General features: G+C 47.2%; 4 protein-coding genes and 1 long non-coding RNA gene across 8 annotated transcripts in view; 3 read left to right on the forward strand and 2 right to left on the reverse strand.

The window, feature by feature from the left end:
- The first annotated feature begins 1,426 nt into the window (after positions 1–1,426).
- GSG1 (germ cell associated 1) lies at positions 1,427–95,206 on the forward strand. Of its 3 annotated transcripts, XM_063322607.1 has the most exons (8): positions 78,788–78,826; positions 81,287–81,460; positions 81,549–81,697; positions 86,965–87,283; positions 89,817–89,864; positions 92,635–92,787; positions 92,911–93,022; positions 94,118–95,169. In XM_063322607.1, the coding sequence occupies exons 3-8, from the start codon at positions 81,635–81,637 to the stop codon at positions 94,431–94,433; spliced, it is 1,011 nt and encodes a 336-aa protein (XP_063178677.1). In that variant the 5' UTR covers positions 78,788–78,826; positions 81,287–81,460; positions 81,549–81,634; the 3' UTR covers positions 94,434–95,169. The 3 variants fall into 3 exon arrangements, with proteins under 3 accessions (XP_063178678.1, XP_063178677.1, XP_063178680.1); XM_063322608.1 differs by lacking the exons at positions 78,788–78,826; positions 81,287–81,460 and adding an exon at positions 1,427–1,480 and having other exon boundaries at positions 94,118–95,206; XM_063322610.1 differs by lacking the exons at positions 78,788–78,826; positions 81,287–81,460; positions 81,549–81,697 and adding an exon at positions 84,696–84,765 and having other exon boundaries at positions 94,118–95,206.
- EMP1 (epithelial membrane protein 1) lies at positions 41,228–56,628 on the reverse strand. The gene is made up of 5 exons (XM_063323851.1): positions 56,485–56,628; positions 44,907–45,024; positions 43,790–43,892; positions 43,542–43,682; positions 41,228–42,917 (listed from the first exon to the last, which is right to left on the reverse strand). The coding sequence occupies exons 2-5, from the start codon at positions 44,982–44,984 to the stop codon at positions 42,754–42,756; spliced, it is 486 nt and encodes a 161-aa protein (XP_063179921.1). The 5' UTR covers positions 44,985–45,024; positions 56,485–56,628; the 3' UTR covers positions 41,228–42,753.
- A 46-nt stretch (positions 95,207–95,252) lies between the features above and the next one.
- Positions 95,253–117,210, reverse strand: FAM234B (family with sequence similarity 234 member B). Of its 2 annotated transcripts, none has more exons than XM_063322606.1 (13): positions 117,139–117,210; positions 110,673–111,065; positions 109,617–109,715; positions 107,536–107,724; positions 105,900–106,030; positions 105,093–105,240; positions 104,599–104,740; positions 103,863–104,006; positions 100,326–100,407; positions 99,936–100,091; positions 99,199–99,316; positions 97,816–98,042; positions 95,253–97,266 (listed from the first exon to the last, which is right to left on the reverse strand). In XM_063322606.1, exons 1-13 carry the CDS (start codon positions 117,173–117,175, stop codon positions 97,135–97,137), a joined length of 1,998 nt encoding a protein of 665 aa, XP_063178676.1. In that variant the 5' UTR covers positions 117,176–117,210; the 3' UTR covers positions 95,253–97,134. The 2 variants fall into 2 exon arrangements, with proteins under 2 accessions (XP_063178676.1, XP_063178675.1); XM_063322605.1 differs by having other exon boundaries at positions 95,253–97,402.
- A 5,450-nt stretch (positions 117,211–122,660) lies between these two features.
- Positions 122,661–135,355, forward strand: LOC134509926 (uncharacterized). The gene is made up of 6 exons (XR_010069450.1): positions 122,661–122,803; positions 124,101–124,636; positions 127,233–127,404; positions 129,534–129,671; positions 130,067–130,196; positions 131,974–135,355. It is a non-coding gene; the product is annotated as an uncharacterized LOC134509926 (long non-coding RNA).
- A 438-nt stretch (positions 135,356–135,793) lies between these two features.
- Positions 135,794–141,159, forward strand: part of HEBP1 (heme binding protein 1) — a 5,717-nt gene continuing 351 nt past the window's right edge. The window contains exons 1-4 of the mRNA XM_063322611.1: positions 135,794–135,939; positions 136,128–136,266; positions 137,793–137,973; positions 139,300–141,159. The exon at positions 139,300–141,159 is cut by the window's right edge and continues 351 nt beyond it. Coding sequence (XP_063178681.1) covers positions 135,862–135,939; positions 136,128–136,266; positions 137,793–137,973; positions 139,300–139,471 — 570 coding nt within the window. The 5' untranslated portion in view covers positions 135,794–135,861 and the 3' untranslated portion in view covers positions 139,472–141,159. The remainder of the gene's footprint in view (positions 135,940–136,127; positions 136,267–137,792; positions 137,974–139,299) is intronic.

The following is a 141,159-nucleotide window of genomic DNA, read 5'->3' on the forward strand; positions in this document are numbered from 1 at the left end:
AGGGAGTTGGTTGTGGAGTGGTGAAGGCTCACTGCCTCCAAAATAGCTGCATTTTATTCAAGCCGTTTCAGCCATCTCCTGTTATTTTAGTGATCACAAGGAAGCAAGCTACTTCTCAACTCTCTTAAAATCTTCAAAACCATTTTGTCTTCCTGGGTCCTGCTGGTTTTCATTTCTTTTTGTTTGTAAATCCAAGCTCTTTTATGCATGTACGTTCCACTGCGTGTCTTCCAGGTTAATAAGTATTTTACATAAGATCTTTTAAAGTTTTCTTAGGGTTTACTACTGCAAAGAAAGAAAGAAATCACTTTCCCATGCACGTGATAAATTCAGAGTCCAGTATTATGAGGTTCTTCCAGAACTGAAAACAGTTACGGTGTTTTGGGGGCAAAACCATAGATTCTGATTGGAAGAAACTCAGGAGGTCACTTAGACCTTGCTCAAAGCAGGGTCAGTGATCTGGGGTGGGGATCTAGGATGGGGTCTAGGGCTAGAAAGAAGCTGTGGTGATCTCAATCCTGCTCTCACCTTCTTCTGTGTGCAGGGTAAGTCCTGCGATCCTTGGGAGATTTACAACAGTGCACGTGCATGACAGGGGTCACACTGGGATCTTCAGAAATTCACAGGCATGCAAGTACATCAGTAAATCTGCACCTCAGCCAGTCCCTCACGGCAGGATCCTGAATTGATCTGTAAGGAGGTAATCCATGGGTCGGAGAAGCCGGTCGATGCCTGGTTGGCCACGACTCTGGGGAACAGGGCTCAGCTTAATGCCAGGGGACATGAATGGCAAATGGCAGAACGATGCAACGCTAGGAAACTGAACTCACCAGAAACCTTTCCCAGCCTCACTAGTGAGCTGTCTCCCTCTGCCAGGACTCAGCCCAGCTTTCCAACCAGGTAACCATCTTCAAACAGACATCGTTAAAAAAAGAAAAATATCAACCTGTCTGATTTTTTTTTATTTGCCCAAATGTGGATTCCACCCCCCCACCCCTAATTACCCTGGCCTATAGTCCAGATTTGACAGTGGTCAGCCAAGGGACACATTTTCTACACACACACATGTCTCTTGATGACTGAAGTTCTGTTGATGAACTCTCTGTACCAGGCTACTGTTCAGTCAGAACGTGCTTCTTGCAGACACAGGAATCACCAATGAGTGAAATAGCTTTTCTTCAGCTAAATATGCCATGCATTTAAAATGTCTGTCCTCTATGATAGGATCTTCCAGGCATAGTGATGGAAGGTGTGTGGGCTAGAACTACGCCTTAGCCAGAGATATCATAGAGATCTAGCAGAAACATTGAGAGTGGAGTGGATGGGCATGAATGGCACCAGAGGATGTGGCAGAAGGACAGGAATGACAGCTGTTGATGACACCTAAGACAGAAGATTACCAAGATCACAGCACATCTTGCAGCTTCTTAAAAAAAACAGATTAGGAATAAAGCAAAAAACAGACTGAAGCCATTAAGAGGTAAGATAAAGGACAAGCTTGGAGCCAATAAAGACATCCAGGTAAGGAGACTGAAGAGAATGAGTAAATCAGCAATGTTTCCTAATACTTCTGAGAGGTGGAACAGGGTGGGGAGACAAAAGATCACAACCACTGTGAACACTTAAAGTGAACAAAAGGCAGACCCTAAACTGTGGTTGCCTGCTTAAGAGGAACTCCAGAGATGTGATGGCTCATCAGCTTCTGTCCCTTGTCCTTCTGTCTTTGCAAGGAGTCCTAGCTGGACCACATAGACACACACCTGTTGGTGCCTGAGAACATGTGGTCATAAAAGAATGAGTGTGAATGAAATCAGTTGTTTAGAATAAAATTGTCTCCCCTGACAAGGTATCTCATTGAAGTCTGCTGCATTAGTTGAGATTTGTACAACAGCAGAGCTTTTAGGAGCTCTGGTTCCTAGCAAAGGAGTCAAAATGGGATAAACCTTAAAAGATGATGTTCTGCATGAGGAATATGGAATATTCACACGCAGCCCTGTGAAGGTAGGTGTGTGCTCCAAAGCCTGTGGTTAAATTAATTCTTAAAGTTCCTCAATTTGACATTGCTTTCCTCTCCATACAGAATGTAACTGAAGGAGGGATAATTTTCTCTCCTCCTCTGCTTCCTTCTTTCTCTACCACCTGTTCACACATATGATGTCTTCTGTCACCAAAGACTATACATACTATGTTGAATGAACGAGCCCTGATGCATGGCTGTAGTCCTGAGGCAAAGGTGTGTTGGGAATATTAAAAAGGCAGGCTGTGAATGAGGGGAGAGAAACTCTACAGATTCTATATGTTCTTCCTTGTCTTCATTTCTCTGTAAACTCTGGCTCTAATTCATGTGTGAGCTGCAAGACAGCTGTCAGACTGAGCACTGCTTATTAAATACATCTAGTGAGGAAATGAGGGTTGGGCTAGTGCAATAAGGAGAAGCAAAGCCTTCATCCCACTTGACAGATGGCTCCTGGCTACTGGCTGGACCCAGCGCTCATCTTCCCAGAGAGACTGGAAGTGACTGCAATTTTATCCTCCCCTCTGTCTCTAAGCACCTCAGGGTGCTCAGATAACATGGGTGCCTGAAGTCCTTACGCATTTTCTCCCCCATCCCATTTTCTCTCAGAGAGCGGGGGCACATGCTTGCTGCCTGAATGCAAAATCGCTTCTTTATTCCTTCTGCTCAGCCACAGACCTGCTGACTTCAAGCACAAGTCCTGCTGTGCGAGGCTACAGCCATAGATAACACTGAGGCAGTTTTGTGGCTCTATAAAGGAGTCAGTGCTTAGAGGGTGCCTGGATCCTGCCTGTCCCGCTGCCTGCTCGCTGCGTACGCTGAGGTGTGACTGGGACAGAGGTGGGGGATGGCGGGTTCTTGCTGGGACTGGATGGCCACAGGTTTTCTTTTGTGTGATATGTCTCTGTACAGGCTGGGCTTACGTGAAAGCACACCCCCTGCGCATGATACAGGTGTGACATTGTCACGGTTTAAGCCCAGACGGCAACCAAACAGCCACTTGCTTGGCCCCCCAGGTTGCGATGGGGGAAAGAATCAGACGAGTAAAAGTGAGGAAAAAATTGTGGGTTGAGATAAAGACAGTTTAATACATAAAGCAAAAGCCACGCACGCAAGCAAAGCAAAACAAGGAATTCATTCACTGCTTCCCGTGGGCAGGCAGGTGTTCATCCATCTCCAGGAAAGCAGGGCTCCATCACATGTAACGGTTACTTGGGAAGACAAATGCCATAACTCCTAATGTCCCCCCTTCCCCAGCTTTATATACTGAGCATGACTGCAAATGGTATGGAATACCCCTTTGGTCAGCTGTCCCGGCTGTGTCCCCTCCCAACTTCTTGTGCCCTCCCAGCCTGCTGGCTGGTGGGGGCATATGAGGAGCGTAAAAGGCCTTGACTGCCTAGCAACAACTAAAAACACCAGTGCACTGTTAAAAGTATTTCTCATCCCAAATCCAAAGCATAGCACTATACCAGCTGCTAATAAAAAAAGTTAACTCTATCCCAACTGAAACCACAACAGATACAAAATGTAATGACCCACCGAGTCAGAGCAATGGTCCCCACAGCCCAGCCCTCGGTGTCCTATGGTGACAGTAGGAGATGGTATTTTGGAAGAACGCAGGAGCCTGGCTGCTCTCAGCATTGCCTTCCCTGTGTACGCCACCAGCACCATGGCATTTGATGAGCAGCAGTTCTGCTTTCACCTTATCCACTGCCTTGGTGAATCTGTAAAGCTTCCTGACATCCTCCTCTCCAAAGCAAAGACCCTAAACATTTCAGTCTCTCCTCCAAAGGTGGCTGCTCCATCTCCCTGGACATTTTAGTTGCTCTTCTCCATGCCTTCTCTGATTCCACTCTGCCCTCGTGGGGAGCAGGGACCAGAACTGCCCACTGTTCCTCAGAGCTAAGCGCACCCGGATTTTATACGATGGCAAAATGATACAAAGGAAGATGACTGCACAGTGGCATCCTCTTCCACTCAGGAATCATCAACTCTGGCTGCCCCTACCTTTGACCCCTCTTCTCATCCATTCCTGGTATTGGACAAAACTGTTTTCAACAATCATTTTAGCTGTGGTATTTCCTCAACCTTTTCTGTCCTTGCAAACACAACAGTAAACAGAGAAGCTTTCACAGGGTGTGTGCAAGAGAGAGACCCTGACTTCTTGTTCTGCAAATGTGGGGACAGCTCAGCTCAAAGCTCAGGCTCCCTTCCAAGCAATGCAGTGAAGGAAGCCCCCGTAGGTGCATCCTCAAGGGGAATGCAGCCACCCCTGGGTAGGAAGCTACTGCAGCAGAGCAGGTAGAAGACCCAGAAAGGAGTGAAGTTGAGGGCTACTGCTGATAGAAGCGGCTTGAGGGAATTTTGAGGCAGACTAATTGTCTAGCGGTGAACGTCTGCAATCTTACAGAGTGACCATCAGCCAGTATTTCTGATGACCTTGCTGAAAGGTCTGCTATGAGTCAGAGGAGCAAGAATGAAGGAAGAAGGAAGGACTTCCCTGCCTCTCTTCCTGAGTGTGAAATGCTGAACTTCTAGATAGCTTTGAATTTTAATGGAGAAAAACAACCAAGAGAGAAAGCAAAGAAAGCACAGGCAGTTTCTGGGGACAGAATAACGTAGCAGTGACTTACAATATCTAAAACTGAAATGTTCCTATACAAGGGCCATGGTCTGTGTGAAGAAAGAATTGTAGCATGTAGAAACTGCATATATTCTCCAGCAATTGCTAACTGGACCATGGCAGGACTTCAGAGCATCACTTTCCGCTCATAATATGGCTTCTAGCACAGTCAGTGGAGACTTTTGCCATTTAATTCAACAGTGTACAGGTGGGGAAATGGGAGAAAGGGGGCAGTCTGTGACCTACTATTGCATGACTGTGGCTTCAGGAGACCTCCTAGAGTCCTGGTGGCATTGTGTGTGCCAGTTGGATGCTCTGGGTGAGGCAGCAGTGGGTGAGAACACCACTACCCGGGGGAGGGGTTCTCAGCTGGTTGAGTGCAGCACAGGCACTTCGGGGGGGGAGGGCTGTGGCATGGCAGGACAGAGGCACCCTGTCCTTAGCTCCTGAGGTATGGCTGGGGCAAATGCATGCTGTGTGGGAGGCCAGAATATCCCTCAGGATGGTGAAACATCCCAGAAAACATATTTGCCCATTTTCATCCTGGTTCTTTTGCTGAACTCAGCTCCACAGCGGAGACGAGTAACTTGGGCCTTCTGAGTCTTAGTGTCATCAGCTAAAAAATGGGGCTAATATCAAGCTTACCTACTTTCCAGTGAGTCGCAGCTAATTAGAGTTAGCATTAGTTAATGTTTGCACAGCTCTGGGATGTGAAAATGGCAATATCATGCTAAGTATTACTCCTGGTGCTTAGACACCATGATTCTTCATAACCAGAGCAGTCAATTAAATTAGCTGAAAGTAGAGAGATGCAGCAATGAGGAAGGCAGAGGAGTTATACAAGCATAATACTGTATCCATGATGGCCTGCAGCTGCAGAGGGCAGGGAAAGCTCTAGTCCTGCTACTGAGGGAGCCAGAGAGAGAGGTCTCTGTGTAGGAGGGCAGGCATTCCGCAACTGCTTTGGGTTGCTGCTGCTGCAGTCCACCGGCTGAGGAAGCGAAGGGTCAGCTCCTGACAGATTTATGGGATAGAGGGGCTCTTCTCAAGTCTCACGTGCCCCTCGCTCATATTCTGTCAAGGATGCTGATTCTCTGGGAAGTCAACAGGACAAAGCTGAGCAGCACTTCCGGAGAGTGAAGGCCAACCCTGACTCATGTCTGTCAGCCAGAACCGTCCTCAGCGGGCAGCAAGGAAGACCTTTCACCAGGGGCAGCACAAGGCAGCGTGGCCACAGTGAAGAACAGCTCTGGGTGCAACACAGGCCGGTAGGTGTGCCGTCTCCAGCAGGAGATCCATTTCACCCAGGGTCTTCACACCAGCTGTGGGCAAGGAGCAGACACCCAGGGAGAGCGTGGGAGAAGCAGGCTGGGAACAGAGCTGTCTCTGTTCCCAGCTAGGCACTGTTCTGAAGGGGAGAGGAAAGTAGTGGGACTTGGTTGAAACCCAAAAGGGGGATTTAGAGGTGTGTGATGCCATTTCCCAAACCTGGATTTTGTCCAAGACACTTGGATCAATAGCCTGTTTTTTCGCAATTGATCTGGAACAACTACTCAAGTCAGGACCTTGGCTTGCAGCCTCTTTCAAGATCCGTCCCCAGCCACCCAGAGGTCTCACCCCCTGTAGGGCTGTGATCCACCAGGGACGCAGAGGGAGGATTGCCACGCTCTGAATCACCAGAGTCGCTTCTTACAGCTCCCCAGTGCTAACCTACATATTAGCTGAGGACTTGGCTACAGCTCCTGGCCAGCTTCCATACTCTGCAATTGCATTCTGCTGCCTTGAAATCCCCCTCCACACACACATACACATGTGTAACCCATGGTTTCAGAGGGATACAGAAGCTGTCACTGTTTTCTATCCAAAACTCCTGCACAGTGGTGGAGCTAGCTCATCCTTCTCAGGAACAGGCTCCATTTCAGTGCCATGAGACATGAATTATGTGTCTGGAAAGGCTGTAAAAACTCCTTGGGACCCTTTGGAAGGAAGATGCAATCTTGAGATGAAAAGTGGTATTAAAATGTCACCTGGTTTGACTGCTGGCACGATCAGGGCCTGTGGCTTTGACTGGGGAGAGGTATCCTCATGATGCTCTAAGGCAAAGATTGCTGACACTAAGCATATTCCATTTATGAAGTCATAAAGGTGTCTGTATTAGGTAACTGATTTAGGATTTTGTTTCTCCTTCCTCCTCCTCTCCTTGTCCTGTGGTTTTTCTTCAGCCTCCTCCTCCTCCCCACATTATCCCTTCTCCTCCCAGAAAAGCCGAGTATCTCCTGCTGTCAGAATGGTTATTCTCCCCTGTATTAGAATGAATGATTAGTTTATGTCTAGTTGCCTCCATAATTAAGTGCAGCATGAAAGAATATTCTTGTAAGTAACCAAGGCGGTTGTTCCCTGTGGGGCTGTTGGGAGCGTGGTACAGCTCTCCATCAGCTTACACACCGGGAGGTGGGTGTCCTGCCTGGAGACACATTCACACCCAGCCCCTGACACAGGCACCACGCGCGCAAGCTGCCACGCTTGTAGCTGGGGCACGTCCCTCCCCAGGATGGATGCGTGCACACGATGATCTGTTTGCATTCGTTTGTGGGCTGCTACAGATATCCCAGCTCATGTGTGTATGCACAGGGGCATGCACTCAGCCCCCCCCCGGCCCCCAAACCCGAGAGGTACCCAGCCCTACACACGCCTGTACACTCCTGACCAAGGACTGAGCCTCTGCATACCTCCAGCTTGCTTTTTTCATTCCCCCGACTGAAAACCATCAGTCTAGTCCTTTCATGTTTTGGTATACCCCTGGATAACCCCCAGGCTCTCTGTGGAAAGCTGGAGTGAGGGGAGAGATGGTAAAGGGAGAAGGGATATTAGACAGCAATAAAGTATAAAGAACACCCCACCCTTCCTATAAATATCCCAACATCTCCCCTGCTTCCTAGCAGCACTAATGAAGCTCAACAGGAGTGATGGAGGGCGACAAAGGAATCACTGATGAACAATCAGAGATGGAACTCGGCTGCTAATGGGACTAATGAGCTGCTTTGCATAAGATGAGAGGGAGGGAGGAAGAGGAGCAGATGGGCTCTTGGAGGGAAGGCCAGTGGCAGCCGGAGGACCACAAGGAGTGCCCTGCAGTGTGGCAGCGTTTGCTGCTGTCTCTCTGCTCCTTCCCTGGCAAGAGGCGCTGACCACAGGAGAGCGGGCACTGGGCAGCTCTGCTCGAGCGGGTCAGGCACAGCCCACATTGTGGTGTGAGCCACAACTTATCACAACATGCCTCAGCCCACATGGCAGGTCTTGTATCGTCCTTGTGCATCGGAGAGATGAATCCAATAATTTACTGAGGAAAGGGGGATACATCTTCTGTAATTCCAGTGGCCAAGACATAGTCATGTGGACCTCCAGAGGCCAATTCACCCTACTCTTAGAGATAGCCAAGTTAGAGCAGAGGTGTCAGACTCTGAAAGTGTATTTACCATGGCAGGCTGAATTGGTTCTCCACTTGACTATCTTCTGAGTGGGCACCAGGTGTGATGAGGCAGATACCCTGGGGGTTATTATCCCGCTTTGAAGGAGATTAGCATCTTGTTCCCTACATTTTGCTGGTAGGAACTGGGGTCCAGCTGTAGGTGAGAAACTCGGGTGTCACAGGGAGTTGGCAGCTGTGATATGGTTGAATAAGGAGTGTACGGGAGAAAGAGCAAGAGACAGAGGCGTATGCTGCAAAGGAGAGATGCCAGTCTGTGCCTCAGTCGGCCAGGTATAGGCAGGGGGAGAGTCTAACCCCAGCCCACACCACTAAGGTTTGACAAAGATTTTGTGACTTAAATAACAGGGTGGCCTGATGCAATCTGGCAATGCATGGCAGGTACAAAAAGAGGATTTCCCATCTTGAGAATATGACACGAGCAAACCACATTTGGGTCACTTTTCCTTGGTACTTTTGTACCACTTCTACTATGACTGCTAATGTGAGACCGGAGAGACCGTGGTGCCCCGTTTTAGTTCTTACACCTGACTGCTGATCCTTCCAGCGCTGCTGGGTGAGAGCAGGAATACCATCTCTCCGCATCTCTGTCACCCTATTTCAGTCCTTGACCCCTCTTATGAGGCTGCGGGCAACCAAACAAGCTATGATCTCTATTGCAATCCGGACAAGCGTCTGCTAATAGCCGGCCTGAGGTCCATTAATGCATTTCCCTTTCACAGAAGCTCCCTGGGCAGCCAGAAAATGGTGACGACTGTGCAGCAAGAGCAGCAGGTTAGAAAGGCTGCAGCATTGCTCTCGTTTGAATTCAGAAGCAGATGCTATAAATTATCTTGCAAATGGAGCTGTAGGAATGATTTTCTGCCTCGCCTCCATAATTTGTTGGCGCTTTATCTAGGTGCACAGCTGCGGGTGGGGTGTCCTCGCAGGAGGGAGAAGGCACTGAGCTCTCTGCCCACTTATTAGCTTGTACTGGGAGAGATGATTATGGGCTGGGTGCTGCTCCTCTAGCGGAGAGGAGCTGATGAAAACCTTTTTTCCTCTAGGGCAGACTGTGTGCAAGGCTGTACACTGGCTCCCGCTCCTGTTACAGTCGCCAGTGTAGGGGGCATCTCTAGCATGAGATGGACCTAGAGAACCAGTTCTGTATTCAGAGCAGCCTGTGGGCTACATAAAGCTACCAGATATTCAGATGGCGCCTATGCTTCTCTAACTTTTGCAGGGAAAAGGAGGAATGAAAGGGAATAACGTGGCACTAGGCAGATGAGAATTACAGTACCATGTTGACTTGCAGCCAGCCAGTTGGGATGCCCTCGGTGTTGGGCCAGAAGAGACTGCATGCCCTGGGGGTGTTCACAGGGAAACCATGCTCCCACTCCCCTCAGGCCTTTGCCAGCTGCTGCTTCTTCCCCTCCAGAATCCTTCATGTTGAACTCCAACATGTGAACTCCCCATGTTGGGCCCTGGAGGATGTGATAATTAAATGTGGAGATCTGAGGTGAGCTGTGAGGCATGTCATTTATGGGATCTTTGTGTTGCTTGTGGGATATTCAGTGCTGTCACATCTGCTAAATTTGTGTGCCTTCAGTCCAGCACGCTGTGTCTTTTTGTGAGTGTCCCTGTGTCACTGAAGCACTACTGAATATGCTCCTCCAGGATCACCTTCTGGCAGCTTTGCATAGTTGCAGAGGATCCTTGTAGAAAAACCCTGCAGGTTTTCTCTGACTCTGCATGGAGCATATTGGAAGTAAAAGAAATAAAAAAGACATAGTTGACTTAAAATCTGCAACCCATCTTTTCAAATGGCCACCATGCTGTTCTGATGCCTGATCAGAGGAAGAAATCTACCTCTTTGGCAAAGTGATGGGTAATGTGATGATCTCCTTAATGACTGCAGTGATAGGAGTCTAATGGAGGCCAGAGCCTTGTACACACACAGATGCAGATGTGTAGATTTTGCATGTCCTGAGAGTTTACAGGAGAAATCCATGAAAGGTGACTGGGGCAGAACATGCAAACAGATTGAACAAGGTGCCACGTGAGTTTTGCTGTTACAGTTTGTCACTGCCATGCTGGTGGTGGTAGTAGGGATGAGTGAATGGCAGTTGACTAGGTGGGACAAAAGAGGGTCTGGAGGCCAGCCAGTAGCACTGAGGGGAAAGCCTTGCCATGCAAAACCACAGAGAGCAATGGGAGGATGTTATCTATGGTCGTTGCTCTCTGCCCGGTCTGCTTTCTGTAACTGCTTTGCCAGCTTCAGGCTGTGATTGGCATGTACTGCCAGCTCCTTCCCCAGAGAAAGGAAAGAGTGCTGCTCTGTGGGCCTTAACACCTATGTGCAGTTTTTTCCCTTCGGGACTCAGAGGTGCTAAGATTGCTCATTTGGAGCAGTTTTGTAACCTGTTCGCCTGCTGCTGATCCTGGCAGTGGGACCTGAGAGCACATGTACTTGTTTTCTCTAGCTACTGGCACGCTTCAGTCTCCACCTGCCTCACTCCCATGGTTCCTTTCCCAAAAGTTAGTCAGGCAGATGCAAAAAGAAGAGGAAGGACACCAGATAGCCCTGCCTTAAAATACAGGAGAGAGTGGTTGTTGCTGCCCTAAGTGACTACATTGCGGCTGATCAGTGTAGAGGTATCTTCCTTCCAGCTGGTAAATGCTCTCCTGCTTCCTTTATGTAATTTGCTATTATGGCTGAAGGATGCTGGGTTATTTTTTGTTTACTTGTTACTGTTTCTAGTTTGGGAAGAAAATGTCTTTGCTGAAACCATGGTGGCCATGGCGCTCTTGTGCTGCCTATATTCATCCCATCTGTATGATCGTGCTGGGTCTCAGCAGCTGAGGTGCATCTGCTGAATTCTTCAGCTGAACACCTGGAGATACTGTTCTGGAGATACAGTTCTGGAGATACTCGTATCGTTAGACGTTTGTATGAAGGTCAAGGGCTCTAGGTTCAACCAATTCCATCACAAAATTCCAGTGCAACTTTACACAAGGTGTTTTAATCTCTTACACCTCATCCCTGCCTTCCATCTGCAAAATGCAGATATCTAAATCTTTCTCTTACCCACTTGGATTTTAAGTTCTTTGGAGCAAAGGGTTTATTTTTACAACATGCATAACAGTCTCTCTTTGGGCTTCTGAGCATCACCATGTTACAGACAGAAAGTTTCAGTTAGTATTAAAGCTGATCATTTTTAGTAAGTGATGATCTAATGATGCTCTTTGCAAAAGGATGAAAGCCTTGCTTGGAGTCCTGTTCCAGTTCTTCTTATGTCAGTGTCTTCTGTATCTCTTCAGTTCCCCCTTCTGTTTCATATTCCCTTTTTCTCTTGAGTTCTTTTATGCTGTGCTGCTGAGGCAAAATTGCTACCATGGACCACCTCAGACTTGATGTATATGGGCAATGGGAGTTGATAGTCCTCTTAGAAGAAACCTGTAACTTTGTAATCCAAAATCTGCAGTCAAGAAGGATTTTAACTCTTAAGTTTCTGTTGACATCTGGGGCCATATTCATACACTGAAGAAGCATGGTGGGAGGCCAAAAAACCACAACGCACCCAAACCTTCACAAACATTTGGCCTGTGGCAGTCACCTACATGTACCCAGGAGCTCACTCTCCATCATCTCTGGAGACACCCATTTCCAGGGGCTATGTAACATCTGGGCACCTTCATACATCAAGTGGAATATTTACAAATGCAACCAGCTGAGGGAAGGGGTCTCTGTAATTATATTTCACTTCACTGGCATCCCTAACAGGAAAAGTCCTCTTTCTCTGGTAGATTGCTCCAGCAGAAGCACCATAGGCCCTGTTGCCATGGAAACAAAACCTTTTCCTTCTCATATTTCAATAACGTATTGAAGATTTTCAGGGCTTTTTCCCCTTTTTCCTCTGCTTGGCCTTTCAGCATTTACTGTGCATCATATGCTGGAAGTGCAATGTTCTTATTCTTCAAAACCTAAACAAAAAACAACCCACAAAATTGTTCTTCCATCTTGGCTGACTTTCTCTCTGCCATCCTTCCCTCTTGTTCCTTCTCTGTTATTTGATGGCTTAGGCTTTCTGTGGCAATCTAACTCAGAAACAGCAATTTGCTTTGTATGATACAAAGTTCCTCTGCTCATGCCCAAAAGCCCTACCTGAAGGTGAGGGAGAAACGCTGCAGTCATGGACCTGTCTTGCAGATGAAGTTTTTTTTCCCTGGTTACACAATGCAGTTGAATGTCTTTTGGGGTATTGGGGTTGAGGAGGCAGGAGGTGTAAGGATTTCCACTCATGGGAAGAAAGTGATGAAATGTGCTTTCACAGCAATGATTTCCATCTCTGCCGTTTCAGTGCCTTCCAGCCTCTGCTGTGAAACCCACAACCCCAGCCTGCTTGCTTCATTGCATAGAGCTGGGTGCACCTGCTAATTAGAGTGTCGGTTGTTGAATAGCACAATAGATGAAATTAAGAAGAGATCTAGGAGCAGTTAAGCCCTGAGCTTTAGAGATGGTCCTCACTATGCTGTGCAGCTGCCTGTTTCCTTGCATAGTCCGTTCCTCCAACAAGCCCTGTGGTTCCCTCTAAACACCACATGTCCCACTCCAGTAGGAGCTCCTCCCTTATGGTCCATGGGCGACTGCTGGCTCGTGAAAACCTTTGTGAAAAGCCTGGAGAAGGGTCTTATGTTGGTGGTCATCATGGTACATCCCCTGAGCATTCATGGGCTGCACTTCATTATTATGAGCACATCCTCTCATTGCTGCTTTCCTCCACTCTTCATGTGTCCCTCCACAAAGCACAGCTTTGGGTACCTTTGCTCTTGCCTGCTAAGCTGACTACAAAGGATGTAGTTTGTTTGAGTTTTGTTGCTTCTGAGTGTGTGGGAATAACTGTCAGACCTAGAGGGCAAACAGTGTTTTCTAGAAGATTAAAAGAAGAAAAAAGGCAATTTATTTGAATACAGCAGGGGTTTGGACAGCACTGAAAGCATCCTCTGACCCATCAAAAGAATAAGCTAGGACATCAAAAAGCACTAGAGCATGCACAGGGTTACTGCGTTTACCTGCCAAGAATAAGAACAGGAGCTGGATTTCACAGCTGAGATACCGAGATGGGATGACAAGAGAGCGGATAAACAACGACCAGTCTTAATGGGTGTTGGTCCCGCTGCAGAAAGAGAGAAAAATAAGAGGAGGGGTTTCCCTATGATTCAAATTGCTCCTTTTTGGTAGTACGGGAACACACGCGCTAAACCAGTCATCAACCATCATCACGAACTCCCCATCATCTACAGCAATTGGCCCACTCCAGGAGAAGGGTCAGAAGGGAGCATTTACCAGAGCCCGATCTGTGCGCTGCTGGAAGGCTTGAGACTGCAATAGCACAGCACACACGTGTGACTGCCTCCCAGGGAGATTAGTCTCTGCTGTGTTCTTATCTGTGCTCTCAAACGGAGGCAGGCTGAGCTAAGTCATTATTTGGTTGGGAGACCCGTAACTTGGGCTAGGAAAAGGTTTTGACGGATTCAGCGTTGGCGAAATTCCCACAGAGCCCGTGGAAAACGCTGTTCGCAAGTCGAAGGTGTGCATTTGGCTGTGGGAGGTGCCCTCTTTTGGTGGGGTGGGGGGAGGGAGGGGCAGAACCACAACGCTGAGCACTTGAAGTCGTGGAAGGATTTGCTCCCCAGGTCCAAATGACACAGGGAGGCAAAAGTGCTAAACGCCACTCTGAGTTCACAGCCTAACGACAGAATTGCCTACTGCCCAGGAAAGTGCTTGAGACTAAACCATTATGTAATTGCACTGTAAACTCATAATTACTTATTGTGTTTCCTTCCAAAGATGCAGGGCTGAACACAGTGTCTCTTCTTTTGTAGCAATTACTGATAACAAATGGTTTAGTTAAAGCTTCGTAAAGATACTTTTTGGTCAAAGCCTCTATTTTTGCAGCGTGGACTAGAACTTAATATTTTTGGCCACAGCCCAAAGAGGTGACATTTCGAAGTATGAATAAAACTAGCATAACAACTTGCAATCGTGTGAGGACAACTAAGATCTACATTTCCTGTAATTCCTTCTGTTGCCTGCTGTTTTTTCTCATGATCCGGACCATCTCAGTTTGCTTAAACAGCCAAATAAAAAGGCAAGAGCCATCTTTCTGCTACAGTCTTGTCTAGTGCCTTGCACAAGAGCTGCTGGGGATGGCTGCTGGGGGCCGAGGTGTGGGACCCCACCAGCAGAGATGAGAATACTGCCGCAACGAGATTGAGCAGAGACGGGCTGCACAGAGCTGGGAGGGTGGTCCTGTGGGAAATGTAATTATCACGCTGGTGCCCGTCACAGTGGCACCAGGGCTTAAATCCCCATGATCAGGGTTATCAGCGAGTGATCAGCGCTGGCAGGAAAAGGGGAGCAGTTTAAGCAGATGGGATCTCTCTAATCTTCCTAGTAGCTGTGTTTGTGCGTTGGTGCGACGAGGGCAAATAATCTGGGCATCTAAATCCCTTGTCTACACTTGGAGTATATCCAAATGGATGTCAAGGTAAACAATCACAAATCCTGGCTTGGACTGTCTACCCTTCAGGCCTCCAGCGATGTCGCCCGGCTGGGTGGTTGCGGGCTGCGGTCCCTGCCAAACGTACACAAGGCTTACTCTGAATGTGTCCTTCGGAGCAGAGCAGCCTTCCCAGCATGGATTTTCGGAGCCAACCCCTGCTCTGGCACGGGAGGTGGGTGAGCTTCCACCCCCCGCGCCACTCTGCAGCCTCGTCTTGCTGTGGAAAGGGGCTCTGGGACTGATGAAGAGCAGGAATTTGGGACAGCTGGGAGCGCGTGGGTGACAGCCTCTCCCAGGAGATTTTGCGTGCAGACCGTTCTCCCCAGGCGGGGGTCTGTGCTCTTCAGACGGCGGCAACGCGAGGCTGCGGGGGCTTGGCTGGGCTCCCTATGGCCCTCTGCTGTAGTCATGTGCCATGAGGCTGTGCCCTGGAGCTGCCTGGCTTCGAGGGCCAAGTTTGTAAAAAAACCTTGGAATTTTGGAACAGTTCATTTTGGACACAGCTAAAGATTTGATTTGTGTGATTTTGGAATAGGACTCCAAACATCTGAAAAATACAAATAGTGTTTTAAAAAAGCTGACCTTGCTGAAAACAAGAAAAGTAGCAACATCTTTTCAGAGTGGTTAAATGTCTCCGAACTGTAAGAGAGGCTGGTTTGAAAAAAATGAAAGGGGTCAGGCTGGATCCAGCATAAACTACTTTGCTTAAAATCTGCTTAAAAATATTGTTTTGGGTTGAATCTTATTGGAGGCTATATAAAAATGAATAAATGTCTTCCCAGCTCTACTTTACACAACACTGAGAAATGCTAAAGGTGGACTTGCACACTTTTGGATGGAGACAACCCTGGTTTTGTATGGTATAGAAAGAAAGAGACAGTCACAGCACAGAAAGATGTACAACCTCTAAAGAAAAGAACAGAGGGAAAAAGAAATATGGAGGGAAAGGAGATATCCTGTCAGCAAAAAGGAAGCCTTGGTAATATGTATTTGTTTTATGGTGATATGTTTTATTAATGACTTTTTAAACACTGTTTGGGCTTGTTTAAACACCAGTTTCATACAGATTTAGCTAAATCGGTTTACAAAACAATTGAATTAAGTCAGGCAATCTCTTAGAGCACAGACACCTGTATCAGTTTAAGTGTTTATATTGGCTTAGCTTGTGTCAGTAAATCATCCTTCCTTCACTGCGCAGCTTCTTCCCACGGCAGCCGTTTGATTGCATTGCAGGTGGCTTTGCCTCCTTCTCTCTCCCTGGAATTTGACCCCATCCCCCTGCAGCAGCAGAGCAGTGAGAGGGGAGAAGGACTGGCTGAACGCGGGGCCTGTCTCCCTGGTGGGCTTTTCAGAAGGCGGATCCTGAGGAGGAAAAAGAGACAGAGGGGAGGGCTAGCGGCTTTGCAGACGCAGCGCCTGCATCAACTCCGAGATGCAGCTTGCAGTCGACTACGGTGGAGCACTGGCTCTCCCAACAGCCATTTTAGTTGAAGGAGCTCAGACCCACACAAAAATGAAGTTTTTTTTTCAGAAAGTGAGCAGCGCACATGAAGAAGCCACTTCTTCATGTTTTGTCCCCATGCTGGCTAACTTCCCCCTGCCCCAAAATGTTTGTGAAAATGTCTTTTTGTCGAGGTCACAGTGATGCTGCTGTTATGTGGTTGCCTTTGACTCGCACCGAAGCACGATTCCTCAGTGGCTTCTGCAGCGTGGGCCCCAGAGAGGTGCAGAGCAGTGAGTGCCCCTTTCAAACCAACCTCTGCTGGTTGACATCCCTGACGTTTTTTGCACCTTCCTGTGGTTTGCTTGGTGCCAGTCGTCGCGTGGTGGCCAGGGTCCATGATGGAGCCACACGGTTCTCCAAACCCGTCCTGGAGGACCAGCTGCCTTGCACTCAGCTTGTCTTCTGGTGCATCAGCTGTGGGTCCTGCATGTATCCAGGCACCTGCAGGCAACCTTGCTGCGTGGATAAAGAGGGACTGGAGCTTTCCTGCAGTATGACAAGCACACCCGTTAAAAAAACCCTATGTAGGTGTTTAATCAGGAAGGAGGAACATGTTGTGTAACATTATTTTTGCAGAGTTAATTTTGTAGCCACATGTTGTAGGTGTCCCCTGCGGTGCAGGAGTGGTGTCCCAAACTGGACCACGGTGAAACTCTGCCGTCAGACCCACTGGCTCCTTCCAGACTTGGCAGGACCCTGGAGTGGGTACAGGGGGGAGAAGGACCCTCCCAGGCCTCTTGTCCGGGAGAGCAACCAGAAGAGGGGCAGGGGGGCAGCCCACCCTTCCAGCAGCACCTAAGGGTCAGTCAGAGGAGTGGGGGCGGACGCCCACAGGGACCCCCGTGTGCCCCACGCTGGGACAAGAGCTGTGCGAGGGGTGAAGGGGGGGGTGGGCTGCCCCCCACAGCCACCCCGGGGCTGCAGTGGGGCCAGGGGGTGGCGGAGGATGGTGGCGGCGGAGGGCAGCAGGGCCAGGCGGAGAGGGGGCTCCAGGCTGCCGGTGTCCCCGCTTTGGGCCTGGGTTGCAGGGGTTGCGGGGGGACCCCCACACCTGCCTGGCCCCTCGCTGGCCTCCCTTGCCCGGCAGCACAGCTCCCCTCCCTTTGTTAATGTCTCCTTCACCCTTTCCCTCGCCCGGCCTCGCTTCGCTGCTGCGTCCATCCAAGATGCTCGTCGCTCGCTAGGGCATCTTTCCCAATCTGGTACATATCAAGCTAAATGAGGCATAATTAGCAATAATTATGACATGACATGGGCTGGAATGAGAAGCAGATGGGACTTCCCCCAGGATGCTCCAGGTTGGATTTCAGGGAGGAGGGGATGGGGACAGAGAGAGGATGTGGCAGTCTTTCATGGCTTCCTGCCTTTCGTCACCTCCGTTGGCAGAGGCCGAAGACAATGTCCTGGTCAGCAACACGCTGCAGTGAGACCAGCGCATGAGGTCTGTGCTGTGAGACGCCCGTCTTGGTCACTGTGGCTATTCTGCGGTGGCTTTAAAAGCCACTCAGTCTCCATTAGAAGAGCGAAGAAACACCTGTGTTTGGCCATGTGTGCTATCCCTCTGACTCTTCCTTCAATGCAACATTACTCCTAATTTTACAGTAATGTATGGAATTTTTCTCTAGGAAGGAGGTGGAAGAGGGAGGAGTATTGGCTCCTTGGTACAGGCAGAAGACTGGTGCTGAACTACAGAGGGCAGGAAGGTGTTTTCACCTGTCCTCTGTGCCCCTTCTGAAGGACACTCAGCTGCTCTGTGTTGTATAGTGGCCTGTGCATGTCAGAGATGCTGGAGAGGTGCTGGGCTCCGCTAGAAAGAGGAATATTTAAGGGAAACCTCAGCCTTTGGCTCTTCTGGGAAGATGCTCCTTGGAAAGGGGGTGAGAGAAAGGCCCTTGCTTGTGGTGTTTCTGGCAGGTTTGTTTGCCTTTGTGCCTGTACAGGGACAGGAGGGAACGTAGATTTTGACTGGAGATGTGTGGCGCAGTGGATCCACATGGCTGTGTGGTGGAAGATGCACAGAGAGGGTAAGAGTGTGAGTTATCATATGAACATCTGTTTCTCATTAAAAACTGATGTCTTCCACGAGAAAATCTAGGACTAAGGGAACCTATAACCTCTCTCTTTTCCCATTACTATAACGTGAGATGTTGGAAGGCTTTATTTCTGGCATTTTGTCACTCTTGCATATCTGGGTACATCCGTCGGGGGAGAGAGCCAAATCTTACCACACAGGAGGTGGTGATAGCAGGAGGTAGACTTCAACACCAACCAAAGCACTGCATTTATGTGCCTCTAGCTACTTTCCTGTCTGGAGGCACAGATAGGAGGCAAGAGGCTAAACTAGCCCAGATCCCAGATCAGGTTGTCTGGGACCCAATACAGGACCATTGTGCTGTTGTCACCTTCACCTTCCCACTGCCCTCTGACTCCTCAGCCATGTCCCCAAGGCAATACCTGACATGCAGAACAACTGGTTTTCTTTCACCCCTTGCTATACGACCTTGGCTTCAGGGAGAGCATCCAGAGGGACTAGTTGCTTCCCTTTTCTCTAAGATAATTCTTGCGTGTTGCTGAGAGGCATTTTGCACTTAGTTTTTCAAGCAGCCATTCTTGAAGCTGCTCCTGCCTCTAGTTACCAAAATCATACATTTACTGTTCTCAGCAAAAAGCCTTTTTTTTTCTACAAAATGAAGGCAAAGCGCGATTTTCTTAAGAATGTTATAGGATATGGATGGGTGCAGCCAGGAGTACCCAGGAGCACTCAGGAGCTGCAAGCTAGTTCTGCTTGGACATATGGTCATCCCATGTCTGCTCCTGTTCAGCTAGTGTTGCTTGTGACATCTCCAGTAGCCCACAGGGCTGAATTCAGCCTGCTGACCACTCCTCTCACCATGTTGGGGTAGATCAGCTGGCATCAAGTCTTCTTGCTTGTTGCAAGGTTTCTGCCATGTCTCATATGTAAATGAACTGCCTGGTTCAACAGTGGACTTGCAGAATAATTCCTCCTAAGAAGCTGCTGATGCACTGTGATAATGCTGGCTGTAGGTTTATAGTTTGCTTGGAAGCTCTGGCTTTGCCAAAGTCGATGGCTTCGTGACATTTTTCCTGGGGAGTGGAAATGAAAAGCGGTATTTCTGATTTTTCCTCTGCAGGGAATTTTCAAAATGAAACTGAAGAATCACTTCTGGAAAATCAGTTTTGTCATCTCAGAGTTCTTTAAAAGTGCCATGCTGTTAGCATCTTTTCATGCCAGAACAGTTGAAATATCTATTATTCTTATTTTATTTTCAAAACGACTAAAAGGAGGATTTTTCTCAGTATCTTCTGAAACCCCTTTCCCAGAATAGCTGCTTCTGCTTCCTTTATAACGAAATGTTTTAGCACACTGATAGAAAGGGAGAGTGGGTTCATCTCGTTCAACTTTACTGATAGAAAAGTTGAGCATTTAAGCACAGCTTGTTGTTTGGGGTCCTTTCACAGTGGGGGAGAGAAGCATGAATCAACAGCTTGCTCCAGTGAGGTCATGCTGTAACTTGAGCAGAAGAGATATACTTCCATCTCACAGGCCACTGGGTGAGTAGTACTGCCCACTTCTTGTTTGTTTTGTGATCAGAACCACTGAATCGCCCTCTGGATGTTTCTGTTTCTTGCCTTTTGCTATAGAGGGAACCCAAATGATTAGTTTTGCCCAGACGCCTAGTTGTTAGATAGCTAAAATTAGTGTGATGAATGCCACCCCACAGGTCTAGTTCAAATCTGATAATGCGAATTAGATATTTATGTCATTGGGACATTTTCAAAAATGTCCTTACTGGTAAATGCAATCATCAGTACCCTCCACACCCCTTGAGTATGCGCAACTGAAGCCTGGCTGCTTCAGGAGATATTGCTTGGCTTCTCGGAGGGATATTGCTCATGAGCATAATGCTGTTGTTTGCTTATACACTGTGACACATGCTGTGTTCACACACAGTGATTGTGCCCCCCTTGGGCATCCTAGATAGCACTTTTTCTGTGATGGCAGCTTTCATCATGTCCAGTTTTAAGAACTATCTTCATCAGCAAGACCAACTGGGGAACATTTTATGCTAGAATCATTCTAAGAATAGAAATCTGCTGGATATATATGCAAGATGCCTCCTGGGTTTATTGCCTTGTGGGTGCTTGGATCCTTTCTTGGAAGTATAGGTAGACATTCTCTTTGAAGCAGATCAAACTGGAAGACTCCTCTGTGCTGGCTGTTTCATGTAGCCCCACAGGTTATAGACTTGTAGCGATATATGTACCTTGAGCTTGCCTAGTGCTGCGTTCTGGCAAGCTTTCCAGCTGATTTTACTACAGTTTGTAGTAATTGAGACAGAGTGGGGACAGTCCACGTGAATGGCAGTTTGCAACAGAAGTAATCTCATCTTCCCCGGATTGCTGGACACCTAAGGGTCAGCATCTGTAATTTAAATACCAAAACAGATTTAGTCAAGGTACGTGTGCCTAAGGTTGGCTTCTTATGAGATCTGTAGATGCCCTCAAGTAAATTAGTTAAAGACAAGTGATGAAGAGACATTTTGCCTTCCTTAGAAAACTTTTTTTTTTTTTTTTAAATAAATGCCTCTATCTGGATTTTGGGGTTTCTGGATACTTTTGTAGATATGATCTGCTCTTACCTCTGTCATTCCAGCTCAGTTTGAAAAACTCAAGTGGGCATAAGCCAGCATCTATTCTAGTTTGTCTTGGTTCTGGCTGGGGGTTGCTTCTCATATTAAGAGATGATGGGGCAGCGCAGTCTGGATAAGAATTATTGTCTTCACTGTTGTCTCAGCTTATGCACTGCAGGATGACCCCGATGAACAATAGATAATGCAAACTACCTCCCGTTTCTCTGTGATTTCCACACATTTTGGCCTTTACTAGCTGATACAGGGACACGGCTCTGCCTGGAAAAGTTGGGAGGAAGCACAGGATTAACAATTCACTCATCAGATATTGCGGAGACTCCTGGTTACTGACCATCCCCACAGTGGTTTTGTTCTGTCTTCATCATCCTCAGTCGTAGTAGCTAGTAGGATGAGCACCAGTAAGGATACTTGCTGCTCAGCATATGGCTGAGTTTCACCTTGAGACCTCAGTTCTGTCAGCAGTTTAAAGATTAAATGCCACCTCTCTAAGTGAGTGTCAGAATTGCCACAAAAATCAACTGAGAGGTAAGAGGCATAATCCCTTAGGAGCATCTCCATTGATCCTCTCATGATTCCCAAGCAGTGTGTTGTCCTGAATGCATGACTGTCCATTTCTCCGGATTAGTTGATTCAGTTACACATCCCTTGGGCTTGTCAGGGGGGAAATTTGTATCCTTGGAAAGAAGCTAAAGTCAAATAAGAGCTACTCCAAAACATACCAAACAGCGTTACTCGCTGCAGTAAAGTGCAGGTGTCTCTTGGGACTGGCAAGCAGCTATTTCTGCTGAAATCAGCCCAAATCCCCCGTCTGTTGGTTATTGCTGCTGGCATCCAGCATGGGGTCTTAAAGCTGCTGTGCTGTAGAAAGATCTTTCTTTATGTCTTCACCTAGATTCAGAGGGTCTAGGATCACATTCTTCCCCTAGCCAGCTGGTGAATGGGTGCATCCATGTGCAGGGCCCTTGAGAATTGTTGGCGGATGCTTTGTGTATTGAGTGAATGATGTTTTCCTAAGGAAGCATTCTCTTTTCCATTTCTTTCATTTTCTTTTTTTCCTTTCCCCCTCTCTTCATGCTTTCCAAAGTGTCTGCGGTTTTCTGATATATTCAGTCTGTGAAGATGCAAGGTGGCTTGCATGTGAAGACATGGAGACAGCAGTGATATTACTGGGGCTGTGTTCATGGGCATTTCTTCCAGAAAACCTGCTGAGAAAACTTTTTTTTTTCTTTGTGTGTGCGTGTGTGTGTGGTTTTTGTTAGCTTTGTGTGTGGGTTTTTTTATTTTTTTTATTTTTTTTTTATTGCCTATTAGGAAATGCAATGAATAGGGAGACTTGCCTGGTATTTTGCATGCACAAATATTTTGGTATGAATTAAGGAGGCGACTTCAGCTGATCGTTTTTCACACATACCCAGAGCCCTCTGGTGGTCACTGAAAATTTTAAATTTCCATTTTTGGAGTTTTATCCAAACGTACATGGCCATTTGTAAGACTTATTTTGTGTGTGTGTCTTTTTTAAGGGGGAAGTTTGCAAATGTTGGTGTAACTTGTTTCATTATTTTCCCACACATTTTCACCAGTTCTGTCTATTAAAAATGGTATTGTTCTGTTGCCCAGTAATGTTTACTTGGAAAATCGGCTTGGCCTGAGAAGTGCCATATTTACTCTGCAGGCAATGGAAGCAGTTGCTGTGCAGTTAAAGAAAATTCAGGGAGTGTTTTGGATTTGGAATTAATTTCAAATGAGCATGTACTGAAACTTTGACTTTGCCATAACATTTCCTTTTAAACCTCCAGCTCAGAAGCAGATTTTTAACTACTCTCCAAGGGTGTCCAGCTCTGTGGAGAAGAACAGGGAAAGTCGTGGAAGAAAGGGAGAGGAAGGACACATGAAGAGTGCTGCTGCGTTTTCTAGACCTCACCCTTCCTTCAGCCTTATCTTCTTAAGCACTTTAGCTGAAACGGCACCACTGGCTGGCTGGTTACCCTAAACTCTTAAAAACATAAGACTGGCCATGCTTGGTTAGACCAGAGGGGCATCTCTTCTGGTGTCATGCCTCCTAGGGACATCATGATCAGAAGGTGGTTCTCCCCAGTTAAGAGCCATGTCGTGTGCTTCAGGTGTGCTGATCCCTGTAATATGAAGCTACAGAGCAGCTCTCTGTCTGGATCTGAAAACCAAACCTTCCACTTCATGCTGTGGCCAGACTTTGACCCTCCCACAGTCTACAGGACCTGATGGAGGTCATCTCTGCAGATCTATCTTGACAACAGGAGTTGCTCTCCTTTAAGAACTCCTAGGATATAGTCAATTATGATGTTAACACTCCCCTCGAGATGTCTGTCATGCAGAGTCACCCACCTGTGTGCCCCTGGGGCACCCCAGCACAGACCAACACAGGACATCTGGAAGAAACTGCCTTGTTCTGAATGAGTGTAGCTGTGATCTGTGTGCTGGGCTGGCCAGTGAAATGCTGCTAGCTGTGGAAATCCAGTCAGGAGCAATGAGATGTTTCTTTTTTTTGCTGGCTGAGGAAGAAGGCAGATCCCCCTTGGGAGGAAGAGGCAAAGGTCAGTTTGGAAGGAAGGAAAGAGACTGACTCGTAGCAGGAAAAGAGTAAGTACTGCTTGAGAGGGCACATGTGATCTTTTTGGTGTTCAACAGGCAGTAAGCTTTTGTGTGTGTGTTGATGTGCATGCACACCCGGAGGAACTTAAAAACCTATTCCCAGAAGGCTCGGATAAACCTATGCCTTTTAACCTTTGGGGGCAAGTCAGCCATGTAGCCCCTTTGGGGTGCTGGCAGTGAGCTCCTTGCTCAGTGGTTGCAGGACGGGTTATGAATGATGTGATGCGTCCAAGGCCAGACAAGGAGCAGCCGGAGGGGAGACCTGCTGCAGCGCTGGGGCCAGCCTGATGCTGCTGCTCCTGCCGTCGTGCTGAGAACTGTAGCAGATTTGGATCTCTTGCTTTCTGAGCAGGCATTACCCCAATCTGACTACTGAAACACTGCCTATTTGCACTTAAGTGGGTAAAAGAATTACTGTGGTCACTTATGAAATATCTCTCTGGCAGCACTAGGCATCTGAAGAAGAAGCCGGGAGGGGCAGGCAGTTTGTATAAATTTCATCATGACATGGGTTGAGTCTTCATCTTGTTGCTGAGCTGGGTGGAAGCTGTAGGGGTCAGGAGGAGGCCTGGGAGCCAGGCTGTTCTCAGATCGCTGCCCTGATTGTACTCTAGTTCAGACACATTTCCCTCTTGCATTGAATAATAATAATAGCCGTTACCTGCCGTTCTAGGCTGCTGAGAAAATTGAATAGTTAATCAATTTGAAGATGGTATGATATCACAAGCCAGGCAGATCTAGGCCTGATCTACCTTTGGCAGAGAAATCTGGGTGATATAGGATCCTGTCTGTGACATAGTGCAGATGGTCTTTCTGTGGTCCAATAATTTGAATTAAGCAAGAGAGTCTTACTTCCCTTCTTATCACAGGTTCTTTATCATTTTCACATTGATATAGCTTGGTTTGAACCCATGGCCTTGCCTTTCTTTAGTCTCCTGAGCCAGCCCCTGATACACACTAAAAAAAGATTCATTCTTTTCCGATCTCGGAGAGAATAAAAATCAAATCCCTACAGAACAAAGAACCTTGAAGCGCTACAGACCAGTAGGAAGCCAAGTCAAGCCATTGGACAGCATGAGAGCTTTGAAACCTAGATTAAATTGCCAACTTGCTGAACAACCCTCCTGAAGAGAAGAGATGTCACCTTTCCCTCAGAGGTGGAAACTTGTCCTCCTCAGTGCGTGCGTGCACGTGTGAGGGAGGCAGGCAAGGAGTGGGAGGAACAAGGCTGCTGTAGCACCGCAGACTCCTGTCAGGAGCAGAGTGCACTGGGTTAAGCAATTTGCAGCAGCTGGGATGGTCTGTGCTGGCTTATGAGGTGCAGAGGAGGCCTGTCCAAGCCCTCTAGCAGGTAACTAGCTAACCCCACTGTCCATTCTCTGTCATACTCTCTCAGACAGCAGCTGGCTCTTCTTCCCCATCCTGGTCATCTTTTTAGATTTCTGGGGTGGTAAGGGACCCAGGAGGAAAGAGAGGTTGTGTTGCTTCAGAGAAATAATAGGATTGTATTGTTGCTTTTGAACATTGTAAAAAAAAAAATAAATAGCTCAGAACTCCTTCTAAAATAGAAACAATCTTGCATTCCTCTGTTGTCTGGAATTAGAGGCTGTGTGTGCCACTGAGTTTTGCCACTGGAGTCTGCAGAAGTACTGTGATTTACAGGCAAATGGCCTTATATTCGGAGATTGTAGCTTCATCCTAGAATGTATGTTCCTTTTCCATGAACCAAAACTTCAGGATCCAACTCAATAAAAAAGCTCCATCCCGTCCCTCTCTTCCCCCATAGCCAGTCATGATCACATTTTCTCACACACCTGCTGATGAGAAGGGCTGGGGTACCTACCTCCGGAGTGGTCTCGGTCCCCCTTAGCTCTGCTCTCTTCTTGCAGCTGCTGTGGGGCTGAGGGCTGCTGGAACCACCGTAGGGCTGCCAGCCCCAGCTCCTACCAGGCAGGCAGAGCCTCCCTGTATTCAATAAACTATGCAATAGCCTTAAGCCATTACGCTGTGGCTGCTACTCGTATTTTGTGGCATTGAGGTCAACACTTACTATATTCCCATATGTAGCTCTGGATGTCAATGCAAATCAGCCCAGGAGGAGGTTTTCCACTAATATTACTGGGAACTAGGGGGAAGTGGTACTTTCATCTGGGGGATTGGAAAGGATTGCTGGTTGTAATCATCTGCTTCCCTCCTGCTGCGGCATGGATTTGGGGCAGGGACAGGACGGAGGCCCCTCTTCCATCTCAGGAACGACAGCATGAGAATTTGGTCTATGTATCTTTTAGGGTGTTTGCTTTCCTGATGTTTTTCTGACAAAGCTCTTAATTCCTTTTATTGATGTAATAATTGATCTCCTGACAGTGCGGTCTGAGATGCTGCTAAGCATTTCCAATGGGCTCAGATTAAATAGCATAGAATTCCTCCATTTGGCTGTGAAAACACCTCCCTGGAATTATCCTGTAGATGAGATCAGGATGAGGAAAGCTACCTCTGGCTTATCTGTGGCATTTCAGAGGAAAGGGGAGCATCCCACAGGACATTGTTTAGGGATAACCTTCCCGGGAGGATACTTGCTTCTTAATCCCTGCCATTTAGAAGCTGTTTTTTTCATGTCCTGCAATAGACACAAAGCTCCTAAAAATTCCCATCCATTGCAAGACCCATGAACCCTGCTGTACATTTTGACGAATTCTTAACCTGAGTAACATCTTCCAACAATAAGTTCCACAAGTTATTTAGATGCCACGTGGAAAACATTTCACTGTACATGCCTCTATTGTAATTGAATGCCCTTCCATTTCCTGCACAAGGCAGTAATTTTGCCTTCTCCTTCCTTTGATATTTTTATCTGTTGCAGCCCTCACTTGTTTATTGCCTCTGGAAAACAAGCAAAGCCAATCATTCTCAACTATCTTTATGCCTCCGTCTCTAGTCCTCTGGGTTTTTGCACCCCTGTTTCTTCTTCAGTTTCTGTGATGTCTTTCTTGATATCCTGGTCCCACTGAAGTGCCTGGGTTTCACTTGAGCAACTCAGAGAGAGAGTGCTATTTCAAGTGAAGGTGCATCACAGTTTTGCCTTCTGTATTTTTCATCCTATTATGGACATTAAAAATCAGTACACCCACCTTTGCGAGTTACTGATGCTACCAGATATTCGAGTTATTCCATACTCTTAGAGGAAGAAATGCCTATGTGCTGTGATAACTTTAATTGCTTGTCAAGACATTTGCAAAAATGTAATAGTAGCTGCTGTTTGCCATCCAGAAAGTGCACTCAAGTTCTCTAGGATGAATTATGCTGGAATAAGTGAATTTGTCATCCTTATCAAAATTATCAGCTTGCATTACTTTCCATAAAGATAATGATTTCAACTAAGCTAAGTGATTCCTATGTTTTAGCCCTGAAGTCCTTCATGGTCTCCAAAGACTTAAATCCATCACATGCTTGGCATTGGCCTCGGAGATTTTATAAGGATGCAGACTGGTATTTAGTGTTGTTAGCTTTTCCTTAAAGGATAGTAGTCTTTGCTTCGGGTACCTGGGTCTATATTTAATTGAAGGAGAAAATACTTGAAAAGGTATGGTTGGCTTCGGCTCTGTCTGAGACATGGAAGAATGAATCACCAGGGTGGAAGAATTGCTTGCTTTTTTTCCCCTCGATAGCCCCAGCATGGTGTCAGGCTGGAACCTGCAAATTTATAGCTTCAAACCAGCTCTGGATATGTAGCCGCCACGTGGATTCCCTGTTTGCTTGCAGGTCAGACCACAGTCCTGGCATGCCGTATGCGGGCTGCTGTAGGTACAGGGGCACAGACATTCATGAATTCTGAGCTGGTTTTCTGCCCTCTCCCTTGGTTCATCTACAAAACTTCAGGCCTCTTTCCTGGCCAGGAACTCCATCACTGTGAGACCTCAGACACTTGGTCCCTAACAGATTTGGGGTAAATAAATAGTAAAAATGCTGATGAGGACAAAGACAGTAATAAAATTCTCATGGAAATAGTGAAACCACAGTCTGAAGGACAAGGATTGATGTGCGTATGAATGGATATGGGTGGGCAGGAGGCTGCTGAGCTCATGATCTGTCAGACTGACCAGAACTGCTTCATTGTCTCTTCTTATTCCCCTCCTGGTTGGTATCCATCTGTTGTCTCTTGTCAGCATATTAATTTAGGCTTGTAATTGCATCTCATCATCAAAGGGGAAAAAAAGGCTTTTAAAATAAAGGAGTGTTGTAATTTCAACCCATCCATAAAACACTCCAGTCCTCTTGCTGTCCCTCAGCTCTGGTCCCCAGTCCCAATCCTGGCTTTGCTGCTCTGCCAGACAGATATACTTCCCTGCGTTTCACACTTCACTTGTCCATGCTCCTACCACCCTGCTCCTGTCCCCCTGGGCCACATATCTCGTGTCACTGTCTGTGCACTGCCTTGAGGACTCCTGAGCACAGCTGGGACCTCAGGGGCCTGTGATGTGGTTTTTGTTCAGGGAGGTCTCCTTGAGCTGTTGATGTGCTCCTGTTGAAGGGAAGATGGTAAACAAGAGTTTTCTTTTGAATAGTCAGTGGCTGGATGTCTGCTGTTTTCTTGCCTTTCTCTCTCTCCGTAGGCTTCCCTCCATTCAGCCTCATGACCTCCCACAACCCGTGCAATAGTCTCCCTCCTGGGAGCCTCCCAAGAGCTGCTGAGACAAGTGCCCCTTTTGAAGACACTCTCCTTGGTCACTTGCAGGTTTCCTGGGGAGAAGGAGATGGGAGTTGGTCACATTTATCCATCTAGGCTTGGTATACTTAACTTGTCCTGTCAGCAACTTTGTCGTCAATGTGACTCTCCAGGATGGCTTTCACAGTGCTGAGGAAGAGTGACAGAGAGGAGTGGGCAGTTGCCCCTCCACCAAGCTTTCTTGACTTTGGTGACTGCTTTCCTTCAAGGCACAATGCTCTCACAGAGGAGAGGACTGTGTGACTTGCTTGACTTGCTTGTACTGGAGGGCTTGAAGAGTCACATTATGCACAGAGCCTCTCAGGTGTTGCACAGAGGCATGAGAGGATGGAAATGCTGGCCCTGGGAGACTTGTTGGTGGGTTGAGAGGCTTCAGACAGTGCCCTGGTGCTTGAGTCATTTGGAGTACATGTGTCCTGGGGGTCCTAGAAAGATCTGAGATTCTTGATTCTTGATTCTTCTCATTGCTTCCAGTTGGAAGTCCTCAGAGTGGGCTTTCCAGTCCAGTCAAGGTTTGTGGTGTTGAGATTTGGCCTCAGAAGTGCTGCTGGGGGTTGTGCTGTGTCAGGGTAGACCCATTTTCAGGTACTGGTTCCCTGAAGGGCTTATGTTTGTATTTAGCTCTGTTATTGCACGGCAGGGTACTTTAGACCCTGATTTATGAAAGCCCTTAAAGCTATGTTTGAGCACTCCAAATTAGATTTTCCTACCTCACAGAATTATTGTGAGGGGAAAATAATAATTCAGGGTATATTTGTTCCTGTGTGGAAATGGAGTGGGCATGGACTTGGGCAAGAAAATTAACACAGAGTGCAGAAAGTATTTCTGAGGTGCTCAGATACTGGAAGTGCCTCTGTAAAGAAAATCTGGTGTAATGGTTTTGGTTGTGGATTACTTTGTGGCTTTCATTGCTAATTATCACAGGAGATTGTCTGCATTGGAAGAAGGCACCAAGTACAGAAGGTGGAGAATGTCCCCAACTGTAAAAGGTCCAGAAAGGTTCAGTGTGCAGCAGGTATGGCGTGAGTGGCAATTAAGGCTATGGGTTTGAGCAGTCGACGCCGAAGTGCTCATATTGTTGTTGCATCCGGTGTCCTCCCCGGGGTGGAGAAGGGCTGGCTTTGGCAGGAGTGAATGGCTTATGCATAGTGCTAAGGTAGGGACCAGTTAACTCTATTGCAGATAGAGTTAGGATTAAAACTGGGCTAGGCAGTGGCTGCACTGCTACCAGGGGTCTGACAGGGTGAGGGCAAATGTCTTATACATAGTCCCAGAGCTGTTAGGATCTCTGGGTCCTGACTTGTTTCTAAGCAGTTGAGCTGTCCCTAAACCTAGCCATAACCTCAGCCTGATCCTGTGGCATATCTTGTCCTAAACCCCCTCCTTCCCAAATAGCCTTCAGTCTCACGCTGGTGATACCAGGCCGCTGTCTTGCTCTTTGGGATCCACAGATCCATGCTGGGATGGTCAGCTCCTGGGCCCTGTGTGTGTAGCTGTTGGGAATAAAAGGAGAGAAGAGCCTGAAGGGGCTCTTAAAGCAAACATTTAGGCACTGATATCAATAGAGATGAAAGTGCACCAGCTTAAATTAAACATTAGTTAGAACCAGGCACACTTAGCGCATCTTGGGGAAAAGAAAAGTAGAGCTGGAAAGGCAAGATAACCCTAAAATAGCAGGTGAGCACATTATCAGAGTCTGTGGTTTTGTATGGTCATCATCAACCTCATTAGCACATCTTAATTTTGAATTAGCCTATCATTTGTAGAACCAATTATAACTTAATAAACAGGGGTGGGGGAAATAAATAATTAAATTAAGCTTAAGGATGCGCGCATTGTTTAAAAATTGCTGGGTCTGAAATTCCTATCATATACAAAGTATTTTATCTCATTTGTCTATTCCCCCTCCTACCCGCCCAGAGCAGCAGAACCTGGATCTGCCCCTGACTGGTACAAGAGCGGGGCAGCCTGGCTGGTGTGTCTGCCAGGAACAGGTTCGATGGTATTTGGTCCCTGTTTTTCCCTGGGTGGGGTTTGTCCCAGCATCGGCTGTTGCTGCCCTGCCCCAACACACTGGCAGATCCCGTGTGGTCAGCACTTGGGTTCGATAACTTTCACTGCTGTTTCCCATCTGATTTCCTGCCAGAGAGGAGAGGCTTTTTGTTTAAAATCTAATATTTCCAGGGTCTTGTCACAGCTAATATACAAGACCTTTTGTCCTGGGTGTCAACACTAAATTTTGCCTGTGCTGCTGGGCGTTTTTGAACTAGCTCTGAACCTGTCTTCACAGGCACACACATGCACGCTTGTACTTATGCAATACCCATTAACAGGAAAGAACACTCAGTATAAACACATACACACACAGAGCCATATGGACACATGCTCATTAATTGAAACCAAGCCCATGTACCGAATCTCTTTGTTAGCATCCAAATCCTGGCCAATCTGCCAGTACTTATGAGATGCAAGACTGGATCACTTCCATTGTCTGTCACTTAAAAGCTGAAAATTATTTCGCTGGCCCCTGGCCCTTGCTCCCATATTCTTTGAGAAATAGCGCTGACATTTTGTTTGAATGCACATGTGGATATATTTATGTTTTTTGCAGTATATTGCATGTAAGCTGTATCAGGTGAGCTGACGCTTACTCCTATGCAGATGGTTAGCTCAAGGCATACAAGTAACTTAAGTTGTCAGATCCAGCTTAAGTAGAAAGAAAGACGGTGAACTCCACAGGAGGGAATTTCTTTTTATAAGTAAGTATGCTGCAGACACCGGAAAACAGCCTTTTGATGATAAAAAGACTTAATTTGAGGAACAAAACTGAGTCCCCAGGAACTATCACAATTAAGTTTGGTGTGAACCTGAATTAATTGCTTTGCCATCCCAAACCATTCACCGATCTTTAAAGACAAGAGCACATGGTGTTTCAACACAGGCCCATGCCACACTGAGCGGCTGCAGTGGGAGCAGCTTTTGGAAGAGGTCAGAACTTGGTACCAACAAAGTCTGCAGAGTGCAAAGCATTTGCCTTAGTCGCTACAGATATTGGAAAGTTTTAAGAGAATGAGATGGAGATCCCCAGGGTGGACACAGAGGTATCTTCAAGTTAAGGCTGATAAGTGCCGTCAGAACCATTCAGAGGCAGTGCCTGCCTCTGCCACCATTTTCTGTGTGATGTTGGGGAGGAGGGGGCAGTCAGATCGCTGTGGCTATTCCCTGAGACTAAGTTTGTATGTGCCACTTTACCCTCTTGTCAAATTAGAAAACTATCTTATGTGGACACACATGAAGATATCTTAAGATCTCTCTCCAGTGTTTGAGGTCTGGTCCTGTGAGTGGATCCATGTATTCTGCTCAGTGCTCTGCGGGCAGAAGATGCAGCCGAGTCTCATGTCATGAACACATCCATCTCCTGCTCATGACTTGGATGTGTAAAATTCTGCCATGGAAGCCAGGGCTCCAGCAGCCTCTGTGGTGAGCAGCGCCCAACCTTTAAACAGACCAAACTCTATCTTTTCTTTTTGAGATTTTTCCGAAAGTTTCGGTCTGCCTGTTGCTGCTGAAAGAGCCTTTCTTTGGAGAGAGGAAGGGGTAGCAGTGACCAAGAGTGGAGTGAGCAAACCAAGTCTGGCAAAATCTTTGCCTGGTGAAGGAGAGAGTCCCAGGCCTGGGGACTTGGGAAGGGTGGGCTGGCAGAGAAAGCTTACTTGCAAGCATTTTAAGTCATTCAGTTGGATCCATGCTCTGCACCAATATTGCAGATCATAATTTTCCCAAGGACTTGATATTTTAAAACACACTGTACGTATTTGATCTGTCTTCCCTCTAAAAGACGATCGGGAAGATTTGCCAGTGATTTTCTATGCCCGTACTGGAGGGAGGGGAAGCAGATCATTAAGCCTTGAATACAGCCTGCCATCTGGATGGGCTGAATGAGCAAGAAGGCGTAAAGTTGGGATGCAAATGTGCAGCACTTGGTTCTGAGCCAAGATAGAGCTTGTGCTCAATTGTTTAAAAGCAGATCTACACAGACATGACTTATTGCAGGGGAGGAAAAGGGCTGATGGGGGCCCTTCGGGTCTGCTTTGCAGAAATCACTGCTACAGCTGAAACCCATGCGACCTGTGCTTTGAGTGCATGGAGATTTCTATCCATGGGCTACTGGTGTCTTGATAGTGGCACCTAAGATTAGCTGATCCTTTTGAAATGTCTTCTTGTGTTTCCCATCCAGGGGGTTCACATTGGTGAGAAGTTTCCTGGTGTTTCCCAGATCAGGAATCCTGACCTGACGTGATTGGTGGCTTAAGGAGATGCGTGCAACCTTCCTTCTACCTCTGTGTGCAAGGAAGAAAATGAATAGAGTTAGCCATCCTGAGAATGTTAAAGAAGGTTGTAGAAACCCACTCATCTCTCTCTGCCTTTACCATGGACTCTGAATATGATGCTGAGCAAATCACATACACCCAACTTTTCTGTAGTGGCCATGAGCTGTTTCCTTTTGAATGTAGAGGCAGACAGCCGCTGTGGTGGCCAAAATTAATGGTCAGCATTGCAGATTTTTAGCTGTGATCCGCCTACGAATCAATTCCCTTGTCTCTAAAATTCCTGTGATGGTGGTTTGGTATGGTAGGGGTGACTGGAAGACAAAAGTCCTTTTGAGTTTGGGAACTGCTCAGCGGTGATAATAATGAGGCAAATTGAAAAGCCCAGGAGGGCAGCAGAGGTCTGTATGCTGTGCAGTGCGCTGCTGGTGCGCAGATAAATATGGCCACAGGGGGAATAAGGAAGATAGCCTCAACCGTGGAGCACTTTGTGCCGAATGAGGCAGCGGGTCCAGTAGAAAGGGGAAGAATATAGGATCAGTTAATTAAAACTGTACCTCTATTATTATTTCTGTTTCTAGAGTTTGGACCTTCTCCACAATACATTTGGCATCAAATCAAGGGCAGGTGGGTATAAAATGCTTATTTTTAGAGACTCTTGTGGGGCTGAAACTTACATTTGATATCAAAAGCCATTTCCTGTCCATATTTGAAGTTGGTATCATGCTATTCTGCAGCAGTTGCTAGTGGAAACTGTTGATGTGTTGGTACACTTCCATTATCCATCACTCTGTTCTGCAGTTCGGGAACTGGAAGGCGTGCAGGTGGCTTCATTTTAATATCTATTTAAAGTGTAAATCGTTGTCTGCAGTGCCCTTTGAAAAGGCAAGGGCTGTTGGAAGCTTTCAACACTGGTGAGAACTAAGAGCGCACGTCATAGAGAAAAGTGGCAAATAGGATGCAAGATAATTGCTGATGGCTTTGAGGTTTAGAGCTGAGAAATTTGCCCTTTGAGTACCTGTGGGAGCTCTGGAAGGTGGCAGCTCTGGGAAGCAAGAGGAAGGCAGTCCCCAGGGAAGCAGTGTGGTGGGGGGTGACAAGGCATGTGTCAGCCAGCCCACCCCTGGAAGGACTGGGGGTCAGATCAGGAGAAGGGCGTTTTTGGTTAAATAATGACAAGTGGTGCCTACACCATGTCTGTTAATCTGGCTGTCTCGAAGGTGGGAATAGAGATTTCTAGTATGAAAGAGAGAAATTATACTGCTTCTGGCTTCTGGGTCTACCAACACCTTGTTTTGCATATCGGGAACAGTCAGGCATAAGGTTTTGGTAGACCCAGAAGGCAAAGGTGGTATAATTTCTCTCTCTCATACTAGAAATATGTCTTCCCAGACCTGTTGGAGGTGACTTTGCAGCCATGCTCTCAACCTTTGTAAAATAGGTTATGTGAAACTATGAAAGTTGAGATGAATCCATGCATAGGAAGGACGCCGTTATAAACAGAGCACTTCCAGATAGTGAAAGAGATAAGAAGCAGGAGTTCAGGGTCTGTGGCTTCCCATCCATTGCACCTTCTCATAGATAGCACTGTGATGAAAGAAGAGCTCCATTTTGCTTGGATCCCATTAAGATCAGTGATTCTGGGGAAAAAGGTAAGGTTACAACATAGGGATGTGGGCTTGTTCTCTTAGGTCCATCTGGCATGACACATGCATGGCTGTGCAGTGTTTTCCACCCGAATTGCATCTAGATCTGACTCCACTATGGCACAAAAGCGCTGCTGATATTTGGAGACATATGCAACACAGCTGGAATGGTCAGAAAGTTAGGAACAGGCTAACTTTCCGGATCGTGGCTTCTCTGAACAAGTAGTGCTTTTGTCTATAGCATATGTGCTGGCCTAAGTGGCATTGATTTTCCACCGGGCAATAAAGGGCTCCTGCATGACTACCAGCTTGCTGCTCTGCCAAATTTCGCTTCCATCTCCGCAGTAGGGAGAGGGTAGAAGTCATCTAGGGAAGGATGAAAGGAAACAATCATGGTAGAAAGCATCTGCTTTTCATTAAGCTTTACCTCAGAGGCAGATAGTGCAAAAATCTGGTTTTTTTTTTCCCTGTTCGTGGAAAAATAAAATGGGACAGAGAGACCCGACATGGGAGAAGTTCAGTGTAGGTGCTTAGCATGTGTCAAAGCCATAGTCATCTGGATGTGAATGTTCGTAAGGACCAGCGTGCAGTAATGGCTCCGTTGGCACTATGGGTCAGCCCGGTCTCTCTCCCTGTGCTGCACTGGTTCTGCTCCGAAGCACGCCGGATCGGGATGTGACTGTGCTTGATTCTTCATGACCGGTATCTGCTTGAGGGATGGTGAATCCTGACCCGAAGCACCCTTGTTTGCTAGTCACATTGTGAAAGTAATATGGAAAGGTTCTCCTTGGAGGCCCATCTCCTTTCACCGCTCATTGCTGCTCGCTAGCCGCAGGCACGGGTGAAGCGGGCAGCTGCCCAGTTCGGCAGCTGGGGAGGTGGGGAGGGGTGAGCTGACCCCCAGCTTTACCTGTGCTGGCATGCAGCAAGCATGGCTTAAAGAGCCAATCCTCCCTCCTGCCCTCGGTGGAGGGGGGGGCAGAATATCCCCTCCTTGCCCTCTGAGCTCTCTGCTGCTGGGGGAGGCATGGTTGAAGGCTATGGGATAGCTGAATTAGTCTTGCCCCCCACGTCTCTGCTGAACTACATCCTATGTCCACAGCCTTCCCCTTTCCCTTGTCTCAAGCACAGTGCATCACAGAAAGAGCCTGGCAGGTCCCCTCTGATTTCCAGCTCCTATAGAGGCAGCTTGGGAGGTGACAGCTGAGGGACCTGTGTGCTGAGGCTGCAAATGGCTGGGGGGAAAGGGAGGTCTCCTCTCCAGCACCTGAGAGCTTAGGCTGAGGGGGCAGAAGGAGGCACTTGTCCTGGACCTTTTCCTGGACATCTCTCACCTCTGCCAGAGCTTTGACAACTAGATCAAACAAATGCTTTATAATTTGCAGAATCCCCTGAATTGGAGGGGAAAAACTCACCCCCTATCCTCAGCTTCGTTTATCTCCTGTTGTTTGGGCTCTACCACACTTCCACACCATGATTGCCTTTTCCCCAGCAAGAGAGCAGTTGTGCCTCTCTATGAGCGTGCAATTGTACAGCGGGGACCACTAGATTTACTGCACCACAAATACAAGCTTTGCCTTTATTGCGGCAAGGTCATTGCAAATCTTCTGGTAGACACATGGCAATAAAAGCAATGACTTCTCTGATCTCTTTGTTTCCCTGCTGTGGGATTTCAAGGTCTCTACTGGGTGTCCGTGTTCAGTTTTTTCTGGCTGGGTGTTTGAAATGAGATACTTATATTGATGGCCCTTGCTGAGTCTCTGCAAGTTCCACAGATTTCACTGGCAACTCATCGGTATTAAAACCATCCCCTGAAAGCTGGTTACCTTAATACAGATTTAGCTACTGGCCTGCTGCAATCAGTCGTTAGGAACCTAGGGGTTGCTCTTTGAGAAAATGAGAAAAGCCTCTGTTTTGTTAAGATCCACTGGGAGTGAAGGGGAGTTAGCTGGAAAGGGTTCCCCTCTGAAGTGGGAACTGTGGAGGTCCTAAAGGACTGTAGCCTTTCCATGTTCAGGCCACCCTAGCATCTCCCTCCATTGTCTACTTCCATCGCGATTGCCCCAGCTGGAGGCAATTTCTCTGGCAGTGCAGAGCAGAGGGGGTGACATTAACTGCAGGACTGAGGGACAAACCTGTTTATCTCCTTGACTCCAAACCAGCTTTCAGTGTCCTAAGGGAATTGAGCCACGGTCATCTGTTCAGGCCTGATGGATAGAAAGTTTTTGCTCATTCTCCCCCTAGGTTTCTTCTGCCATTTCCATTTGCCCTGTAGGTTTCTTACTGGTGAGAAATGCTCCCACGATGTTACCTCTTATGTGGGACAAGAGGCACCTGAGGTGCCTCTTCCATCTTTGATGTGACATGCCACAGGCAAGCAGGGAGCCCATCTGAGGGCTGCCAAGCGAGGCTGGGGCACGCTCCTATTTCTGAATTATACTATGATAAAGTAGCACCGTCCCTGGCTGGGGATGCTCATGCCTCAAATCATAGGATCATAAGATATATTCAGGAGAGGCATTTGATGGGCTTGCACTGACCTCTAGTGACAATACAGGGGACCGGGGTCTTCAGCCACCAAGGAGTTGAAAGGGCACCTGTGGGTCATCGGTCCTGGACAGTTTACAATGGTTAACTCCAGTTTTCAGCAGGGTTGTGCACACAAGCCTCTGGTACTGCCTTGGGGAAGGCAGCCTACTGCCTGATCAGGGTCTGTCTGCTTGGTAGACGGTTGCAGTGGGTCTCAGGTGTCCCAAGCTCCATACATCTCCTCACTGAACTGCTTGTCCTCCCCCAGGCCACCAAGTTCACGATAGTCTTCAGGTCTTCTGCGGTGTTTGTTCTTCCTGTCCACCTCTTTCCTCCTCCTGTCCCGACATCTGATCCTCCATTTCTTTCTGCTGCCCCATTCCTGCATGGCATCTGATGACTCACTGCCAGTCCACCCTCTTGGCGATGTAGTGTCCATACTCCTTGCTTCTGGGACAGTCCTGAGGACTTCACTCCTGCCCCACACCTCTACCTCCCCCTCCCCACACCCTGACTCTCTTGCAGAGCCTGCAAGCCCTTTACAGAGCTGGGATGCAAAGTGCGAGGGTTCTGGTTTCTTTACCACAAAGCTGCTTGCTGTGCTGCATGGTTGGTTATTCTCTATGCGACGCACATGAAGCAACTCCTGCTTCAGAATGCCATTTAGAAAATGAACCCCCTAAAAATATATTTAAGGTGTGCTAAGGCTATCTTTTACCTCCCTGAATCTGTAAACAAAGATGGTGACAGCTTTGGACCCAGTCCTCGGAGCTGCTAACCATGCTGAGCAGCCTCAGCTTTTATGGACATCAGAAGGACTTGCGAGCTGTCAGCAGCCCCCAGGGAGCCCTGTATTGCCCAGGAGCATGGGGGAGACCTGCCATGGCTGCGGTGTGAGGAGGAAAAAAAAAGACACCTCCATCTGTGAACCCCAAAAGACAGGCTTCTGTCCACCCACAGATTTATCTGGAAGGGGGAGAGAGGCAGGAGAACACCCCAAATCCCATTCTTTTAGCACCTCTGACTGTGTTATGCTCTCTAGGTCATCTGTACAAGAGTGACCATACTCGTAGGGCAGCGGTCCACAGCATTGCCTTTTCCCCTAGACCTCATTGCAGAGAGATCCATCTCTGTTGCCCAGATCCTGACGCTGGGATTAGCCTAAGAGACCAGAGGAAGCATTTGGGTTCTCATAAATCTCTGCTGAGGAGCATGCCTCCTGTGCTTGCCTCTGAGAAGATGCTGGGGGGAGGCTCCTCACCCTGTGGCTTGACCCCTCTGGTCCCTGGCTAGCCTGGTCCACATCAGAGGGAGTGGAAAGGAGGAAGGCTGCCAGCTACAGCCTTCCATGCTAGGTTGAGCAGAAAGGCAATCAAGTTTCCTAAGCGGTGTAACAGATGACAAGGTGTATATTTATACCTTACATCCACGTACTTTGGGTGAATTGTGCAACATGAGATTTGTCATCATGCATCAGATCACTGGTGTATCTAAATCCAATACCGTGGCTCTGACAATGTCAGGAGAGCTGAGCTGCCTGCGGTGATGTACCTCACCAACTGTGCAATGCGGGAACAGAGGGTCTGGGATTAAAATTCCTTCACAGTTCCTCCAGCAATCAACTGGTACCCTGACTGCTCTTATTATCTGAGCAGGCAGAGCTGCAAATGTAAATAATCACAAGATTAGGCAGCCTTCTAAAGACAACTAGTACAACTGCAGCATACATTTCTGGGCTTCCCCCTGGGCTGGATATGTTTTGAGTGGGATATTTCATGCTGGTTTCATCTTACTTTCCTCTGTTAAATGATTCTTAGGCTAACTGCACCCTGGATGCCAGCAGTGGAGATTTACTCCAGTGCTGGAAGTGACCCATAATCTTTTACATCACTCCTAGCATCATCTTTTATGCCTCCCATCATCTCCCCAGTCCTTGCACACTTTTGTTGTTGTTGTTGTTGGTGGTGTTTTTTTCTCTGTCTTCTTTGCTGCAAGGGAATCAAGCCATTCTCCCGCTCTGACCGTGCTGGCAGGCAGCTGCATTCTGTAATGGCGCTGCCGCCTTTGTGTTTGCAGTGCTGTCATCACCCCTTGATCAGCCCGGGAGTCAGTTACTTTGCTTGGCCAGTTTCGGCTTCTGCTACTGACAGAGCAGGACTCTCCCCTGAGCTGTTTGCAGAGGCTTTTGCAACACTCCCCTGAACACGTACAGGTAATTTCAAACCCATTAATGTGAGCAGTTATTGGACTGCTCCTTCCCAGCCTGCGTAGCCTGACTCTCTGGTCAGAGCAAGAGTGTCTCTTGCTCTTGCCCCCCTGGCTGTCCCTCATTTTTAGCTCTTCCTGCAGCTCCTTACCTTGTAGTGAGTATGGAAATAGCTTTTACCTGTTCCTCCTGAGTATGGCTAACAAAATGGTCTATGCTGGCAACGCCTCCTTATGCCGAGCACCTCCTGTTTGAAGAGCTTTTGTTTATCCTCATTCCTTCGGAGCTCTCAGAAAAATTGGGTCTGGCAGGGCTGTCCTCTGTGTATGGCCTCTGCTAGCTCCTGGTGAGATTTTAGTCACCATTTATCTGGTCTGGCTGATTTACTGTAGCCAAATGCTCTGAATTAGGGAGTTGTTCGTCTATGGAAAATCCCTTCCTTCTTGCACTGTGACCTGCAGAAAAATGACCAGGGAGGGGGAATCCTTCCTTTGCTCTGCAGTGGAGTCTCAGGAATGAGAATTGTTTTGTTTCTCTGCTTCTCTTCTTCCAAAGGTTTCTCAGCCAGTGCAAGGACTCTGTTGTGATTTTTCCCTGAAGTAGTTGGGGTCAGTTTTGATCTTGGCCTTTGTAAGACCTAATCCCTGAAATCACTGTAACGGCTTTTCCAGGAGTGCTATGACTTTCTGTCTTACAGTCTGTGTGGCACTGGGCCAGTGTCCCTTCATGCTGTGTAGAAGATGATCTTTGAGCAAATACCTGCCATATGAACACAACCAATAGTGTCATTTGCTCCTATCCTGTTCTGCTTCTTTCTGTTTTATAATTGATTCATTTTTGTTGGCATCTCCTTTTCTGTTTGGTGTGTTCTGCCCTGCCAGTGCCCCATGTAATTCCCTGCCTGCCAGTCCCTAATGTAACAGGACTCAGAAGATGATGGTGGGAGCTACCAGGTGTGGAGCATTTGGGATGGGATATACTTCAGGAACTGCATTGACTGGGGTTGCCAGATGACCCTGGGATTTTTCACAGCAGATACAGGCACTGATCCTTTAAAAGCCCAAGTCATTTTTCAGGCAAACCGAGCTGCCCAGGGTGTCCAGTAGCCTTCATATCCTTGCTGAGCTGCCAATCATAATCATTTATGGTGAGGCAAAGGTTGCTGGAGACTTGTTCAAAAATTGAGAGCATTGAATGTGACCTGTCCTGGGCATCCCAAAAAAGTTGGGATTGTTTTGTTAGCCTGTAAGGTATCATGTTGTCACTTGTGATCTGTGCCGTGCTAGAAACAGGGCACAGATACCAACCAAGCAGTGGGTATGCTCCTGCAAAGCTCCCTGGCTAGCATCCCCCAGTATTCCCACCTCAGCCATTAGCTTGTGTCTCAGCTGCCAGCATTAACTTGTAGCCAGAGAAGTCTCATCCTAAAGTGCCTGGCAGGTCTTTGGTTACCTTGCGCTTCTAGGAGTGCCAGGAGGATGAGGACAGCAGGACTCCTGGGACCTCCTGAGCCCAAGACAAGTGTCCACGCATCACACACCATGGGCCTTCCCACACCCTGCTGTGTATGAGGTCCTTCGCTGGTGAAACTTCAGCTCCTAAAGATTCATGTCACGGTTCTAACCTCAATTAGCATGTGCCTTAGGTCTCCCTAAGGTGGATTAATTGATAAAGAAAAATTTCCTACCCAGCTGATTCCTGCTAGGCTTTACCTCACCTCACAGCTCACAGGATTGTGCCCCACGTTTGCTGAGATCTGCCTGTGTCCTGGGCTTTGGACTCTCTGCTGAAGTTCTAGAGCTGCTGAGGTGTTTGGCCAGACAAATCTAAGGAGGCAACAGCTATACCAAGTCAAGTGGCCCAGGCAAACACCTCAGTGATTTTGCTTTGGGACTCACTTGTGCTGAGGGTTGGTCTAAGACCTAAAAAATCCTGCATCATCTTAGGCACCAGCTTCCACAGAGATGAGATTCTGCTGGAGTGTGAAAGTATGTTTCCAGTTCCCCTGGGTGAGAAGCAAAGCCTGGCTCTAGGACTGAGTGTTACCATTGCTCGCACTATCTGCTTGAGCTTGCAGAGAGCCTGAAACAGGAGCTCTGAGAGTTGTTCTGCTTCCTTCTCCCCTCCAAAATGGGAAATCTCATATACTGACAAAGCAAGAGAACATGGTAGTTCCACATCATCTTAAAGGAGTGAGCTTTGATTCAGTGGCAACAGCAAATGCTTCTGTTAACAAGTACCTGAAATACTAATGAAAAAACACCAAAGAAAAACCCTCTATAATAAAGGGAAACAGATTTTATTTTTATACCCTCAAAGTTAAAAATAAGCATTTCAAAATATTTACAATGACTATATATGAAATAACCTTTGTTAATGAAACAGCAACATACAGTACTAGAATATATCCACCAAACTGATAAAATCTACATAAGAAGAAAATGTAACAGAAAGAGAGAGAGAAAAGTAAGTAGCATCCATGCACAATCTGCACCTGCATGGTTTTTTATACTCGCTGCCTTTTAGTTGTGGATGGAGTCCCAGGAAGTTTTGACCTCTTGGCCCTTCTAAATGCCACTTGTGACTAAGATTCTTCGAAGGGACAGAAATTTGTGGGTTACAGCAGCACCAATGCCTTACTTTCCCGTTCCAACCTTTCACATGGGAACCTTGTATTACAGAGTGGACTCAAAATCTCTCAGCAGCCCTGGGAGGTAGGTATAGTTTCATGGAATTTGGCAGATGGAAAAGCACCTGGGTTAAGTGACTGGCCTAAGGTTGTGCAGCAAGAAGCAGAACTCACAAGCCCTGCCTCATCTCTCCAAATCTCTCATTAGGGAATATATTTTGTGTGCTAACCAGTATCTTCTGCCTTTGAGATGAGCTGTGTCGCAAGGTGGGGTTCTCAATTAATACCATGTCCTGGGTGACAACGTGGGAAAAAAAAACCCTGCCTACAGATAAGGACTTGTCTCATCAAAGATCTGCAATGTTGTGGTGCTGTTACCATGTTCTGGAGCTGAACAGAAGATTTTGCTGTAGACACACACCCAAATGATTCTCTCCCTGCATGTGCCTCATTGAGCAATTGCATCCTCTGTAATTAGGAACCCCTGTGTATCTTCCCCTCCACATTTTCTCTCTCTCTCTCTCTTTCTTCATCATCCACACCTGTAAATTTGCCCTTCCTACCTCAATCTGATTCAACCATGGGAATGTCAAATAGTAAACAGAGCAGCAAAAAAAAATAAAAATTGCTGCCTTAGTTCTGTAGATATTTTTAATAGTAATTTAGTCTGATTTCTATTGGGTTGCTTCTCAATTTAATGTCTTTAACTTTCACATATGTGCATATATATTTATATATATATATATAAAAATGTAACAAAAGGCCCATCCCATTTGTTTCAATGGACAAAAAAAGGGGTCATAAGCCTCACTGCCCAACCCACAAGGCACACCGAAAGGTAAGTGAAGAAGGGCTCTAGGAAGGGAAAAAGATGTAGCCCTTGTTTTTGTGGTGCCCTTCAATCACCACTGCTGAGCTTGAAGCTTTGTGAAGGTATGACATAACGCTGCAGAAAAGGAGAAGAGCTGTCTGGGTCACCTGCAGGTTTCTGGTGCAGCAGCTTCAGGGATGCTAGATCAGTTGGAGCTGTTTCTCCCTCTCTTTGGTGAAGGAGTTTCTGAGGATTCTAGCTTTGTTAGTGATTTTTCTGTGGTGGCGGCAGTGGCGATGATGGTGGCTGTTTCCATCTTTTTCTATTGGCCCGACAGTTCTCTCAGCAGAGCAGTTCTTCCCTATTCCCAGTAGCCATCCCTCTCCCCTAGACTCCCATCGGCCTTATTTTTTCCTAAGAACAAGGTAGAGGATGCTGATGATGAAACTGAAGCAAAAGCAGATCCAGGCCAATATGAAGCAGTAGCCATGGTGAGAATTTGTAGACAGGGGCACCTTGCCTGTGAACCGAGCTGTGTAAATGGAGACTCCAATCAGAATGCACAACCCTGGGGGAAGGAAGGGGAGACAAGAAAGAGAGTTAGGAAACGCACAGAAAGCAGCATTGCTGCGGGACTTCTGAAGTGCCACTGCCCCCTGAGATCGTAATGCATGTTTTGTGCCATATGAGAGAGGGGCTGCTGCCCATTAGGCTTATTTATGGAGGATTTCTCTTGCAGACGTGATGACATAAGACACCTGGGGCTTGTTCAGTGGGTGCCATGGGGAATAAACCTTTGTTGGGAGGAAATCAGTAATAAGATGTGCAGACAGTTCGGTGCTATGTGTTGAATCCCATGAGCAGTATCTGTCTAATCGTTTATTCCCCTGCCCCCCAAAATACTTGGATCCTTTTTTTTGTCTTTCAAAGGTATTTTGCAAAACGCACTAGGGTTTTCTAATGAAAATCTGGAAATATTTTTGTTATATACAGAAAAAAAAAACAAACCAAAAACCAAACCGACTTTCCAATTCCTCTGTGGCTTTGTTTTATCAAAAAAAGTGGGCCACTTGAAACTTTTAGCTGGCTGACAGCCTCCCCTGATGGCTGTGTGTGGTAGACACGTGTGGCTATTTGTGCTTGCAGAGGCAATGGGACGCAGGCAGAGCCATCGCGAGGCGTGCATACTTACAGCAAACCAGCATGATGGCTCCAGTCATGTAGAAACGTTTGCCTTTCTCCAGGGTGAACAGCTGGGCAATGAACATGACGAGTGCGATGACGGAGAAGATGATGGAGAGGATCATAAAGGCTTGCACGGCTTTGAGGGAAGCTGTGAACGCAGAGGGAATAGGTTTGAGAAGGTCAGGGCTCAGCCTTGGTAATGCGCACCAACGTCCCGCAGTTCATCCCCACAACGAAAACGCAGATGTAACTTACCCTCATCACTAGTGCTGACCGGCAGCTGCTCGCAGGTGTTGTTGCACAGTAGCCAGAGTCCCGTTGAGACCGTTCCCAAGCTGGACGTACCCACCATCCAAACCTAAAACAGGGTGAAAGGGTCGTGTCACGGAGGGGGCTGCCTTGGTCCCCTGGCCAGTTGTCAGGCTAAACCGTAAGGGGAGCGACAGTAGCCCAAGTGCCACGAGTCAGAGAGATGAAAAAGTCAGCATGTGTCGGCAGCAGATGAAGAGCCGAAGCAGGTGGGAGATGACGCAGGCTCCCAAAGCTGGGGGGCAATTGATCCAGGCGAAACACCGGGGAAGTCTGTTCCCATAACCGGGGAGGGGGGAAATCGCTCAGGGCGTCCATCCTCTCCCTCCCCCCGTGCCAGGCGGCGGGAGGGCGCGATGAGGCGAACAAACCGCCGAGGCGGGTGCGAGGGGACCCCCGAAACCCGCCCCGCGGGGGAGACCCCGGCCGCCCCGCCCCCGCCGAGCCGCCAGGGGGCACCCTCGCCCCGGGTTTCGCCGGCGGCGGGGGCGGGGGGCGGCCTCCCCCCTTCTCTTGGGCTTTCCGTCAGGAGCAGCGCGGGGACACGCACCCCCCACCACCCCCCCGCCAAATTCGCTTGTGCTCTCCATGAGGAGCAGCGCCGGGAGCTGTGCTTGTGGCCGCCCCCGCCCCCAGCCCCCGGCAGCGGGCTGGTGCCGTCAAGACAGACGGGCGTATGGGGGAGCGTCCAGTTGTGCAACAGCCTGGCCGCCAGGTGGGATGATAAATACCGCCTCTGAGCTGTCATCTGCTGATCTCCCCTGCTCCTCACTGCGCTCTCTTGGATGAAGAGTGTCCAAGGTGCTGGTGGCTCTGGGATTTGGGAGCGGGGTGTGGGGGGGTGGTGGTGGCAGGCAGAGGTTGCCTCTTGTACCACCCCGGCTGCCTTTCTGCTCCCTGGGCACAGCCGTCACTGCTTCGCATTTGCTCACGGCCGTGAGTGGGTGTCCCTCACCTATAGACCTGAGCACCCACCCGCCTGTCCCCCCGCCAGCCATTTGAAGGGCTGGCTACTGCTGCGGAAGGCGATAGCCGTGTCTCGTCCAGGGTGGTCTCTACTTACGTTGGCAATGGTGGAGACGAAGAGCATGATGACAGTGGCGATGTGAACCACAAAGATACCAGCCAGTAGCACCAACATCTTGGGTCCCTTCCAGGTGGTGTCACCGATACAGAAAGCTCTGGAGGAGAACAAGAACAGAGGGAAGAAGTGAAGGGAAAGGCTGAATGAAAGAATAGTCTTACTAGTTATTATTACTATTATAGTATTACTATAAGCTTTATTTACGTGTGAGAAAACAGGTTGATTTTAAATCCATTCTGGAACCATGTAGTCACAAAAAAACATTGCTAAAACCTGTGTCAAAATCTGCAAGGGAGTTGCTCAAGAGGTTAAAGAAAGCCTGGAGGTAAAGGAACCAGTCTGGGAGGAGATGTAGAGCAGGGGTAGTTACCTCAGGGCATTTTAAAAATAGCCTGAGTGTATACACAGATTGCTTAAATTGGTGTGTGGTTATGTAAAGTAAAAATAACATACTCCAGGCCTACGCTCCAGGAAGAGGAGTTTTTGTCCGCAGGATTCACAGAGGTCAGGAAGGATTTTCTTGTCCTGTTCTCCCTTTCCCTGTCGTGGCACAGCCTCCTTCAGCTGGTCTGGGACATGGACAGATGGTGTGGAGTAGAGGACTGTGTGCTCCTGGGTGCACCAGGTGTTGAGCAGCGGTGGAGAATGGACTGGGGGGGCTACTCCTACTCAATGGCCCACTCCATTATGTGAAGAGGAGAATAACCCAACAGAAACACCACCGAGGTGTTCTGTGGCAGAGGGAGATGCTCAGGTTTGCAATGAAAACTGCCTATTTCCCTTTTAAAACTTGAGGTGTGCAGATCACTTTATTACTGCAATAAGATTCCCTTGTAATGCAAATTCCTCTTTCGTTTGGTTTGGGCTTTTTTTGCCTCTGTACCCTGCAAGCTTTTACTTTTTGTAAGATTCCCTTGTCATTGATGAACACGTGGTGGGAAAGGGAGGGGAAAGTGCTTTAGAAACCTCCCATGACACTGTTCATCAAGGCTGCTGACTTCTCCCCTGAAAATACAAAATACAAGGAACAAATCTAAGATGTGAGAGTGAGTGCTGACGATTCACACAGAGCGAGTGCACGTATGTCCCCTCCTTCCAGGCATTTATTAGTAATGGCGCAGTATGGCCACAGAAATCAGGCAGAAGATTTTACTGGGTCTACTCTGTGGCCAGTGAAAGACTGCTTCCTAGAAAGTTTCACAGGGCTGTGTTGCTCTTTCTCTTGGTTGTGCTTGTACTGAAGAACAGTGTCAAGTCTGTGATTAATGTTGGCTGTCATGTTATTTTGGTCCAGGTGACTCAGGTAAGGTTTGATGCTGTCACCATTTGTACAGGGTGTGGTAACATTGTCATGGAACAACAAAATTACGTTTTATGGTGTCTTTCACGCAAGCTGTAACAAAAGGCTTTGTAAAGTGCCATAAGTGTATTTCTTTTTACTCAATGACTCCACCTTCTCCACTCCTGTCTTTCTCCTCATCGTGGCCATGTGTGGGAGTGTATTCCTGTGAAGTGCTGCAGCTATTCCTTGAGCTGCTTTGGGTACAGTTACCCAAACCACAGCAGGCAGGTAGGCACTTTGTCCAGTTCAGCATTAGCTGATGACCAGGAAGAATTCCTTGAGTTCAGGATCTCAAGGAACCAGCTCTGTTAGGTCAGTCCTCCCACACAAATGAGGCCAGTCCTTAGAAGGACAGATTAGGTTTAGTGACTAGTCCTGTCTTCTCAGCGAGAACTTGTCCGCTGTGAGGTTTCCTTCATCTGGGAGAACTCTTTGGAGTTGTTTAGCCCTGGCTTGCTGAACATGGGTTGGGCTTGCTTGTCTGCTTTGGGGTGTTCTAGCAAACTCCTCAGACTCTAGGGCTTGATTTGCCTGGATGGCCTGGTCACTGTGCCCTCTCTTGTCACAACACCTCCCTCAGTGATGATCTTGGACAAAGTAAAGCCTTCTTAGGGGTTCTTCTCTGACTGTAGTGACAGTCATTTATGAGTTCAGCATCACCAAATCCAGCTTCTCAATACTATATGCAGGCTACCACATGAAGACACCTGACCTGAGCATTAAACCCCTTCTTTCCATTGACTGCAAAAAGAACGAGGGTTTCAAAATGCTGGATGGCAACTGATATGGATATTGCCACTGCACCTTGAGCTGAGAAACTTGCTGTTGCCGTGACTAAGTTACATATCTGCAGCAGGTGCCTTGAATAGAGCCTCTGGGTCAAATCTTCCCATCCCTTTACCTACGTGTCATCCTTTTTTCTGACTGCCTTGCTTCCTACACAAACTGTAACGAGGGCTCTTGCCCACCACAGTGTATTGGTATGCATAACCACATTGTGGCAAATTTGCCTGCTATGAAATTTGCCTTTACTGAACAGTGGCTAAACTTTCTTCTTTCTTAGATGGACGTATTTTTCCATGGCCTCTTTAAAAACTAATTCAGCTGGGGTTTTTTGCTGATTATTTTTGAGGACCTTCAAAAAAGCCCTGTACTTGAAAGACTAAAAGCCTACTTTCATGACACCCTATAGGACTAGAACAGTCCTTCTAAATGCATCTTCTGTTTGCGTTCAGAAATGAAAATGAGGGATAAATGTTACTTTTCAATGTAAAAAAGAAAACCCCACACCCAGAACTTTGACAATATGCTGAGGAAAAAAACCAAGTCCTTTATTCCCTTTGCTTTTTCTGCCCTGTTCTTGCACTGCTTGAGAGCACTGTTAGTTCAGGTGCTTGCAGTGCACCTACTTCCTGAGAACGTCAGCACCTCTCCCTGAATACACACACTATCAAATGCAAACTCCCCCAGGGATATGTGCTCACAGCTTAAGTTTTGATTCTTTGTGAGTTAAAGCACAAGCCTCCCTCTCTATTCATTTGCTTTCCCCTTCCTTCATCTCTCCCTGCCTTTTTAATAAAGCACTAGAGAACAATCCCAAAGGAGCAGTGGGTGAACAAACGGCATTGAAATAGAGTCATCTCTATCTCTGATGGTACGGCACGGACTTTTCCTCCCATTAGACAGAGAAGCTGGCAGAGCATTGGTGACTGACAGGATACTCTTTCCATTTGTTAAGCGTGAGACATCTTTCTCCGCTACAGGGTGGGGTCACATTGCTCGAGCAATAGGACACAATTGCATGCAAATGCCTTTTCTTCCATTCCCCTACCTAAACTGCAGCTGGATTTGGAGTTCCTCAGGCTCTGCTTGGGCTATGAGTCAGTCTTAGCCTTCCTAGAGCTGACAGTTTTTTCCACTGACTCACACCAAAGCTCTCAAAACCACAATTATTTAACCCTGCAAGTGTTCAGGACACGCTGTCAGTTTTAGGACAGCTTCTCAAGATCCAGTCAAGCAATCGGGTTGGGAATCCTGCATTAAGCCTCCTGGCATGTCTTCCCAGGGAGAGACCCAGGCTAGGCCAAGAAAAATAGGGCTGAGACATGAGAGTAAAACGACTACTGAGGTAGGACAAGCTGGTGGGGAAGAAGGAGCCAAGGTCATGCACCTGCTGGACAGCCTGCATGAGTCAAGAGAAGATCTTGCGCTGATGACAGCGGACTGAGTTTCCTTTTCCTGGGATGATGGGCGAGGAAAAATAACAAGCCCCACCAACAGTAACCATGAATAACAATCACCATAGCAGCCTTCAGCACAAAAAAGCCTGCAGAAAAGCATGACAGGCTCTTATCTGTGTAGAGGCTATTTCGCTATCCATACAGGGGTGCACATACTAAGGAACAACAGATAGCTCTGCTGCACCCTAGTTCAAGTTCAAGCAGGCAAGCACCATCCATTGAAAACTAAGACAGAGTCTTCTCGAGCAGGCAAAGTGTAGCCACCCATATCACCCCTCTGTCTACTGAAGTGTTTTGGATCCTTCTATCTGGAGGGCAATCCGGGGAAGCGAGTCCTTGCTCTCGGTTTGCTGCTTAGCATAGCATCAGGGTGGAATGCAAAGTGCCACTTGCAGATATGACAAACGCCAGCGGTATAGTTCCTCAAATACAGGGAGTGGGTTACTCAAGAGGATAAGCCAGATTAGGCAGTGGTCCTTTTGCTTCTGGCAAAGCGCACTGCAGTGAAAGCAGTAGAGGGAAAGTGTACAGGATATCTCTGCTGGAATGAACGGGTTGTTTGGGGTGACAAATCAAAGCACTCTTAACTAAATTTGAAATATTTCACATTTGAAGTATTTCTCAGGGATGTAGCTCACCTGACTTCCATTCCCATTCTACTCTCTGAACTGAGGTTCCTGCTTGGGACTACCTCTCCCAGGGTGAGTTGGTGAGGCATACTGTGAGAGATGCTGGCTGAGGTGAGAACTCAGCCAATAGCCTATAGCAGCCTACAGTGTCCAGGGAGGAGAGGACATCTAAATCGCACCATCTGTGAGTGATTCCTGACCTCCGACTCCTCTAAAACTCAATTTTTCAGCTGAAGTCTCTTGGGTTTGATACATTCAATTTCTCAACAAGGGAAAGATGGCATTTCAGGGAAAAAGCAAATGCTTTTTGTCCCGAAAGTCAACAAAAATCTTCATAGGTTGAAAGATGATGAGATGAAAGAAATTCTGCCTTTCCCAGATGCCACCACAGAATATAAGAAATGAAGCAATAAGGCAGACCAGTGGCCTGCCTCACCCAGTATGCTGTCTCTGGTGGTGGCAGCAGGAGATCCAATATTTAGAGAAAGCACGTGAACCATGACACTGTCTGAAGTTGCAGAGAGTCACACCAGAAATACCGGTGATTCGAATCAGGGCCAGGCCCACTTGGAAAGGAAGGGGAAAATTGTAGAGGACTGGACAGAAAATAAAAAGTATTTGATATTGCTTGAGACAGCCACAAACTGCCACCTCCGTCACCGGTGCATTCCTCAGTGTGAAAACAACATACAAATAGCAATGCTGCCGTGATGCCACCAGAAGGGGAAACCTCAGGGTGCGATAAAACCTTCTGCAGAATTTGTAGATCTGCCTTTGACCGAGATGAGGCCCTGACTGCATCTTAGCCCTGATACAACCGCAACGACTTATCCTTGCGTGCGGTAGAAGCATGAGTGCTCATTGTGCCCGGGGTGTCTTTTGGCAGGATGCAAACATGCAAAGTTCTCTGTGACAGTCTGAGGGCATGGTGACTTTGGGCCCATCGCATTGTTACTAGAAAGCTCATGACGACTTTAAACAACCACAGGGAAGGATGTCTTTGCTTTCACCCTTTGCTCTGCTTCTTGCTTCAGATCCAGATGAATCCAGAGTCCTTGCTGACTCTGGACTTTTATAAACCACTGTACACCAGCACTGCTGTTGACAACCTGTTTTTGACAGACCGGCCTGACTCAATTTACAAGTCAGATGCTTTTTATAGACATGTGGATGAGTAGGCTGGTGCCTCTGGAAAGAGATTTCACATGTGTGGGAAAAGGGTTGGGCAGGAGGCGTGCGTGGGCACACGGAGACCTTTGGAGCCTCTGGTTTCTGGCAGTGAGAAGATTTTGTGCATGCATGGGTGGTGGCTGTGGTGACCACATGGGGTACAGCAAGGCTGTAAAAGTAGCAGATGAGTGTCAACCAGAAGGAAAGTGTAGAGCAGCCTGAGGGGCTGCAACTGAAAATAAGCTTAAGTAAATGGAAGATTTTGTCTGGTTCTTGGGATGCGTTTCCTGGTGATATGGTCTCCAAGGGATCAGGGGGAATTGCCTTCCCAGGGAAGTCGTAAAGCCCCAGATGTGAATCATTTCTTGTCCTCAAGAATCCACCCTTGGTAACGAACCTCCACTCACCGAGAGATGCAAGGGGGAGTCACAAAAGATGACACACAAGGGTTTTCCAGCTCTCATGCTCATGATTCATACGAGAGTGGGGAAATATCAGAGCTCCTAGGGCCGACAGTGAGAAATTGGCATTTTCTCCAGAAGAAACCACCCTCGAGCGCTTAGCCATGTGACAACATCAACAGAAACTCCAAAGCTCGCTTGGTAGTAGGAAAGGGAAGAGACAGCTGCCCGGGGCCTGGCAGGCAGCCAGCAGCCGCTGCTGGAGGGAAACACTGTCACTCCTCACGCTAGACACGCCAAGGAAGGGCTGGGACCGATGGGCAGCAAGTAAGAGGGAGGTGTGGGGAAGGGGACCTCGGAGCTAATGGAAGCACAGAAGTGTTCCTCTGCACCTTTGGAAGCACGATGGGGAGCACCCTTGCCCCTTAGCACGTTGGATGGTCCCTGGCGGGGGGGGTTAATTAGACACGGGAGTTGCTGGGACTTGCAGGGCTTCCGAGGAGATGCTGAGATACGCGGGAAACATTAGTGGGAGGACTCTGCTGGTTTGGGCGATGACATAGTGCGTGTAGGGCTGTGCATCTGCACCTCTGCCTGCACTCCGTGAATGGGAGTGTGCATCTGTGGTTCCCCCATGAGCAGAGCTGAACCGTGTGTGCGAGCGTGTGTCTGTCTGCGTGCGTGCTCGTGCCTGGCTTCCTTATGGGTGCGCCTATCTATCCGTGCAACTTTGACACTGACAGTGCCCATGTGGGAGAAAGGGGGAAACCATCTGACAGCTCCGACAGGAAAGTTCAGGTTACAGTGTGGTGTGAGCAAAAGTGCACACATCACTCCTGCTGGGATTCCTGCTTCTCCTCCTTGCAACAGATAGAGGTGGAAGGTCCCTGGAGTTCACATCAGCTGTGCTTTTGGCTGCATTTTCAAATTAAGGATGCAATTCTCTGATTTACATAGACAGTTTCATAAAGATCTTCCCTTTTTTTATCAAGGGAGGGTAACTCTGAAAAAGAAGTGGCTCCTTATCAGATAGCATCCCTTTCTCTCAAGACTGCAAAACCTCTGAGCATGCCAGCACAGCTTACGAGACACTGAGGTCAACGTGACTTAGGCATCTAAACAGTCTGAGCTTTTGGGTCAGTTTGCCTCCAGGGTGTCCTTGTTCCCACAAGCCAGCTTGGAAAAAGACTGTGCAGGATTAAATTGCAAAATTGTGCGATAGCTCTTTCTTTCAACCCATGAGGTGCACGAGTGATGGACCAGGGGTAGCAGGAGAGTGAGTATAAAGCAGAAGAAAGAGGATGCCGTGCAGCCTGGAGTTGTTTGGTGCTCTGTGCACGGTCAGGTAAAGGTGGCCGTGAGGTAAAATGCCCCATCTGACTTCAAGAGAGCTTCTTACACCTGGGATTAGTATGGGCTGGCAGAACGGTATAAGGGTCATTCTAGCTCATGTTACATGCAGAAATGGCTTTCCACGAGGCATCAGGAACCCCCCTTGTTGGAGTATACCACGCTGGCCTGGCTGCAGCCACTGGAGGCCAGCTAGCAGGCAGGTTGTCTCAGCTGCCTGAGCTGGCACAACCAGCGGCTATGTCAGTCTCAGACCCCGGCTTTCCTTCAGCAGTGGTCCACGTTTCTGGAGCTCGTCTTCTGCAACCCCCTGACAGCCTGCTCCCACCTCTGAACATTGCAGCTCTCCTCTCTTGCTCCCATGGATCTCACTATCTTTTCCAGAGGCTTGCTGGGGCCGGTAGGGGAGACATCTCTCGGGAATGAGAAGAATGTGGATGCTGGACCCAGTCATGGCAGCTGCTTTCACAACTCCCCTCTCTGAGAAGACTCTGCCCTGTGAGGGCAAAAGGACAGCAAAAGCCCTCGCCTCGGATTTCCTCTAATCCAAACGTATATCCAGGTGGCCCCACATTGCCGTTGGCATGAGTCACTGCTCACCTGCCGTCAGCCACTCCAATGCTCATAGTTCATTGCATTTCTCCGCGTGGCTGGGAATGACCTAGTCCAGGACCTGTCCTTGGGCTCTCATCGTGGGTGTCTCCCCATGCCTGCAGTACAGACTGCTTTTCACAGGGGAAGGGGGACAGATCTTAATTATGAGCTTGGTGAACCAGTCACTCCCTTGGGGAATGTGGGTTCTGGAGCTGAGTTGTCCTAACCCATCCCTCCCTACCATGACAAGGCAAGGGCTACATTTGGTCTTACTCAGAGAGTAGCTTCCATGTACTCTCTGCCCTGCTGCAAACAGCTCAGGAGGAGGAGGGTGCGTGGAGCTGCAACTTTGGCCAGGGTTTCCTTTGTTCATTGTCCAGCTGTTCTAACTCAGGACGTACTTTCCAAAACTCTCCCAGTGGGGTTTGAAGAAATCATGCTCCAGACTGCAGCCCCCAGATGTGCTGCTTTGCTGCCCTCCCTGCCGTGTAACAGCAGAAAGCAGTTTAAGAAAGGGGGCACTCTTAAATTTCCCTCTGGGCAGCTGACAGGGGGAACTGCTGCTGGAGCCCATGTCATTCTGGGGGATGACTGACTGTGGACTGGCTCTGACAGAGGATCTGTACAGTCACATTTGAGCTGGTGCTTCAGCCCATTTATTCAGGGCCAGTATTACAGCACCGTGGCTACTAGTTAGTCCTGGCAGGGGCTGTCAAAAGAGCAGGGTCATCAACAAGAGCTTTCTTTTCTGTACATTGTGCTTTGCCTCAGCAGGAAAGACCCATGATGTATTAAACATCCATCTTCAAATGGGGAGATAGGAAATCCCCTTCCTTACCCTCCCTTTTGGAGGTGTAAGAAAGCACCTCTGGGTCTTGTACTTCTCCCTGCCTTGAAGGAAGGGTAAAGAAATCTCATCTTTTGGTCTTTTTCATTACTTTTTTTGGAGAAGAACAAGAGCAAGGAAAAAAAATAGGAGTGTCACACCCTGCAGCCTGCCCTGTGTTGTGCTGGGTGACAGTGCTGTCACCTCCCTATTGAAGGGTACAGGCACAGGAGCCCATTGAGTTCAAAGGGGTCTAGAAGTGCTATTTCTTGCCTTGTGGCACTTGCCTTGCCATGGGGCACTTGAGCATCCAAGGGCAAATCCCATCCCGGCATTGGGTGCCTCCCCTTTTGCCATTGGGTGTAGCAGTCAGTGGGGAGCACCCATCCAGCAGCAAAAGGGAGCTGAGGGGGTGAGCAAGTAGAAATGTGCCATGGAAGGGATGTTGCGGCTGCCACGTGGAGTTGATGGGTCCTGTGGGAGCAGGCAGGGCTAAGGAAGCAGACTGTACCCTGCCACCCCTCCCGATTTTGCTTTGAGGAAGCTCAAGCAGGAGCAGGCTGAGTGCCATGTCCCAGCCTTGCAGCTGGGAGGGTGATGAACAGAGAGAAGGATTCATGCTTGCAGCAAATCTCCCCAGTCTCATCATAAACAAGGCCCCGAGGTGGGCTTTTACCAAAAAAAACCAAAACTGCTGGCTATTATCAGCAGATCTCCCAGAACTGTTTCAAAACACAATCTCTGCTCCCCCCCAGGCCACCAAACAGTAATTCCTGCATGCACTTGCGTTGCTTGCTCTCTGCAAAAGTCAAAGACCACCAGCTGGGCCAGCAGGGCCGGTTTTCCAAGCCCAGGGCTCTCTGTCCTCAGCAGGGTACCGGCGAGCACTAACAACCCTGCAGCTCTGAGGCACCCACTCCAAAACTGGGTGTTTCTCAGCAAGATCCCAAGTCCCTCCTCCATTAATGTGTCCTTGGGTGTGGCTCAACTCCGTCTCTCCCAGATGTCTACCTCGGGATGGCACGTGCCTGGTCGAGATGCCCAGCTCTCACATGAGAGGAGCCTGGATGAATGGCTGGGGCTGTGCGCCACGTGTTTGAATGGTTAGTCATAGCTGGGGGGGGGGAGGGGGGTGGCAGCTTCCACGGGGGCCTGCTGGGAGGAACTCCTTAGGTGGGCGTGCGGTGCTTCGCATGGAGGAGCTGCATTTCAGGGTGTGCTGCCAGGCACTGCAATGTTAGTGATAGTAAGCTACCTCGGTTTTGATCCTTTTGCTATGCTGATCCTCAAGGGAGCAAATAGAAATAAGCTGCCTTTAAGCCCGCATTCTCTGGGCACTGGGCACGCAGACCCCAGGTTTGGCAGCTGGGTGAGGTGGGCTGGGTGGCGACATTCAGCCGACTCAAACCCCGGTTATCATAGGAACAATAGCTAATGGGCTCCAAGTTTTCACACTCGTCATGCCCAGCTCCCTCTTGTGTGTTTGCTCAGAAAAGAATCCCGCTCCGTCCAGAAATGTCAAGTGGGCAGTTCCTGGACAAAGCTGCTCTCAGAGGTGCCTTGAGGAATTCAAAGCTTTTGAGCGAAAGTTGCTCTGTGGCCACAGCATTTTTGGTTGTGGTTTTTTTTTTTTTTTTTTGCAAACCGATTTCATTTTTAATTGTAGTAAATGACAACTTCCAAAAACGCTTTCTACCTGGACTGATTGCTGACTGCCCTGGAAACGCGCGCTGCCTCAGTCAGCTTCCCTACCACTCGAACACATCTATTTCCCAAGCAGGAGGCACCCCTGTATAACCGAGCTGCAAGCAATAGGGCCAGAGGGGGGACCTCGAAATTCACAAAATCCATCCTTCTGCCACAAGGTTAAGGTCAGCCCAGCTTCTTGGCCATTCGTATAGTAACTGTCCACACCACCAGCCTGAGCCCCAGCCATGCCCAGGAGGACTGGGAAAAATACTGTTTCAGTCTCTTCTAGACGCATGAAACTGTGCAGGGGCATGCTGGGTTTGTGTGACAGGAGCCAAAGCCTAGTGCCAACAAACCGGGTTTGCTGCGCTCCTTTTCTCAGACCTCAAAAACCGTGCAAGGGTTTGACTGCAGGATACGAACCATAGCAGGCAGACGAAGTGAGAGAACTGGCGAAGAAGGGGAGGGAGGAAAGGCGGGAGGGGGAAGTTGCGTGGTAAAAGGCAGGTGAATAAGGAAAATTGCCAGTCTCTGCAATCCTACACTTCCCATCAGCGCCTCCCCACCACCACCACACCCCACCAGGCAGCCTGCGGGGCTCTTAGCAATTCCACCCCCTCCCTCGCTTTGCCTCTCCGTGCTCCCCACTCCGGGAGCTGTGCTGCTAAGGAAGGCGTCAAATGCATTTCTACCCATTGCCTGGCTCTGCTTAACAACTGGGGCTTCGTTTCAGCATCAGGAACCAGGACCCGAGCAGAAAAAGAGAGCTCCTCCCCATCGTACCCCAAAGCCTGCACCTTTGGGGCCTCTCAGCCTTCACTTGGAATGATCATTGTTGTTCTAAATTAAAGCTTGGCAAACTACCGACGGAGGGGAGAGAGACAGGCAGGAAAATGCGGGCGAGAGCCAGAAACACTGAACCAGCAGTCTGAATTTCAAGGCGTTTTCCCACGTTTGTAAACAATGCCACCACTCCAAGGCTGCGCAGTGGCTCCTGTGCCGGGGCTGGCCCGGGCTGGATGCAGCGTGCCCTCGCCCTGGCTGCACATGCCCTGGAGGCAAGGATAGCATCGCTGCTGCCAGCCCTCTACAGTTGCAACCGGGGCGCTGTGCAGTGTCGCTTTTGCCCCGTAAATGCAACTGGATTTCATAGCAAAAGCTGAAAGGTTAAGATACGTCCCGTAGCCAGCTCGTGTGCTCGGTTGAGGAGAAGCGTCGGAGCAGAGGGGAAAAAGCAGGCTGGAGCTGCTGGGCGAGGGGAGCAGCCGCCAGCGAAGGAGAAAAGTCGCTGAAGGTTTTGGAGAGCAGGCTCTTACCGTGTGGGCTGGGGCCGGTCCTGGCACCTGTGGGAGCAGGAGCGTGCTGGGCTGCAGTGCCGATGTCCCGGAGCGCCGAGCTGTAGTGAAGGGGGAGTGACCTGGTGGTGGTTTAAGTTTCCTCCGGTGGTGTGGGAGGGTGGTGTCTTTCCACTCTGTTTTAAAGGAGTTACTATGAATCAGTCTGCCTTTAAAGAGAGGGAGAAGGGGGAAAAAAAAAAAAAATTTAATGAGCTACGCCCTGCTTTGTTGGCAGGGAGTCAAGAGTCGCTGGGAGGAAACCAGCGATTCAAAGAAATCTGTGCAGGGCTGCGTCTGACTCAGTGCAGTACAGAGACCGCAGCCTGGAAAAACGACTGACGCTGATCCAGCTGAGTAATAGAGGCCCACAACAGCATCTGTTTATAAAACTGAACTTCTGGTTGTCATAAAAAAAAAAAAAATATAGTTACAAATGTGGCAACGGGACTTCAACAATACAATCACTCAAACAAACAAACAGCCGGTTGGCAGGGGGCATCGTGAGGCTGGGTTAGTCACCGCATCCCCTCCCGGTACTGCACGGAGAGAAGTCCCTGAGGTTGGCGGTGCGGGGGAATGAAAAATCGGACCTGTGGGGTTGGCACGGACAAGACTTTTGGGAATATACCAAGGAGCAGAGATGCTCAAAATGCAGCTTTGGCCTTTGGTGGTGACTCCGGAGCAAGTTGGCCAGATGGTGGTGGTTTGCTTCCACGGAGAGAGAGCAGGCAAGAAAGATGAAATAAGGAGTTTGTGATTCACAGTTTCCTGAAGTCAGCATTTCTTGCCATCTTAAGGACCTCTAAAAATAGATCCTTTACATTTGCAGAGAATTGACTGGTGTAATTGTCTCGTGCGTGCTACAGGCAAGCGTGAGTGAGGATGTGCTTGAGATGCGGGTGAAGGGGGAAGAAGTTCGTCAGAAAGCATCTGGGTTAAAATGTGATCCATGTCTTGATAGAGTTGGTGATCTGTTACTGAAAGGATTCAAGCCTGCCTTTGCAGAGGCCCAGATAGAGATAAGCAGATGCCGATAAAATACGTGGCAAAGGCCTTTCCCACTGTGATGAGGGGGACTCTGGATTGCCTGTATTTGAAAGACAAAGCTGATGCTCTTTTAAGTCTACACAGATTAAAAGATCTTGCCATTTTTCGGATTATTCCTTCTCTCTCTTCTAATTTTAGACTGTAGCAACCTGAGTAAAAACAGAACTATGGATAAAATAGCAGCAAAGATGATACATATGGTGGGCAAAGATATCATGCCTAGACAATCCCATGGGAATTTTGCCACTGATGGAAAATAAAGACAGATTTTTGTTCTCTGAGGATAGTATAAACCAAACTGTGTTTAATAGCTGTGGGTTAGAACCTGCTTCTTGGTGATATCACATGGGGCAATGACCGTGGAGCCCCCTGAGAAGTGAAGTATGAAGTGACCCGTGACTGGCAAAGCATGTTTTGTTCAGAGAGAGCAAACTCATTTGGTACAAATTTCTCTCTAGCCTGGGATGCCATGCCAGGCAATGGCCAACATGAGATGCTTCGCAGGGAAGCAGCAGGGTTGTGCAGCGTCAGCGGCAGCTTGCCCGCAGGAGCGTTGCTTCCCTGCTCTCCATCTGGAAATGTTGGTGCTCAGCCAGCAGAGCAAAGAAAAGTAACCGGACAGGCCACATAGGCTGTGACTGTGGCCCTGGAGGAGCACTGGTACCCTGCCAGTGGTTGGCTTCATCCCTGCTGCTATACCTGTCAAGCTGGGGTAACAGCCAGTGTCAAGCGAACAAAGATGCGGATAGCTGCTCCCGTTTGGGAGCAGTGCCCATCGTCAGGGTACGATGAGGTCAGGGGAGATCTCAGCTTCCACTGGGCAGATTGGTAGCTCTTTGGGATGTTTCCACCTCACATCTGGACAGGGACACAGGGTAGAAGTAACCTCACCAATAGGTTAAGTTAGGAGAACATTTCAAGTTTATAATATTTGTTGTGCTTTCTGCACAGCTGCTTGTCTGTGGATGAAGTGTTAGCTCGATAAGGCTTTCTAGGTGCGTGACGGAGAACCAGCCCTATCCACCCATCTAGAGAAGAGGTTGGTCTTTCTATGTGCCTCTGGCAACTTCTCCCTTTAGGGTGTGTGTTTTTCACAAGGCAGGTTGCAATAGAAAACCTATGACGTGAAAAGTCTCGTCATGGGATCAAAAATCTAAGGTATGCTGACAGTTTGACACACTAATTTTGAATGGCCTAAGATCCCCACACCACAATCCATGGTGTCCCTTGACCTAACTTCATTCATTTCACAGGCTTTTCTGAATGCCTACAGCCGACTAAAGGAGGTGGTCAGGTCAAAGCCCTAAGAATTTAAGATGTGGGAATCTGGATTGGCATTTCCACGGGCAACAAGAGGGTGAAACTTTCCCATGTGTACCATGCCTTTGCTGAAGCTCTTCCCAAACAAGCAGCTTGCAGCTGCCGTGTGGCTGCTTGTTTTGCCATGCCCCACACATTTGCAGACATCACTACTGTGTGTGAACAGTAGTCTTTGGTGTAACAAGATGAGCATCCGCAGTGACATTAGATAAGACAGACAAACATTAAGCTTTCGCAAACCCAGATCAAAGGAGGAATGGATGATGAGGAGTGGGGTGGGGGAGACATGATCAGTCTCAGCTGGAAGCATCCAGAACAGATTGTTTCTAGAGGGGGGGGGGTGTGTGCCAGGGGAAATAGGCCATGGTCTCCCTGCACTTTCTTCAAATGCCAGAATCTATGCCTGGGAGAGGTCTGTAGCTGAGTTCCCATGCTCTCTGGGATGCTTTCAAGTACAAACTCAACAGGAATTCAACATATGCTATTTGGATATGCTTTTCTGGATAACTATCTGCAAACATACATTGCATATTAAGTCCCCCAGTCTAAACAGCATGCCTTTCCACCTAAAGATACTTAAACCCTTTCCTCTCTCTGTGCAACATCCTGCTGGCTGTTGCAGGACAAGTGGAAGCGATCTGCTCCGTGCTGTTTTCTACTTCTCCGCTTGTCATGACATGGAGAAGGCGGGGTTGAGCCTGAGCTAATGTGTGGGTTTAAAAAAATAGAAACCAACAAGTTTCATACTCCTCTGTAGTGGTGTAACTGAAGTGTTTGTGTGTGTATCCTGGGGTTATCCATGTGATACAGTAATTTGCAGAGACATATGATACATATCAGAGCCATATGATAAACTGCATTTGTCACGCATGACCCCGCAGGGCTTCAAATGGGAGCATTTATCCATTGGAGAAGAAAAGGCGATGGCTCCCTTATTTATAGCTTCACTCAGTTCTGAGGACGCAAATATTGGAAGTCACACCTTTATGGTTTTCATCATTTCTCTAATGTGTCTTGTCATGTTCCTGTCCCCCCAAGGACCTCTAGACTTCCAGTACTTCGGGAAGCTGACTTTACAAGCTCAGTGGTACAAGAAAGGAGAGGATTGTAGTCAACACTGAACAGATGTAACTCTTCTTGTGCACAGTCTGGATTTTGTTTGAGTTTTATTTTTTGGTTTTTTTGATGGCAGGGATGATCTCTGGCCCAAGTACATTGGTAAACTGCATGAGAAACAAAACCTAGAGAAAAATCTGCAACTGATTTTTCCAAAATCACTTAGGAGTGCCAGACTGACTGACCTTTTGAAAATGGGTGATAGGTAGAGAGTTGAAAATGCCCTGGGTTTATAATTTTTGTGTGGGAGTGGTTTGTCATAAAGCTTTAACAGGCAATAATTTCAATAGGACATAATGCTCTAGGACTTGAGCATTATGAGTGGGGTCTATGCTAGAATGCATTCCCCGCATCCCACCTACCACGTCAGGGAAGCCCCAAAACCTTCCTTCTTTCTTAACAGGAATAAAAAATGAATATGGGAATGAGATAAGGAGACCATTCCTACCATAATTTGCATAGTGATTTGAATTTAGTTTTGTCTTACTGTGTGAAAAGGAACATACGCTTTATTCTTATGTTGGAAAGGGAGATAAGGATAGATTATGATTACTCTGTACAGGGGGTGGACTGGAATCTCATAGTGTCTTGGAGTACTGACATTCACATTGTGGTCTCTGCAGCAGATTTGGAGATTCTGCCAGAATGGATAAACGGGAATCCATTCATAACCGGCTGAGGTGTTGGGACTAGTTCTCAGCAGGTCAGTTAGTCTAGAAGTGCCTTCCCAGGTACTGCTGGGTGGGCTGAATGTAATCCTCAGGCTGAGGTCCTGCCTGTGAGGAGGCAGCATGAGCTGGATGGTGCTGGGAGGAGAGACCTGGACCTGGGAAAACATAACTTTCTTCCGTGCTCTGGAGCAAAAGATGGTGTGGTGAGATGAGCGCCATCTGAAATGAGGCCTTCCCCTGCTTTTATGAGAGTGGGGGAACTACACTCCCCATCTCATTTTCCCTTACTTTAAAATCTACCCCAATCTCTTCCTTTTTTCCACTGGGAACAGCCCAGCTGAAGACATTTGCTTGTAATGTGCAAATGGTACCTCTGCCCTGGCAGCCCTCTCTGAGCTGTCACTTTCCCCAAGAACCTCTCCCATTCCACATCAAAGCGGCAGTGGCTGGTGGTATTTTCCACCTGCACATGAAGGTCTCTCTCATCCACTCTGTCAGCCAAGGAGGTTTTCTTTATTGCCTTCTCCTGCTCCTGGCTCATTTCTACCTCTGCCTTCTGTGGCTGCTCTGTTGCGCAGTACACGCTACCGATTGCTTCACCAACAGGTTTTACCATGTTGGTGGAGAAAAAGAAATCCTGCAAGTGCCAAGAAATGACATGAGTTGACAGGGCCTTATTGTTCTCCTTTTATTCAGTGCTGACAAAAGGAGTTACCTGCATGACCATCCTGGACTGCAACTGTGTCACTGGCTGTAGAAATGGACCTCAGCTAAGAGGCCAAGGCAAGGGCAAGTGCCATTTGTGCTACAGTTGAGGTTTGGTAATGGGACATCTTTCTATTTACCTGCTGCTCCCATGGGCTATTTGCAAGTATTAGCTCTACTCAAGGTTTGGTGTATTTTCTTCTTAGAGTAGATGTTGGTGTCCCAACAAAGTTGTAGGAGTCTCCCTCTGTAGCCAGAGATAAGCTCTTGGAGGGTGCATGAAGGCTAACTGTATTTGCCTCTCACTTTCTGCAATATCTTGCTTTTTTTTTAACCTCAGGATGCATTTATTTAAGTAACATTGTAGTACCAGAGGCTCTACATGGATGTAGGAAGGGACAGTGCTAGCCTAGGAAGATAAATGGCAGAGACTGCAAGGGACCTGGCATATGAACAAACGAAGCAGGCAGACCACTTACACAGCTAAACTCAAAGAAAAGCCCAGGGAGGGCTTGCTAGGGAGAGCAGTGGTACCCATACTGGTCTCCCAGTGAGGGGAAGGATTGGTGGGACGGGAAAAGCTCCAAGCTCAGTGCACGCTGAGGAGGGAGGAGAAGGAAAACAGGGAAGAATAGCTGAGATGGAAAGACAGGCTGGGCATTGTCAGGGTCAGGGCAGGGCAGGGAGGGCTGAACACCGTGGGTGATGCAGCCAATAAGGAAAGCACCTCCGAGCTCCAAGTCCCTGAGCAAAGTGCAGAGGGCTGGCAGGAGGCTGGGAAGTCCTCTCCCTCCTGTTGCTGTTGCATGGCAGATGGGAGGGGAGGATCTCTAGGTTTGCTTCATTCCTTGACAAAGAGGGAAACGATTGTGCCTGCAGAGGCACGGTTCCCTTCTGAAAGAGGAAACATCCACACGTGTCACGCTATGGGCCAGCTTCTGAGTTTATTTGCAGCAGCGCAGAACTGGAACAACTTGCGTCGACTTCATGGCAGTCTTTCTGATATTGAATCAGGGATTGAACCAGTGCCACCGTGTCAAGAAGCTGGTGCTAAAGAGAAAATTTGTGAGGGGGTAAACCTCTCGTCTCAGCACAGAGACCGAGCATTGAACTAAGCTCTCTCTCCTTCCCTGCTACCTGCTCCCCTGCTTCTTGCCAGCTGTGCATTGATCTTTTGAGAGGGAACATAAATTATGCTTTGCTTCCCCTTGTACACATGGGCTCCCTTTCTGTGCCTTATGCATTCACAAACACAAAAATTTTCATGAGTCCGTTCCTTCTCCTTTTGTAATGTACAGTCACCACTTTCGTGGCTCCCTTGTGTTTGAGGCAGGATATGGGCAGGAAATAATAACACAAGATTCAAACTGGAAAAATGCAAACCTATTATCTGGGGGAAAATAAACCCAAACTTAGCTATTCAGAGGGCGGGAGCCTTTGGAACTTGCAAAAGAAATAAAGCTGGAAGCAACTTAGCAGGGACAGCAGACAGAGAGCTGGAGAAGAGCTTGCAACGTGATATAGCACTTAGCGGGGGAGAAGGCAGCCAATGTCATTTTGAGCTCTTCAGATGCTGATGTCCCTCTCGCATCCACAGATTTCAGAGCCTTATTTCACCCTCAGAGAGGCCCTGCCAGTGGTAATGACAGTGAAAGCTGAAGGTTCTCATTGCTGAGAGGATTTTCCTCAAATCCTCTGGCAGGGAATCACTCTAACATAGTCTGAGCAGTGCTGTGGGACCGAGGAATTGCTCAGCTGGTCTGTGGTACCTTCGTACCAGTCAAAGTCAGAGGCATCATGCCCCTGTTCAGCTCCATGCTGGGAGCGTGGGGGAAGACATGAGCTAGACGAGGGGGAGAAGAAAGGGAGCATTCACCACATTGCCTGACTCTAAGGATGATTAGATATCATGCAGAATTAAAAGCCTGGGTTTTTTGACTTCAAGTGTGCTTATGAAGGGTGCTTTGTGAGTGTGGAACAAAAATCAGCAAAATGTCTCAATGGCGTAAAATGATTGCTTGAATTCGATAGGTATGTCTGGGCACTGCCATCCCTGTAAGATATATGATTAACCAGACAAAGAATGAGAATGAATGAATTGAAGCAAAGGACGTGGCAGGCTGGCAAAGAGTGCTCCCAGGTGAAGAAGGACTCTTAGAGGTGGACTGAAGCTTAGGAATGGAGGTGGACTGAATGCTTAGGAAGATGTGGTTATTTGAGAGGATTTTTGAACCTTGGACTGAAAATTAAGGGTAACCTCAAAGCTGTAGGTACTGCCTTGCTGAGAACAAATGTTACATCTCCTGTGATATGCAAGGGCGTGGGTGTACTTTACTGGTCCGAATTGGACTGAAGGGTGAAACTGAGCAAAGTGAGGCACAGGCTGAATAATCTGCAACAGCAGCTCTGCAGTGGCCAAGTTTGGTATGAATGACAAGTGTGCTTGTGAAACACAGAGGAGCGAGGGCCACCATCATCTTAATCACTTCCAGAATAACAGGAAAAAAGCCTTCTGTGTGCAGGGTCCGATCCTCTTCACAGTGCTGCTGTGCGTGTTTGGGGTGAGCAATATGCAGGCAGGGTGACAGGCCACTCTGACATCCCATTTCTATTATTGTCACTAAAGAGGCAGTGAACCACATGTTAGGAACCCCCATGTGGTACTTGAGATGTAACTCAAATACCTTATAGCTGGTAATATTCCTTAAACTGGTGGTATTTTCTATAGGTGAGGGGGAAAGAAGCAATTCTGCCTCATGGACCACTTGCAGAGCAGCTATTCCCCGCAGGCATTGCCGGCAGCTCCATCTGGCTGGCTGCGGAGTCCTTTTCTCTGTAAGGACACTGGTCAGGGTGGAGGGGAGGGGTGGTACTGATCTCCTTTGATCCCTCCAAGCTTCATAGCAAGGATGGGCTCCATGTGACTCAGAAGCAGCGATGTGGCCAGGCAGACCAGCTCTAATCAGGCAGTGGATGCTTGTGGGCTGCACTGCTGCTTATGGAGGTTCCGTGTGCTGTCTCACATCCGCTTGTTCCAGTCCAGTGCTGTCACCTTCATGGGTCAATGCAGAGGTGATATCCATGGCATGGGCCAAAGAGTGGGCACCACAGAGCTCTGAAAGTTAACAGAGACCTCTGCACAGCACAGCTACCAAAATACGTGATTGCAGAGTGAAAGCAGGGCAGAAACAGCAATGAAAAGGGAACCACAAAGTCTTTGGTAGCTGACCTGCATCTCTGTCTCTCAGAGGGGTTTTACTGCTGTCTCTGCTCTTCCCTTCATTGGAGACATGAATTTCCAGCCTTGCTCTTTGCTGGAAACCTATCCCATCCAATACTCACACAAGGGGCAGTTGCTGGTTGTCCCACTCCCCACGCCGGCTGGCAGCTGAGTCTCTCCCAGCAGCAGCTGATGCTGCTCACCCGCACGGGTCACTGAGTATGCACCGTGTCCCTCCCAAAATGCCTGGAGAGAGTCATGGAGCTGAGAGGCACTGAGTCACAGGAGATCTGTGAGGGTTTCCTCTCCCAGGAGAGCAGCCTCTGAAGGCAGGCTGCTGCTCAGCGGTGCCTTGCTGGGCACCATGTGCTATTTGTAAAGTTGAGTTCTTCATAAAAGAAAGGCCGGCTTGTCACTGTAATTTAAAAATCCTTTTGCCATCTAGGGAAATGTCAGCAGGCAGAAACAAGTAATGGGAGGGTTTGACCCGGACACAAAGAAGCTGTTGTTTTCTGCCTGTCCCGGCTGTCAGTGGTGTTGGGTTGCTCAATGCTGCTCAGGAAAGCAGCTCTGGAATTTCTCTGCCTTCCATGAAGGCTGAGGACGTGTGAAGTAAAATGCCTCTGCCTGAACAAACACCTGCCAGACTGTCATGGGAAGAGCTGGGATGCTGAAATGCAACCGGGTGAGGACTGGCACCAGGCCCAAACTGGGAGTCGGGGAGAATCCTCTGGCAAAGTTGGCAACTTGTTTTTGATTGCTTGGTTTCCAACTGCAGGTGTAATCGATACTCAGGTGGTGGAGTGACTAAACTTGCCCGCTGTTGCTGCTGCTGGGTTTCAGCTGCACCGAGCGGTGGGGAGGAATAGAGGGGAGGGGATGGGTGTGAGAGAAATTCCTGTCTCAAGAACCACAGAAGCATTTTCATGCCTGGGATACTTTCCTATTTGCTTTCCCCCAACGTGGCCCCTCTCACCTTGGAGACGGTGTGGCACCTGAAACCATGGGCCACATGACCATGAGGTTATTTGCAGCTGCAAAGTCAGGAGCAGATAACACATTTTGCAGGTCAGAATCACATCTGGGGGAGTCTGAGGGATGGATGTGGAGTGTTTCAGAAGAGGATATCAGGGTGACAAACCTCTAAGAGATCCTGGCTCAGAGACCCTGTGGTTTGGCAGAAGAGATTGTGAGTGTGAGGGTGTGCTGTGCCCACACTTGGCCCACTGATCTGTTTTCTGATCCATCCCACTCTTGATGGATGGCTCGAGGATTCTTCTGTGTGCAGGCTTGTTCACAGCTGGTGGAAACTTGCCCAAGGCATCCTTGCTTGCCTTCATCAGACATAGTGAAAGAGAAGGGACATATCAGGAACGATCCAAGTGGAGGGAGGGGAGGAGTTGCAGGGGGATGGTGCAGATCTGCATCCTCCACTGATGTGAGGAGCCCTAACCTTTGCCATGCAGTATCTGTTTTTCCTTTTCAGCCCTCACATCCCCTGGAACTCAGCAACATAGAAACCAGCAAGCATCTGTGTCCAGTTTGTTCCATCCTTGTGTTTGCTAGATTTAAGGTCCAGGCCATTAAAGCAATTAGGTCTAGTTATCGCAGAGAGCGTCCTTACATACCTCCTGTCTGAGCACCCTGCATCTGTAAAAGGCTGGTGCCAGGCAGTCCTGCACACTGGACCACTCTCGAAGGAGAGCCCTGGCCGTGGAGAGCTCTGCCAAATGGGATCACAAGTAAGGAAACAAGCGTCAACCTGAGCACTTCAAATGGTCAGTCTCGACAAAGAGCTCATCAGGAGGACCTCACAGGGTTCTGTGCTAACATGAGTGCTGTTCAACACACTTGTCATGATCTGGAGAGGAACGTGAACAGCAAGTTAACAGTTTACTTGTGGCCCACAGTTATTCCAGAGAGGCAATCTAAAACTGACTGCAAAGGGTTCCAGAAAATCTCCTGGCACTGAGTGTCTGGGCACTCCCTGGCAGATGAAATTCAGTGGCAGCAAATGCAAGGGAATTCCATGAGGAAGAAAACAGCCTGGCTGTACAGATACACTGAACGGCTCTAAGTCAGCTGCTGCCAGCAGAGAAAGAGATCTTGGATTCATTGCAGACAGTCTGCTGAAAACACTATCTCAAGGCTTTGTAGAGGTCAAAAAGCCAAACAGAAATGTTAGGAATGAGTACAGAAGAAACAAAGAACATGATTATGCCTCTGTGTACTTCATGGTCTGCTGAAAGTTTAAAAGTTGTGAGTGTTTCTGGTTACGCCTTTGAAGAGCATAGAGAAACACTAGTAAGAATAGAGAGGGCATCAACAGTGATCAGAAGTAGGAGATAGTTTCTGGGCAAGCATAGATTGCTAATCTTGGAAAAGAGGTGGCTGAAAGGGAATCACAAATGGGATGGAGAATGTAAACAGAGAACCAGCATTCATGCAGTCCCATATCACAAAAACTAACGGCACCTGATAAAATGATTAGGCAACAAGTTTAAAACAAACAAGCTAGGGACATTTCCACGTAGGCATCAAGGAATAATGGAACTCATTGCCACAGACTGTTGTAGAAGGCTATGCCTGAATGGGTTGGGCACGTCTATGCAGTATATTTCCCTTGGTGACTACTGAATGCAGCAGCACAGATGCTACTTTTCCATCAGAAGTGTTCTAAACAGCAGGCTGATGGAAGGTGATGGGATGTAGTTTAGCGTCCTCTGATTCTTATGCTTCTTTCCACCTGGTGACTGCTAGAGAAGAGATACTGGTTCTTCAGTCTTGGCTAGTACGAGTTGTCTTACATTTTTAGTAAAACTCTCTTTTTTCTTTTTTTTTTTTTTTTTGCTACAGTCATTTCCCAAATTATTATCTGACAGCTGGTGAGATATTACAGGAAAAGTGGAAAGTGAAGCAATGAGCTGGAGAAGACCACAAACTTCCAGATGGAGAACTGACATCTCTTTTGGACATTCCTAATGTCCTGTGCTAGGCCACATCGTAAACCAGAAATAGGGACTTTTGAGTCAAAGTGAGCAAAGATTGCGGTCATGTTTTTAAAAGGAGAAAAGCGTTGTTTTCGCTATTAGTTTTGCCAGGGCAGTAGGTGTCCTTAGACATTTAGGAGATAGAAGAGAGACAGTCTTCCCTTGCTGGACAAGCAGTAAATACGCTCTTTCTGTCTGATCCAAACAGTTACACCTGTCCAAGCAGGAAATGCCAAGTTCTGTATCAGCAATGAAATTCGGATTCTGCCTGTCTGCAACCGTGAGTAGAACATCTGCAGAAATAACTGAGAGTAAAATTTCTCCCCAGGGACCCTGGTCTTTCCAGCTTGCACGAATTCATTGCTTGGGGCTGAATTTCGATGGAGGAGAATAATTTTGCACTAATAAGGTGGAAGGAGGTATAAACTGTCCACAGACAGTCTTTGCAGAGGAAAAGATAACTAGCTACCAGTCCAGGGCTGTGAGGTGCTGGCAACAGAAACATGGTGGTTGTGGCTTAGCACAGTTTCAATCAGCAAGCGGTCCTGGCCACAGCCTCTCCAGGGGTGTTTTACAATGTAAGATCCTGTCACAGCTCTGGGAGGGGGAGAATATACTTGCTGCGAGTGAAACTACCTTTTGGTTTATTTGGCCCTTTCCAATTCAAATGCCTTGATTGCTGATACCTGACACGTCTTAATGGCCAAGAGACTACAGTTTTTAAGATGATTCGTGTTCTGAACCATTTCAGCTGTGGTTCTTCTTTTTTTTTTTTTTTTCCCCCTGTTCTGTTCTGCCCTGATTCCGACTCCACCTTCTCTGCCTGCCCACCCTCCTCAGTAGACAATGTTTTTCCATTTAATTTTATGAGACAAACGTAAGGCATTCTCATCCCCTCCCCCAGGCCTGGAGAAGAAAAGCCCACATCTGGAGGCCATTCACAGCTGGAAGATCTCTTCTGACATTCTTTGCTTTGAAATCCAACCCATGTAACCTTCTGTCTAAATACTCTGCGCAGGCATGGCAGAAAGGGGCTTTGAGAGGGGAGTCCATGAAGAAGCCTGTGACTCCTACATCCTTTTGCAAGTGCCAGGCTTCAAGGTTATAGAATTTCTTCCCCACAAGGCAACTGTTATTTGGGTTTAGGGCTTCCTAGTTTTGAGGTCTCCAAATACCCACTTTGAAAGCAATTCAAAAAAGGGAACTTTATTCTTCTGTGGTGTTAAACATACACAGTAACAGTTAAATGAAGCTGTCTGAAGCATTGTGTAGGTTCCACAACTGATTTTATCCAAACAGTCCAGCTGGTGGCCTGTGGGCTGCATTTTGTCTGTAGAGCAGTTCACCCAGGCTCTTAGTGACATTTCCACCACCGAAAAATAAAATTCTAGGTCTCTTGCATCCTCCCCGCCCACTTAGAGTAAATTGCTGTAATCTGACCCTTGCTTCCCGGGAAGGTGCGTAATTTGTAATTCCATTTTAAGTACCTTGGAACAGAGACTTACTTGTTATCTCTGCGTTTGCTTAGCCTGTATGTGCTCTAATATGTGGCTGCATTACTGAGTGTTTTACAATGCTAGCAACCACGCTCATCATCGTTGTAAATGCCCCTGTCATGACTAAGAGGACAAAGATCACTGAGCCACTGGTCTGGCAGTTAAGGCCTGGCACAGAGGAAGCAGGTGTGTCTTTTACCTTTAAAAAAAAAACCAAACCAAAACAGAAGTAGTGAGGGAGGGTGTCCTGTTTGTTTCCCAATGGGATTCTGTCTGCTTTTATGTTCTGATAGCAGCCAGCAGCTCCCTGCAGCACCTGAACGCATCCCGTTCCTGCGGGAGCTCGCTGTTGTGGCTGTATAATAGCCTCGGGTGTTTCACCCTGTGTTGGGTCTCTGGGACCTGAATGAGTCCAGCTCCCTTAACTTCTGGCATCACGCTGAGGTACTATTGCACTCGTATTGTGTGTCTGCTTGTCTGGAAACATCCTCCTTGATTTTCCTTCTTATATTGCAAATCCAAGCAGACTAGAGAGACGATGCTCTTCTACGAAAGTATAATTTGAGAACCAGTTGTGGTTGGTTGTTGGATTTTTACTCTTAAAGTGAGCGAGCCTTATTCTAAGAACAGATATATGTGTATGTATGTGCATGTACTCAAGAGGTGGAAGAATATATTGTAAAAAAGCTGTATCAATTTTCTAGTTCTCAATGCCTGAGAGATTAAAGGCATCCATTCACCTTTTAAAAGTTAACTATTTCAGGGTATGATTTAGGCTGTACTGTTTCACTTCATACTCCTCCAGGCACTGTTTAGCTCATACGTCTTAGCTGAGAGGATAGTCATAAACTGCTGAACAAGAGTGACTTAAGCCATGACGCATTTCATAGGGACTAGCCTGTCTCAATTTAGCTTTCTAGAGTGCCCCATATAATGTAATGTAATGTAATGTAATGTAATGTAATGTAACGTAACGTAATGGTCTGCACGTATCTGGGCCATATTCAGCCTACATGCTGCCTCAGTCTGACTCACATGTCGTAACTATTTCCTTGAGCAGACAGCTGAGGGAACAAGGGGGTTAATAGCTCTGGGGAATAAGTCACTTTTCTTTTTCTTTTATCATGCTGGAATTGGTTTTTTGTTATACAATCACCAGAATGTCTGGAATAGGCATGTATTTTGAGGGATATGGCTGCTTGTGTCTAGAGCTAAAGTGTCCCCTAAGGCTTCATATACCCAAAGGAATACCTTTGTAGAGCTGGGATTAAGTTTTCACTGATACGAAAGATAAGCACAATACTCAGTACTCTTACTGACACGTTATTTTAACAGTTTTTAGGAAACAAACCAAACCATATTATTACTAATGATTATTACTCTTATCTGCTCTATGGCAATGCCAAGAAGCTATGGCCCCAATGTGCTAGCTGCTGGTCAGAAATGTGAATAGCCATCACTGTGCTTAGAGGCAAATCTGATGCTGAAATGCAATAGTCATCACCAGTGTGGCCATCACAGAGATCTGGGTCCCTGTTTCAGAGTGCAAGGGTTGGCCTAGAAGGAAGCTTTTTTCTTTTTATGTGCTCTTCAGTTTGGATACTTTGGAGAATATGGGATGTGATACCACATGTGTGATGCTGACCTTCCCACCTCAGTTATTTTCTTTCTGGTGACCTCACGGATCTCATCAGGAGCAGTGACACCTGCCTCTGGAGAAAACCAGTCCTGTCACACTGGGACTGTAGGCTCTTCTCCTGCTGTGGGCAGCTGGAGATGGTCACAGCTGCTGCTCCCACAGACTGCTCTGGAATTGTGGTTTCTTACCACTTCTGAAAATGTGTCTCTTGGTCCCAGCATTGCGAGCGGTGTGCTTCCTTTTGACAGGGCGGTGAACCAGGGTAGGGCAGAGCTGGGTCAGGCAGTTCTTTGGAAAAGCTGGGCTTGCACACACAGTGATGAAACTGTGTCTTGGAAGGATGAAGGCAAGTGGAATACGCTGCTTAAAGGGAGAAGATCCAAAAGAAAATAGCTGGAGTAATGGAAAGAGTTTGAGTGAAAGGAAATTTTCAGTTGAATATCAGGAAATCTTTGCTAGCAACTGACTTTTGTTGGTGTGTGGAATATCTTCCCCAGGGAAACCCAGTAATGGAAGCCTAGCCTATCAGTTCTGGTCTCCAAAACCGTACTGGACACAGGAGAACACACTGCAGGCCAGGAAATAACTTGCTTTGGCTGGGATGAAGACTATGGGTGTAACTCTGCACCATGAAAAAAAAATGTGAGCGTTTGCCAGTGACCTCAGGGGACACAGACTCCTTCTAAACAGTAACCCAGTGCTGATTTTCCACCTCTCTTCTACAGTCAAAGGTGTTTCTTGTGAGTGCAGTGGTGGTGGCAGAGTCACCAGGATATTCAGAACCATGGCATTCTATTCAGTTCTGCTGCTCATTCCCTTCAGGCAGCTGTTAAGAAAAGGTGAAAGAGCGTTTGAGATGCACAGAGCATTGGGAAGAGGGATCCACATCTACTTCCCACCAGCAGGGATGGGAGAGAGCACATCCACCCTGTGCGCTGTGCACAAGGCCTGTAAAGGTGTATTTATTTGATTAATTGAAACTCCCTCTGGCTTCTGATCTGGCAGGAGCAGGGAAAGGGGAAGGAATAGATGCCTTTTTACCAGTCTTGGTCTTACTTCCCTTGTGCCCCCTGCTCCCCTGGGACCCCTCTGCCCAGCAGCCCTTACAGCAGAGGCAGGTGGCACTTTTTTGTGCCCTCGTTGTGATGACTGGCCCAGTGGAAGTCTCTGTCTCTTGCCAGATGTATCCCCGAGGAGCCACCCTCCCAGCGCTCTTTACAGTCCCTCCCGGTGTTCCCCAGCTAGGCTGGGGTGTGTTAGCGCTGGGGTGCACAGGGCAGCGCGAGAAGGGTGGAGGCAAATAACTGTGGTTTTAAAAGTAAATAATTTAAGAAACAATAACCTCTCCACCCAGGTAATCAAGGTGAACAAACATTCTGCATGTCAAAGGTGTTTCTGGAGATAAGGATTAGCACAATAAGTCTCCTGCTTTCTTAGCTTTATCTAGTGCTCGGTGCTTAATGCCACCGAGCTCTCTGCTGAAGGTAAAGCCTTGTCCCTCTCAGCAGCAGTGCCCCAGCGCAGGCTACCTTTCAGTTTTCAAGGGGAAGATTTTTTGCTGACAATACCCTCCCAGTGTGGAAGGTATGGTGTTTTCCAAAGGGGCTGGATTTAACCCCTAAAACTTTCCCCTGGGCTCAGAGAGTGCAGTATCTGGGGGAAGAGAGAAAAGGGGCAGATACGGGGTAAAACTCATTCTGATGGCTGGAAAATTCAGCTTCATAGTTGCAAACTGCACTTGTGCTTGCAAAGCAGGCCGAGGCTTTTATTTCCCCTTTTTTTCTTTTTTAATTACCCATGCAAATACTGCTTGCTGGAGAAAACCTCTGTTTCCTCAGCTACGCAGCCAAGAGGGGAGCTCTACGAAGGTCCTGGAGGTTGCTGCTGAAGATTTGGCCTTGTGCCCTTCCTGCCATATATTGACAGGCCATTACCATGTTGTGATGGTTGCCTAGCAAGGTGGTGACAATTGTGCTGCGGCACAGTGGCAGCTGTGTCACACCAGAGGGCTGGTGAGGCTGAAACTCTGTGATGCTTGTTTTGCAATGGTGCAGTGCTTGCATCAGTGTATCCCCAAGTCAGGAATGCGAGCGTAGTGACAGGGTGACACTGCCTACCTGCTCACCTAACTTCTGTCATCAAGAGCCGTGCAGTGGCTCCCTGGTTTGGTGTTGCCAACAGCCCTGCGGACAGGAATGACTGAGCGTTGCTGTACACATAAAGATGAGAGGTAGATTGATGGAGGTTCTGTAGACCTGTACATCTGAGCTTGGAACTGTGGTTGAGAGCAATGCCTCATGTACAAATGCCTCATGTGTTCATTTGTAGTACAGTTATTTTTGCGTAATGACATAATCATCAAGACCATGGCATGAAAGAGTCTGCGGGCCGTGATACAGAAACCTTCTTGTGGATGGCAGGGTTAGAGGCAAAGACAATCAACACAGCCTCAATTGTATGGCTTGAAAGTTTATCAATGGTTAGACTTCAGAAAGCATCTGCCAGGGGGGGAACCTGTTATCAGCAAGTGCTTCTGGTGGGATTCCTGTAGAAGTAAAGTTTTAGCCTGATGGTACTGAACTCATTTATTAGGAAAATTTAATCGCTGGCATATTTGCGTGTCACACAAATAGTGGTCAGGTCAAATTCCAGAGGCAGGGATGGATCTATTGAATGCATTTCAACAAGGAAATGCCACAGCTACCTTCTTGTAGCAAAGCGTCTATGTGGGATGCTCCAGGGAGACTGGAGATCTTGGAGCACAGTGCCACTATAGAGGATACGGGCATCACGGTAAACAATCTTTAGGCTAAAAACCCCAACAGTTTAGTAAAGACATGACTCCTGAATGTATGAGGGGAATAGCAAGTGGGACATAGTCATTTTCTCAGTCCCACTAACCTCTGTGTCCAAGCTGAGCAGCAGAAGTGTAAGTTGGCATCCTTTAAACCCTTGGTCCCCTGAGAGCTCATGTCAGGGACCAGATTAATGTATTGTCCGGTTGTCCCACACCTGTAGGATTTCTGACCTTGGAAATGAAGCATGCAGGTGAGAGCTTGTGCCTTGTGCTATGCTTATAAGGGGAAGGGAAGCTGACAAGGACCTGGACTACAGGCATGGCTGGTGAGATCGTACTGGAGTACCGCCTTCTGTTTTCCTGTTTGTGTTTCTCAAAGGATGCTGAAAGCTGGAAAGGGTTCCAAATGTAGTTTATATAAGGGAAAGTTAAGAATCGACTTAATCATAGTCTACAAATACTTCTCTTGGGAGAGATACTTCTAATAGTAAACAATGCTGGCAGAAAAGGTCTCGTCGAAATCTAGGTTACACCTACACTGGTAAATAAAGCGATCCAGGGCCAGTTCTCTGCACCTGTGGGCAAGTGGCACAGCATCCCTCTGAATAAAATTTCTTCTCCCCCAAAGAAGGTAGTCTTGCCCAAATCACCTGTTGGGAACGATGCCCTGACCTGTGGTGTCAGGCTCAGCCCTGCTGTTGTTAGGAGAGTACTAGCTGCCACAAGCCAAAACTTGCCACGAAGCGTGCTAACAGGTTAACAATGCAGTAAGTTGCATGTCAGGGCTTGAGTGCACGGCCTGAACTGCTTACTAATACAGAAGTCACCTCAGTGGCTGGCAGCTGAAGGCCATCAAGAAATTGGGTGTGCACTCCAAACTGTGAGGCTGGTTAGCCAGTGGGGCAGTTTTAGGGACACTAAGTTCCTTGTCATTTGAAGTCTTTCATTCCAGCTTGGATGTCATTCTAAAAAGATAGAGATGTAAGAGAAACCATGGCCTTAGTGTGGGCAGGAGAGAACCCACAGGTGAATGCTGTACATGGGGTCAGAGCAGGTATCTGCAGTGTCCAGCGGATGCACCTGTATCCCTGAAGGGTGCGATCACTACAGGGAGAGCCTCTGTGAGAACTTCCTCATGATTGGAAAAAAACTCATTAGTCTCCATTATCCCTGCTAGGAGCCCTAAGCTCTGTGGAAAGAACTTGATTAAATCTCTCCACCTCCAGGGCAGGAGATGGAAGCAGCACTCCCTGCATTCCCTGCTGCTCTCTTCTGTGGGAAGTCACAGTGCCTACACATAACCTAGTAGCCGAGAGGGGCTGTGGGGTCTCAGAAAAAGAGAGAGAAGCTTTTTGGGGATGGACATTGGCATTCCAAGCCATGGCCATTTTCCCAGCAGTGATGGAATAAGCTGGCTGAGATTCTGCGGGTGTCAAGTCACTTTCCCTGGATGTACATTTTGGTTATGGGCTAGTGAGCCGGCTGTCTGAGTCAGGGCCCCAGTGAAAGCCTGGGAGTGAGGAGGTGGAGAAGGAATAGTACAGGAATCTTCCCATTAGGAAATACAGTAAAGGAGGCCAGATTGGAGGTATGGCTCCTCTGACATCCCTGTCTCTGCTTGCCAGGATGCATCCCCAAGACAGCAACTGGTCCTGCCTGGGACACCTTGTGCCTTACCAGGTTTGATCTGTGACCCTCAGCTCTTTTCTTTAACAACAACAAAAAGACTTCAGTAGCTTTTCTGTCCTAGAGGATCTCAAAGCTTCTTGAGGACCCCATTTGAGCTTTTAAAAGAACAGTCTCCAGATCTTCAGTGCGGAGGTTAAACCAGCTGTAAAAGCAGCTATGAAGGATTGTGAAGTTCAATCACTTCAGTGTTTAGTTTTCATTTAATAATTATTAAATGCATTTTAATCTCTGAAGAGGGGGAACAGCAGATCTGCTCCAGCAAAGCTGTGAAGCACACATTTAAGGTCTGTAACAGACTGTGGGTGGAAAGAAACACCAGTAAATTCCAGAATGGTTTTATTGAGAATGTTAGCTATATTGCATTTCAAACAACACCGTCATCCCAAACCCGGAGCATGACGATTGCAGATGGAGGTGTTACCCTGGACTGCTGTGTTAGCCCAAACCAGGAGGTGTTCCAAGGCTGGAATAGTAAATCATGTGGCACAGTAGGATGGATGGACTTTCTTAGGGCTGACTGAGGATTGCTCAATACAGGTTGGACTTCAGGTACCCATTAGCAGAGCCCTGGGGCATCCTTAGAGTTGCAACACAGACAGACTTACCAGGAATGGTAAAGGGCCGTAGCACAGGACAGTGACCTGCTTTGAGTGTCATGAAAGGTGAGTAGTTGACCTGTGACTGCATCCAGTCATGAACTGAAATGCTAGGGATTTTGAAAGTCAGGACTGTGGTGCATTGGTAAAGATGTGTTCGAGGCATCAGGGCTGATGGGAGTGATTAAGGATGTTTGTTGTGCCCGGCACTGGATTAATGAAGGAGTGGAAGACTAGCTCTGCAATCTCTGTTTTAATCTAACCCTCTGCAAGCTGATTTCAAACCAAAGCCAAACAGAAAACTCTTGCTAAAGGAAGGAGGGTGGGAGGGAAGCCCCTAATCAAATGTTCTGCTAACTCAAAAATCCTGTGGTGAAAACTAGCAGGGGAGAGTCATTCAGAGAGGTAGAACTGGGCCTTACCACTTCTTGCCCAGTGATGAAGACCGTGAGTGACCACGGCATGCTTAAGTAGGGTCACAGCTCTCTCAAAGCCACCCTCTTTACCATTGACCTAACACCTAATCCTCATCCAGGGTGTCCTCAGCATAGCTCAAATGCATAGCAAATGCATCAGCTCAGGTAGGAGCAGCCCCTCCAAGCTGCATTCCCTTCTCTTCCCTCCAGCCAGTCTTTCTAGTTCCACAGCCTCTGGGAGGCTCCAGGCTTCTTTTTTTTGTGTCATCCAGGAAACACACCCACCTCCCTCCAGCCCCGTCGTCTGTCTCGCCTAGAGATTCTGTAACTTGTGTGAAGGAATTTCAAGCAATGCAAACTACAGCCAATTTAAAAATAAATAAAAAAAAATCATAGAAATTGGAGATGGGAAAATCTTGCTAGTTCACCCAGTCCATCTTCTCACATTCTAGCCCAGCCCAGTTTCTGCAACATTCTTGCCTACAGTACGTTTTCCATTGCATTATCCAGTCTGGTTGTGTATGATTTAAGCAATGGGCATCCTTTACTTCCCGTGAGAGACTGTTCTGCAGACAGCTACTTTTCACTGTTTGGAAGAGGTTTCTGAAGTTTTCTTTCCATTCTGCCTGACCTAATTTCTCTAAGCTCTGCCCGTGGTAACACGCTAGCCAAATGTTCGCCTGCGTTCATGCTTATCCTGTTCAGGTGATGGCAATTAATTCTTGTTCAGTCAAGCTCTTTAGCCACGATGCTTAATACTTAGTTGTAAAGCTCAGCAATTATAATCCTTGGGTACCTGGGAAAGACTAATGTTGAGATTAGCATGTTAATGGGCGCGCAGAACATAGAAGACATTGCTAGTAGCGTTGCCTCTTTTATTATAAGAGTCACTTGACACATCCCATCACAAGGTTTGGCTTTGGTTGCTTTTGACTTTGCCAAACTTGGAGCCAACATCCTCTAGCTCACATCTGCTTCAGCTGCTTTACTGGGTTCTTTTTGGTTTTGTTTTTAATTTCAGTCAAAACCATTTAGCTGTTTCTGAGAACAAGGCTAGCAGGGGAATATTCTGTTTTATCCACATTTAAAAAAAAATCTTGATGACTTTTTCTTTTAAAAAAGCACCCTCTCAGCAGTGTATTGCTTTAAAATAAATCACAACTTTTCTGTCAGGAACACGCCTTTTGCCATCTATGACAAAATCCTCCCCAAATTTGGCTAAATAATGAGTCTTTGAGTAATTGCAGCTTGAGCCTGCTCAGAAAAAATAATGGGGGCCAGGAAGGACAGTTGTTTATTATTACTTTTTTTTTAAACTGTGGGCCTGATGATAGAAATAATAGCATATGATTTCGTGATTAAGGCCCAGGTTAAAACACATTTGCACAAAGGCCTCTGGCTGTGGCTCCAGGGTCACCTTGCTCTGGCCTCCCCTGGCCCAGGATGGTGTCACCACTGCTCACTGGACCCCTCCTGCCTATGGCTGGGGCCACCCTGGCGAAGCGATTTTCTTGCTCCGCTTGTGGGACCGGGGTTGCCCAGGCAAGCGGAAACTTGGCTGCGAGGAAACAGGGAGTTACCGAGAGAGGAGGAGAGACAGAATAAAATAATAATTCAAAAAAAAACAACAAAAAAAAACAACAAAAAAAAAACAGCAGAAGAGAGGGAGACGCCCAAGTTCTCTGCCGGCAGTCTCGAAAATATTTCTCGTTTCCGTTTCCACTGATGGGGGCCCTCCCTTCCCCCAGGACATGTAGGGAAGCCTGGGCACCCCGCAGCTCCCCGGCCACAGCACGCACACGTGCTGCATCCGCCCGGTGCCCGCGGTGGCGACACCGCCTGCTCCCATCATCGCCTGTTCCCATCATCGCCTGCTCCCGCCGGGCCTCCAAGGCATGGGGTTGGGGACCCAAACTTGGGTCACTGCTGCCTTGTCCTGACCTGTCCCCTCCCTGGCGGGGAACAGCCCCACTGTTCTGCCCACCACAGCGTGCAAGGGGATGGGAGGTGTGAGCACCAGGGATGGTGCTCGCCTGCAGGACCTTCTGTGAAGCCATAGCTCCAAAATGCCATGAAGGACTGGAAAGGGATCTGAAATCCTCATTAAATCTGGGAAAAAAGGAGATACCCTCAATCCTGGATAATTACCAGTGCATCCAGAAAGATAAAACATGCAATTATAATATCTAGCACCGTTGTTTTCAAAGCACCCACTGTAATGTAACTCCTCTGCTCAGCGCTGTAAAGAAAAATGGTTTTAAAATTCCCTTTAGACCGGTGTATTAGATCTTGGCTCCTCTGACCTGTCCTCGCTACTGTCTCTGCTCGGTCAGGGAAGCCAGCCTGAGAAACTCTCTTGTGCCTGCTGGCCACCCTGGTTGCGGTACCTCTTGCCATGCTGCCTCTTTATTCATGAATCCTTCCCCTCCCAGTTTTCTCTCCCCCCTTTTTTTTTTCTTGCCAAAGCAAGGAGTTTTTAATAGCTAAAGAACGAAAACATCTCCCACGCCTCACCTCAAAAAAGCTAACTCTCCGTCTTACTCACTCTTTTTGATTTCCAAACCTCTCCTGCTAGCTTAGAGTCTTCCTTTGAAGAACTGGTTCCCCAAATACTAGCGCGTGAGTATAACTTTAGTAAACCGTGTAGTTCCAATGGCCTCAAGCGGACAATCCACGTGAGTAAATAATTCAGATATGGGATGGAGACCATGGCATTTAGCAGAGATGGAAAAGTTTTCTGTTGGATATTGTGATTTGGTTGGAATCAAGGTATTACAAGGGAATATACTGACTTCAACCCAGGATGGAAGAGTTTCTGCCTTGCAGAAAATTTTAACAGTAGGCTTGAAGATCTTCAGGGTGCCTAGGTCGTATTGATGCAGGTGAATTGACTAGATAATCTTTGGAGGCTTCCTCTAGCTCTGCTTATTCTGATTCACCGTAGTGAAACGGAGGAAAAGATAAATTGAAGCAAAGAACAATTGCTTTTCTTAGTCATTTCCATAGATGAAACCAAAGTGCAGTGTGGTTCAACTGTACTGTTTCAATTTTTTCTTTGTTTTAAAACTGTTATTAAACATTTCTTTGACTCCAAAATCACCTGCATATGTGAAGTACTCTTTGCACAGATTAATTTTAGATTCTCGAGTTTTGTCATTATCAAAACAGAGTGTCTCTTTCCCACCGGCTTTGTACTGATTCCAGTATCAACAAGGAACTGCTGTGCTGTTGATTTGCGTCTGTGGGAATGACTATGAAGACCCAACTTCATAGAGTAGGGAAACAAGAACTATTTTTGAGCTATCAGTCCAGCTATGGCAATGTGGAGTTCAGCACAGCTTACTCTACTCTGTTTCTGGACTGAGGTTTGTACCCTGCATTGTGCTCCGTATTGCTGGAGTGGAATTGCTAGCAACACCCAATTAAAACAAGCACTGATTGTTTACTCCCCATCACTGCCACTGCTTTGACTGCAGTGTAAACGCACCACTAATGAGTTGGCCGATGGGAGGGGAAAATTACGCGTCAGAGCCAAGTACAGAACCAGGAATTTGGGCCGTCAGCCAGCTTGTTAGATCACACTGTGTGCCTCTAATGAAATGCATTGATTTGTGACTCTTACAATAACATTTTTAGGAAATCATTTCACCGGCTATTTATTTGTGTGTTGGAGCAGCCTGATGAGGTTGGAAAACTAAGGCAGACACCGTGCTTACAAATCAAGAGCAAATTTTTAAGGATGAGGTTAATTAACCATTGGAATAACCTTTCTAAGGATGTGAGGGGTTTTCCATCATATCCTGTTGCACAGTTGATACTAGTTAGTTGTATAAAATACGTGCATGGCTTCAGCAGGGCCTCTGTGTATCGCTAGAAATGGTTGTCTAAAGTTCTGTGGATTCTGTTACACCAGAGATGAGACTATGTTGTTGTAATGGTCCCTCTTGATGATTAGAAAACCCATGAGCCTGTGACAGCCATTGAGTCTGGGTGTTTGTGATTCTGTGGAGGAACAGACTGAGATCCCATAAGTGGTAGATTTAAAACTGGCAACAATTTTCATAAAGGAGACTACCAAATTACAAAGACGCATTCTGCAGAAGTGGACACCCTGCCAATCCTGCGGCTGATATAATGTGCTGTGATGAATTAGCAAGCTCAGAAAGAATTAACCCATCAATAAAATGACAGACTTGGTACATTTCAAAGCATCTGGTCAGATCTCATGGATTTTTTTGGCTGCTACATGTTCAGTCAGAGAGAAAGAAATAGGGGGGAGAGTCCATGATCACCTTGTAGTATTTCACTGGATGCTTCAGAAGAGCAGATGGGGATAGTGAGCGGTGGATAAGGTAAGCCTTTATCTACTTGGGGGTTTGTATGGACCCTTTCCTGGACTGACTCCTCTTTAATATCCTTATAGATCTATATAAAAAGTTTTCTTTTTCTTCTCTGCTTACAGTTTATGGTTAGCTACATTTCAAAAATAACATTTTTTTTCTATGTGTTTGGGTGAACACATTCTAGAGCTGCCAGAGTTTAAGTGAGTACTCTGTGAAAAGCAAACCCCTTTAAATAGTGTTATGTTGCCTATCTAGAAATTGAGGCATCTAGAATCTCTTGTGAGTCTCAAAGTCTGTGTTGCTGCATTTGACTTTTTTTTTCTTTTCATATCTACATTTATGTGTTTTTGAATGGTTCATAACCATAAAGACTAGAAAAAATTCCAGCCAAGTAAAACTTGTTTTGAGGAAAGAAAAAAAGGAAAAAAAAAAGTAGGGGAAAAAAAAAGAGGTCTATAAGTACAAACGGGTGCCAGGCTTGTTTGTTCATCTTTAAGATGTGTTTACTTATTCCAATTTGATCTTTATTTCTGTTCTGCCACAGACTCAATGACTAGCAATGTAAGCTGTTCATGTTTAAAAACAGAATTCACCTTTAAATGTGCTTAGACTGGGAAAAATATGCCTGGTGAGGTCATTTGCAGAGCAAGAGTTAATGCATCATGCAAACAGCTAAATAAAGGTTACAATCTGAGTGGAATTATTCAGAGCTCAGGGAGAAATCTGGCATTTGCAGTCTGTCACCGGCTTTGAGAAGTCTGGCTCTCTCAGTGTCACTGCCACCCGGAGACATCCTGCTTACTGTGTGGCAGCAAGGAAGGGGACTGCAGCGCTGGATGGTCTTCCTGTAAAAACAGCAGAAACAGGAGCAGTGGGAAGTGTCATGTGTGAGGAATGTGTGGAATGAGGGGTGAGTATGAGCCCGTCTTTGTCCAGGTTTCACAGAGCGAGGTTATGGGTGTAAATAGCTGCTCTTCCTCCTCTCTTGTCCTCTTCAGGGCAGCTGAAGAGCCAATGTCAGGACAGCGTATGATCCCCGGTATCCCTGGGGAGGAGAGCTGGGAGGAGAGCTGCATGGAGGCCTATGAAGAGCCATCCGCCTCTTGAGACCTGCCGGTTAAGTACTGCAAATCTGGGGCCCTATCTGGTAAGGGCTCCTCACCCTTCTTTCCACCAACATCCTTGGGAGTTGAGGGTGTCACTTTGAGGCAAGATACACTCTAAGTATGTATGTGTCGCAGACAGAATAAAAATTCATCACTTACTTATAAACGCCCGGGCTTTTTTAGAGTTGGCGATCTCCGCAGAGGTGTTGTGCTAAGATTGTGTTTTGCGTTTCGTTTCCTTGTTTTGTTTCTGTAAGCCAAGTGCTTGGCTGATGGCGCAGGAAGTCAACTGCTGTGGGCATTCACTTCAATGGGCAAATTTTAAACGAGTCACCAGGGACCGGCTGCTGCTGAGTTCAAAGAGAAAGAGACATCCAAAACCTCCAGCCAAGCCAAGTTATGGTGGGAAATATCAGATACAAAGAGGAGAAAACTGGAAGGCACAGGAGGGTGAAAGACAGATGCAGCTTACTTTTCCTGTCCATAATTGGTCAGATTAAGGCAAGGTTGGAATGCAGATTTTTTTTAAAAAAAAACCAAAACCATAAAATTTTGATAGGGGAAGTTTGTTGAACATCAGGAAACGTGCTCTGGTGTTTATGTTCTATGAGCTGTCTGCAATAATCTGGGGATGGAAACATGTTGAGAAAGTTAATATGGTACTTGACAAAATATTGGAAAATGTATTAGAAAGAATAGTTCCGTGCAGGGCAGAAGGTGGATCAAATGCCCTGCTGTGCTCCTCCATTCATTCCTCCTTTTTTCTTTCCCCAGAAAGAAAGACTTTTCAGAAGTCTCCCCAGACTCAGGTAACTCAAAGGTAACTCAAATCCCCCTTATTCCCAGGTAAAGGGGTTGTGTTCACAGAAATGGAAAAAAAAGAGGAAGACAGAGGGGCAAAACAGGGAAGGAGCAGAAGTCTAAACTTCTGTTGCTTCCTCCCAGCACACACGTGAGCAGCAGAGACTCCCAAAAAGAAGACTAGGGAAAGATTGCCATCTTCTGGAAGGATAAATATCTGACAATATTCAGAATCCTAAATCTGATATATATTTTTTTTTTTTGAAACCATAGAATATTTCTGATAAATTTATTTTTAAATCTGAATTCTTATCCATATAAATCTAATTCAGTCTAATTTCATCAATTTATAGGCTTTGATCCCAGATCTAGAAACTGAGATAGCATCTTGGGTTTTAATAAGACTCTCATCAAGCTTAGAATTAGGAATGCATTAACATTAAGGATTATGAGTAGAGAAATGGACTTTATTTATTCTTGAGCCTGAAAAACAGGCTTTTTTTTACTGAGCATTTAGAAGGCAAATTTAAGGTGCGCAGATGTGAAGAGACTGAGCAATGAAAAAAACCTAAAAATTACCACTCTCCTTTTAAGGAGCATCAGCTATTATTCTACCTACTTCAGTAAATTAAGCACATCTGTGTCAAGCAGAACCTTGTTATTAATCAAAAAACCTGCAGACAGTCCATGGAGGTTGGAAACATTCAGCATTGCTTTCAGTTAGCCTGTCTTAGAAATGATTATCTATATTAGGGGAGCTTATGCAGTGACTGGGATTAAAATAACCGCAGAGCTACCGACCGTTCTGCTCAGGGCAGGAAGGGTCAGGGGCCCGTGACAGCCGAGCCCACCTACGGGCTGGTGAACCTGTGGGCTCCGTCTGCTGCCTGTGCCCTGCAGGGACTGTCACAGGCTGTGCTGTCACCCAGAGCCAGTCTGTCACCTGGAGCCAACCTGCCTCCGGGCTCCAGTGGTGGAAGAGGGAGATGAGGGCAGGTGGACCACTGGTTTCCTCTGTCCCTGGAGAGCAGCAGGGAAGGCGTGCAGGGAATCTGCCATGATTCCTCATGGTGGTGGTGGGACCCTCACCTGCTTGGCAGTGGGCAAAGCCTTTGTGAGGAAGATGGGGTGCATACCTTTGGGATGCTCCTCTCCCTTGCAGTTTGATTCAACGCGGCGCTGCTCCGTGCCCTCTGGTGACAGTTAATTCTCGTGAAAGGTGACACCATTCTCACTTTTCTCTGTGCTGATACCAAATGGGGTGTATCAACACCCTCAGGTATTGTGGGAGCTTTTAAACTTTCAGGACAAGAGCTCAGAGGGGACTTTGGGTGAGTGTGAATCTTTCTGTCTCTCCTTACTAGCTTCCCAAATTCATCCGATGTGAAGCTGCTGGGAGCTGGGATTCCTGGTGACCTTTGTGCCTTGGTAAAGGCTGCTACTATGAGGAACGCTGAGTGTCTTCCCCATTCTCCCATCCTTTGGGTATTGAGCTTCTTTGACTCGCACTGTTTCACCTATACCTTTGTCATGGTGGTGATGCCATGGTGCCAGTCTGCCGCTCATCAGCGCTTCTGCTAAAGGGCTCCTTTTGTCTTTAAAATCTCTGGTGCCCGTGGGGAGAGCTGCATTGGCATCTCTTCAGGATCTGAAATCCTCAGTCCTCAGAGCAGATGCTGTCACATAAACTTTCCTCTCCCCGTTTTTTCCTTCTGCCCTTTCTGCGACTGGCAGGTCTGGCCAGGAAGATATCCAGGGCTGGGGGGCTTGTGGCCTTTGCCATTGTGCTGAGACAGTGCACAGGGCAGGGGGTGACCTGACACCAAGGGTGCTGGTAGCTTCTGAGCTAAGGGCACTTGTCCCCTGAAGCATTGTCCAGAGAGCCGCCAGCTCGCTCCATACAAGTTCCCAAGCAGCCACGGCATGGAGACGGCTGGGATCTCTCTGTGTTTCATGGAAACTTTCTTACTCAGTTAATACAGGTCACCCTTCTGTGCTTAATCCCAGCCCGCAGCACCACTCACTTCCTATATAATCTCCCAGAGCAGCTGTGCTGTGATTGCATTGTGGATTACAAAACGACCATTTTCCACAAAGCAGCTGCTGTCTGGAGGGATAGCATTTAATAATCATGGGGGGAGAGGGGGGGGAAGGAGAAGGAGGAGGGGAGGAGGCAAAGGAGAAAGGGGTTTTGAAGCAATTGGGTTTCTTGAAGGATCTAGAGATGAGCCAAACAGCAGACAAAGCGTGAGTCCCGTTTCTGTATTTCTCTTCCAAATTAACAGGACTTCGAGGACTTGCTGCCAAGGTAAATTCAACTCTCTTTCCTTTTGGGTCTATCTAGATAGTATGGTCAGTTATTGTCAGTAAGTGCTTGGTTTTTATGGAGGGAAACTCCTCTGACAATATTTTCATGAAGGAGTAGTTCAGATTTGCTTCTTATTCTCTATGTCCTCTGCATCCTTGAGCCAGTTCCTTCCTCTGACTCATTTGTTTCTTATATTTTTTTGTCTTCATCCTTATCACTTGTTCTGAAATTATATGGCCTTTCAGCTACTACCACAAATCAAGTGGAGAGAATACTTTTCCCACTATTGAAGATTTAAATTAGAAAAAAATATTTTTGTCAATATTATGAGTGGAAAGATTTTTTTTTTTAATGAAAGCATGAGCAAACTGAAACATGATGACAGAAAATCTGATAATCAAGCATTGATGAAAAACTGAAAACCTTAGTGTGCTGAATGTTTCTATTTTCAGATGAAAAATCATGTTTTTGAGGAGAGCAATTTTATCTATAATTTCCTTTTCAGCCATAAGGCAAATTTTCCACTGAAAAAACTCTCAGTGAGGAATTTGCCACCAACCTTAGCCAGAAACCTTCACATAATTAAGTGTTCCTAGTAGGTATCTGCTTTGTGAAAATGGTGATTTCCAACATGCCTTCAGATCATGGAAGTCATTAGTTGCGGTATCCCTAAAATGTTACCATTAGTTGTGGTATCACTAAAGGTGCAGCATCTCCATTGCTGAAAGCAGGAAATGCTCTGGTGAAGAGACAGAAGAAGCCAGAGCACAAAACAGTACAGGAATTTTTCAGGAGCTGGGTATTTTCTTGCCTTCGGGGAGAGTGTTCTGGCACTGTCTTCTTAGTGTGACGAGATGCTCATGAAGTCCTGCTTTCCAGAAGGAGCTTCAGCACCATCTTTATTGACCGTGTTTCCGAGCAAGAAACAATTTTTTTTTCTTTTCTGAGAAGAACAAATGCTTCTAACTGCACCACTTTTAGCTGTGGTGCAGTCACAAACAATGCAAAGCTCAGACTCATATCGTTTATTTATAGTAGCGTCCACAGTGCGCTGGGCCTTTCTCAAACGTTAGCGTTGGGTGAGTCAACCGAAGTTCTGTGAAGAGGACCGGCAGCAGGCAATGTCTGTACAAACCGAATCTATTCATGGGCAAATAGATTTTTGAGAGTCATAAATAGGAAAGGGTGGGAGTATCTGGATGAAGTTGTGCCAAACATAGGGAGTGCCATGTGGGAAGAGGCATGCGTTGATTACATGAAAGTTGATGTGTGGGTAGATGACATCTAATCAATCCATGGAGTGATAAGTTGGGGTTCTCAGGAGTCAGTGCAAGGTTTTGCAGGAACCATAAAATCTTAAACTTCCCTCCGAGTGAGAAAGACCACAGGACCCTGGTACACAAACTGCTTTCTGAATTACATTTTCTGATGAGATGAAACTGGGAAGAGTGTTTGTGGCAATGTTCGCTCTTAAAAAACCCACACTGTGGCACTTTGTGTGAGAGCGGAGACACTGTCATCCCACCACCCTACCAAGTTTCTGCTGTGCAGAGCAGTGCTTGTGCAGGAGGGGGGTGCTGCTCTGGGGCTTGAACTTGAGCTGCCAGGTCTGAATACCTTGGTGTCCCTCCTGAGCAGGTCACTGCTTTGATGCGTGACCTTCAGTGATCCGGGAACATTTTCCTGCCTTTGCCCACTGTGAAATCAATACACTCCCTGCTTCCCTAGGTACAGTAATGAACTGGTTGAAAAAGTGTTTTGGGACACTTGGCAGTGAGAATTCCCATCTAGTTGGACAAAGCATTCATCACACCCCATCTGAAGACAACACATGGTATTTGGGGAAGATGGTTAACAGCTTTTCCTTGACACCTCTCAGATGGAGTGAAGATGGTGTCCCTTTGATTTTGCTCATGTGGTCACACACCCCGATGCACTCAGCCCTGGTACGTCTACTGGGTCACCCTCTCTTCACCAGTACAGATATTCAGTGTACTTTGAAATGGTTGAAGCTTATTGGTCCACCACCGTGGCTTTCTGGAAATGGTTCTTCTGTGCTGGGTGAGCTGTTGGGATGTTGTGAGGGGGCAGAGCCCTCATATCCCCTCCCCACAAGTGCACGCTGGGAAGAGCTGGGATTCATAAGGCTAGGTGGGACAAGGGGCTGGCATGACAGTCCTTCCCATTTGTGTGTTGTAGATGGAGCTGCTGAAGGGATTTCCGTTGCGTCGTGCTTTCCTGGCTGTCATCCTGAACCTGCTGGCTCTCAGCCTCTCCACCACTGCCTTGCTCGGCAGCTACTGGTGCACCGGGACCCAGAAAGTGCCCAAGCCTTTGTGTGGGAAGAGCAAAGCCACCAAGTGCATCGGTGTCCCCATGCCGTCAGACGCAGGTGCTAGCAATGTTTCATCCCAGGAGGAGGTGCACTACAGCTGGGAGACTGGGGATGACCGCTTTGCCTTCAGATACTTCCACACTGGGATGTGGCTTTCCTGCGAAGAGAGCATGGAAGGGCCAGGTAGCGTCTTGGCCAGGCAGCCACAACTTCCCTTTTATTTACTCCACAGGATTTTGGAAATGAAAGGCAGGAGGCTGACAACACTTGGGAGAAAAGCCTTCTTCATTTTCCTAGGTGGCATCTTCCCTGTGCACTGCTGTGGTCATTATATTTCTGTCCTTCATTGGGATGTTTACAGAGGGGGGCAAGGGAGAATGGTTATCTCTGGTGTGCCCTTCAGTCTGGAATAGGGGCTGTGAAGTGCAAGTGCTGGTGGCAGTGACTTTGTGATGGCATCACTCATCCTGATGTGAACTGGAGTGAGCCTACTTTCCCCTTCCCCGTATCTCCATTCCCACACGCAACTACTTCATGCTCTCCAGGGCACTTTTGTGAATGTATGTCCCCTCAGAAATCTAAGCAGGGTGATTTTATGCAGTGTTGACAATGTATAGTTATCACTGTGAGGACTGCAATAGTTGGTGTTCTCCTTAAATCACCGAACTGAGAGGTTTTGTGAATTGAACAGGGACTTGGCTTTTCTATAAAAAAAATAAAAGTAAAGAGAAGTACTGCCTTATAGATACAGAGAAAACCTGGAGGATCTGAACCCAGAGGAACTAAAGCTAGGAGGCAAATTGACCTGAGGACTAGAGATGCAGTCTTATAATTTGTTAGTTGTTTTTGTGGTATTGTGACAGGTTTCATTTGTGATTTTTTGACCATATAAGACTGGCACTGTAAACCTTGGAGTGTCAGGGGCTGGTTGTGCAACCGGTCCTAGACTGCGTTGGTGCCTCCCTTCACCCTTGACTTGCTCCTGCCCAGCCCTACTGAAGTCCTTCTGCCGAAACCTGTGCCATGCCAGCACAGGTGGATGCTCTGCAGTGCACAGATGCTCTTTACAGCCTGGCACACACATCAAAGATCAGAACTGACCTGGGAAGTGGCCAACAGGGAGATTTGTATCTAAAGATACAGTGATGAAAGTGACTTTCATCAGGCCCCTTCCCCTGAGTCCACCACCTTCCCTTCAGCTCTCCCCAAGCACAAACATCTCACCTTTAGCTAAGTTCTGGTATCGCATGTCTCATTTTCTTATCTGTTGCTGTCAGAGGTTGAAAATAAGGAACTGGTGAATAAAAGCAGACAGAAGCGGGGTGGGAGCAGGAGAGAATGTGCTTGAAACTCTCATGTCCTAACGAGAGGTCTGCTTCGTTATGAGCATTTCCAGACATGCTGCGGAAGGAGATGTGTTTATTTGGGACCAGTTTGCGTTGGGGTGTGTTTCCATGGTGCTTGTGGGAATGGGACGACATTCCTTGACAGCTTTCTCTGAAAGACTTGTCTGGCCACCGGGCAGTCCTGAAATAACCCCAATGCCTGAAGGAACGCAGAGAACATGTTACATCTGGATTGCAGCAGAGCGCAGGGAAGAGCACATGGTCAACCTCAGTCCCCTGCTTCCTATAAATCGAGTACAACCCACCCACTGCTGGGGGTATTTGAAGCAAGTGCATAGACGACAACAACAACAACAACAAGAACAAGAAAAAAGGGGGCTACTGTGAGCAAAAGGAGATTGAGTTGAGCTGGAGAAAGGATTTCATTATTCAGACTAATCTCAGGATCAGTTTAGATGAGCCATTACTGAATAACCTCATTAAAGTTCTAGATGAAGTAGCAAACTGCAAGTTAATGAGGACTGCAGATGGCACTAAACTGGGTAGCATCCTGAGAGCTGTGGATGACAGAAGTAATACAGGAGATTGGGAGAGATTAGAACTGGGGATAGAAATTAAGAAAATGAGATTCTTACATGAAAAGCAGCAGGCTGATACTTCTGGGAGAAAATACTGTGCCAAATAGAGGAGAGAACCCTCAAATGCAGTAATGCAGTACGCAGTAAGAGAGACTTACAGATAATAATGATGGACCCTCAGCTGAGACAATAGTTTGCATCTGGCCAACGTAAAAAGCCAAAGCAAATATGAACACCATTTGTCCAACTGGCATGCCTAAAATGTGAGGACAGAAGATCATATTTCTGTGTGATTTTCTGCCACAGAAGAGGGACTCACATCTCTGTCACGCAGCATCTCACTTCGGAATATTTTTTTTTTTGCTTTCTTCTTTGGGAAGCAGTGCTAGAACTGCTCTGCTGAGACTGGGGTAATTGGGAATTCACATCCTCAGCAGAAGTGGTGGGTCTGCAGTCTGTTATAAGCTACACCCTCAATAGGTCTGATCAACAGTAATGTTGTGAATGAGTACCAACGGATTCTTGTGTTCACCAGAGTCTTGTAAGATTTACAAATTAATGAAGTTTTTTTTTCTGGAAAGGCCACTTTTAGTTTTCCAGGCAGACGTTGCCTTCCCCTAGAGAAGATCTGGAAAGATGGTCAGAAAGAGAGCAGAGGTGAGATGATATGATGGATAGACTCAGGAATGACTGGAGCTATGCAGTGAAAAGAGAGTGAGAGGAAGAGATTTTCTTTTCCTTTATGTACCCTGCGTTGTTTTGTTAACTAATACCTTTGGGTTTGTGTTTCAGAAGAGAAATGTCGTAGCTTTATTGAGCTTTCACCACCGGCAGAAAGAGGTAAGAGCAAATCCCCATACCCCACTGTAGCTGCCAGGTGCACCTCCTTGGGATGGGGGACCTGCAAAATTTCACCTATGTGAGGACAGCAGGGTGGGTCCCCAAAGAGCCAGGCATGAAATCCTGGCCTCATGGTTGCTAAAAGAGCAAAGATTTCCTCCCAGATATTTGCCTAAACCACTGCCATCTGTGAGGTCAGCGCTGGAAACCTCAGACTCCCTCCCATGTGAAGTGGGATTTGTCTGATCTAATAAGTTGCCTGGTTTGTGCTTGTCATCTTGCTGTAGTCAGCGAGAAGGGGATGGATGCCACCTGAGGGCAGTTCCTCCCACATACGCTACATGTTGACTCGGTGCTTCAGTTTTGGGGTCTAATGTGATGACTCTGGAAGCTGCATCTCCTCTTACTTTGTGGTAAGTCATCAGGACATCCAAAAGTTACACTTTCAGGGTGAAGTCCAAACTTCATTTGAGTTGGAGAGCTCACCCCTCCTGTCATTGTCACATGTTTCAAATTATCCTGGGGATAACTTCAGTATAGCTGGATATATGTGTACATATGCAATGGAGATTTTACTTACTGAAAGCTTTTCATTTGTTGTGGGCTTGCTAACTATTCCCTGAGCTGGAGGCTGGAGGCAAGTCATTTCAGAGGATGTTCATACGTGAAGGGAAACGCCTGGGGTGCAGAGCCTGTGTTAGCATTCAAGCCATGAGAGCAAGGGCTGGAACAAACGCTGGGGAATCTCAACAGCCAGCAGGTAGATGAGTACTTTTGGGGAGCTCATCTTCTTTTTCTGCCTTGTTTCCCCTATTTTCAAAACACCGTCAAAGACTGCTGGCCTGCTTTTATAAAGCGATGTGTATTCCCAGGTGAGGGGGCCGGTGTGAGTGGCCTGCAGTGGCATCGCTGTGCAGATTAACCTGGGTCGCTCTCGGCACAACAGCAGGGTAGAAAAACCTCCCCTGCTTACTCTTTTGGGAAACAGTACTCACACAACTCAAATAATGCCGGCGTTACAAGATCATTTCGAAGCCATGCAGATCTCCACTTTGTCATAAAATAAGTGACTTAACTGCATTTACGGAACGACTCCTGCACTTACCACAAAATGCTCACTTCACAGGGAGTAGCAATACATTTTTCCACTTTCTCACCTCCTTATGCTTCATTCCCTCCCCAGGCCTCTGGCTCTGTTGGTTCCAATGTCTTCCTTATAGACTGTTTTCCTAAGAAAAGAGGTTTATGCAACCAGATTATATGTCTTTGTAAATCTTTATGTCTGTCCCCCCTCACGCTCCACCTGCTGCTCTTTGTGTAATTACAGCCCAACATTGACAGAAAGGCCACGTTCCGTAAGACCTTGAGTTCCTACAAATTAATTGGAAGATCACTGTGAGCTTAAGCATGGCACTCATAGTGACACCATGGTTTTAACAGCTCTATCACCCGCTTTTGCCCCTTCCTGCACACAGCACCATCTTAACATGACCTTGGCCTCCAGCGCAGCTGCCATTATGTAGTTGGGCCACCACTGGAGAAGGTGGTGTGGCCGCTGATTGCAGGCTGGGCTGGCTGAGCTGGCTGTGTGCAGAGCAGCTCCACGTTACACGGGCAGCATCACAGGACGAGATTGCACAGCACGTGTGGTGGGCCTGGGCTCCCAGGGGAAGTGATGCAGAGACCCCTGTGCGTGTGTGGTGCCTGCAGCCTCCAGGACACTTTCGGCAGTCTGACCTTTAATGAAATAGTCTCCCTGGTCGTGCTGCTGCAAGCAAGCCAGCTCCTTTAAGCAGGGAATGCAGCTCATCAATTCCTGCTAAAGAGCTCGGTGACTCTGTGGCGCTAATGACGTTGAGAAGTCAAGTCAGTGCCACATTAATGAGGGTTTTCTTCACACTCCTTTTCCCCAGTTGAATGTCTCCTCTATGGCCATTAATAGTTGCTAACAGTAGTGTTCACAGTGCTGCCTCATTTGTCAGATTAATATTCCTTCCTCAGTGAATCCCGTGCTCTTCCACAGCCCTGCATTACGGAGTGCCATTTCTCATTCTCCTCCAAGTCCTACTGTACAGGGAGCTCAGCTGAGGACTACGGTATCACTTAAGTCCCACTAACAATGCCAGCATGAAAGTACCTGTACTCTGTTCAAGCAGCAGGGTGAGGGGTGAATGCTATTGTACTAGCTGGATATCCACCCCGAGGAATGGAGGCCTGCAAAAGGCCTCCCAAACGCCAGAGGCCAGGTCCCAGCCACTGCCATGGACGAACCATACAGTTCTTTTCTTAACCAGTTGAGTCCCAGGTAAAAAGTCTTTTGCTTCCATTGGTGTGATTAGAAACCTACTCTGAACATCACTACGCTAATGGGTAAGAACCTTCCAACGTCCAGCTCAGGTGTGTTCATGGCCAACCTATGACCACTAGGTCTTGTGCTAATATTCAACAGCTTTTCCTCTGCCTTTTTCCCAATGGCTTCTTCCTTGCTGTTTGTGAATAATGCTGGCTCATTTACAGACAGCTGTTTTAGTGCCTCTCAGCTTTTGCAGTCCCAGACCAGACAAGCCATCTTCTGAGACAGACTCTCTGTTCCTTTCAACTTCCTTTGAGCCCTTGCTCACAGGCTGGGGGAGACTGCTTTTGGGTGTTTGTTTTCTTTCTTCACCTTCTTTCTAAAGGACATCCTTTCAGGATTGGGTTGGGAAGAGGGAGTACTCTCCCTTGAACAAGCCAGCCTGTACTGATGTGAGGAGTCTCTGGTTCGTGGCAGGAATCCTGTGGCTCTCACTGGGATCGGAGATGCTGTACATCAGCTTGCTGCTCATCAGCTTCATCCTCATGATGGTGGAAATGCTGCATACGGGCAATCCTGTCTGTGGGTTGAAGCTCAACGCCTTTGCTGCTGTCTCCTCAGTGTTGTCAGGTAAGTGTGTTACTGCAGGCTTGGAATCACAGCAGCAGGAGAGCCTCCTCTCCCACACACGGCTGAAGTATACTGCTCTGGCTCCTGCTGTAGCTTCTTTGCTTTTTTGTCTTTTGTGTCCAGGTCTTCTTGGGATGGTGGCGCACATGATGTACACTCAAGTCTTCCAGGCAACGGTTAGTCTGGGACCAGAGGACTGGAGACCGCACTCATGGGACTATGGCTGGGCATACTAGTACGTGAGCTCTGAAGCCATCTTCACCTCCCAAGCCTTTTGGGCTTCAGCCATGCTACACCCTGCCAAAACCCACCTCCTCCCTTCTTGACCTTCTGTGTTTCCAAAGACAGGTGTACCATGGGTCTCCCACTGCTAATCTCCTGCCTTTGCCTCATCCCCTGCTTTAAAAAATAGTTGCCAGGTTACTTAAATAAGTAGCTACCAAGGACTGGCAAAACAATGGGGTCACACCTAAAGAAGTACCTTCAGCCCTGCTGACTCATCAGGTTTGCCCCTAGGCTGGTTTGTCCTGTTTGGTCTCAGCTGTTCCCTGTGTGCAGAGGCCACTGTCACACCTGTGATGGTGCTCTCAAACATGCCTTGTTTTTCTGAAGTTTAAGTAAGTTGCATGCTGGTTTGGCATCTTCACTAACCAACGTCCAAAGGGCCTATCCCTGCAGCACCAAGCCTAGACAGATACTTAAAGATGTGGACGCTGTAGCCAGGAAGAGCACCTGCAAAAAGCAGGTGGCTCAGGGTTCCTTTCTCTAAAGGCTAAAGAAGCCAACCGCAGCTAATATGCCATAACTGACTTGAAAAACAGTTGGATGCGTCTTGCCAGTGCCCATGGACAGTGCAGGCTCAATTTGCAATGCTGTACTGAAGGTGACCACATTGATTCTTAAGACTTAAACACTCCAGTGCCATGTGTCAGCTGTGGACATCAAATGTCAGCATGGACCTTTGGTTATGCTCATGGACATGCCTCACGTCCAAGAAGACACTGAGCAGCCCTGCGATACAGAACTTGCTTCCGAGCTGTGCTGTCCTGCTTTGACCCGTTACAGACTTTCCCGCTTTCCTTTTTATTTTCCTTGTATCCCTCCCTTCCGTGTGACCGGTATTTACCCCACCACTCTAAGAAGGATCTCGTGGTGGTATAAGCCCTAAGAACTGTAATGTTATGAGCCTGACGCTTCCAGTCTTTCTAGTTCATGTCCATGCCCAGCAGCTTCTGCCTGGCAAATCAGGGTGCGTCACACTGCATGCAATTCAATTCCTGACCCTACTTGGCTTCTCACGGCACATGCTATTCTTCTGTCTCTCCTGTAGCATGGCCTGGGCCTCCTTCACCTGCTGCATGGCCTCTGCTGTCACCACTCTCAACACCTACACCAAGACGGTGCTGGAGTTCAAAAGGAACCACATCAAGGGTTATGATGCGAACTTCAAGGATCAACCTCAGCACCACCAGTGCTTCATACAGCAGCAAATAAGCAGCTACTACGAGCCGCAAACCAAGCCCCTCCATTCAGTCTCTGAGGGAGTCGACTTCTACTCTGAGCTGCAGCAGAAAGTGCTACAGCGGGAACCAGAGCTGGAACTGGATGACATCTTGGGACAGACAATCGGGGAGGCTCGCTGTTAGAGCGCACAGGGACAGAGCAGCGGGGTTTGGGAGGCACAGGAGCTCTGAACCAAACACTAGCACCACTGTTAGCAAGTTCTTGGGGAGCTCTTCCTTCCTCTACTGTTTGGGGAGTGAGAAGAGAAGGTGGGCACTGGGCCAGGGCAACAGCAATGTCAACAGTAGGTGGGTGGGTCCTCCCTGATCACAGTTTGATGGGTGTCCTCAGCTGGGAAGGGTGAAACTGGAAGGACATGTTGGTGCCAGCTGTCTCCAAGCACTTTCAGACAGAGTTGAGGCAGTTGTCCTAATCCCAGCACTATTGCACCGGGGAATCCAGCTGACAAATTGCAGTGCTGGGCCTCTTTGGGTGGTGTCACATTGACCTTCCTGCAACCCCCCCTGGTTCAGCATTAGGGTGAAGGGCATTGGTGCTCATATTGATTGGCTGTAATCCTCTCTGAACACCCTATTTGTTCTTCATTTCCAGGCCCAACCTCCTCTTCTCCCTGCCCCCACGTATTAAAAAGGCTGCTGCAGTAGGGATGGGGAGCTGCTTTCAGACATCTCTCTCCTCCTCTTTACCATCTGTAATGACTCCCACATGCTCCCTTCTTGCTTTTTCCCCCAAAATCTCCCATTCTGAGGTACCTTCCTGTCTGTCTCTTTCTACTGTGCTTCTACACAACCTTTAAGAATCTTTGGCTGGGCTTTTGCTTTTTTCTTTGTTTCTTTTCATCTGTCCCCTTTTCCCCATTGTAAAAATATTGCAAACAATCCCGAAATCAAGCAGACTTGTAACCTCTCAAAGGAGAAACACTGGTTTACATGACACACTGGTGTTGTACACAGTATTTATTTGCTCCACTGCAGTTCACAGTTCAAATACATTTTCCCAACAATATACAGACAGACTCTTTATTCACAGTGGGGATGTGTGTGTGTGCGGGCAGGGTGAATTCACATTATGGAGGAGCTAACGTCACTGCACTTGAATATCAGTTCTCTCAGGAAGAACCTCAGGAGAATAACTATTTCAGCTAACAGCCGCTTCACCTTTCCCAGCAAGGTGGTGGCTAGACAGGAGGGAAGGGGCACTCCTGTTTAATCCTCGTATGTTACTGGTCCTCACACGTTCATAGAATCATAGAATAATAGAATCGTTTAGGTTGGAAAAGACCTTTAAGATCATCAAGTCCAACCATTAATTCAGTCCCTATTACGCAGCTGTATTAACTGACTATATATTATAAACACTAACCCCTGTCTGGAGGAAAATGCCAGGCCTAGAGCCGTTGCTACAGTTGTGCTAATATATACAAAGCTATTTACACAAAAATACCATTAAACATATACAAACTGTTCAGAGGCTCTGACATAAAGAGAGCAGGGTCCAAGGACCAGCCTTGGGACTTGCAGCTAATCCTGAAGGGCTATCCTGGAAGCTTTACAAGGAGATGCAGGGAAGGAGAAGAGAGAGGGTGACGTAACAAGGAAAGGTGTCAAGAGCCCAGGACAACAAACCCATGGTAGATGTGCCCATCTAGAGGGAAGCTCAAAGTCCTGCTATCACCTCACCACTCACGGGGAAGTGCAGGGAGGCTGGAAGGGCACGTGCCAGCAGGAGGACAGGAGAGTCCATTGCAATCCTCATCTCAGCCTGGCTCTGCCTAATGTCAAAGGACAGACCTAGAAAGACATACTGGGAAAACAGTTCCTACGTTGTTGCCCTGCACTGTGGGGAGCTGCTGGGGCACCGAAGTGGTTCCTTTTTATATTTATATTTTCTATTACAAGAAAATTCACGTGGATGCTCTGCAACTACAACACGGGAGACTGATGGCATGCTCAGAGGCACAGTTCAAAGCACGAAACATCCTGTGAGCAATCAATGTGCCCTGGTGGTAGTCTGTTCCTCCTGGAACTGCACACACAGGGCTGGGCTGGCAAGGGAACGGTAAAGTTGAGCCCAGAATAGGGGGTAAAATGCACAGAAAAGCTTCCCAGTTCTGCCTCTGTCTGAGCCTCTAAACCCTGAAGCAGTGGTGTGAAAATCAGCTTTGCTCTGACTGGATCTAGTGTGATCTTTACAGTGCCAGCGAGGATCTGCTGGGAATCTATTCCCTAAAGGGCTGTGATGTATTTGCAGAGGGGGACTCAGCCCATTGGACTGCAGTGACATTACAGTGACACTTTGGGTTCATAAAAAGCTTAGGGATGGACAGAAATAAGATGTGAACCTTTCACTTCTACATCACCCATATGAACCTGTCCTGAACTTGGGAGTGGGGAAAGAAATATACAAGTGCAAGGGCTGGCAAATGCTGTGGGGACCATCTCTCTCCAGATCAGGTAATTCAGCCAGAGAACTACTTTGTTTGTGAGTTTGGGGACAGAATGGAGAAGAGGGCTGAAAGCACAGCAAAGGTTGTAGACAAGACTAGCCCTGCAGGAACCAGACAGAGGCTTCTCTCCAAAAATAAAAAGATTAAAGCAGGTAGTGTCTTTTAGCCACACCATTTGCCTTGAGTCATCATGGCCCATTCTAGGCCTACAGCTTGTTTGACTGCCTGGGAATACTGTTTAGACATAAAAAGGAGTGTCCTAAATCTCATTCATAAATTAAACATACAAAAAATATACATATATTGTATAAATTGATACATATATATATAAAACCTGGGTTTTTATATATATATGTATATGTATATAAATTCTAAATTCACATTTCTGTGTTACCTGGAAGGAAGCATGCAAGAACGGCATATGGAGGGGGAGATGCCGAACAAGGTTCCTCTGGTACAGGACAGGTCTGCCTAGGACAAACCTGCCTCCAGCAGCGTTCCCCAGAAAGCTGAAGAAAGAGGAAGTGCTTTTTAGCCCCCATTCCCTCTACACAGCAGTTTTCCTGAAGATCCACAGAGCAGCTTCCTGTATTCCCCACACAGGCCACAGGTCCAACCAAACTCTGACGAAGCACCAGGCTAGAGCTGGAGAAGGAAAGGAAAACAAAAACTAAATCCAAAACATATTATCATCTAGTCTGGTAGAGAAAAGTGGTAATTCACAGGCCAGCAACTGAACCTGGGCACCACTACATGGAGAACCCCTGTTTGCCCGTGTCAAAACAAGTGATCTCTGTCCCAACTCTCTGTTCCCTCTGTGTCCTCTCAGTCCCTTATGATCACCATCCCTTCCCTGCTTCTTTCTAAATTCCCCCTCCTTGTCCAACTGCCAAAGTACAAATGGGCCCCACAATCTGTCCAGCTTATGCCCAAAAGGGCAGCCGAACATCTTGCAAACAGTATCTTTGCATCCCAAAGAGCACTAACTGTGTCTGTGGGGAAGAGATCAGATGCTTCCAAAGGCCTGGATTTCATTAGGGATTCCTGCACAATCTCACCTTCTGAGGAAAGTCAACAAATTTCAGTCGGGCAAGAAATCGCCTCACTTCTCCACGGCTGATTCTGGGAGTCGTGGTGTCTTTTAGCCACACCATTCGACCTTGACTCATCATGGCCCACTTCAGGCCCAGCTTGCTGACCGAGAGAAATCCTGGCTGTTTTTCAGAAGTTGCAGTTGTTGTCACAGTGATGTGAAATGCATCCTTCTGGAGATCGTTAATTCCAACTGGTGCATCAGAAAAGGGAGAGGAAATATTGGTGAGGAGTAAATGATTATGTTTCTTCCGAAAGAAATCTGACAGTTTTTACTTAGTCAAAACATCTACTGGACTGAGGGTATATTCAGTCTGACTTTAAAATTGCATGTACCTTACTTAATTAGGAAAAAATATCTTAAGCTAAAAATTTTCCATGGAAATAAACAAACTGAAATTTAGATCAGAAATGGAAGGGTTTGGTTCCAGGTGATGTTTTTGAGCTTGACATAGGAGATGCACACATTTCAATAATGCAGTTCACTTTCAGAGAGCTTTCCTTCCCACACCTGTTAACAGATATTGTTCTACCTCAATAGAAGAGGAAATCGGTAAGGCACTGGCAAATCAGTTCACTCCAGTCACTGCAGAATGATCTGTACAGACGTCAGAAACCCCAGTTTCTAATAAAACCCTCCAAAAATTATTTTCTATTTGTTCTTGACTGAGCTCTCGTTTTGATACAAATCCAATTAGATATATCACTATGTAGCAGCTTTTCTATGCCTCCTGGCCTACTGGACTCAGTGCTGGATGAACGGATCTTTTATCCCACATCCTGTCATGCTCAATAGGCTGACTGTTGGTTGAACTGCTTTAGACAGAGCAAGGAAATCCAACAAGGACTGTAAAATCTTGTATAGATGTTAAATCCAGATCTAATTTTCCCTGAAAACACGTGCAACTATTTCAGATTCCCCGTTTCAAAAAGAGAGGAAGAAACAGCACAGCTGCTACCCAAGAGAGCAGGAGAAGATGGCCAACAAAGGCAGAAGTGTATCTGAGGTGACAGAGAAAAGTTTCATTGTGATTCTTCATGCACTGCCCTAAATCATAAATAGCTCCATGGAAAGCAAGGGAACTTCTCTGGTGTAAAACATGCATGAAATCAAACTTTCTTTGCTTAAACACATGCAAGAAACTTGGTAGGTCTTTCATTTGCGAAGTAGGGGTTGAACAGGACCTTCCTTCAGAAGGAAGACGAATCCTACTTCCCATTGCTGGCCTGTGTATGATGGGCCTCAGGTGCTACCTTTAAAAGTACAGCTACACCCCATTGTTTCTCACAGCTACCTCTCCCTATATATTTCTTTTAGCCTGGGTAGTTTCTCTTCCATTTGTACTTACCTGCTGAAGCAATTACTTTGTCTGTTGCATTGGTGAGGTCCAAAAGGACTGTAGGAAAAACAGGATGGAGGAGATAGAGGTGGTGCAGCCCTGGGCGCTCAGGTCTGAGACCAGGTTGCTGTTGGAACAAAAGACAGACAAAAATGTTACCACTGGATGGCAAAGAGGAGTCAGTCTAGCTTTGCTAAAGAAATAAAGACTTTTTCTGACACTGCGCTATCTTTACATGGATCAGAGAATCAAAACCTCTATGGTTTTACAGAGATGAAGTCCTGAAAAGTTTTTTTTTTCTAAAACAGAATTTGTTCCACAACTTTTGTTTGGTAAGGTTGAGACCTGGCTCTCTCAAAACCAGCTTGATGCACAAAGCTACAGTCTGGAAGTTTGAGTCTCCATGCTGATTTGTGTGCCTGCATGCAGAGGAGAAGTGCTCTGGGGCTGGGAACAAATCTGCAGTAAAAATATCTCAGTGTTGCAGAAAAAAAGAAATTCACACAGAAAGTTTTGGTTTTGTGGATGTGAGCTTTCTGTCAACAAAGCTTTCTGATGAAAAATTTGCACAGAAAAAATCCTGTGATCAGGCTCGGAGAAGTCAGTTTCAAAGCACAAGAAAAAGATGGCCCTGACAGCCTTCTTATATGGCAGGTTTAAAGTTCAATTACATTATGAATAAAAGACAAGAGACTGCAAGTGCCTCACGGAGAAACCTCAAAAGAGAAGAAAGGATGCTTGCTCACCAAACGTTGCAACACAGGCTGTGCTTCATCAGCCCAGAAGAGAAAAACTGACTTCTTGTCCAAAGTCATGACCGACAGTGCATCGAGTTGTTGCTTCTGCCACGGGAGTTCCTGGTTCCAAACAGGGAGGCCGGATTTGCCATCTACCACCACCACCTCAAGGCAGGGGAGAGATCTAGCATTAATGGATGTCCAGGTGTTGGTGTACAGACAGCCCCCTTGCCGTAAGTGCCATGGCCCGTGCTGTTCCCTTTCATGCCTATGGCCGCACGGTGATGTGTGTCAGACACAGAAATGGGAAGAGCGAGGAGCCGGGAATGACTGTCCTTTTCAACCCAACCTCCCTCACTCCTATGCTGCCACTGCCCTCCTTGCCTTCACTTGTTTTACCTTTTTGTTCCCATCTCCGGTCTGTGCTTGCAGCATGAAGTCCAGAGTTTGGTCAGAACCAAAGTAACCAGGTACAGGCTGGCTGCAAATTTGGAAAAAGAAAAACTCAGCCTGACAGCAGAAAAGCAGGGAGTTCAGATGGAGGCAGCACAGTTGCTTTCATCCTCCATTCTGCCTCGTAAAAAGGAAGAATTTGCCATACTAAATAAGATTTTCACCCACTCAGAACTGTTCTGACTGCAAGGAACCATTTGTTGGTGGATCAGAAAAGTGAAAAATGATCAAGCAGCCCATGGTGCTTATTAGCCATTCTTCAGAGTTGTCTGTGTGGGGGGCATCCATTGCTGGGCTGTGTAGATATCTGTTTATCACCCTGTGGCATGACTCTGTATTAGTCTTTCCTTAGCACGAGAACCTGTACAGTTTTGCTATGGTCATAAAAAATTACCCAGCCCTTTCAAAATGCATCACCTCCTGCTGAAAGTGTATTTCCCAGGCTGCCTTAGCTGTGTGAAATGGTTCTTAATATACTCACCATTAACATCAGCCCATGATTCTTTGTTTTCTTACTGCTGGCGGTTTTACAAGCCTTTTTATAACCTTCAGCAGTTTAAATGAAGTCCCCTCTCATCCTCTCCCTTCTGGGTGACATAACACTATTACTTGAATATCTCTCATTATAACTGTTTTCTAACCATCTTGCTTGCCTTTGGCATTTTGAGTCCTATCTCTACCTTCCTTAAATTCACCACAGCTAGACACAAAGTTCTAAGTAAGCACAAACGACTCCTCAAAATTCACAGAATCAGAAATTTGATGGCAAGGCAGGATCATCAGAACATGTCCTCCCTCCTTTTGTTTATGACAGATTGCTGTATTTCACCCAATTAACGAAGTATCAGTAGGATGAGTTTGACTAGATCTACCAGCCATGAGGCTTCCTATGGAAATACAAAGATGAGATGAATTCATCACTTCTCGTGACAGTCAGTTCTAATGATTAATCTCACCCAAAGAAACATGCCCAGATTTTCATTTTCTTGAACATGAATGGCTTTTGCTCCAAGGCGCTTGTTCTTGCTATGGCAAGATTAAAATGCCTGTTAGCTCCCACTACTTACACACATTTCTGAACTCACCTTTCCGGCTTCTCTTTGATCATATAAAACCACTGACTTAAATCTTCTATGATAATGCATTTTTCCCAGCCCTTTTCTCCATTTTTTTCCAGCTTCCCCTTTAAAATGTGCAGACCAGAATGGCTCCCGAACAGCAATGCCACAGTACAACAGTGGCTTGACTATTTATACGTACTGCATCAAACAATGTCATTCACTTTACAGACACCTTTGGCAGTCAGAAGCAATGCTGTCAAGGCAGTACCATGGAACAGTCCTATAGCTTGAAAGCTCTCCAGTAGCAACAGGAAGCAGCACGTAGTTCTATCCTATGGGCATAAACTTAAAACCTCTCCCAAGGTGCCTCTTCTTGTGTCTCTTATGGGTTACAGTCAGTGGCAGATCCCACAAACTGAATGCAGGTAGGCGTATGTATTTTAGATGCTACCAATCAACTGAAAAATCCCCTGGGCACTTTCCCAAATGAACCAGAAGGCTAGTAATTATTCCTGTCCAACAGTAATCCCCACAGCAACCTGCTATTAATCCTTTCTCATCCGAAACATCTATTTACAACACAATTTTCAACTGCTTACTTAATTTCATGGTCTCTGAACTTCGGCCTTGTTTTATGACTACTGATTCTCCTTTATAGTTTTCCAGGGATCTTGTCAAAAGCTATCTGGAAATGCAGCACATCTGTAGCAGCCAGGTTGTTTTTCTTGCAGACTGTTCCCAAAGGGATGGATTCAGTCTGCCTGGCTGGAGTGGTGTGCTTGGGGCAGGTTTATCCAGGAAAAGGGGAGCTCAGCTGGCTCTGTAAGTTTTGTCTGATGAAGAATTGGGCTTGCATCTGTTTAACTATCTGGTGATGCCCCTGAGCTGAATCTGTCCCCCAGCCTGTGTTGCTTAAGCAGAACTGCTCTAAGTCCTAAAAAAAACCCCTCTTAAATAAATGCTTGTCCACAATATATTCGGTCTATCAGATTTAGTCTCTCTTAACTCTAAGAAAACAGGCAGTCCAGGACTTCAGCACAGTGGCCTTGAACAAGCATTGCTTTAATTATTTTTCAATGCCTATCTGGCAGCTCCTGTACATGTGTTGTACTCTGTCCCTTGGGAGGTCACAGAACCAGAAAAATCAGGGCTGGAGCGCAGCAACCTGGAATACTATTTGCCAGAAAGGTTGTGGAGTCTCCATCCTTGGAGGTATTTAAAACCTGGCAGCACACAGCCCTGAGCACCTTGCTCTAGCCGAGCCTGCTTGAGCAGGTAGGTTGGACTAGGCAACCTCCAGAGGTGCCTTCCAACCTCAACCATACTGTGATTCTGTGAATGAACAGGTAAAGCAGTTTTCAACAGTTCTTGATTTGAACCCATAGAAATATTCCAATTAATTAGTGGGTCCATTTAGAAATTTCTTGCGTATAGTTGATTTTACAGCACCTATGAACTGGCTTTGCGTAGTCAGTATACACTTACCCTTTGAACTAGACCCCAGACACATCCAGAAGTCTCCAGACGCTGGGTCCGAAACACTTTTAGTCCATCTCCTTTCCCCACAGCAAGATTAACTAGCCATAAGCCATTCCTAAAGGCATTGCTTATGTCACCCATCAGCCCTCAAGAATGTGGACATTGTCTGAATATCAAACCTAATTGAACATTGATTTTTTTTGCTTAATGAAGTTACAATGCCTTCTTCCTATAGATGCTCTTAACAGTCAGGTAACATTTCTTTCCTCTAGATAGCAGAGCAAGCAATTTATTTCCCATATAATTTTCCTCAACTGTGCTCAACTGCCCTTTGCAAATCTTTAATACTGGGCAAGCTGAAATTGCTGGTTATTATCAACCCACGAGATCTGGCAAATTACTTCATTTCCATGTGTGAAATTAGAGGATGAGCAGTATTATTTTAAGGTTTACATTTACTATAGATGGTGTTCTAACTGCCATCAGAGTGCTCATTTTCAACTTTCAAGGAACATTAAGATCTGCGGACAATACTCAGACACTTTCTCTAAATACTTAACATCACTAATGCAACTGCTCCTCTCCACCGAGCTGGCAAGTGGCATCCCTGGACAGCAGATGGGCTGAATCACACACCAGTAATCCCCTGAATTCCAATGCCACAGTAGTCATGACATCAATGTTGGGTGCCTGAATCAAGACCCTTATTTGTGATCACTCACAAGCACACAGCTCAGGTTTCCAGCCTTCTGTTCCTTGCTCCCCCTACCCCTGCCCTCCTCACTTGCTCAGCAATCCATTTGCACACCTCCAGTTCTTAGGTTTCCCTGCAGACATGGAGAATACTTCTCAATTGCTTTCTAAGGAGCACATGCACTTAAAAGTGAAAGTCAGTAAACGGTACAGGAAGAAATAGGACAGAAAAATGTTCCTAGTATGTAACCTGCTGATGTTCTGCAGTTCCAGGGTCCAGTGGGGCTCCAGGTCTTGTCCCCGCAGAAGGATCAAGCCCTCTTTGGTTGTGATGAGCAGGTTGCTGCAGTTTGTGTCAGGTGCCTTCATTGTCTGCAGGAAGTCAACACCCCCACTGGTACAAAAGGAAAGCAGAGAGGAGCTTCTGAGGCTTGTATCTGCACATCTCAGCACTAGCATGAGCGATGGAGCTTAGTTTCCTTTGGGGGTTCCTCAGTTAAGTGAGTTAAATTCATGTGTGGGGTCTTATGAACACCTTGAGTTACTATAAAATGCATGGAGTGGGGGTTTACATTCGTTCCCTCCTTTTTTTCCTATCCAGGCTGACCTAGATCACAATTTGGCAGTAAAGAAGAAGTAGACGAGAAATCCAGGCCCACAATTCTGTGCACAGACTGAACTTCCCAAAAGGACTTCATTAGCTGAGAACACCTTTTTTTTTTCCTCCAGGTATGTATAGCATGTGGAAGAAAGGAACAAGGAGCAGGGGAAGTAAAGGACACCCTTTTACCATACTCTGCACTTCTTTGGCTAGGACAACCACAGGACAGGGAGGAAACAATGAGCTCCCCAGAGTACTGTTATCAACTGGACGATGAAAAGAAGGATAATATTGAAGTAGGAGGGACCATCTCTAGGAGTACTAAGAGGTGCCTACCCTCCCATTCCTCTTCCAGCAGAAGCAAGATGACAAGTCCATTTCCTACCTGTAAATGTCAATGAGCTCTGACAGGTTGACAGATCTGCGCTTTTCCCACTCCGGCTCCTCCTGCTGCAGCATTGCAGGAAAGCTGTCCCGGTTTCTGGCTTGGGTAAAGATATCCCTTAGGGCAACTGCTTGAACATTACCTGCCAGGAAGAGTAAAGATTTAGAGTCCTGCCTGCAAAAGTTAACTCCCTAGTAGCACAAAGGATCCTTGGGACCACTATGGTTGTGGCGGAAGGCAAAGAAATGTCCAGAGCTGGAACTTCCCTGGCATGATGTACCTTTGGGAAAGTCCAAGGTATTCCAGGCTAGCAGGTATTGGCACTCTTGCACTTTTCCACACCGTGGATGTGAGACTTGTTCCCATGCCCTCTACTCCTAGCTTTCAAAGCAAAAGGCATGGCAGAGAGATCCCAGGGACACTCTCGATCATTTGAGGTAAAATGAATGTTTTCTCAGTAAGGTGAAATGCTGGGAAGGGAATGTGCAACTTACCAAAACCAAATAGGATGTAGATGGCTCCCCGGCTGGTGATGTGGACTTGGGGACCAATTACTTTCCCTTCTCCATTTGTGTTGTATTTCACAGGCCCACCCAAAGCAGTCCCACTCTTTCCTGACACCAAGATGAAAAACACATCAGGCTGCAAAGAGAGAGATGTAGAGATTATTAGCAGTGCTTTCATGCACTTGTGCTCTCAGAATCTTCCCTGGTCCCCACAGGATGAGGCTGCACTGCTCCTTCCCCCCACAGCAAGGTCTAGCTAGCGGTCTCTTTCTCTTTGCTCAGTCTGGCTTCCTGGGAGTCTTACATTCATCAAAGATGGAAGGGACTTCAAAAACCTGAACTCCTCCAACAACGTTAATGCTAGAATTGTGGGGAAGGATGAGCACAGAGGAAATCTGCATCTGAATTAATCACACAAGTACTTCTTTCTTTCGGATAATCTGAATGCTCCTTTCTCCAGAGATCTATCTTAACATGGCTCCCCACACTGCTGCTAAACACTCACTTCAAACCAAGCATTCACTGAACAGAAACAGATAATTCTCAAGTCTCAGCCAGGGGTAAATAATGACCCTTCTGTTCATTCACAGCTGACAAGAAATGCAGGTAGTGTCATTATTGCTTAATTTCGCTGCTCTGACCTACTGAAAGAAAAAGGGTGTTTTTCAGGGAAATCTAAGGGAACAAAAATTAGGGCCTCTTGCAGCTTCTGTTACAGCCTTTCCACATCAGGCTCCCTGTCCTTTCTCTAGACAGTCAAGGTCCTATCAAACCTTGAGCAGGTATATGCTGTACCTGTGTCTCTTTGAGGGCCAGAACGACGATATCCCTAATCCCATCTCCATCTACATCCGGAAGAGTGGCAGCTGGTGCAGCTAGGATTCCACTTGAAAGGTGGATGGGGTTCAGCATCCAGATGGTCTTGCCTGTGGGAAGAACAGGATGAAAAAGAACTGTAGCACTTGGGGAACCAGTAGGCATCCCCAGAAGGCTCCGCAAAACATTCTTGAAGGAGGGAGCAAGAGAGGCTGTTTCCACCATTATCTGACAAGAGGAAAGACAAATCTACAAACTGTAGCAAGCTGCAGCGGGAAGCAAAGTTCTTCCCCCAGCATTTCTTCAGATTGTCTTTGAGTCATGCCTCAAGTCCTGGTGTGCAACCTCCTTAGCATCTCCCTAGAAAGACCTGAGCCCAAAACACTTCCTGAAATAGAGAATATTTGAGGTTCGCTCTTTGAAGGAGAACCTAAATGAGAGTGCTGCTCTGCAGGACAGCAGTTGTTTTCCTCAGCCAGCAGTAAAGCCTGTAGGTAGATGCCAGCAAAGGGAACAGATGGCCAGTTCTGATATTCAAAGTGCAAATCTGTGTCTCAGTCAGATTCCCAGCAGCAAATAGCCACTCCAGCATGGCATGCTCACTCCACCTCAGGGTGAAAGCATGTTAGCAGATGTAATGTCAAATGGTTCAGCAGTCCAGCATGGACCCAGCTGGAAACTCCGTAAAATATGACTTGCAAATTGGCAAAAAACCTAAAAAAAGTAAAATGAAATTCAGTGCTTTTACTTGTTCATGATTCTTTTGCCCACACTTCTGTTTTTTTTCAATTAGAGTTTAAAAATGATTTGCTGATGCTGCTGCTGTGTAGGATTTGCCCCTGCAGGACAAAGGAAACCAAAGGCAGACCTGTAAACACTTGCACACATTAGTAACACTACTACTGCTTGTAAGGGATACAGCCTACAGTCCATGCAAACACTGTGCAAGCAATCCGGTCCCTAAAAACATTTGAGAGGGAATTGCCACTGCTCATTGACTGGATCTATCACTTAATCCAAGGTTTCTTGTATCTCTCCATTCTCTGTTCTGATTCCAAAAGCATCCCTATACCTACCTATGAGTATTTCTGCCAGTGAATTAATGTGGTAGAACAAACAGCAATCATCAGAGAATGGAGGTGCACATGATCAAGCGATTAAAAATGCAATATTCATTCACATCTAATCAATTCTTCTACGGGCCTAATTTCTCTGGAAGGTTTAGTGGCTGTAGCATATGTCCTTACATAACTTCTCCAAGAATGGTGTTCAGCTTTTCAGTGCTATTAGGTAGGTGCTGTGTTGTACTAACAGCTCAATGCTAATAAGAACAGGCATTACACATCCTTTATGCCATGGGGATGCTACAGGATAAGATTAACCCTTTGAAATGTTCTGAGATGGCAGGGTGTAGGTGCTGCCACAGAGCAGCAATGGTTTGGATTCCCTCTTACCCTGTGTACCTAGAAACTCATTAGTGCTTTGACCTTTTCCTGTGTGTCACTAGATAACAGCCACCATGAAGTGCCAGCACTGAATCATTCATTTTTATTAGTCCTTTAAACAAAACAAAACAGCAGTAGCATATTTCTAATATGCTGGTAGTTGACTCTACCTGTGGAGGCACTGAGAAGGCTGAGAAATTTTGATGTTCCTGTAACAAGGCAGACAGGCTCTGCAGGTGCTCCCAGTGACAGCCCTTTGCACTGCACACTCCGAGTCTCCTCTGGAAGCTGGATGGACCATAGGGTGCTGCCATTCATACCAGAAAGGGCCACTACAGTTACAGAGGGCCTAGAGACACCTGGAAAAGGCAGAAGAGAGAGAGTGAAATCCCTCGGCATCAGAGGCTATGTCCATGCTGACTTTGGTCTTTGCACTTGAGTTCCAGCTCGAGATCCTGGAGTTGAGTGGCTCAAGGCAACCACATCTACATTGCCTGAAAGGAAAGGTAAATCCCACCCTAAGGTTGAGTCTCTCAGCCTGCAGACCCTAGCAGTGATCTCCAGACAAGTTGGGATGTCAGCCAACAGCACAGACAACCACGGAGGTTGGATCTGAGCTCACAGCAAGAAATATGGTGAGCTGGGCACAGAGGAACCAAGATTCTGGGGACTAACTGCTCAGTTGTGCTGACTTGCTGGTGTGAAACGTACTGCTGTCAAACCAGACTGATGCTTCTGATCCCCTCTCCCTCGAGACGCTGAGGGGAAGCCTTAAATGATTCTGAAGAGAGATGCCACCTCCTGTGAAAGTCCTTAGTTATCTATAATTCTGGGGCAGCAGAAGGTGATTGGCAATCTGAGAGCTTTTTCCTTTGTTTTCCGAATGAGTTTTACTGTTGTGAAAAACAAACTGAACACAACGAATTGGTGTAATTCAGGGGTCTTCTCCTAATTCACCCATTAACACAAAATTATTGTGAGAATAGGTGCTCTATGCTGTCTCAATTTACTTGACTTGACTTCCAATTGGCTTTGATTCCAATTCTGAGTAACTTTAGCTCAGCATGCCCTCAGACGTAACTGTGGTTACTGTAATCTCCACCTGGTATGCTCATATCACAATTTATTCTGTTATTACCCTACTCTTTGAAGAGTCAAGGTATTTTGCTCCCACAAGAGTTCTCTTCAGGCTGTGCAATGTATGCTTGCTCCCTGAATACGTCTCTGAGACTGAAAAGATTCATATAACCTCAGGTGATGCCAGGCTGGGCAGATGCTGTACAGCAGGCAGCTGGGAACCTCAAGAACTTCAGAAGCTCAGTGCAACAGGATGCCATGGGACTTGGCAGCCCCTGTACAACAATGGCCAGTATCAGTAGGCTGCTGCTGTTTGTTACCTGAGGGGTGTGAGGGTTAACAGAGAAAGCAAAAGCAGCTAGGAGGAGGAAGAAGAGCGACACCTGCTAAACAGCCAGCCCTAACAGCTTCCCCACCATCAGCCAGTCTATTATCTGTGAATTAACAATGATTTGTAGCCTGGCAAGAATAGTGACCTGGAGAAAAAGGCAACAAGGTGAGGGTGTTTCCTGCAACACTAACCTACAGCTGCTCTAAAAAAATCCATAATGGTCCCAGTTGGCAAGCAACTGGCTAGTTCAGAAGAACCAGAGCGCTCCAACAGTCAGCTTTGCCATCACTGTTCTTGTTGTCAACTGCCCTTGGTAATGACCAGGACGCTAGACCACAGATCAGGAAAAAGTCCAGACACTACCACTGAATCTCATCTGTGACCTTTGTGAAGCTGCTTCCCCTCTTCGTGCTTCCACCTCTGTGTGTATAAAATGGAGGTAGTCAGACTGAGCTCTTTTGTGAAGGGCTGTGAGACATAACAATGGGGAAAAAAACCCACCTTATTTCCATTTGCTATTTGTAGTGCAGTGCTTTCTGATAGCTTTATCTCTGCCCCCAAACCAAGTGTGCACAAATACAGGACAAAGGGACGTGCCCCAAGATGAAATAAGGGGAAACAAATGACATCGACCCAACAGGTATGGGAGCACAGGCTTACAATGAACATTACAAGCAGCATGACAAAGCACAAGCACAGTACACCAGCCATGTTAAGGAACTCTGAAAAGAGCAATGCAATGGTTTTGCAGTGGCAGGAACTCTTCCCATGTGTAAGACAAACATTCAAAGGTTCGTACTGACATATACAGAAAGAGGAATGGAAAGGAGCTGCAGTGCTTACCCATGACGCTAGCATTCATCAAGGCAGTGAAGACAATGAGGATGTCAGGGAGCCCATCACCGTTCACGTCACACAGCTCCAGTGGGGATAACACACCACCTGCAACAGTCGCAGAGAATCACCACACTGTTGTCAAAAAGGACACCCAGCCCATTTTCCTCGCTGGGGGAGGAGGGCTGGCCCAGAAAAGAGACTCGTGGACAGCCAAGCCTCACAGAGTCTGCTAGGGAATCACCAATGCCAGGCAGCTCCCACCACAACAAGACCTTTCATTGCATGGAAAGGCAGAAATGCAGCATCTGGGTCAGAGAAAGGAAAGGGAAAAATGGAGGAGCTAACAGAAAAAGATTTCTGCTTCCCACTTCACTTTCTGAGGTGATGTGGGAATCACATAACTTATGAAAGGCTTAGATTTGGAAGCCAAGGGCAGAAAGCCAGGAGGGAGAGACATATCTAGACCTGGCAGAAATTATTTGACAAACAACTGTTACTTTACTGCAGAAGTCAGAACAGGAGGTACTTTAGAAATGTTACCAGTTGCCCATATAGGATGACAAAAAGTCATGAATGTTGATTTATGGATTCAAGCAGGGCAAGAAGACAAAAGAAGTAAGGTTAGTTAAGCCAGTTAGAAGACACAAAGACTTCTATCCCTCTCCTCCCAAACACACCCACACGCTTCAGTGTGGAGGTGCTGGTGAAACCCAGGGTGTAAAGAGGGAGGTGCTATGTTTTAAAGTGGGCTGGGCCATCTCCATCTGAAAGAGAGTGCACCATCCAGACAAAAAGGCAGGATGGGAGAAGGGTCAAAATGCTTTTCGGTGTTGACGGAAGGAAGATTTTGTGTCATTGTTATCTAATGATGCCAGATTTCACAGGCCTCAGCTTGAAGAGTGAGCAGGACAGAGCCGCCTGTCTATTACCTCGGAGCATCTGCAGTGGTGAGTAAGGGCCTCTGCTCCGAGCTGGCTCTCCCAGATAGGTCTCTCCCGCCGATGCCCAGCCTGGGAGCTGCCACCTCCCCCACGCCAGATGCTGTTCCTGGGGCTTTCTCACCTGCTCCCTGACCTAGGTTGCGGTTCCAGGTGTTATGCAAGTCTCTAGGGGGACAGGGAATTAGAAATGCGCAAACCAACACAAGAATCATCGAGATCACCACAGTGAGCAAAAAGATCGCTGTGCGCAGGTATGGCATGAGGGAGGGAGCAGCCTTCTGCTCCAAACTCCCAGCCGTCTCTGCAGGATAACCCTCAGGCGCGCTGTCTGACGTGTGCTGCTTTGTCATCCCAACCTCCACATCGGAGTCAGGGTCCTGCACCTCCTCAGGGGGGCTCTTCCCATTCTTGACCCCTCCATTCTTCTGGATGTTGAGTACCAGGTCATCTTCACTTTCATCACTGTCAGCCTGAGTGAGGGGGTCATATTCCCCAAGGTCTGGGCTCTTTTTTCCTGAGGAAAGAGATGGAGAGAGACAATAAAGCACAAGATTCTCGCTTTTGCGGGATCTCAGTGGACAAAAGGCTGCAGTGGAGAGTGATACGGAAGGGAGGACAGCGCAGTCTGCATTTTGCATGGATCCAAGTGAGAGGTGTGAGAGAAAAGACAGTGTCCGTCCATGTTTTAGAGTAACAGCTGCAGGAGAAAAGATGCCAACAGTTTACCTCTCCAAGATAAAGGTGTATATATATAGTATCTATATACATATATACACACACATGTGTATGTATGTATATATATATGGAATTCATGGCTCATTTAATTCTAATACTTTCCTTTTTGGCAATGAGACACACCGACATGAAGTCATGCTTAACGCTTTGAGTACCTGAACCGCAGCATTCTCTTGACTTCAGACTGAGCTCCTCTAGCATTTGCCATCCTCTAACCCTGACACCGCGCCTCTTCATTCGCAGTCTGTGGTCTCTGAGGGGACCTCCCTCTGCAAACCATTTTTCCCCTGCTCCTCCTGCCTGGTCCAAGCAGCACTGCTGCCTTCTAGCGTGCCACATCTACTATCCTGCTTCATGAGGGACAGAACGGACAGAGCACTAGGCACCGTTTCTCTGCAGCGCTGGTAAAAATGGGTATCGAATCCCTGAAGACGAGGGCAAAATGATTTTGCCCTTTTGGGCCAGTAACATGTTGGTGTCTGAAGGGATCAAGGCTGCCCCTCTAAGACACCACTTTCTCTGCATGGCTCAGCACTATGAGAGGGAGTGCTCCAGCCCTTGCAGTAGGAAACCACAGTGCTCCTGCTCTGTTCCTGCTCCCACCAGAGCTGACAGCTTGTGTTTGGCCTTGCTGACATACATAACTTAGCACTGATGCCTTTCAGTGGTGGTACAAAAAACTAGCTTAGCTTTAAGCGTCTACCCCACAGATGCCTGGCACAGGGATGACTTCTCCCCCAAGCCTTAGACAGCCGCAGGGAGTGTGATGAAGGCAGGTGCAGAACCCAGTTGTCCATACATAAGGCCAGGGCCATCTGTTTACGGGGCCAGGCAAGATCACGCAGCCTCAGTGCCCTGAGCTACGAGTGGAGGATCACGTCTCGGGGAGCTGCCCTGTGCCACCAGGCTGGGCGTGCAGCCATGGCCACTGCTCCGATGATTGCAGGGCCTCAGTCTATTTCTCTCTCTCTCTCTCCTATTCCAAGGTGGGACTTCACTATCCCAGATATCTGCCTCATTTCCCTTTGTCTAAAGCTGACCTGAGACAGGAGCTAATTTGTGCCCGAAGACACATGCAAGGCATAAATAATAAGCAAAAATACACACGCTGTAACCATTCTCAGACACTAAGATGACAGGAAAGCTTTACAGAGTGAAAATTTAAGGGCTTTCATGATTATTCTTCCTGCATAAAATAGTATGCCTTACTTCTGGTTTTCCTGTTAAAGGCAGACTTACAGTTACAAACATACCGTAGTATCTAGTTGGCACAACACACCTATTTTTCATCATCTAGAATCTATTTTGCAGCACGTGCATCTAATTTCTTTCTCATTTCTCACACCCTGAAAGGACCTTCACTTCCCTTTCCTGTACCACTTATAAATGGTATTCAGTGTCGATTTTAGGATTTAAGAAAAACTGTCAACCCCACTAAAGGCCAAATGCCTCACAGTAAGTGGAAATAAAGATATCCAACAAGATCACATATCTAAATCAGGCCCTTCCTTTTTGAACTAGAGGCTTCTGCAAAAGGCTCGCATCAAAACAATCTGATGCACATACACACTCCAAAAAGCTGTTCCTTGTGAGGGTAGAGCACACAGCTAAAAGATATTACATTCTTATGAGAGAGTTCAGTGTACGCTTGTGAAACACTACATTGTTTCACATAGATCTGCCCTAAACATGCATTCAGACTGTGGGTTTTTCAGGAAGTCCTGATAACCTTGGCTCCATCCTGTGAGCAGCACAGAAGGCCACTGACCTCTGTGGCACACAGCTCTCTGCTCAGAGATTGCAGTGACAGCGCAGCGTGAATTTTCCAGATGCCTATACAGTAGGTTGTGCTGACAAGTTGCTGAAAGAGTACTCAATGAAAACAAGAAATTCCAGAGAGGACTCGCTGGCAGGGTATTTGCAACTTTGCACTATAGATCCAGACATGCCAGTTCAAGCCAGGTCAGAGTGATATGAAAAGCAAATGCTGCTGGCCCAAGAGTAAACGGTATTTAGCCTGGGAAGTCAAAATTGGACAGTTATGTTAACCACACTGCTTTCCAAAACCAGATGGTTTTGGAAACTGGTGTGCTTTGAGTAAAACAACTCAACAGCATATTTATATTTCACATAGACTGTGATTTATTTAATTATTTTAACTCCAGACAGCCAATCCAGAAGACTGAAACTTGATGTTCATCCTCAGGGCAACTAAAAGCATTGACAGGAATGAGCTTTATCTGGAACAGTTTTGTTCTGGATCTCTAGGAGACAGAAGGCTCACCCACTCCTTGAAACGGCTGGGATTGAGATGTTGGGAACATCGACAGTGGTGTCAACCACCGCAGACGATCTGTAACAGGAACACCTTTCCTGCTGAGGACCAGGTAAGAATCCCAATCCAGAGATCAGAGGCTAGAAAAAAAGCTACTACACAGTAATGACTTATAGCTTTTGGTGATCTACACAGGAAAGGATCTATTGAGTTACAGGAGAGCTATAAAGGAGAGAGGTGCTCAGTCTTATTTCATGTCTAAGCCCGACCAGGAACCAGAAGCTGGTTCTCCCTATCTCTCCTCAAAAGGTAAGCTGGCACTCTCACAAGGTACAGCCACTCAGTAAGGTCAGGCATAAGATGCCCTGCTGATTTTTTTTTGAGCCAAAAAGGAGGGAAGACACTGCCCTTTAACAATGGCTGTTGCAGCACTCGCCTAGCACATGGGAAACCAAATAGCATATCTAATCTCAGGGGATTCAAACGCTCATCTCTCACTATTCGAAGAGAGCCCTAACAATCGATCTGTAGGTGTTTTGGAAATGCGCGTGGAGGGCTGGCGAGGACGTGCTCAGCCCGTTCTTCCGAGGCTGTTCTGCAGTGCAGAGAATACGTAACTCATGATTCACCTGGCTATAGAGAGCAGGAGGAACATGACTCCTCATCTGAGTTTTAGGTCACTTGCTGCAGGAAGGAGGGATACCACACTTGGCTTGTCTTGGGCTTCCACTAATCACTCCCAAATGATTTTTCAACAGAAAAGCATAAAGAGAGAGACAGAAACAACAGTAAAGAATGTGTGAATACAAGGGTAGTCTCACACCATTTAGAGAATTATGATTTATTGAGAAGTGCTCCAGAAGTCAAATTCTTCCTTTCTGGTCAACATCAAGGCTCAGGCTGGGGGAAGACAGTTTGTCCATCAAGAAAAAGCTAAAATTGCCTCTGTTGCAAGTGATCAGCTGTCAGAAAATCCAATATTCCTATGCAGTTTTCAACTTTCCATGGTGGAAGTAGAAATGCTAAGACACAAGTCAGCGTCTTGCTCAAACTCTCACTCTATCTCCTTAAATGATAATCTTCATGATAAATTAGTCCCTGCGCTAAAGAAAACAGACTCCAGGCCTGCCTTGGGCAGTTCTGTGGCCTTGTGTAACTGACCCATGTAATTCACATCTTGTTATCTGTCTTTTGCACAGCATCTATAACTGTAAATAAACCTTGCATGCACTTTACATGGATGGAATTCATACCAGCAGAGTCAGTTGCCCTGCTGCTCTGTCTTCTCTCCTACAGGTATAGTGAATAAACTGCTTCTGTTCTAACCTGCTCCAAATTGTACTCCATTTTTTCCACGGCACTAGTGATAAAATAGAGGTTCCCACTCAGTGTCCTGTGGTTACAATCAGTCTGAGGAACTGTTGCTTGTGGTCTGTGGCTAAGTTACCAGTCATGTCGCCCTGGAATATTTTTTTGCAGCCACTGGAAGAAAAAAAAAAATACTAAAGAGGAAGGTTTTCAAAGGCAGAAGAGAGAGAAAATGCCCCAAACTTATCGACTTTCAGGGGCAGTTGGACTCTAAACTGGACTTTATGACTTTGAAAATCCTCTGTGCATTTTCCTAATAGTATTTTTTGCACAGGCAGCTCTTGCAATTATTGCAGTAGAAGAATGTGACCTCTCATAGAAAAAAAGATGAATCATGTGATCATGATTTGGAAAGGAGGCATCTGTGAGGTGATCTGTATTGGAACCAGGTCCCACTCATAATGAAATACTTATTTCTAGTGCTGATGGCTTGAAAGATATTAATTGTAATATTTTTTTCTGGTTTTGACTTACTGGAAAGGCTTTTTTTTGCAGTCACTTTGGATTGAAAAGAGCAAATCTTGGACTTTAGATGAGTACAATTTTCAGTGCGTTATTCCAATGATGACATACTGGTTCCAGTATCCTTTGTACTTGCTTCATGTTCTGTTTATTTTTCTTTTTTGTTCCCAGCTGGCAGTTGGCAGGCACCAGTCACTGGGTACTGCAGACATATCTCCAAGCCCAGGGGGAGATAAGTTGCCACATATTGACGTAATTAATTTAATGAGGTGCAGCAGGAAAAAACAGCTATAGCACCAGGCTTTCTGCTTTCTCATTGCTGTTGAAAGCTGCATCTTTCCAGAGTTAACCACAGAAACAAAGTATGATATACACTATTTAATCTAAGGACTGATGCAAGAAGATGTTTTCTTAACTGCAGTTGCAAGGCCTGTGTTCTTTTCCAAATCACTGCCTCCCAACAGCAGATATCAAATACATCACGCTGGTTCCAGAGGTCCCAGAAGAGATCTCTACTTGTTCTTGTTCAGCACCCTAGTGGTCACACCCCAACACACACACTTATACCCACCAATTAGCACTTTTTCTACATAAACTTCATGTAAAATATACTCCTTCCCATTCAGACAAACATATATATACATAAAATCAGGAAGAAGCTGAATTGCAAACAAAAATTCTTCGAATGAGATATAACGGGCACTACATAAACTAAAAAATAATGACTCCTGGTATGGGTTACTAAAAGCTGGTGGGAAAGGCCCTGAAGATACTACCGTGATCTTCATGAATCGATGGAGGAGAAAAGTACAACCTGACCACTGGCTGCAGCTTCACAGACTGAGGCACTGCAGGATCACAGTGGTGCGTGGTGCTGGGGAAGAGTCCCCCCCAGCAGCGCACAGCTGGGCCCTGCCTCTGTCCCATTACTGTCCTGAAGGCAAGAGATGGTCAGGAGGGGCAATGAGGCACTTTTCTATTAGGTCAATGCAGGTGCATTGTCACAGTCTCCAGTCCATCCAACAGCAACTAGCACACTCCCAAGATCTGGTTTCACAATGTATTTTCATTCCCTCTTAATCTCCTCGCTGAAGAGAATGGTTGCTGGACTGCTGCTCACCGCCTTATCTTCGGAAGATCTGGTTCCCCGACACAATAGTCCCTTATGCTTGAATATCCTTTCATCTCACTGAAGATCTCTGGTCGGACGATAGGCAGACTTTAAACATTTACCGGGGTAATTGCAGGGGTACTCACTGAACTCGTGGCCTGGCTTTTGGGGAGTGAAACCCAGCACGAGCGGATCAGAGACAGCCTAACGCTTTTCCCGCGGTGGCGGCGGCTGCCTTGAACCCCGTAACCCGCTTCTGCGCGGCCTGCGGGACCCGGCGCCTCCTCCCGCGCACTCCCCTCACAGGGCCGCCGCCAGGGCCCAGGCCCCCCGCCGCCACACTCGAGGCCCCCTGAGCCCCGAGGCGCTGCCCCGTCCCCTGCAGCCCTCTGTCCGCCACGGCACCCGGGCAGAGGTCCTCGGAGCAGCCCCCGCACGGCCTGCTCCCCCCGGGGCGGCCGGGCCTCGCCCCACATCGCCACATCACCATGGCAACGCACCCCACCGACGCCAGGCCCCAGCAACCGCGCCTCCCCGCCGCCGGGGGTAGGCCCGGATGGCGCAGAACCGGACGCGGCGGAACCCGGACGGGCCCAGCCCAACGCTCCCTCCCTCCCGAGGGTACCGACCCCTTACCCGGCAGCTTCAGCGCCCGGGACAGCACCGTAGCCATGCTGGAGATGCGCAGTGCGCATGCACGCCCCCCCACCGGCCTTCCCTCCCCGCGCCTTCCCACGGCCTGCTGGGAATTGTAGTTCTGCGGCCTGGAACACCCCCGCCGGGGGGGCCGCGTCGCTCCTCGCGCTCGGGGCCTCAGGCTGCAGGGGCGGAGGGAGAGGGGCGGCGGGGGGCAGCCCCGCGGGTCCCTGTCACGGGGAGCAGCGGGTGAGGGCCGCTCGCTGGGCGGGCAGGCCGGGGGTGTGAGGGGCGCAGGCCGCCGGGCCCTGAGGGTCTCTCCCCACGGGGCCGCCCCTGCGGGGAGCTGGCAGGCCCGAGGGTGGAATGGCGCCGGGGCCTTCACCGGGGAGGCGCGGCTCTCCCGCAGAGGTGGCTGCCCGCCCGGCATAAATTTTGGAATTGACACCAAAACCAAAGCGCTTCACTGGCTCCATCCTCCTTCATTACAGGGACAGAGACCCGCAGGGCGGTGGGGGCTGGTGGCAGGAAGCCCTGCCCAAGGACAGTCCAGGTTTCTACCACCTGCATGGCTGTGGTGGGCACAGACCCACACAAAACCATGCTTGTTGTCCAGAGTGGTTCACACAGAAACTGCCAGTCCTTTAAGTTGTTCTTGGTATAAATATATGCCTTCGTTCTTGGGAGGTTTTTGGTTGGAAGAAAACCTATTTGTTGATTTTATTTCATTTTGCAATGTTTGTTTTTTGTTTTTTTTTTTCTTAATTACAAGAGACTGACAGGGTGTTTTCCAAAGCTGTCCTTGGTCTTCACTACAGCTTTCCAAGGTAAGTAAGCAAGTGAACTCTCCCTTTCCCACGATGGGGAAGTTGAACAAGGAAGGTTTTGTGGCTTCCCCAAAGCCACAAGGCTCAAGCTTCCCAATTCCCAGGCTAGTCCACAGGCCATCTAACACCACCCCTTCAAGTCATGATTTGTGTGAGAACTCTCAAGGCTGATTCCTTTGTCATATAAGAAGAGAGAGGAGTGTTGGCTAAATACATCAAAAGAGACTCTGATTGGCTAAAGAATGCATCATGTTTCTTCAGCCTCTGCTACTTTCCCCTGTTTTAGGCACTGTTACTGCAAATAACGTACTTACCCTTTCCTGTCCAGTTCTGTCCTGAAGCTCTTTAAATAATAACAATAAAGAAGGAGCAGAAGAGAGACACCAAGTGGTCTAGCTGGTGAAGAGAATTTTTTTTTGATATGAACTGGAAAGAGAGTAGTTCCTGATCCAGAACATTTTGGTACCAGAGGGATTTTTTCCATTGATGTCATCAAGCTTCAGATCAGGACCTTCCTGAGAACACAGGACTTGGGGGGGCAGTCCCAGGTGGCAAACTCTGGAGAAGCCATCAGAGTTGTTCTTTTTCCTTCCTTTCCAGGTCTTTCTGAACACAGAGTCTTTCTGTTCTATATGCCATTTTCCTTCCTCCACTTTTTGATTTAAGAGCAGTGACGGTCCTGTATCTATGTAAATATTTACAGGAGAGATCCTGGATCCTTTTCAAGGCTCAGTTAGCAAAGCCTGTGATACGCAGGGACAAGAGCTGCCCATCAGAGAAGTTCTTTCTAAGAAAATGCTTCTGGCACCAATTAGAGCTGGGAGCAAAGGTACAGCAGAAAACAGCCAGAAGCGGGAACTGGAAAATCTGGTGTCCTCATTTGTGATCTTCTAACATCTGGCACACACACATACACTGCAAGAGCCCATCATTTACAATGCTTCTACATTTGCAGTACAGCATAGCCCACTCTTAATTTCGTGCATCCCCACAAAAATGGCTCGTTCCCCAAGCGCTGTGATCTCTGTGAGGCCAATGGATAGCAAAGACAAGTGATTTGTGGTGAAAACTGATGCTTTTGAGGAACATATGACTAAGCAAAGCATTCAGAGCGTGTAATGATTTGTAAAGCATGAGAAATGAAGTTTTTCTTCTTTACATTGTGAATGTAGGCTGATTTGCATATAAATTGGACCTGTCAAGTGTACTAATATCAATCAAAAAGCTATGAAAATAAAACTGAAGTTGCAAATAAATCATTCATTTATGTGAATGTTGCTGTTCATTGTATTTATTTTTTCCAAAGCAGTTTGAAAAAGCCAGATGCTGAAAAATGAGGTACTTGGGGTTAAGCTTGGAAGACTGAGAGCTTTGGGTTGGCGGTGTGGTCGTTTTGAAAAATGTTACAAGCCAAAAAGCATGAAAATCTGCAAACACCAGCCCCTCATCACTGTTAAGCCTGTGCAGGCTCTCTCTGCCCGCACTGTCATCTGCTGGCCTGTGTAGATTGAAGACCCTGCCTGAGGTAAGTTTGCTTTGCCCTCCTGAATCACCCTGATTTTTGACCTGATCCACATCCTTTGAAATGTGTCTGTGTTGGAGTTGCTGTGTGGGTATGCAATATTCAACTGACCTACACAAACTGGAGCGATATCCAGGGTCCACCTAATAGGGCCAGCGCAGAAGATTTTGCGCGTGGCTCAAAAATGGTGGGACACACCATAAGGAAACTTTTTCAGTGTCACCTCTTTCAGTAGCTTCTCCCTGTCACTCCACACGAAAGGAGAGGGGTGATGTCCTTGAACAGCAGCAGGAACACAATATGTGGGGATGGCTGCCTTGTCCAGAAATCCCAGATAACGCACTCTAGCCCTGCATCCACGTTGCAGCTATCTTCTCTTTTTCCCCCTCCTTTATTTCTTTCTGGGACAGGCCATGCATAACGCCCCTCCTTGCTTGCAATCAGTTTGTTCAAGTCTCATCCACTTTAGCCACTGGACCAGCCTACACTGAATGTCCCACAAGTGAAAAGTGCTGACCTTTTTGTGCGGTGGTTCCCCCTGTACAGGTGCCAATCACTTAGTAAAGGATGGGGCTAATGCCAACAAACGGAGAAAGAGGTTTGGGTTGGGCTGCAGCGGGGCAGGGTTAACTGGTGAGGCCTCACACCCCTTCTTGCCTTGCTTCTTGCCACCTTTCTGCCAGAAATTACAGCCTTCTCCAGCCTGCCCGCACAAGAACACCTCCAGTTGCTCCTTGATACAGAAAACACCCACATTAAACACTACTGTTGAAGGTCCTCAAGCTAGAGCAGGTCGCTCAGGCAGAGCAATGGAGTGATTGCACATGCAGTTCTGCTGTAAGATCACAGGGGCAGCCACCTCCTGATGAGCTGCTGGGACAGGAGCTATTCCCAGCTGTCCCTTCCTCCAGGTGTCCAGAGGGAAGAAATAACCTTCATCTTTGCACTTCTGTTAGTGCTACGCTAATGCTTTTACCTCTTCTTCTTGTCCTGCCCCTTCTCCTTTGCATGGCGGCATGGACAGGGCCAGGAGCACCATCGTCTTTCTTCCCGGGCCTGGCTGAGTCTCTCCATGGCAGAGGACTTAGGTGGGAGCAAATATTGCAATAAATAGGAAATGCTTGTTCAAACAACAAAATAAAATGCAATCAAGCAGTGAAGGCTAACAGGAAGAAATAACAGATGCAAGTAAAACCAGGAAAAGTCACGAAAACATTTCTAGCAGGTACAAAACACTCCAAGTTTGATGGTACCTACAGCAAGCATGCTTCAGGCGATTTTAAATAGTGCAGATGATTGCAGAGTTTCTGATGAGCCCAGACAGTAAAACCAATGCCAGCCCTTTGTACACCCCAGCATGAGCAAAAGGCTAAAAGGTGGCTGGAGCTCTGCAAAGGTTTCAGCTGTGCAGTCCCAAGGCGGTGTGGTGTCTCACGGGGCAGGCACGGCGTGTGTTAGTCGAGGGAGTTACCGTGGGGGGGCTGCCCCAGCCAAACCCCTGATGGGTCCATCTCTAGAGACTCTTCTGGTCCCAGAGTTGTTCTGCCAATGCCAGGGAGTCCTGCGGCTGTGAGCCTGGAGGGAAGTGCCCAGTGGTGTGTGAACTGGAGAAGCAATAAATGAAGAGGAGGAGCGGGTAGGTGCTGAGAGGATATGTTATGCACAAGGGGTGTCAGCATCTGCTGCAAAATCCTGCAAACTGCTCAGCACCAAGCATACATCTTGATGCACCCTTGGGAGTTACCCTCTTCCCTCTGACCAGGTGGGTTACACCTGGTCGATGCGTGCTGTGAAGTTCTGTGTAGGCTCTAAATGCCAGGCCTGTGTCCCTCGTTGTTCTTTGTGGCTTCCTCTGGCAGCCTTGCCTCCCAGCGTGAGCCTGTGGCTGTGCCATGGGCGATCTGAGCCCTCCTGCAGGTGCCCGTGCCTGGAGCAGTGACAGGCAGAGAGCCCTTGCTGTCATCCCAGCTGGACAAAGGAGGAAACCTCATGCAGCAGAGACATTTCACTCACTCATTTGCAGCAGTCCAAAGCAGGCATGAAGTGGTACCAGAGGGGAGAGCAAACACTTCACGGGTGCTCAGCACTTGCCTTGATCTCATGTGAGAAAGAAGTAACTGCAGTTGCGTGGGTGAGACCTCCAAGCAATGGCAGTTTGCGCAGAGGCAGGCAGGAGAACAGGCACTGCGGTGGTGGAGGTGACCGGCTCCGTAAGCCAGGCTGGGGAGAGAGATGTCTCAGTCAGGCTGCTTTCCAGCTTGCACATGGGTCTGAAGCAACTCAGAGCCCAGCAGTGGCCGTCCGTCCCTGGGGCAGCTCCGAAGACTGATAATCCTAATAATTGCACAGGAGCATCTGTGGCATGTCAGAGCTTTACCGAAATCCCTGGTGGCTCATGTGTGGACTTTTAAAAGGTCTCCAGCCCTGCAGCTCAGAGCCAGCCTGCCCTCTGGTCCCTGGGAGGTGTCAGGAATTCCTCTGCGATTGCGTCTCACTCACAGTGCCCAGTTTTTGCACTCTGGGAGTATTTTGGTTCCGTGTGTATATGGCAGCCAGGGCCAGACACAGCAGCAGCTTTGAGGAGACCTTCACAGCTGCTGCAATTCCACATGGCCCTGGGCGCAAGCAAACTGCAAGGCACAGGATTTGAACCCCTTTTGCCCTCGGCTTGCTTAATCTGCACCTGCCCAAAGGCTGCAGGCTAAATTGGGGTCTAGGAAAATGAGCACAGATGTTTCCTGCAGATGTTGCTCTTACCAGGGGGATTTTGCTGTCTTGGAACGCTTTGTGTCCCGAGAGAACCACAGACAGACATGTGCAATAGCGTGTTTGCATATCACAAGCAAGCTTCATGCTGAGGCTACTCAAGTTTAGGAAACTGACTGCAAGCAGCAGTCTTCAGGCAGGAGAACAGATCAAACACCCTGCCGTTGCTTACAACACAGTCACAGAGATGTGGCAACAAAAAAAAAAAAAAAAAAAAAAAGGAGTTTCTTGTTAGTTGGTTGTGTTAAAGTGCCCAGTCTCTGCTTAGTGTGGCACAGTGATGGCACGTGGGCGCTTGGTGTCCTTATCTGAATGCAGCCATGGTGATGACGGTGGGCTGGGCAGCGCTCCTGTCACATCACTGGGAATGTGGATGGTAGCAGGCAGGAGACAGGGAAGTGCTATAGCTCCCTCCTGTCCTGCTTCCCCTACAAATCCCCGAGGAGGCACAGGGCATGGGGAATTTCTGAGATTCACGCTCCTGTGGTACCATGCCGTCAGCACGCAGCCAGGACATCGGGCACACGCTGACGACCCTTCACCAGCACAGGTTGGATTTGGACTGGGGTTCCAGGAGCGCGTTGCTGCGCCTGTGTGGGTTTCCCTGTCAGGTTTGCTAAGCTGGTGTCTCTGTGCCATGCTGCGGACAGCTTCTTGCTCGGAGCGTTCTTCCATCCAGCATCCCCATCCCACGCTGACTGTCAGCAGCTCGTTTCCTCTTCGCAGGGAGTTGCAATGGCAGCGCAGCAGGGCTGTGTGTGCTGCCTGCTGAATGGGGAACAGCTGGAGGCAGATGATTGTTTGGGTTATTTGCCCGTTGCCTGGACATTTTTGTTTGCTTGTTTGAGCCCTGAAAAAATAGGTTTCCAGTTCCTCCGGAGGCTGGTCTGTGTTAAGTCTGTATGTTGTGGGCTGCTTTTGAAAACTGGTGTTTTATAACTTTGCAAATGAGTATCCTGCTGCTTCGGTGGCAAGGCTCCATAAACAAGGCAGTCTTCTCAGAAATTTCCCTGCCACAGAGCCAGCTGGACTAGGGGAGCAGGAGCAGCCAAAACCACACGCTTCTGGTGTCAGAGAACCAGATACCCCTGAGTGTGGTCCCTCTTGGACCTCTCTCTTGAGTGGATTTAAGTGGCTGACTGAAATGATAGTGCTGGCTGATGTTTATGGACGGTGCTTGGAAGGATGCCACTCGGCTTTCCTCCTGATCGGCTCCTCACCTGGGGTAAACCGGCATCGCTCTGTTGCGATCATAATACCATGTTTGCAACTTCTCTGTCTGTAACATTTGCACATATCCTCTGGCTCCTTACTTCTGGGTGTTTGCTTTTATTCTGAGCAGCTGGGCAGTCCTTCGCCCTGTGAGAAAAGCATCTTTTTTTCTCACTGCTGAGTGCAGAGATTTTGGCCGTGGAAAATGGGAGTTAAATAAGAATAGGCTGGTCAGGAAACAGAGAGGGTGTCGTTGCCAGCTGATACTGGAGAAGTACTATCAGGAAGAATGCAGATTTGGCCAAGGCACTCGCAAGCAGTGCCACGGGTCTAGTCATGAGCCTGGGTGTGCAGCGACTGTGCAGCTTCAGGCTGTCGCGGCTGCACATCCTCTCAAAGCATGGCAAAATGTTGGTCTGACATGGAAACAGGACCAGAGTCAGGGATCCACCACCTGCTTCACAAAAATCACCCCTTTAACACCTTGTGTTTCTTCTGAAATCTCTTTATCGAGTGCTGGCCAGACCTGAGCCTGTTTGATTTGGCAGGCACAGACCTGGGGGAGGGGGGGCAAGTGTGTGTGGGGGAAATAACAACATTGCAGCCGATTCATCCCTCCTTGTTTATTCCACCAGAAATAGATTTGGCAGAGCGCATCAGGAATGAACTAATCAGCAGGGAATTAACTGGCATGTTTGTGAAAAGGCAGGAACAACGCGGTGAACAAATTCATGGCTGGATGGCCGGAGGGTTCAAGCAGCCAGAGAGCAGCGCTGCATCGTGGAAACTGTGACTAGTAAGAGAAGTCGTACAGCTGTGCCGGAGAGCCAGCGGTTGAGAGCTGCCCAAAAGAACCGGGGGCAAACATATACTGGTGTCCTTGCGGATGGAGCTGCTTTCAAGAGGGGCTCCATCGCCCAGGCTTTCCTTCCCATAAGGCCCCCATGTGTGGGGGGAGATGGCTAGCTTGCAGGAGTGGGAGGGAGGGGTAGGAGAGGTACAGCTGGAGGAGGCTCCAGGGAAAGACTGTGAAAACGTGGAGAGCAGGGAAATGAAGAGGGACACGTCACTCATCGCAAGCTGAAATGCAGAGGGGGTGGTGAGGAGAAGAGGAGCAGAGAGGCAGAGATTTGGAAGCCTCGTCACAGAAGGACTGGCCTCAAGAGCACAGGTAATGCTTGTATGCAATTCTCTGCCTTCTTTCCCTGGAATGTTTTGTTTCTTCCTCTGGAGGAACTACATCCGTGCACCTCAGAAAGAGCTCGTTGAGTTGAGGGACTCTAAAGGCACCTGTGGGAAGGGCCAGGAGAGGAGTGAACACGTGCAGCCTGGCATGGATTTGGAGGTTGGAGGATTGCTACCTACATTTCCAGGGAACAGGGGTGTGCAGAGTGAAAGGAGGGAGAAAGGAAGAGTGAACAAACCCTTAGAGACAGCCAGACAGGCAGATATGGAGAGTGCAAGGTCCGTGTGTGCCTATCCATGGAGAGAGAGGAAACTTCTTTAGAGGGAGCACCAAGCTCCAAATGAGAGACAGATGGAGATAAGACATATCCTGGAAGAGCAGGTACACCTGGAGAAGAAGCAGAAGGTAGATATTACCTCCTCAAAACCAACACTATTTTACTAAAGTTATGATTTGCAGTAGATGTGTGCTTTGCACCTGGATGGCTTTTTTTTTACTACTTCTTCTTTAGCATCAGTATGCCTGCCTGCCGGCAACAGCATCACCCTACCTGTCAGTCATCGGGGCTGTCAATCAGATCCCTTTGTTTATAGCAGAATGGTGAGGCTATTTGAGGGATTCAGGTGCTCTTTGCTTTCACACAACATCCAGGTAGAAAATAAGCAGTGTAACTCCTAATTATATGTAAAAGCACTATTTAACTCAAGTATGTTGCCAAACTTGAAAAAGTCAAGATATTGTTTTTCCTACATAACGCAAAGCTGGGTGTGCTCATGTACCAATATATATAGCATTATATCCACACACATATAAATGGAAGAATAATACGTTACGATGGATTTTTAAGGACTTTTGAAACAGGTGGTATTCTAGATGTACCACTGTGACTGGGTTAATATTTTAGGATCCAATTCTTTAAATTGCTTCTGGCATTTTTCTTGATCTTTCCACCATTACATAATACTACAAGCATATGCTAATGTTTATATTACCCTGATTTTTTTTGGCTTGGAGAGTTAACAAATGCCATCCGCTTTGCAAGTAGAGCTTGCAAATTCTTTGATTGTTCTGGACTCACAGTCTTGGCAGCTTTGTCCTCTAAAAGCTCAGAGTCTTTTCAGGATCCCAGCCTGGGAGCTCTGTCAGAACTGGCATTAACTGAGAAATTGTGTGCAGCTACTATATGTGGGGTTTTTTTTAATGTGGAGCTATTTAGTTTATAGCACCTAAACCTTCTTTGACTTTATATATAAAACAGAACATTTAGTTGGGTGTGTTTAAGTAATATAACCTTAAAATATTCTTAAAATATTGCATATGGAAATAAAGATAGAGAAATTCCAACAGTCTGCAAAAATACCTTTATTATCTGTTGAGATCCTTTACAAAATTGAGAATCTTAAACTTACTTTGATCTTTAAATATCCATTACCATTGGAGTGAGAGCTACATTTTATGTATTTATGACTTACCTGAGCTCAAACTCCCTGATTCATTTAAAAGAATATTTTCTTTCTCTGCAAATAACCCAAAACCCAATATCACTCTTTAGCTTTAGTTTGAAAGTAGCTCGAAAACAACTTGGGAAAATTATGAGAGGAGAAAAGGTCTCAAATGAAAACCACAAAGCCAATTCACTTGCAGTCCAATATTGCAGCAAAAAAAAAATTCCTTCATTGTAGCTATCGCTACAGTGATTGCTAACTCTAATCAACAAAATCCTCATCTCAAAGCAAGGATAGGTTTGAGCTAACACACCGGGATGTACACGCATGGCATCAGGAAGAGTGTATGCGTTTAGAGCAGTCAGAAGTGGAGGGAAAGGTTTTGAGCCCTCTTGATATACAAGGGGCAGGCAAGCTCTGAATCGTAATGCAACACCTCGCGTGTCTGCAGTAGAACAGCGTGTTCTCCTCGGGCTTCAGGGGAGAAAGGGCTCTCTGAAATGAAGCTGAGTTTGGCACTGGGAGAGGAGAACCTAGGCAACGTCCCCAAATCCTAGCAGGCAGCATGCCCATGGGCAGTAATGAACTCAAGTCATCACCTGTTTTCCCTCAGCGTGGCAAAACATGGGAAATCTCAGTGCTCTGTTGTCATTCCCCACTGCGTGTAAGGAGGGATAAGCATGGGAAATGGAGTTTTCTGGAGCAGCAAGAAACAGAAAGGGTGAACGGGAGAGGGACAGATAAGGGAGTTCAAATCCTGGCAGGGCTTCTTTGCTTTGGGGCAAGGATTCAGGCTTGGATGGCACAACTGCCGATCCCAGCAGGGCTGAGCTCGGGGTATCAAGCTAGCAGTGCTCTTTTATCATGTCAGAGCGAGGAACTGAGAAGTTAAAAGAAGAAAAAGAAATATTGTGTAATAATGAGACGAATATGTCTGGCTTCATTGCTTGCAGATGAAAGGACTGTCCAGTGAATCACTGAGCCTATCCTGCTCCAAGGGCAGAATATGATGTAATTTTCTGACAGAGAGCACGCCATATTACTGTAATTAATAGTAACAATAACAAAGCTACTATGTTGTTACTGTTACTGTGAGAGCGTTTTCCGTGCTTGTCAATCCCTGTTCTACCCGACAGTATTTTCCAGCGCAACACTGCAACAGATCTGAAGACGTATTTGCAACAGGCTTGGGATCTGGTTCCTATTACAGATGACCCTGCAGACTTTTTCTGCTAGAAACCTGATTAGCGAATATCCATTTGCCTCCTACAATTCCACCTAGGAGAAGCAAGATTGCTCAATTTCTGTGTAAGTGTCTTCGATATCTATTTCAAAGATGATTATAACCTGATGTTTACTATGATAATAAATTACAGTAGGCCCTCAGGAACGCAGAGAGCAAAGCTACAAAGAAACTGGTCTGTGAAGGGCCCTGCAAACAGACTGTGTCGGTCTTGTGACTCATTTGGACACCTGATGTTTTGAAAAGTTTTGAGATCAAGTAGGGTGGATTTTCAGTATCAGATGTAGGTGGAATTTATCACCACCCTCCTTTTAACAAATACAGAAAGATCAAAGTATCCCAGCCCTAGGGTACTGAAACAGGTGGGAGGTGGAAAGGGTAAGGAATGGACAATCTCTTCAGGATGTTTTAAAATCAGCTGGGAAGCCACGCTGCCTCCTTGATGTTGGCAGCATTTTCAAATCATTTGCAATTAGAAATGTTGGCGTCTGTTAAGTCCTTTCCCATCAGGGAAGATTAAAAAGGCATGTGTGGTGAACAGTCATCAAAAGAAAGAGGAAAAAAACCCAAACAAATGGCTAAAGGCTGGAGTATTTATCTGGAAAAGCAGAGAGGCAGAGGAACTGTGGTGTCAATGCAAATAGTTTCAAGAAGGTCCATGGAGACCTTTTCATTGTGTGCCTCCGCGACATCATTAGACCTTCTTAGAGATCTTCATTTTGGCAGCTCTGGGTTGGGGGGGAAGAAGAGGTGTATGTATGTGTGAGATAGGAAGAAGGTAATTTATTTTTTTCCTTTAAATTAATAGTGCAATTAGAAGAAGAATACTGAATACAAAATACCTCCTGACAGGTGGAAAGTGGTATTTTTAAAGTAGCATGACATTTTCCATCAGTATGGCTATATTCATACTGCTATTCTAAATATATGGAAAAACAAATGCAGTTGTAATTAAGATACACTAGTGATTGAATGTAAGAAAGGCACAAAGTAAAAGGATTTATTTATGTACAGCTTTATCTGCTACAGCTCCTAGTAGGTTTTGAGGTGGCTGAATTCTTCCCAGATGGTTAGGAGATGAGGGTTATATGATATGCAAAAAGCAACTTAGTGTCCTCATATTTTGCAGTGAGGTCTTAGACTTTTGATGCATGTGCCTGAAAAACGGAATAATTTGGATTTTCTCAATATGCCTGCTTCTCACATGAGCCCCTCCATCACTGTGACTACAGATGACTGAAATCATCAGTAAACCCCATGAACTTGGCAATGCATTTTTTTCTGTTTGCTATGTGCGATATATGCATAATTGATACTTCCAGCCAGTTTCTACCAGAACAGCTGTTCATGATATTTTAAAAAAATTAAAATACCAGATTCAACACTGAGAGACCACTTAATTAAGACAGAATAACAAATTAGCATGGGCTGTGGAGAGACTGATCTATCCTCTTACAGTTAGAGATGGTACTTGTCTGTAGGTTAGGGCTGACCGTAGGTTGTAGGGTCTGTAGGTTAAGGTTGACTTTCATTGTGGCTTGGGAATGATGGTAAACTCAAAAGATGAGGAGTTTAGGTAAATGCTCACATGAGTTCATGTATCTGTCTTGCCTGCTCTGCAGATGTGCTCAGGAGGAACTGACCCCCTGACACCAGGGCAAGGTGGAGACAGTACATGGCGGGGTGGGCTTGTCTTTGAGGCTGCATCGCTGGGCAACATCTCAGTTATTACCACTGGTCAGTGGATCAGATCAAAAAGAACAATTTCCTGTTCTGGCCTCTGTTAAATCCTTGAATTGCTTGACTGTTTTGAACCTTGCTTTCCCTAATTGTAAAGTGGGGATGCAGCTATTTCTGTACTTCATAGTACCTCCTCCTGACATTCATAGAACATTTATAGCTATAAGGTTCTATCCCAACATGGCTACATATGAAGCAAAGCTGCTTTCTTAGCTGCTGCCAGTTGATGAAGCATCTCTGTATCACTCAGTGGCTTGAAAAAAAGTAAGGAAGATTGTACTTCTGAAAAAGAAAAGTCCCGGTGCTTCTGTAAAAGCTAGGCTGAGCACCTTGAACAACATTTTAAAGAAATACATCATCAGAGAGAAATTTCGTGTGGGGGGGGCAGGTGGGAAGTGGAGAAGGAGAGGAAAAAGAGAAATAAAGCTGTCAGAAACATTTTTTGTCTCCACAGAGCAGGGAAAAGTCAAGGTCCTACGAACAGCCACCATGGTGACTCTTCCTCTTTTCCTCTTCTTCGTCCTCTTGCCCTGCAGTAAATCCCAGGAGGACTTTCTGGACCAGCATCAGAAATGGAACTACAGAGAAGGCGGTAAGAGGTGGTGATGGTGGCTCAGCCTGGGAGGCGTTCACTAACTCAGGGATGAAGATCTGACTGTTGTGTCCTTGGAGTGAGACACACAGTGGTAATTCATGAGTGGTCTTTCTTGATTCCTGGGAAACTCATGAGATTTTTGGATTTTTAGGAATAATCATCTAGGGTATCCAGTGGCAGAAGAAAACTCAGGCAACCAGAGGCAGAGAATTACACCGTAGGGGAGAGTTATCTGCTTTTTAATTTAGATCCCCCATATGTTTAATATTTGTCATTTCATTGCAACTCAGTTCAAGTGATGGGGAGGGGACTTAAATTCAGACCATTGGCTCATGTTTTCTTGTTCTGTCATCTTTCTTTTCCTCTCTTCCATGGACGTGCTGCCAACTTAGCTGACAAGGTCAACATAGAAGGCATTAATAGCATTACTCAAACCCTTGAGAAATGGGGAAATAGCATCTTCTGGCAAATGAAACACACCCTGCTGAACAACCCGAATGCTTTACTGCCCGAGTTCTCCAGGTAATTTCCTTCATCTGGAGGTGGGATTCAGTCCTCTCCTGGGTGTCCTTCCTTGAGCAGGATTCATCTTCTTTAAGGTGAACCTTCAGATTGCTCAATTGTGGGGGGATGAATCGCACTGTCTTGGTATCTGTTGTACTAGCAGCTCTGATTACTCTAGTAAACTGAATATTCTTCTGACTATTTAGTATGAAATATTCTCAGTCACCATGAATGTATTATAAGAATTATCCTAAAGAAAATTTAGGCTGTCATCGGCACCTCACTCCTGTGAGAACAGGCTGGAAAAATGAATTGTGCTACAAATCCACACATGGACTTGACCACAGGGCAGGGAGAAGCTGATTTGGCCTGTGATATTTTTGATTTCAGTCTCTGTAACATCCAGGTCGGAGAAGGCTATTCGCTAGTCCATGTCCTCGTATTTGCCCCTTTGTATTGCAGGAAATATTAATGACTGAGCACACTATCACAAAATTTAATTTAATTTGAAATTTCCAGAAACAGAGTAGAAAAGCAGAGTGGAAAGTGAGAGGAGTAGGGAATACCATAAACTTAAGTATCTCTTAAATCAGAATTGTTCCTAAAGCAAGTGTTCCTCTTCCATAACTCAGCTTTCTCTTTAGGAAAAAGAAAATATCTGTCCACCGCTGCTACGCACTGAGCCAGTTGAGGACAAAAGGTTAGAAGAATAAAATGGCTCTAGTCAGAAGGTCACACAGTATCTGTACAAATTAGGGGTTCAAGAAGATATAGTTGATGGATTATATGTTGGCCTTTAGCATCAAGTGGATTTCTCCCTGACTGCATGGTGGCTGCTGATACTAGCGCAGAATTCATCACAGCTTTCATACTGCCACTGCTGAAATTCATTGGTGCCTAAGATTATCAGGGCCGATATTAAGTCACGTATTTGGAAAGCTCTAACTTTAGTTCCAGGGAGACGTCCTGGAATAGTCCAATGAGACTATTCAGCTGTGACTCCTGCATAGGGCTTTGAATTAAGACTTTGCTGGTAAGAACACAGGCCGGTCCATTAGAAATATTGAGGACTGACAGTAACCCATGGGAATCACTGGCCCAGCCTCCATGTCTGCTCCTGGTTAAGAGCGAGGCTAATTAGTACTAATTAATATCAGGTAAGATTAAATGATCATCAGAGCTTCATAACACCCAAAGGGAAACTGAGGAAGCCCTCCAAGGGAAGGGACATGGTTACTCCCAAGCACACTGCTGCATTAGTGCAGCCCTCACCTTGCCAAATCCTGATGTAAAACCTGGGTCTCCCCCTCCCTCAGCTCAGGCTGGAGCGACCGGAGAGCTGTGCAATCACAGCTGCACCATGCCACGCAGCAGCCTGCCCTTCGTTGGGAAGTCCTCACAGGTGATCCCACGCATTGCTGCTCTCTTCTTCTCTGCCCCTGCTGGTTCCAGCCACGCAGGATGGTTTTCATCTCCCCCCTTAAAGCAGGAGTGCCGTGAAGTGCTTCTGGGAGGTCATAAACCAGCTGTCATTTCGCACTGAGCCAGCTGCGCTTTGGTGGCAATGGAAAGAGCATGTTCCCCCTGCTGGTCCTGAAGCTCATGGTTTCCTGAGTTCAGACGGGGGCATCTCCGATGAGTTCCCACCACCCAAGGGTCAGGGTGGCTTTGCAAACATCTTTTAACGATTCCTTGCAACTTCCCCACCAACAAACACAAGGCCATGGTAAATTCTTTCTCATGCTCAGGAACACTCCCCACACTGAGTTATTCTCCTGTATTACTCTCTCTGTAGTCTCCGCCCTGTCTCTGCGGCTGTGGACAATCTCGTGAGGGAAGTCCAGTCGATCAGGAAAAGGCTAGAAGAACTAAACGAACGCCTCAATGTCATCAGCAAAACCATGCTTCCCATCCGACTGAATGCTCTGCAGAGCCAGAGGCGTGGAAATACTCAGCTGCGGAGACTTCCGATGCATAGGAGAAGGTTGTATGCTCGCAGGAGACCTCAGAGGAGTTAATTCTCTACTGGGTAAAAAAAGAGAACTCTATTTTTTTCATCTGCTTAAGCCTTTCTCCATGGGACGCTGCTAGAGAGAATAAAGTAAAGCACATACAAGTCAGCTTTACTAAGGAGACCAGAACTTCTGCATTTTGTTGCTGCCTTTCAAACCAAATCTGACTCTGTTCTTCACTGATGGCTGTTTTGTGTCCCAAGCAGAATGAGTTGACAAGCTCAGTCTACTGGAGTGCGAATACCTTCAGGCTATACAGTCATTCTTTATGCTTACCAGAGGAAGCTCTTTCTATAAAGATCAGGTGCATTTCTCTCTCTGCCCTATTTTTACAGCATTCCATCTGAAACAGCTGGGGAATTTGATATTCCAAAGTGCTAAACGCCTGATGAATGCAGAGAGATAGATTAGTGCTTGGCACTTCCAGCTGGGCAGGCAGGGGTAGAGGAATCTATGTTTTAAAATACAGCCTTAACCTATTCTCCATCAGTGCAAAGAATGCCGCGTTCACATGGTCAGAGAGAGGGTAGGGTTGGATAACCTTGGTCTGTGCATCAAGACTGAAGATATCTCAGATTCTAGGGACCAAATTTCACCATCTATCTTCTGCAAATAACTTTTTTTTAGCTACCTGGAACTGGGGACTGAAAACCTTGTTATTCAGCAGATATTTTCAGAATTTCCAGCACTCTGAAAGACGTCGCATTGACTTCTGCCAAGACCCTTAGAAATCAGGAGACATTTTTTCAAAACCGTTTAGATACCTAATGGCACAGGTAGGTGTCTAGAAGGATTTTCCAAAATAGCTTAAGAGACAGTTCAGTCCCCAAAATCACCGATAATAATTCAGTTGGTGTCCAATTCACAGAGTATCTTCTCCACATGCAAGCACTGACCTCCAGACATTTTCCAACATCCTTTAGCGCAATTAAGATCTGTAAAAAAAGAATAACTACACAACTCAAGGACTTTGGTGCCTCAGGGAGTACCCAGAATACCCTGCCTTCAGCTTGTCTTTGCCTGTGGCTTCCTGATGGTAGAACTGGCGATAAAAGAATAGTGCAGAAATCAAATTATGCAATAATAGATGGAGTGGTCTTGCCCTGCAGGTCTCCAAAGGTAAATCCAATACAGAGATTCCCATCCAGTGTTGCAGCCAACTGCCTACCTGAAATATGTTGAAACAAAGGTAAAAGAGTCAGAGAGGAAAATGAAGTATTTTTTTAAAGGTCTGGATGAAGCAATTTATGAGAACAAAAATAAAGAATGGATTATGTCTCAATGGTTGTGGGGGAGGCTGGCATGACTGTTGTTTGGCAAACACTCTTCAATCATAAACAGTGAGGATGCAGACTAGCTATTTAAGGATTCCCAAGGCCTGAGTTTATGGAAAGGAGTTCAGTGACACTACAATAACCTCCAGAGGGAAAAGGGAAAAACTAGTTTCATATGAAATCTTGCAGAATGAGCCAGAAGAAGTAACAGTCAGCATTTTGGCTGTGACCTGGGAGTTGAGTGAGAGAAGTAAGAGGACTGTATGAGACAATGTGATAAATACTTTCCGGATGTGAATTCTCTGAGTTCAGGTTTTCAGAAAATAACAAAACTCTAGCTTGGAAGGTCTTTCTTTGGCTTTTGCTTGGGAATTTGAAACACTGCTTCACTAGACAAGGGAAAAATCAAGCCTCTGAAAAAGCTGATAAAAAGATACATTTGTGCCTTTGGTGAAGTTGGCATCATAATTTCTCAGGAAATGTAGAGTATTTTGATCCCAGAATATATTTACCTAAATTACAAGGAATGACAGGAGAGAAAGGCCCCGTCAACCTCCTCCTCGTTATTTTGCATTCAGAGCTACTAGGCTGTGCTGTAGCATCAGCTGCATGCTTGCACAGACTGCTGGTCCCTCCAGGGGATGCTTTACGCGCTTGCTTAGGGACTGCTGGTCACTTTGGCCTACCTCGAGGAAGAATGCAACATAAATGTCAGCTTTTGTGTTCATATTTTAGATATGAGAATTTTATCAGGCAACCTGAAGTTGTATGAAATCAATTGAAGACTACTTGAAACAGAAAGATGAGACTTCCCTCAGTCACAGATGGCTGGAGGTGGGAAGCTAGACCAGATCACTGCATGCTTTTATTTTTTCCCTAGATGTCCACCACCAGCTTTTGCCCGAGACAGAGCAGTGGGCAAGATGGACCTCTGGTCTGACCCAGTCCATCTATTCCTACACTGATATGCGCAAGCTGGTATTTTTGGCAAAACTCCTCAGCTCAATGGAGAAACTCACCGTTTGTTTCAAAAGAGAACAAATAAGCTGCAGCATGCAATGTATATTACAATTTTGCAATTTCTTGCATAATGGTGAATAAACCAAATAATATAAATGGTTAATAAATTACTAGATCTTTGACCTTGTCACCACTGATAACAGCCCCTGTCATTCACTCCGTGAAAGTCCATGTCAGGCTCCAGCCCTGCTCCTTGGCCTGAGCACGGCCCGTTTGATCATGGGATCATGGCCAGCTCCTTAAACTTCCTTACCTTTGCACAACCCTCTCTCTCTCTTTAGATGGAAATGCTTTAATGTCACATTTCTTTTATCATTTTCTTTTTTGCTCCTTAAGAGGGTAGGAAAGTTATGCATTAGCCTGCTTCTGCCTCACTCACCTTCTATTTGAGGAGGCGGGAGACCAGCTGAGGGAGACATCTCAAGGTGCCTCTGTCTCCTCTGCCTGGGGAGGCTGCTCTGACCCCTGCCTGCCACAGGGACTGGTATTTGATTCCTGCCTCTGCTGCCGTCTTCTTAAACGATCCTGGACAAGGCACTTTCTCTAGCTGGCACCCACTTGTGATCATGAAGGATCCAAGTCCTCCATGCACATAAATAGACCCAGCTATATAAAGCTGTCTGAGCCCCTTGTTGTGTTTATTTACATATATTTACGGGAAGGGACCTGGCTGGAGTTTTAAACGGAGTGGACGGGCTGGGCTGTGAACCCACGCAAGAGGTCAGCGGAGGGAGAGCAAATACCATCTGGCGGCGTCTAAGATCCACCCCTTACCTAAAGGCCACGACACCCCCGGAGCCATGGAGCACTGCCTGAAATTCAGTGCCTTAAAAGAATGCAACTGCGATCCCCCTCTTAGCTCTGTTAATTATTAAAAAAAAATAACAATAAACTTTATGATTTGAAGTTTCAGGAGAGCTGTGCCCCTACGTGCTACCTGTCACGTATTTTCTTCAGGTACTTCCCCTCCCCTTTTATTTTATTATTTTATTTTATTTTATTTTATTTTATTTTATTTTATTTTATTTTATTTTATTTTATTTTATTTTATTTTATTTTATTTTGTTTTGTTTTGTTTTGTTAATTTCCTTCGGATTTCCTCTCTCCTCCCCCCGACCCCGATGAATACCACCTGCTCCCGCCCTTCATTACACTTCACACTCCTCGGCGTCCCCCCCCACTCACCGCCGCCTTCCCGCCCCCACAGCCCCCCCCCGCCCGCGTCCCCCCCGTCCCCGCTCCCCGCCGCCGTGCCGCCGGCGGCACCGCGGCGCCCCCTGCGGCGGTGCGCGGCGCTGCAGGCGGCGGGGCGCCCGCCGGGCCCTCCCACCGCGCCCCAGCCCAGCCGAGCCGATCGCGGCCGAGCCGAGCGGCACCATGCTGGGCATGATCAAGAACTCCCTGCTGAGCACGGTGGAGGCATGGCCTTACCGGGTGCTGAGCAAGGGGGAGAAGGTAGGTGGCGGGGCGGGCTTCCGGGCTCCGTTCCCCCGTGGGTTTCAGCGGCGGCCGGGCCGGGTAGGGCGCTGGGAGGCTAAGGGGGACCTGCCTGGGGGAGCCGGTGTCCTCCGGGCAGCACTTTCCTCCCGGCCCGGCCGGGCAGCTGGCGGCTTCTCCATCTCCATCCCCATCTTCTTCCCCAGGAGCAGCTCAGCTACGAGGAGAGGGCGTGCGAGGGCGGGTGTTTTGCGGCGGTGGAGGTGGTGGGGAAGCCGTTTGACGAAGCCTCGAAGGAAGGGGTACTCAAGCTCCTCAAGTATGTCGGAGGAACCAACGACAAGGGTGAGAGGCACTTAGCCCCATCCCACGGGGCTTGGCAGATGTCTGTGGTTGACTGGTGCTAGCAGAGGCTTGGCGAAAGCCAGATGGATGGATGGAAGGATGGATGGATGGATGAATGCAGGCAACAACTCCACGGGCCCACATGGTTTGTGGCTCCTGGCACTGGGGGTCTGTGATGGGGATGGGAAAAATAAGCTTGCCACAGGTTGAAGTGCACCCAGCCAAGTCATGCTGTGAGCCCGCTCCTGACTCATCTCTGTTTCAGGGTAAAAATCTCAAAAATGATGTGTTTAAGCAGGGCTAGGTTACCTTGCGTCTGGGATACGTGAGGACAGGCACATGTGTATCTGTTCCTGGGTGAGCAGTAGCTGATAAAATCCACGTTATCTGGGGCACTTCGGTTCTGTGATGTGCCTTTGTAGACAGTGAAATAACTTTTATGACCTTGATATTTTATCATATACTCTGGCTATTTTTATTCATTGAAGGGTAATGAACAATGAGCTTCCTCTTTAATGGTACTTTGTACTGTTTTATAATCGTGCTTCCAGGTGATTGCTTCTAATTCTGAATTTACTAAAGTATGCACATTGGTAATCATCCGTAGCAGGAGAAGACCACAGGGTGGTTCTGAGGCATATACATTTGCTCTCACACCTCTCTCAGTCATCTGGTAGAGGGACTTCTGTAGTCTGTATGGGTATAGGAGCTGGATGCAGAGGGAAATGGTATTTACAGCAGCATGTTTTGGAAAGGTGATGATCACTGTTGCTGTAGGAGAAAGGGTGGCTTCTATAACATGTGCCACAGAGACAGGTATCGTATCAAAGCAAAATAAATGAGAAGGATGGCTTGATCTCAACTGGTTCTGTGGCTACCTGATCCTGAGGGTTGGAGGTTCCCGACTGCTGAAAGAAGAGGGAAGAAAAATGTTTTTCAGTGCCATGCGGTATGTCTCGGTAGTAATGAGCAGGAAAGAAGCATGCTGTTCCTGGAGTGGTGGACAACATGGACAGTCCTGCTGAAAGCCAAAACAGCTCTGAGTTTTGGGGCACTGGAACTTGTAGAATGTCTGGAAGCATTTGGAAGGGTTTAGGAGAAAGCTCCTGTCACCCAGTATTGGCTATGGGCTCACCACTAAGTGCAGATAGTGTCAATTTAAATACTGATGTAGATTTACATGTGCCACTGACCTGCCCCAGGACTGTAGACCCTCTTGTATTAGAGGTCATTTGTCAGAAGAGCTGAGTATCTTAGGACCATTAATAAAAAGATATCCAGAGGTCACGTGGGGCTCTTATCTCCCAGAGTCCTTGTGTAGTCAGTGGAGAAAGAAGTTTGGCCCAAGCAAAAGCCTGATGTTCTGTTCTGCATGCCCCAGAAGACCCCACTCTTGATCTGACTATACAAGGAGTTCAGTGTGGGGAGTTTTCCTAAACTAAAATTAGCTTTTGTGAATCCCCTGTTAATTATGTTAGTTCCCGAGAACCTAGACTTCTTTAGTAATGTCTGCGTGTCTCTTTCAGGGGTTGGAATGGGCATGACTGCTCCTGTCTCCATCACTGCTTTTCCTGCTGAAGATGGCTCCTTACAGCACAAAGTTAAGGTCTCTCTGCGGATCCCGAGCCAGTTTCAAGCCAACCCTCCTTGTCCTAGCGATGAAAGCGTTAAGATTGAAGAGAGACAGGAGATGACCATTTATTCCACGTAAGGAACACATCCTGGGATTTCCAACCCCAAGTGCTGAGGTCTCTAGTGTGCTCTGAAGAGCAGTGTTGGTTTTACCAGCTGACTTGCTGGACAATGGGTGCATGCGGTAGAAGGAGATGGAGGGGTCTTTCTAGACTGAAGACAGCCATTTTATGGCATTTCTTATCGTTGGTCATGCTGCACCCATTTGGAATATGGATTTTTTTTGCTCTGGGAAAACAAGTGGAGAGGTTAGCCCTGAAAGCCTTTTTGTTTAACGTGGGGAGGTGAAGAGCAGGAGAGGGTGAATATGAAGGTACTAAGTCATTCCTAATCTCTGAAAACTATTATTTTCCCCACCTCCTGAGATCAAGATGTAAGAACCATCTTGATGATCCTTTGGTGTGGTTCGCATCAAACAGGTGTCAACTGAAGCCTGTTTTAGGTGAACTCATGCCAGGGCCCATCATGGGAACAAGCAGTCATTGCATTGCTTCAAATCGCCTTTGAATGTCTTTGGCTGTTGAGTGACAAACTGTACTCAAACTAGCATCACAATAGCAATAAGCTCTTTGCCTTGTTTTTAACCCCTTGGATATTCCCCTGCCTCCTTGCTTCAACTATTTTGGCTGACTCTAAACTGTCTCGCTCCTCCCTGCCTGTGACTGCTGCCTGGCCTTTACAGCGGGTGTGGGCTCCTTCTGCAAGAACAGGCTGTTTTGTCTCAAACCTTGGCCCTAAGGCAGGCCGGTGAGGTGCAGGCTAATGTGGAAACACTTCCTGTTGGTGGGACGTCAACATAGAACAGACCAATTCCAGCCCACCCCTTTTAAATAGCATTGCAGGATGTAATTGCTAACATCTCTGTTCCCATCCCCCTTTTCCTTGGGCTCACTAGAGTTTGGCTTCCCTTCGTGATCTGGCTTCCAGCAGATGGTTGTTCACACCACAGTGAACATGGTGTTGACAGCATTGGCGTAAGGACTGTGGGCTGAGCAGATTTGGAGATAACCTTGTGCTCCAGGAAGCTGTTCCTCTGATACGGCGTTGATTCAAAGGGCTGGGCCTTTCTGCTGACTGATGTACAGGGGTCTGTTTGCGGGGGGGCTGTTTGGGGTCAGCCGATGGCTGACTGCACCCTGGCTGTGTGACCTTTGAGACTTAACCTATCACAGACAAAGTGTGCTGGTTCACAAAGAAGAGCGCCTGCGCGAGCCCATGCTGGTGGGACCTGGATCAAAATGCATGGCTAAATAGATTGTGGCTATATATTGTTCTCCCTCTCTTTGTTTCTGTGCTCTGCCAGGACAGCTCAGCACCTCTCTGTGTTTGGTTTCTTTGCAGGCAGTTTGGTGGCTATGCCAAAGAGGTGGATTACGTGAACTATGCTGCCCAGCTGAAGTCTGCTCTGGGGAGTGAAGTTGCCTACCGCAAGGATTTCTACTTCTGCAGTGGTTACGACCCCCCTATGAAGCCTTATGGGCGACGCAATGAGGTCTGGTTTGTGAAAGAGTGAGCATCTGGCTTGCCATGGTGCTGATAATTTCCCCACACTATGTTCCTGTCCTCTTCAAAATAAAATAATGATTTGGCAGAAGCAGAAAATCATAATTTCCTCCTTCCATACCTATGCCTTGATCTTTTATCGACCAACCATTTTAGAAGAACACTGCAGAGCCCCTTGATGATCCTGCTCCTTCATTCTGGACCAGGTCCTTAGCCACACAGACTTTTGTGATCTCTTGGTGCCTTGCTTTCGTCTCCCCCCTGCTCCCAGAGTTCAAAGCTGAGATAGCCAAAAGTACTTAATTAGCAAGATTGGTGCCTGACAAGAGTCGCGTCCAAGTGCTGGCAGACTGTTAGTCTCCCCTGAGGCAGGCGGGGGAACGTGACAAAAGTGCATACAGAGACTTTTTTATCTTCTTGAGCTTGGTGCAGCTGTAAAATGCTGCTTTTATCTGTGCCATTCCAAAAGTAGTCTAAAGGGACACTGGCATCGCGACCAACACAGCGCAGTGAAAATAAGGATCCTTTACATTGACTCATAGTGTGCAGGAGAGCAACGCTTCTGTCATCTGACAGAGAAATGCCATTTAGAGGAAGGTGCAGGCGTCTGTTTGAAGCTCTCCTGTTTGAGGCGAGACATTTTGGGGTGTGTTATGTCCTGATCTCAGCTAGCAGCTGGACAACGTGACGTGGAGACCCCAAGATCATTTCCTCACCTTCCTGTTACTTGTGTGCAGCATTTCTTTAAAACTAGCCTACACAAGGGCCAAAGCTGAAATGTGTGTGATAATCTAATTGAATTAGAAGAATACATGCTGCGAAAAAAGGAGGTGCCAATTACTTGTGTTCTGAGGGTGCATTTGAAGAATGGTGAGCATGATTCTATGATCTGGTGGAACTACTGTGGGTGCAGATCTTTAAAAAAACCCTCTTTCTTCTTAAATGGTGTTAGTTTCTGAAGGGCTACTCAGAGTAGCTGTCTTCTTTAAAGATGTGAAAACCTGGCTGTTCTTGAAAACGGGGATTTACGTCAAATAATGAATAGCCTTTCAGAAACTTCAAAAACAATAGCAAGGGTGGGTCTTGTTTTAGGGAGCCCAGCAATGTTTAACTGTTAGGCATCAAACTGGCATTTTAGCTATCGGCTCTGCCAGTGGCAATGCCCTCGCACACCGTGCTACTGTGGGTGCCTCTGTAATTTGTTACCTCCACTAAAAGAGGTGTGCTCCTCTGATGCTTAAGTGCCTCAAAGTTCAGGCACTTGCCAAAAGCCATTTTTCCCCTGGAGCTGAAAGAGAGATTTGTCAGATGGCATCTCAGGTTCTGGCCGGTCGAGGTGTTTGACATTTTCAAAAAAACAAGCGAAGAGCTGTTGGCTGGAGTTAGTGATTGCGGGGCAGGGGAGGAGGAATCAAAAAGGAAATCGAGGCAGACTAAGAGTTAGGCTTTTGAAGGACTTTTTTAAGGAGCAGAGGCCCTTCTAAGGCAATCCTTGAAGCCAGAGGGACCTGTTCATGTCCCAGATTATTTTTCCCTGTGTGGGTGAGGAATGGAGGGGCACAGTGCTGCCCAGTTTGTGCATTCCCGGGTTCATTTTGAAACTCATGTGTAGACTGTCCACAGCGGATACAATCCTTTCTGGCTGACGATGATGAATGTCACGCAATGATCAAAATTCTGAAATTTCTCACAATTTCT

The sequence above is a fragment of the Chroicocephalus ridibundus genome, chromosome 1 (assembly GCF_963924245.1).
Source record: "Chroicocephalus ridibundus chromosome 1, bChrRid1.1, whole genome shotgun sequence".
Lineage (NCBI taxonomy): Eukaryota > Metazoa > Chordata > Aves > Charadriiformes > Laridae > Chroicocephalus > Chroicocephalus ridibundus.

What these genes read in the sequence shown, in the direction of transcription:
- EMP1 (XM_063323851.1), bottom strand. Translation starts at nt 44,984, where the DNA reads ATGTTGGTGCTACTGGCTGGTATCTTTGTGGTTCACATCGCCACTGTC. An exon ending in GGTCAGCACTAGTGATGAGG is followed by an intron (nt 43,683 to 43,789) that starts GTAAGTTACATC and finishes CTGCGTTCACAG; the next exon opens with CTTCCCTCAAAGCCGTGCAA. An exon ending in AGCCATCATGCTGGTTTGCT is followed by an intron (nt 42,918 to 43,541) that starts GTAAGTATGCAC and finishes TCCTTCCCCCAG; the next exon opens with GGTTGTGCATTCTGATTGGA.
- GSG1 (XM_063322608.1), top strand. Translation starts at nt 81,635, where the DNA reads ATGAAGAGCCATCCGCCTCTTGAGACCTGCCGGTTAAGTACTGCAAAT. An exon ending in TTCACCACCGGCAGAAAGAG is followed by an intron (nt 89,865 to 92,634) that starts GTAAGAGCAAAT and finishes GGTTCGTGGCAG; the next exon opens with GAATCCTGTGGCTCTCACTG. An exon ending in TGTCTCCTCAGTGTTGTCAG is followed by an intron (nt 92,788 to 92,910) that starts GTAAGTGTGTTA and finishes TTTTGTGTCCAG; the next exon opens with GTCTTCTTGGGATGGTGGCG.
- FAM234B (XM_063322606.1), bottom strand. Translation starts at nt 117,175, where the DNA reads ATGGCTACGGTGCTGTCCCGGGCGCTGAAGCTGCCGG. An exon ending in CCGGGCGCTGAAGCTGCCGG is followed by an intron (nt 111,066 to 117,138) that starts GTAAGGGGTCGG and finishes CTCTTTCCTCAG; the next exon opens with GAAAAAAGAGCCCAGACCTT. An exon ending in CAACCTAGGTCAGGGAGCAG is followed by an intron (nt 109,716 to 110,672) that starts GTGAGAAAGCCC and finishes CGACTGTTGCAG; the next exon opens with GTGGTGTGTTATCCCCACTG.